The 129,702-nt window shown below is 40.9% G+C and overlaps 2 protein-coding genes and 1 long non-coding RNA gene across 25 annotated transcripts in view; all 3 read right to left on the reverse strand.

The window, feature by feature from the left end:
* ECHDC1 (ethylmalonyl-CoA decarboxylase 1) overlaps positions 1-18,158 on the reverse strand; it is a 46,752-nt gene extending 28,594 nt beyond the window's left edge. For 2 of the 9 annotated variants that reach the window (XR_001876922.1, XM_017828291.1), the window contains exons 1-3: positions 17,935-18,158; positions 7,438-7,659; positions 1,728-1,870 (exon numbers count right to left, since the gene is read on the reverse strand). Coding sequence is in view for 7 of the 9 variants with exons in the window: in XM_017828291.1 (XP_017683780.1) it covers positions 1,728-1,870; positions 7,438-7,659; positions 17,935-17,956 (387 nt within the window). In the remaining 2 variants the exon portion in view is untranslated. The other 7 variants (XM_017828325.1, XM_017828318.1, XM_017828302.1 and 4 more) reach the window with 7 other exon arrangements.
* A 41,094-nt stretch (positions 18,159-59,252) lies between these two features.
* On the reverse strand, positions 59,253-114,899 carry LOC108504119 (protein SOGA3-like). 14 transcript variants are annotated; one of them, XR_001877018.1, is made up of 9 exons: positions 114,776-114,899; positions 114,221-114,445; positions 110,734-110,892; positions 87,614-87,685; positions 85,822-86,988; positions 84,186-84,522; positions 77,734-77,840; positions 73,633-73,829; positions 70,695-70,897 (listed from the first exon to the last, which is right to left on the reverse strand). XR_001877018.1 is itself a non-coding variant. In XM_017828768.1 (8 exons), exons 3-8 carry the CDS (start codon positions 77,738-77,740, stop codon positions 65,373-65,375), a joined length of 2,175 nt encoding a protein of 724 aa, XP_017684257.1. In that variant the 5' UTR covers positions 77,741-77,840; positions 83,769-83,889; positions 84,186-84,415; the 3' UTR covers positions 59,253-65,372. The 14 variants fall into 14 exon arrangements, 8 of the variants coding, with proteins under 8 accessions (XP_017684257.1, XP_017684248.1, XP_017684278.1 ...); XR_001877017.1 differs by having other exon boundaries at positions 85,813-86,988; XM_017828768.1 differs by lacking the exons at positions 85,822-86,988; positions 87,614-87,685; positions 110,734-110,892; positions 114,221-114,445; positions 114,776-114,899 and adding exons at positions 59,253-65,546; positions 67,446-68,820; positions 70,137-70,216; positions 83,769-83,889 and having other exon boundaries at positions 70,556-70,897; positions 84,186-84,415.
* Positions 114,900-115,605: 706 nt separating this feature from the next.
* Positions 115,606-118,806, reverse strand: LOC108504177. Of its 2 annotated transcripts, XR_001877028.1 has the most exons (3): positions 118,667-118,806; positions 117,822-117,936; positions 115,606-115,728 (listed from the first exon to the last, which is right to left on the reverse strand). It is a non-coding gene; the product is annotated as an uncharacterized LOC108504177 (long non-coding RNA). The 2 variants fall into 2 exon arrangements; XR_001877027.1 differs by lacking the exon at positions 115,606-115,728 and having other exon boundaries at positions 116,619-117,936.
* Between the last annotated feature and the right edge of the window lie 10,896 nt (positions 118,807-129,702).

Genomic DNA, 129,702 nt, shown 5'->3' on the forward strand with positions numbered 1-129,702 from the left:
AAAAAAAAAGAGAAAAATATACCAGTTCAAGGCATGAAGCTATTCACTATTTTTTTTCCTTAGAGATGCCTGTGGACAGAAAACTTAACCTGAAACCACAAAAAACTCTCTCACCTGCAGCAATCTAGAGAGAAGAGTTCTGTAAGACTAAAGAACAGCAAATGCTGTTCCATATTTTATTAAAGCTTTATTTAATATAACTATTAAATCCCACCAAACAGATGGTTTAGGATCTTGCTATTATAAAGAAACTCTCATTAAAAGATAAATAGCTTGAACTCTCCAAAGGAAATAGAAAGCAACTATGTTTAACTATTCGTGGAGCATTTCTAGTGACTTTTAGACCTTATTTCAATACTAGTATGAGATCTAGATTCTGTGCAAAGAATTTTCAATGAAGTTATAATTAATACCTATACATTTAATTTTGCCCATTATATCTGTTATGGACTCTAATCCTTAGAAGAGCCCTCTCTGCCACTGCAGTGGCTCCAAGTAATTTATATAAACATACAGAGAGAATAATAAATGTATGGAAGCAGAATCACTGAGATTTACTGAATGCAGAACTCTGAAGGAAAGCCTAGACTGAAGATAAGAAAAGAACTGGTTTTGCTTGGTTTCAGCTCCTTTTCTGTTGCTATAATGCTAAAATAACCAGATTTAAAAAAAAAATTAAAAAAAATCACAGATACATCTATATTTTTAAAATTACCAATGCTTATAAAGTATCCAAATGAAAACTCCCTCAAAACCATTTATACCTATAAAGCATGAAATCTCCGTATTAAGAAAAGAGCATCTCTCATAGTGTTCCCCAAAAGCAACAAAGTGTCCTATACCCTTTGAAAACTGGACTGTCCTATATATTTTACCAGGCTAGAATTTGTGGGGTCTATGACATTTAGTTTCATCAACAGAAAAAATCATCATTAAAGACAAATACCAGTTTAACCAGTTTTTGTGTTGGTGTTCATACTGGAATGCCCAAATAAAAGTTTAATTTGTGTGGTTAAGTCTTGAAACTTGAAGTGGCCGCAGAAAAGCACCAGGACGTCAGTTACCACAACTGCAAACTAGGACTTAAGAGCAGCACAGGAAAACACCCTTCTGCAGCTGACAAAGTCCTGTTTTACACAGTGCCAAGTACCACATATTAATCCATAAAAAGAATTGCAGCACATGTGAAAGTTGCCAAACAAGTGACATGAGCAAAAAAATTGCCATCAAACCCCTAACCTCTTCAACCCCATAGTTACACACAAAACTTACCTGACTCAAGTACAGCACAAGAATTGCATCTGTCCTTCCATTTTATGCAGTTCCAAGCACAGTTTTGACAAAACAGAAACCTTTCTGTAATAGCAGCCATGCCACTTAAATTTGCTTTTTTACTTTAGAGTATATGAAAAATTATTACTTGAAACATCAAGCTACAGAAGCACTGCTTATCTGATGTGTAAATTCACTATATACTGCTCTGAGAAACTGAAATGACATTTTTAAAAGAAAAGATTAAAAAGAATATGTAGGAATTTACAGTTACGAATCAATTACAATAACATTTAAGTCACAGCTTAAAGGGGCTGCTAGCATTTTTTCAAGCATTAAAAGCTCCATTCTGTGGCATGTAAAATTGCAGCAGAATTGTAGTGCAACTCCTCTGTTTAAAAAGAATCTCAGAAAGCTCATTTTTCTCCAAAACCGTAATGTGTATTAATACTCGCCTGGGAGTTGGATATTTCTTTGACAGCATTCAAATCTGATCCTGAGCAAAATGTGTTTCCTGCACCATAGACGATAAGGCCTTTGCCATCCTTCCAGTTTTCCAGTTCAGTTATCCTCTCCTGGAGTTCTACCATCATAGTACCTGTCACAAGTGGGGAGAAGCAAAATTTTTAACAGGAAATTATTATCACAATCATTTTTTGTGTTACATTTTCCACCAATAAAACCAAATCAGAATTAATAAGTGATAGGCTTAAAACCACATGGGAAAGTACCATCCTAAGTCCTGCACACAAGCACCAACATACACTTTTTCTTCAAGGGTGCACTTCCTGAAATTCTGAAGGATGTTCTGCATGAACAATATTTGTGTTCCACTCAAAAAAACCCCAAAACAAAATAACCACCAACAAAATAAAGCAAAAACAAAACAAACAAGCAAACAAGAAACCCCTCTCTATTTGATTTATTCCTGTTTGCAATTGTATACATTCTGGACACATGAACTTATTTCTTTCCATCCAGATCTGTCCAACTGGACAGATCAGTTATTTTGAAGTTACTGCCATTTCACCCTGCTCAAAGAATTGGCAGAGAACAGAAAAGAACCACATGCAAGGTGGGCTCAAGGCATAACCAGTTAATGTTAACAAAGATTCCTAAAAAAGGCCAAAGACCAAACTGTGTTGGAGGCCAAAGACATTTAGAAGTATCCATCCAAAAGAAAATAAAGATATATTTGAAAATAGGAGCAAAGTGCCTTCTAGATTTAAAAAACCCCCAACTTTCTAAAATGTCTTTCATTCCCTAGCTGGAACCTTTATAGAAAGCCTCCCTTTACAAAGTATGTCATTGTACTAGCTTTTTATTTCTAGCTTAAACACCATATTCTCATATATTCGCTTAAGTACCCTTCCTGACAGGGAACTCTCCAAACTCCTGTTCCTAAAGCTCATCCTAGACTGTGGCATTTTCCACACCAATGGAGCTTACCCTACATTCACTTAAAGCTCTTCCTCTCTAAATGCCTATGACTCTGTCCAATCATATTCTTAAGAGAAAACATTTACAGAAACTAATTCCAGAAAGCAAGCTACATACGGGCTGATTACGCTCAGCTTTACACTCCTTTGACAAGAATTTAGATGGACAGGCCTACCTTCTTCAGACAAAAATGTGCTTTTGATTAATACTATCAAGAGCTCTCCTCTGCCAACAGTGTTGCTTTTTTAACTCTACACCTGCATGCACACGACTCGTTCTGTTCTGAAAATGCCTGTTAGCAGCCAACCCATGGGAGATTGAATTTTCCTTCCTGTTTGTTTTTCTTGCACTTCCTTATGAAGTAAGCTTCCCAGCACCAGATCAAGAGTGAACACTTAGTCAAGCACTTCCCCCTTAGGCTTGGTCTCAGCCACTGAAATAGCACATTTTGACAATGTTTCTGAGGAGGCCAATAATTAAGTGGACATTACATATTATACACCAGAATGACACTGGTTTTTTTACCTACTATCAAATCCAGACTATGATCCTCTAACAAATCCCTACAGTTTTGCCAGTTCCTTTCCCTTCTGTATTTATAATTTGGCAATGCTTTTTGTGTGCAGCACATTACATTTGCTTTCATTGAATTTAACCTTGTTTATCTTTGCCACACCTCTGCTCCAAAGAATAATCTTGCAAGTGTGAGAGACCAAAACGTTATGACTAATGACTTAAACATTGTTAAGAAGGACTTTTGCCCACTGTAGCAAACTGCAAAGATGACCATTGAAGCCCACTTCCTGCCAGAATATGCCTCCCGGATTTCAGGGAATTGGACTGTTCCACCTGATAGGAACTTGAGGTAAGATAAAGGTGGTCCAAATCGTCCCAGGTCTGAGAAGAAGTAAACAAGGGTGGGGAGAAGAATGTAAATCCAAACTCAGCAGCTGTGTTGAAAATCAGCTCTGGGAGGAGGAGGAGAGTTTTTGGATCTGTGATGGCGAAACCTCTCCGCTTAAGACAGAGGGAGTAAAAACCCATCCTCCCTTGCACAAACTGGCTCAGTTGTAAACCTCCCCCACAGACAGGTGGTATTTTCTACTTAATCTGTCTTTCTGTCAGTCTCTTTCTCTCCCCCCGTCTTTCTCTTTTCTATTTCTCTCTATCTCTTTCTCTCTATCTCACATTTACTGTTAAATAAACCGGGACTATTGATTTCAGCATATGGTGTCATCTGCACCTTAATTCGGGCAGAGGCCTCTCTCTAATAATTTTAATAACAGATCTTAACAGCAAGCTCTCCCAATTTGGGGTCATCTGAAAATTTCAGGACTTCACCTTCTATTTTATCATCTGAGCCATGAACGAAAGTACTGAGCAGAATTAGGCCTAGATGAGATTTTTGTGGGTCTTCATTTGAAATGCTTTTCCAGACTGACGGTGCACTCAGCAACTTTTCTGCAAATGCTGTTCAAATATGCGTGCATTAACCCTGTGGCTTTCACTCATTGCTTATTTGACAAGTCTTCTTACTAGAAAGGTATTTGGGCTGGCATCCAAGCTTTGCTAGTGTCAAATACAGCACAAACACTGTTTGTGGTTCTTTTAATAGACAAAGCAGTGAGGTATTGAAGAGTCTTTCCACACAGTATTCCAAGCCAAAAATTTATTTAACTGAAAAAATGAAGGAACTGTATGAGCCCTTTACGTGCAATAGCTCAGAACAAGAGACACTGGCCAGAGCCTGTCCCATTCTCCTGGCACAGAATTCCTTCCATTCCTGTCAACACTGAACTATTATTTTACCAACAGATATAGTCCATGATGTTCGATATAATGATGAGGACATAACACTAAAGCAAATCCTCATTCAGCCCTTCTTGTCTTTCAATATTTGATACCACTAAGCTCATACTCTTTAGAGAACTAAATCTATTTGGAATAATAATTTGTTTGCATCTTAACTATAATCTGAGAATAAGTGTTTTAAAGTAAATTCTAGAAAATAACATTATCATCATTATTATCTAATTCCTACAGGCTGGCTTTCTTCTCTTTTAAATTACATTCAAGTTTAGTTCAGTGATTGGTTGGGCTGCTGAAATTGGTTCCACCAGGCTTAGACTGACATTATTACCATTTGTTTCCAAAGAGACCATTTCAAACACGTGGCTATCAGATTCCAATTAAGAAGAGAAAAAAGGCATAACAACCTCCATATTGCCCATTAGCAATTTGCCAACAATTTTGTTCTGGTTTTGATTTCATGAGTTGCTCAAGCTTAGAATAAACATAATTCCTTCGAGATAAAAAACTGCTGTGTAAAGTAAATGCCTGGAAAAAAGAATCTCCCTCAACAGTTTAATGATATTTTGCGGCTTTCTAAAGGAAGCATACATGTATACATAAATTCACATCTACCATTATTCAGAAGCTCGGAGACACAGAATCAACAGAATTTATTTGCGGGGTGGAGCAGGGTGGGTCAGCAGATCTACAGGCTCTGGCTGATGAAATCAACCATGTCCTGCTGGGGCAATTTAGGGTCTGAGCATCCCATTCTGCTCCTTGAAGAGTATTATTTGATAGACAACAGAAGGAACAGGATCAGGTTCTTGGTTTTGTCCCTCAGCAACTACAGTTTACAGACAGTAATGTTAAAGTGAAATGAAGAGCAAGATAAATTAAGATGCCATACCATTAACTGCAGCGGCCAAGGGGCCAGCCTGATTTTGCTTCTACTGTCCCTCCTGTTACAACGAAAGTCTCTAGCAGAGGTGTACAGCAGAAAGAAGCAGTATCTCTTGAACTGCCATAGTAAGATTTTTCAGAGCAACTTTGTGGCTACTATCTAGCAGAATGGAGTACTGCTCTCTGCAGGGCTCTACACACTGCTGTAAAACAGAACTGCCTGATCCCATGGCTCATTTGTCATATGGTAATTAGGGTCTGCGACAAAGACAAAACTATTAATTTCCTCAGCAGTTTTTGTAGGTCCTCTTTGGTACTACAGCATCTAATTCACATACACTAATACGTTATTTTCACAGCAGTCTATAAGGAGAGAAGAGATTATTTTACAGACCACCAACTGAGCCAGAGAGAAAATATCTGCTAATTTGGGTGCTCGAGATGTGTGATATGATTTCAGTGCACTAACATTATATAGAACATTGTGTAGGCAAAGAACAGCTATCAGTTGCCTAAATGGCAGCTGCACCTGCTCAGCACTTCAACATATCAATTCTGAGCCCCTTCTGCCAAGCACATAGAAAACAGTTGCATCTATTAAAGTTTAGTTTAAGCAATTTGACTTTTATTACACCTGATCTCCATAGCAGACTGGGCTTTATCTGTTCTTTCTCCTTTTGCTATTACATCTCATTTCTCATGCCCCCTTCAACTTCCACAACAAATAAGATAAGAGAACAGAGTCTACAAAGTGCAGATTATACAGTTCTGTTTTGAGTCAAAAACAGAAACCAATCTGCAGTAAAAGAGGAAACTACAATGTAATTATGATTGTAGAACAGCATGAATGCTGACAGGGAGGCATTCAGAAGGACAATCCCTATGCTAACATCTTTAAGCTACAACTTCTCAAGTTAGGTAATGATTTTATACGTGAGCTTTTGAAGGGAAACAAAAGAATGCAGACACATCTAGGGACATAACCACCAATTCTGTTGCTCTGTTAGGTTCCTTTCAGCTAACAATCATTAGTTGAAAGGTAAGCGGCTCTACACTTTGTTAGTGTTGCAAATGTACTGGTTCGAAGCAAAGGAGTGGTGAGACTTGGGAAGGAAAACAGAACAGCAAAAAAGAAAACAGAACAGCAAAAAAGAAATTAACAAGATGACACAAATTTATCCATTTCAAAATATTAAGAGATAAAAACATTCTTAAAGGTTTCTGCACAGCTCCAGCTAAAGCAGATTCAGACCCTGAACCTGTGCCACTCATGTCTGAAGAGAACGACATAAATTGGAATATTCTAGACAGTTAAGGAGAGACAGCAAATATATTTATCTTGGAGAAGAAAAACCTCTCTCACAATACAAGATTAATAAAATAGGGCAATTGGTTTTAATAGATAAGTATATTAAATAGATCACTGACCCATAACAGCTGAGAATACCCAGCTCATCTGATCTTTAATTAACCAGTCATTAATATTTATGACATAAGACAAACGAAGAAGAAATGGAAGCCAGTTTGAGTGAGTGAAAAAGACCAAACTACAGAAGTTTAAGTTACAGGGAAATAAAGTATGTGTGTGTATATATATATATATATAAGTAAAGAATAAAGAAGTAAACTCAGTCTTTCCACACCACCTACATAACAAATATGGTGTCTTCTCCCCCCCACAAAAATGCCCTCAATGTTTCCAGAGCAGTGATGACAAAATGAAAGGAGATACAAGAAAGAGCACAGTGGCAGAATTGTGCTAACATTTAAAAAAAGGGGGAGAGGCATATTCTGTGAAACAGTCCCCAAGGTCATTAAGAATTTCTTAAGGTTCTTATGACATTTATAGCAAAGTTACTACACAGAACAGTGGACATTTGCTGCACATCTGAATAAAACTTAAATACTTATTCTTTTAATTAAGAAATGGTAAGACATAGTGTTTCGCTTTCTTTAGGCAAAATGCTAAAATGGGTAACTGAACAAGGGAAAAGCCAAAACCAACTAGCAATCCCATCAACTAATTAATACCTGTAAAAGCATTCATTAACCTCGGGTTGTTCAAGGTAAGTATTCCAATGCCATTGTCTTCTTTGGAAAGGTTGATGGATCCACCAGCAAACTGTTGAAGTTTCTTCTTTATCAATTCTTCTTCATAGCCATGAGCACCATTATACAGTGACAACCTTCTCTGCTGTAGTATTCTTTCCTTTGTAGTCTGAAGTAAGTTCTTCCACAGAGGAAGGGCCATTTCTGGAAATACATGGGGTGGGGGAAAAAAATCAGGAAATTTCCTTTGAAATACACTTCAGTCCTCTGACAAAGAGGGAAGTAGGACAGTAGAAACTGATATAAAGGTGATGAAATCCTAAAAGTCTACAGAAATCACTGCAGACTGTATTTGCAAAATTCTTAGTTTGAATCTACTCCCACAAAGTTAACAGAAGGAGTTTTATGGATTTTAGTAGTTAAGCCAGAAATTAGCATCTTTTTAAATCTTTTCTTGAAAAAATTATTGAAAAAGTATTTGTGCACAGAACATGAAAGAGGCTCAAGAACTATAGTAAGACTTTTATGTATTCCACTAGACCAATTCACTCTGTATTAATCTTCCAATCCCTCCCTCACCCTTCCCCCCCAAAAAATACCAAAACCCCCAAACACCACACCTATGACGGAAGAAAAATACTATCAAATCCCCTAGTTTTCAGGATCTGGATCTCCTGCTTTTCTGTAAGCAACTGTTACAGCAAGACCTTCCCAAAAGAAATACTTGAGAAACATAAAAATTAAGAACTGAAGACCATTCCTATATTGAAGTCTGTTTCCTGTCACTTAATTCCATTAACAGAGTTACCACACTTCATCTTGAAACTACTTAGTCTGCCAGCCTCTGATAGCTATGTGCTTTTCCCAGTCATTCCAGTAGCACTTTGAGTTGATCTCACTTGAGCACCAGATCCTGTGCAGTACTCCAAAGGATGAGAAGTGTACAACTGTATTATGCATTGAGCATTACACTTGCCTTTTACACAGGTACATAATATTGGTAAACTATTTCTATGTACCAGTATACCCATGGCTTATTCCTCTGCTGTTTCCGCTCTAAAGTACATGACTGTATATCAGACAATAATAAGAAAGGAGTTATATTATTCTTGATCAGCATCTCTGCCTTATTTTATTTACTTTGGAAAAGGGTCTACTGGACAAAGTGGTTTACAAGTGATTTGAAAGAAACAGGGTAAAGCCTGAACTGGAACCAGCTGATCTGAAAATAAAGTCACCTTAGAAGCCACTCAGAGTGGGAATCAAAAGAACCCTCACAGGACATGGAAAAAGGTTTGTTATATCTAAATCTTGCAATTTGCTAGAGTAGTCCTACCTTTTCCCCTTTTTAATATACACAGCCATTCAGAAGACATGGTAGATGCTCACTTTTTTGATAACTGGGAAGAGACCTTCTTTGTTTCTTAATTATATTTGGCAGAAACAAGATTTTTTCAAAATTGGCATGCAGCTCTTGGGAAGTTTTTCCTAAGGTGAACCCACAGCACAAACACATTCACTGAGACAGAATTTGGTGACAGCTATATTTTATGCTCTGTTCAGGGCATCTTACGGCTTACAGACTCAAATTTTTGAAAACATTTATTATATAATCACAAACAAGAAGATGTACATTATAAGCTAATTGCATGTGTTTTTTAATGAAAAAAGTGAACAGTCCTGTCAGGTGAACACTTACTTTGTCATTGGCTGTACCATTCTACACTAAACTGGAAAAAGCTTTCGTTGGTGCAGGTATAGTCCTCATTGAAATGGAGGAGGAGCTTGCAGAGCAACCACACTGTGGGATATGAAGGAATATGCAGGAATACCAAGCAATTTTGAAGAGCCATCTATGCCAGTAGATTCATGCTTGTCCTGCCACATTGCACCCACCAACAGAACACTATCTCACAAGGTCACCACAAAGAAACAAGAAAAGCCCACACAAATCTATGCATTATAAGATCATCTACACTGGAATAGGTTAAGGGATGATTTCTTAACATCTGTTGAGACACAAGGTTTTAATCTGTAACAATCAACTTTTCTAAAGTGAAAACTAATAAAACTAACAAAAATTTAATCAAGTTGAAATCTAATTGAATACAAGATTTATTACTTCATAAATAACGTTCCCCAACTGCTGGACACCCAAACACTCTCCATTATGCACATTCTAATATAGCCTGCAACTCTTCAGCCACTACCTTTCAGAGCTTTTAAAATCACTTCTCTTAGTAAAATTTTATTTAAAGATTGAAAATGGGTTTCCAAAGCTCATTTCTCAACTAATTGATTCTTTTTATATTCAGGCTCTTGGAAGGGAGACAGCCTTCCCTTTTCTCTAAAACCTCAGTAGTCATTCCTCAGCATACATTGATGCAATAAAACTTTCCATCCAGCTTCTGGTTTTTGCTCAGGAGAGAGCAAACATTAAATACATGGATAGTGCAGGCCTTCCTTGCAAAGCATAGCTTGAACAATCAGCTCTCAACTTTTAATGATTACAAAGTATCCCCAATCCTCATAAGAAAACAGACTAACTGCAATTCTCTAGGAAACCCCAATGATTGGCTTGAAAGCAAAGAAGGGGGGGGAGAAGGCTGTTCTGTTAACCTAACTCCTTGCCAACAAACTTTTTGGATGACTTTTATACATTACTGGATTTCTCATGACAAGAAATATACAGAGCAAAACAGACTTAAGATACGGAAATTTTATTCCAGTGAAAAAAGAGTCTGTCATTTTCAGCTGTGTGGTTATATGCATTAACAGCTCTTTAATATTATCACTATGGTTATAAAGAGCATCAGCAAGTACAGGATTAGAAAACAAATTGGACACCACTGCCAGCTGATCATGACTCATGGTTAATGACTCATGCAAGGTATTATCATTGAATTATTTTCTTTAAAACCATCTCTTACAGTACTGGTCAGTACCCAATACCTTTTTAAATAAAAATAAGATTATTTTAACAGCTCAGAGAGAGCTGTTGAGAGAGCTAAGCATTCAGGAAAAGCATGATATTTAAACTAGAGCTCTCTCAGATTAAAAAGATCTCTGCTGAATCTCTGACAAACAACATCCAAGCTTTCAATCAGTATAGAGCACTTGCAATCCACAACATGACTGAGATTAATTTTTTTGTATTGTAAGTGAAAGGAAGTGAGAGAGACAGATGTTACAGTAACACTTATAGTGTTGTAGGACCAGCCAAGAGACATTTATTAACACTAAAATTTTCAGATTTTCAGTTTAACATAATCTCATCCATTTAGATACACTTCTAGAAACGGAATCTTAGTCTAATTTCAAAAAGTCAGACATGCTATACCCATTAACATCTCTAGCACAGACAGTTTATGCACAGTTTCTACAGTGAAAAAAAAAAAAATCTGACAATAACAGTGGTTAGTTAGCATCTTTCAAATGTTTTGAGTGCTACAGCTTTACGTATCACTGGTGACAACTAAGATATAAGCCAATAGTATCGACATCAATAGTTGTTCATTCCACAGTTATTGTAACTCTTACATAAAACAACAGTTTAAATCCTATTTGGCACTCAAATGATTTTATAACACCCTTGCCTGTGGGCTAGCAGACTGTGGGTTAATATGAGCACCTATTGAATGTCAGCACTGCAATACAAAGGAATGACACACATTATGCAAGAGTGATACATGTATCTATGTACAGACAATCTATGTACCTTTGTGTAAGCATATGTATCAGAGTCCTTCCCAAAGCCTCTTGTAACTGTCTACTTAAAAGTCAGACCTCACAATGTTAATAAAAAATAGTACTAACAGGGATAACACCAACATCAATATTACCTGAGCAGATTCTTTGGGAAATTAGTAAGCCCCAACTCTTGAACAAGCATATTTGCCCTTGCCATTTACCAATACTCTGTTGCAACCCCGATTATTCTCTTAAAACATGCTGTATCAAGCAGTAACCTCCAGCAGTGTTGCCAGTTGCAACTGCCACTGAGCATAAAGATAGCTGGCCAGAGCAATGGGTAAGTTGCTGGAGGTAGCAACTTCCTGGATGGGTAGAAGAACTAAGACAAACTAGAGACCTGAATGTCGGGAGACCAAACGAGCATTCGAGCTGCCTGCTCAAACACGAAACACTGCACTACAGAGCAAATCAAATCAGCAAGTTAAGATACATGAACAGGGAAAATTCCAGCTCAAAAATGGTGCCTGAATTACTGACACAAGTCAGGGAAAAAGAAAAGAGGGAGAAAAGACACAGGGATGTGTTTTCAATACATCAGGGAAATAAGTGCACCCTTGTATGTGAGGCAGGATGTGACAGCTGTGATGTGCAGATATAGTTACTGAAAAAAAATAAGACACCAACTGAATTTCTGGGTTTGGATGAAGTGTAACAGAAATAAAGGGATTCAACAGACAAAATCCACAAAAGACATCTCAGGGAGGAGAAAATATTCAAAAGGCATAACAAAAACAACTAGAAAGGCACTTTTGTGACACTGCCAAAGGTGTCAAGGGCAGCTGACAGGTCAAGAACAGAACAAATTGACTTGATGAAATCCTCAGGCAGCTGCATTTTCACTGCACAGAAGTGTGAAGACAGGGAAGAAAGGTCAGAAGATGTGAGCTGAAGATGATGATGATGATTTACAACTCAACCCAGTGTGCATGTCTTATCAGTCACTTTAGAAGGCATTAATCTGTAATAGTGACCATGACTGTCAGATGCTTTACCACATCCCTGCAGTGACTGACAAATGAATGGAAAGCAAGTGGTGACCCAGTGCTGAGGACTGGCACAACTGACCCTATAACGTGACAGCAGATGAAAAAGCAGAGCGATGGAGAACCAAAGCATGAAAATAGGGCATTTGTACAAAAAAAAAGAAAAAAAAAAGTAGGCTAAAAATGAGTGAAAGTCATTAACAATGAGTGGAACCTGGGACAGTGGATGATAATGGCACAAAAAAGAAAAGAAAATAAATTCAAATGTTGGACGAAGAGATTCAAAACCAGCAAGATCAAAGGGGGTCAGCTTGGATGCAAATTAAGACAAGAGCATAGGTCTCATAATGAAGAGGAATCTCTCTACCCTGTCTTCAGACACAAAAAAGGTGTAGGAAGGAGGTCTCAAATGCAGGGTTCCTCTGTTGCCAGTTGCTTGTCACCACCCCTCACCTGAAGGTCACAGAGCCCTTCATCTGCCTCATCCACTTCTGCATCTCTCTGCTTTCCTTCCATGATGCACAGGTTAGGTTAACTTAAACACCTCACCCAACAGGTTCCCCCACTCTCATAATTACCAGATGAAGCAAGATGAAGGCAATCACCTCTCCAGCTGGCTTTCCTACTGCTGAAAGCAAGCAGTGACTAGATGTTAAGTATGTCAAGGGATCATCAGCAGAAATCCTACTGACAAAACATAACTTACAAACACAGAAACTAAGCAAAGCTGGGGAACTGAGGAAATTCTTCCTCCCTGGGAAGGGGACTGATCCCTCATGCCTTTCTGGAGTGGTCATGGGTCTCAAACTTGCTGAACCTTGTTCAAATTTTCAGTACATGGTCTCTGGTACCCACACTGTAGACGAACTGGATGGGATCAACAGTCCCTACAGTTCAGTGAGAAGTTACTTAAAACAGGCTTTAGAAATAGCTGGTATTATACAGGACGACTTTTTATCCTCTGTATTACTGTTGAGAGAACAAAAGGTTTGGGCCTCCTAGTTTCTAGATGACAGCATTAGAAACAAAGTTTATCCATCCAGAAGCTGAAAGAACAAGAAGTGAGAAGATGCCCAAATTAACTAACTGAAATGGCATCAAATAATGCACATGTGAAATAAACTGTAGGAACAAAAACCTTTTAACACTGTAAGTAAAAACCCCTCTTGTCTGTGGTTTCAGTTTTAAGCTGGCTTACTCTTTACACCTCTTTTCTGCTTTTGTCTCTTTTTTCCCTTGTTATTTTCATTATTTCTGAGCAGCTCAATTCTGGGGATAGCAAGCTATTTGGTTTTCCAAATTATTTGTTCTTTGCTTAGTTTTGTATTTTTTAATGATCCCTGCAGGGTAGGGTTTAGATGTGAATTGTCTCTCTGTCTGAAACAATTACATTCTCTTTTAACCACATTTTAATTATTTTTAAGAGTAGTCAACAAATCACACAGAAACACACCAAAGCCCACAGAAAAATAATGGCATTCAAGGATGCAAAACAGCTGAAAAAAGGAACCTTTCCCTGAATACATAATAGTACCTAAAAACATTTTATTTTTGTCACATGGTGAGTATAAGATTCTGAGTTTCGCAGCAGAGGGTGAGAGCAAGAATCTGTTATGCTCTGGAAAGACACTCCAGCCCTTTATTTTTTAATGTTTTGTTAATGTTTTTAATTAAAAAATGTTAATTTTTAATATTTTGAACCTCTGAAGAGGTTCTCTTCACCCCTGTCAAGACAGGGCCCTCTATAACAGTGACAGAAAGCGCTTTAAAGTTCACTGCCCACCAGGTTTTAGAGCCCTTTAAGACAAGCAGATGCACAACTTCACAGGAATGGAAACATTCACAACCAACTCACCATTTGCCTTTCAGTCACCAAATCCTAACCTATAAAAGCATGAATTCAATTCTAGCTGTAATCACAAATACTGATGCTTTCCCAATGATTAATTTGCCCTGAAAACTGTAAAGAAATTTTGCAGTCAAGAAGTGCTCAGAATTCCACTAAGTACACTGTTCTTTACTCTTGCTCTCCTTATCAGCACCATCCATAAATGCTCCTGCCAACAGCAACACCAAAAACACATCCTGACATGTGAACTGGCCATGCAGCACGATTCTCATGCTCCTCCTGTAGCAACACTGGGAACCAGAAGCACACCAGGACTGCCTGTCACTGGCTTCCTTGACTCTACGTGCTAAATTTTGGAAAGCAAAGGCACCTTCCCTGCATAGTATCACCCCGGGAAGAATGTGAAGGCTTGAGGGGCCAAGGGGTAGAAATTCCTTCCCCAGCAGAGGTTTCTTGCTGCTGACCTTGTGCAATGCCAAAATCCTGACCAGTGCACTGTAGCACTTGTCCTGACAGAGGAAAGCTTTCTCGACGCGGCCTACTTTTTTCTTCTTCTTTTTTTTTTTTTTTTTTTTTTAAACAAAATTAGTTATTTTAAATCAACCGTCAAGGAAGAGCTCAGTGCTGAGCACGGCCGAAGTGCCACCCGAGGTGTCTGGGTGGAGGCTGTGGGGGCTCGCAGCACAGGACATTCCCAGGCAGAAGCACCATCGGCCTCCCCCTCCAGCACGGGCACCCAGCGGCCCGGGGGGACCGGGACACACCGCGCCTGCCCCGCCGCCGGACCCTGCCCGGGGCCCTGAGCTGCCCCGGCGTCCCGCAGGAGCCGCTGTTTCCGCCTGGAGAGTGGAGCCCGCGGGCAGGCACTGACCTGGCTCGGCCAGGCACTGACCGGGCCCCGCCGCTCCCTCCCGGCGCCACTGGAGCAGAGCACGGCGGGCGGTGCTGCCGGGAAAGCGGCCCGGCCGGGAACCGCCGCCGCCGCGGCCTCTGTGCCGGGCCCGCCGCCGCCCGTCCATGCCGTGGGGCGAGTGCCGGGGCTGCCCCCGGGGCCAGCAAAGGGGATTAAAGAACCTATGGAGCCCCAGGGAGTTGGAGGCAGGTTTGGGGTTGGCAGGGTCTGCGTTCTTCCGTGCCACGTTTGTAGACTGTGTCTACAGAAAGCCGAGAACTCTGCCTAAATTTAAGCAGTCTTGCCGCAGAAGGCGCTTGTTAGCTCCCAAGCTGCTAAACGCTACTTGAGCAGGTCATTATTGTTGTTGCCTCCTGCACTGGCAGCCTCTATCGCTAAAAACCAAGCTCTGTGTTTCTATCCTATCCAAGCCAGTGTAATTAAAGATCTTTGTTTCTCCTCTGTCTCTGAACAACGTCTCGCCGTAAGTGGCCTTAGTTAGGACATGGATCTCTGCCGGGAGGATCCAGCCTGGACCGACGGGGCTGCTCGCTGGCCTCCCGCCCCACTCGCTCTGCCTGGTGGTTGCCGTAGGCAGGAGAGGTGTTAGTTCCCTACCCATGTCGCCATAAGGCGAGACTCCGGCTCCCCGTGTTCGCGTATATCCATTTTACCTGCCAGCCCAAGTGTGAGCCCCTTCCAGCTGTCGTGTTCCTGGCCACTGTGCCTCCCCAGCTTCAGGTGCCACTCACCTGCACCCACGCTCTGGCAGCTGGGCCAAAGTGCGGAGCCAGCTGCAACCTACCCTGGCATCAAGCTGTAATTTTGTATAAACTTGCAGCTGGCATAAAATAGCACTGTCGTACACAGCCCTGTCCTCTCTGCCCTTGGTTTCCCTTCTTGGAAGAACAAATGCTGCCACACCAACAGCCAGAACAAGGGAAATAAATTGTTTAAATGTAGATCGCGTTGTGTATTCAAAGTAATATGCAAATATGAGCCAGTCTTTCTTACAGTGTCCTTGTTAATACATAATACATAATACATACATTAGATGACTCAGTGTTAAGTATTTGTAGCATGGCTGAAAGTTGTGTCTGGAAATACATCTTCTCTACCTTTAACAAAGCCGTTTTTCAACCCAATTGTCCATACAAATTTCCCAAAGGTGGTCTAGTTGATTGAATATGTAGAGGATTTCAATTAATCATATATTTGGAAAAACAAAAGCTTTGCATGTAGAACAGATACTTTCCATTTTGTATTGTTAAGCAAATTGAGAATATGAAATAATCTAGTCCTAGGCGGTGCTATCTTTGTACAACAGAAGGATTTGTTCCCTTATTACAACACTGCCAGTGTTGTGCAGAAATAATGCAACAGGCAGGCTTGTCTCTTATTTTTCTTCTTGGGTTCACAAAGAATTTTTCCAGTAGGATTCAGCCCTGCATTTGTTTCTGGAAAATGTCAGTACTGAGCTAAAGATCTGTGTGAGGGAAGCAGCTCTCTCCAAGTCCCGCTCCGAGGCCTTGTCCTCTTTCTGAGCAGAGCGATGCCCACACACGTCCCAGCTCGGTGTGAAGCAGAGGAGACCGATGATGACTGGTAGCTCGCGATTTTACAGGTAACATATTGCCACCTAGCAGCGGTTGGTGGCACAACACTGATCTGCCCATCCATAAACAAGTTTGCCTCCTTTTGGTTTTATGGCCTCGTGTCATATAGGACATAATGATTAGACCAGGGTGTACTCAGAGTCTAGAATGAGGTCTGTAGCAAAATGAGCAGGAGAATGAGATCCTCTTCGAAAACAGACACTAAAGAACCCTTACAGGCTGTAACTTTCAGCAGCATGGTGACTCTAGTCTCTGCACGTTTGACTGTACAGTAAGAAGTTAAAAAAAGCGCCAAATCCTGTAAAGTTGCCTATTCATGCAAATAATCCCACCGACTTCAATAACACTTTCTCCTCGCCTTGCTAAATTAGTACTGACCTAGGGGAGTCAGGTCACCACCTGAATTATATAGTATGTGCCCATCCCCTATCGCTGACCCAGAAACTTGTGATGGTTTACTGGCTAAAAGACCAATGCTTCACTTTCAGATCCAAGGCTGCCAGACTGAAATATTGAATTCCAATAGGTACAGAGCTCCCAGATGCTATTTTTACCAACTCCTTTCAGAGTCATGGAACAAATAGATAACAGATCTGGGTTTAGATCTCAGGAATTATTGGATACTAACTGACACATAACCCCACAGCCAGTTCATAAAGGGTCCCTTGATTGTAATTTTTAGGAGGCAAATATCATCAGCTCTGTGTGGAAGTGTAACAGGCTAAAGGATGGCCTAATGCATACTCCAAAGACTAGACCCACAGAACAGAGATGCAGATACTTGCATTCTCTTTCTAAATTTCTGAAATCTTTCTAAAATTTCGATTTCTGGGTCCAAAGTCATGATATTCAGTTTCTCCTTATAGCCTAATCCTGGAGGCTCCCAAGTCCCTTTGGTGCCTGACAACTGTGATTCATGGGAAGGGACAATTTATATCAGCTTAGCTAACAAGACTACCACCCCAGCTGTCTCTCCTATCCTCACTGCAGATATCTGAAATACCCCTGAGTTGCCGCAGCTTTCTAAACAAAGCCCTGCATGCCAAGTTAAATTTGGGTTGATTTTGTTAGTCAGGGGATGGATAGGGACAGGGCAGTCGCTGTGCATACCACAGAATTGCAACCTTATCGGTACTTGTATGTCAGCCCATTCGCTTCATGCATCAAAGCTGCCAGCATGCAAGAGTAGGGTTATTTCCCACACACTATTTGGTCACTGGACATGTCTGCAAAGGGCTCAGTTCTTCCCAGGTAGCTCCATACCCATCCTACCACAATGTGTTGATTTTGTGTTTTCTGTTCATGTTGTTTAAGGGTCTCCTCCTGCAGAGCTGACTCCAAGCTCCACCAAGGCATGTCTGGAAGAAGAGGTAAAGAAACACCCACCTCTGTAGCATATAAGTGTCATGGGAAGTGTCACTCAGCAGGGCTGACACTGTCCAAGCAAACCAACTCACTTCTCTGGGAAAAGTGCTATGATCAGCAGGCTGCAGTGTGTGTTCTCGGGAAGCTGAGGGAAAGGAGCCCAGGCCCCCATGCCAAAAGTTGTTTCACTTGGTATAGAATAACGAAATATTCATCAGGCCAGAGAGCAGTAGAGAGGTTCAGCATGGCCACAGCTCGGTGTTTGCTCACACTCTCAGTGACCCATCAAACATTGATGTATTTAAACATTAATAGCTATGAAGTTATTGCATGACTCCATGATCTCAAAGGTATTTTCCAACCTAAACTATGCCAGGATTCTATGCCCTATCAAGCAGTTTGAATAGATAGGTAAAGTGTGTTCTTGCTCTGCAAAGTCATGTCTGGTTAGAGCTCAATACTAGAATAGGGGCCTCTGTCCAGCCAAAAGGGCTGTCAAGCCTCTGCCATGTGCTCTCACCTTTCACTTTATCAACACTGTCATTTGGTTAGACTTTCATTTTCTCACAGAAAATATATGCAGTACAAAAATATGCTTGTGCATTGTTTACCTTCCTACACAAGATAAGATCTGATTTCATGTGAGAAAATACCAGCCCACCTCCACGGAGGGGTAGTGGTCCCACACTTCTTCCTCCTCCTTCCTGGGAGTGAGAACCAAGAGCCAACTGAACTCACTGACCTGGCAGGAAACTCTTTTAGCACAGCAAGTAGTTTTTGTTTTGATTCCAGGGCTAAAGAACTGAACCAGCCTGGCTTGCTACCTGGGGAGACTGAGGGACACAAAATAGGGGAAAGAAGACAGAGAAAACTGGAGGAGGAAGGCCATCCTGTTCCAGCAGCACTGAGTTGTCAAAGGGACCCACCTCCCAGTAGCGCTGAGGTCATTGCCGATTTGAGGAGAGGGAATGGGTTAGAAATAAGTGGCCCAGGGCAAAGCTGAGAGGTGCATGAGTGTGTGCCCCTCTTTTGAGGGGGCTGATTGTACTGGAAAACTGGAAATCAGCCACCGAGACAGGATGATTGTACTGGAAAACTCAACCCTAAATCTCTTTGAAGATCTGGTTTTGTTTCCTTCCTCTTCCTTAGGCCTCTGTTGCCACTGTTCTGTAAAACTTTCAGGGGAAAAAAAAAACAGCGTGATTTTTCTCCAAGAGCATTTGAATCACACCGAAGTAGGCCAGGTGATAATTGCACAGCATATTGTAGTGCTGCTTAAATGTCAGCTGTTAATTAAAGCCTCTCCTGAAAATGGGCCATTAATTAGGGCAAATGCAGCCATTCTTTATGGATTCTAACTAACCAGTGAATAAAAGCATTATTTCAGCTTTGTTATGTCTGAGGTGTGTTTGCTATTGAAAGAAAAACAACTGAAAAAAATTATAACTCCTTGAACTTATTGTTCTTTCTTTTAAAGATGGTTTGAAATAAATACTCTGGCACAAGAATATTCACGCACACACAGATTGCAGTAGGGAACATTTCAGTATTAGGTCCAGATGTCTCTAGCAGTTGTATAACCTCGTTAGGAATGCTGAAATGCTGTAGATATTAAAATACAGCTCTGACCTGCAAAAACAGCCTGTTGTGGTGCTTCACTCGTGGCTTTCTGTTCTTAAGAAAATGGCACTATCTGCATGAATAATGTTGCACAGACACCAACATGTTTGCTAAATCAGGGCCAGAAAGTAAGGCATGAATTTCCTTTGAAACTTTTCTAAACCACCATGGACTATTAGGGATAACCATAATATTGATAAATAAAATATTAATAAAATATTAATCTAAGTGTTCCAGATTAAAGATATATTTACATATATATATATATATATATAAAATAGACATATATATATATATGTATATATATATATATCTATCTCCAAGCCTTGTAGCTTAACCATCTTGCTTTTTCTTTCTTTGGCCTGGATTCAGCAAAGCAATCAAGTCCCTAAATAGTCCGATTGATTTCAGTGACACATAGGTAGTTGGTTGAACCAGGTCCACTCTGCCTGCCAAACTGCATTGCTTCCTGCCTCCCAGTGTATTAGAGATTATGGGAGAGCAGTTCCAGTTATTATCAGTAGCTGTAACATGAAATCATAGAATATGTTGGCATTTCTATGCCTAGATACCTCTGCAGGATGCCCATCTATGAGAAACTATGCAGAGATCTGGCTGAAGATTTCAGTCTTTCACAGCAGCGTTGCCGCAATTCCACGAAGTGCATGGTTGAACACACCACAGCAGACATCATCCACTGCATCCATGGCAAGGCTTCCATCCTTGGAACAGCCAAATCTCTGCAGCTAAATCAGAGACAAGCCCTTGATTCAAGACCGATCTCTGAAATCTGGATATTGGAAAGAATCTCCTGTATCCACTGTACCAGAGGGGCAACTATCGTGCATGGAGACCAGGAGGTGTGGGGGGGGCATGAGTCCTGTAGCCAGGATGGGCACTGGGGTAGAGTTGGGTGACACACTGACTGCCAGCTCCTCAGCTCCAGCTCCTATGGTTGCTGGTCACAGAAACACTAAATTGAGGTTGTTTTTGTTTAATACATGGTTATAGTTCCCCTTTTCACATGAAGAGATAGTGGTTCTGGGTGAAATGGAAAATGGTGTGATGTGAGGATTGCTGCTAAATAAGAAGAACTGGAATATTTTTAGGTCCCTCTGTTTTTAAAGTAGCGTTATCCCCTTGTCTCACCTGCCATTTCATTTCTCTTTGATCTTTTCTGGTCATCACTATTTGTTACTCATAATATTTTTCTAATTTTCACACTTTACAGGGAAAGAAGAAGTTGTGAGAATTAAGTGGTGACAGGAGCTGCAGAGCTTTCCTCTTTAAAAGCAGAGATGGTTTTATTTTTCTGAAGTACATGTTACGTAATTGTATCAGTTCCACAGCTGAATTATTTCAAAAAATGGATAATGAGGTTGTCAGCTGAGTCGAGGCAGAGCTGCCTGCTGAATCCTGACTCCATGTTCGTCAGGGCTACTGGACTTTACATGGGAAAGCTGACCAACTTAGAGCTTATCTTGTAGTAGCCAACATTAAATAGAAGAAAAAAGCATGTGAAAATATTGTAATGGTAAAAGAGTTATTTAAAAAAAGAAAATTCTGACTGTCACCGGAGATTTCATGATATTAAATCTGGTGTTTTAATAATATTAAAGAACTGTTGATGGCTGCGATCATGTCTCTGACATTGTTAATTTAGACTAAATTCTTTTATATCTCTATGTTAGTATTTTTTAACTATTACAAAATGCTGGGTTTGTATATATTTCTTTGTTTTCGCAGGAAAAAAAATATTGAATATCCACTGTTCTTAAAGCCTTTAAACATTAACCAGGCCCTGCACTTTTCCTCCATTGAAAACATAATCCTATACAGATCTAATGTTCCAACCCATCACTCTTTTTACAGTTTCAAAATTTACTGCTTTTGTCATTTAATTTGAAGCTAAAAGCAAGTGCAGAGAGATTTGGAAGCAAAATGAACCTCTAGAGATTCTTATTGTGACACTGATGCTTCTTGTTCTGGCCCATTTCCTCCTGCAACAGAAGATAACTGGACAAACAGCATGCAAAAAACCTCAATTAACTGTTTGGGTTTTTTAAAATAAATAAATACAACCTAAAGTAACAACTGACATATATAACACTGGAATATTAATATCTGTGAATTACCTTATCATTCATGCTATGTTTTCATTAGCAGTGCAGTCAAATCTTATTTCACTTAACTTGGTCTAGATAGGTGCATGTTGCCATCTGGCCTGAAGAAACAGGTGCAAAATCTCTGGACCATCAAGGGTAACCAGGCTGAAGTCAGTGTAAGTGCAAATTTATACGATCTATGTCCCCGAAGCCTGGCTGCTCCTGCTTGCATTGGTTGTGCATAATCTGGTTGTACATTCAGACAGCTTTATTCAGGATGCTGCTGCAGAGTACTTCTGAAAATATGACCAGCCTACCCTGACAGGAAATAGCATAAAGAAATGAACACTTCATCGATTTTATCCTCTTCTCTTACCACCTTTCAGATGCATGTGAATAAAATAGGATTTGAAATACTAACAAAAAGCCTGAATCTTCACAGAATGCCATTCTGTCTTTCTGGTGCTTCAACAACATGTACTTCCCGGTAATAGACCAAGAAAACAAATGGCACAAGCTCTTAACTGCTGAATCAAGTAAATAAATAACAGTTAATTATTTAATGTAGACAAATTTGGTTTTCTATTCCTATAAAGCTGGTGATGTGGTACCACGTGATCATTTCTAAAGGTGCCTAGGATTTCTGTTGATCTTCCCTCCACACTTGTTTCCAGGATGCGTTGATCAGCTCGGAGGGCAGCTGGCCCATGCGCGCGTGTGTGTGCGTGTGTGCTGGCGCAGTGCTGAGCGTGGCCTGCAGTGCAGTGTCACACAGAGGCAGAGAAGCTACATGAGCTGGCAGTGGGGGTTGCTCTGCCCGTGGGGTTGAGCTAACTTCTCTACTCAGAGTGAGCAAACATTCCCCATTGATGAAGATGATGGGCACAGGCAAGGGGAGCCTCCTGCTTTTCCTTTTACCTCTCCTTCCCCTTTAACTCTCCCTCCCCTTAGCAGAATGATGGATCAATGGCTAGACAGGCATCCTTTATAGTGTGTTTTCTATCACTAGACATTGGTGTTATTGTTCATCAAATGTGATCAGACATTTGTGACCTTATGGTGTGCTGTGCAGTATTCCATTTGCTGTTTCCTCATTCAAGCAGGAAAAGATGAGTAGAAAGCATAATCACATATTTCAAAAAACCCGAAAATCACATCAAACAAAAATAGCAGAAATTAATCTTTCTATAGATTCAGGACAAAGATACTGCACGGGGTTTTAGCCTCATCTCAAGCCCTACGTGGTTAAAATCCTGTTTGTAACCTGGTACCCAACCTGTCTGCAATTGTTTGGGAGCCTCAGAGCAGCTGCTGTGCTCTAAGTGTCACTGAGGAAGGGTTAGGCAAGCAGAGAAAAAGTGAACCAAGAAATTTGTCTGAATACAGTCCACGAGACAGGCTCTGTCTGTCATGTGCCAGGTCACACAGAAAGAGCAGGGTCCCCCGTAAGTAGCTTTAGCACTCACATGAATTGTGCCGCTCCACAGCACTTCAGTTCCTTCCTCTATTGCTCTCTGGTGCATCTCAGCTGTTTGTCAAACAGCTGCAACAACAAATCTTTTCCAAGTACAAGGGAGGCTGAAGAACCTCCTGAAATGCATGTGATACAGGTCTTTGAGAGGAAAGTGGAAAAAATGTTCCACCAAAAATGTAGTGGTGGCTGTCTGATCCCATCTCTTGGTGGGCTCCATTGAAGCTGACCAGTGGGTGCTCACAGTGGTGCCTGGCTCCAGCTACTGCCCTGACCCAGTCAGAACCAGGAACTGAGCCACCGCTTCTCACAAAGGTTTCTCAGAAGTGATAAAGGCTTTTTCCATGCTGTAATTAAAATCGGTCCTGTTGTAACTTGTAAAGCCTTTGCCAATACAAGATGCTAACACAAATAAGCTCTTCCATACTAGAAGATAGAAGAAGGGTTTATTGGCCTAGGAACATTTACTTCAAGAGATCTTTTTTCAGGCATTTTTTTGTCAAACAATGACAAATAAGAAGTAGAAAATACTAGAAGTGTTTGTCTGTGTAAGCTGCCATGAGAGCTCATTCCTTTTACTACTGTGCCTTGACAACACAATTTCAGGTCCCTGATATACTATCATGCCTCTTCTCTGCCATATTGCTTTTGAAGTGGAATCAATACCTGTTCAGACAGCGCTGAAATTCCATTAATTTATTAAATCATATTGTATATTCCATTAATTTACTAAATTATATTGTATATTTAAGGCTGTAGGGAGAGAGAAGATGACTGACTACAAGAAGACCAGCATTCATTACCCCCTGCACTCCAAGCTCAGGAGACTCAGTATTGGGACTGACTGGACAGTTTTTTCTGTGAGCAAGGAAACCAAGGAGGTGTAATTTCCTATGGATTTGTGCATGCCTAATGACTCATCTAACTCCTTTGCAACAACCCAGTGTTCTCCATAGGGCACCCCAGAGGCATCTCCATAGGCAGAGGCAGCACACCCCAACGTATGTACTGGCTGGCTCCTGGTGCAGTGGGTGACCACTGCTGGAAAGAGAGAGTAATAGTTGTTGCTTAACTTAACCTGGAAGGGAATTCATTTGAGTCTTATTTACCTGAAGCTTTCAGGAATCTGAATACCTGTGAGGCTCAGAGATCTTTGTCAGACTTGGCAAAGTTCTGGGTTCAGAACTGATGTGCAGACAGCACAATTCCATAAAACTAATTTTCAGGATAAAAATCATAGTAAAAAAAGGAATGTTCATATATGTGTTTCTTATCTGAATTCTTCAGAGTCATGAGAATTTGGATCACATTTTTAAGAGTGTTAAAGAAGGAGTAAATTGAACTTAAAAGATTAAAAATGAATATTCTCACATAATTATTTGACTTACATTTGGAAATTTAAACTGACAAAATTCCTTGGAAATAAAGTAATTGAGTAGGTAGAGGTAAGTGCACGTTAGAGTTTGCCTACATCTGACAGATGCTGTAGGTTCAGGGAAGTCCTGGTGGCAAAGCAAATTCTTTTCCATTTCACAGGTAAGGATTTTCACTGGGAGAGGTTTCTTTCAGGCTAATGTCCTCACTGGAAACTCCTGCAGCTGCTGGAATGCAGCCTGGTAGAGGGACAAATGCCCACAACCTCCAAGACCTCTGGCTTGCAGTGTTTGTTGCTGTGACAGTAGGTCAACAACAAGGACGGACCAGGCAGCCTGTAAAGAAGGGGAAGCTTTGTAGTGAGTTAGATCACCTGGAGTAGAAATTTCCTTTATGTGGTTTTGCTCCACTTCTACCCCTTGTCTTCTCGATAACTGATTTACTTATGGCATTAGTTTTTCTCCCAGCTACTTCACTGAAGAAGGTATGTCTATCTTTCCTTCCATTTCAAAGCATAAAGATGCTTTCCTAAGATTCCACCTGGCCAGATGGCTCCTGCTAGTCTTAGTGCTTCAGCAAGTGAACATATCAGCCTCTGAACATATATGGATTTGAATACATTACTTGTTTACAGCATTATAACTTCAGAGCTAATCGTGATGCAGCAAGAGAAGCAGGGCCAAGGAATGGGGCCCATTAGCACCTCTCAGTATGCACTGCATTGGACTGCAGACTTGTGTTCTCTGTGCTGGCCTGAAGTGACAACTAATTGTGGCAAAAGGATCAGAGACTTTGCATTAATAGCATTTCCCCATGTTCGATAGCAATACTGCTGCAGTTTCTGTAATACTCTACCTTCCTCCCTCTAGGAGCTCATTCCTAACCCAAGACTCTTCCATCATGTCGTCACAAAAGTTTGTGTGTTCAGATTTGAATCTGTGTTTTGGTTTGGATGACAAATAGCACAGCCAAGACAGATAAGTTCTCTGATCTGATGCACTGCATGACTGTACAAACAGTTGTGCAAGGCACAGTAAAGGGGGGAAATATGGTGTAAGAACAAGATGCCAAGGTGAAGAGGAAGAAGGGGTCATTTCAGCAAGCCTTATCACAGTATAAAGGTCCAAGGACCTGTAACCCAGGCTGCTGTAGCAGAAACTAATAATTCTGATAGTTTCTGCACCAAGCATTATCTCCTTCTTTAATAAGGTATAGAGACATTAGCACTTCTTGGTAGTTTTCCTGTCCTTTTAAAAATAAATTTTCAACAATAATGTAATATGTCTGTTAAAATGACACAATGTAGCCAAGGCATACATCTGAGCTATAACAGCTTTTTCAATAGAATAAATATAAAATTTCCTGCTTTCACTGTTCCTCAGAATATTAATATCTTTTTGATATTTTGCCTGCATTGTCCTGTACTCTGAGATCCCTTTCCAGATGCAGTCAGTCTGATACATAGAGACTCAAATAGCTCACAGCTCAAATAGTTCACATCAGGGAAACCTCCTGCACAGGCAGTCAGATGTGCCAGATATTAGCACCATTTGTGGTAAATATAGCTGTCCTCTGACACCAAATTTACACACATAAGGCCTGCACTGCATGCATACCTGTCACCTGCAAGGAGAATGAGCTCAGAGAAGAAATTTATTGTTGTAATGCGATCATCTGCCCAAGATGTTCAAGACTCCCTGGCACACTTTCACAGATATTATAGCTTGTGTAATATGGGTAGTTTAAGGACTTCAGCTGCCTTTTCTGGCTCTCCTAGAAACACAATGGCAACGTGGGAGCCTACAACCCAGGAGGAGTGTAGTTTTAATCCCCTTATAGTAATAATATTTATTTCTTTCCAAAGGGGCTGCCTCTCTCTTCTTGCCTTATAAAGTCAAGACAGGAAGAAACAAGGAGCAAGACATTAATAACAATGGCAAATTTATACAGTGAAGGCAGAAGAGAAGTGTCAGGAGGGAAACAAAAAAAAGAGGAGGGGAAGAGGACAGGTGAGGTGTTGTGTACAGATTACTTACTTGGTTTCACCAAGTTCAGAGACAATCAAATCTATTTGCAAAGATGACATTGTCTAGTCAACGCTTTTGTTGTGAAGCAGAAGGATCCTTTGCTCTGGCCATGGTTTTTGTGCTTTCAGCTGCAGGACTTGTGCTGATAAGTAAACACTATGTTGTGTATCAATGCCCAGGTGTCATCTTGTCTGAATGACAGAGGTTGTAATCCGTTTACTGAGGCTTGGGTGAGCAAACCAAGATTAATTTCTCTAGCGTGTGGTGACCCTTCATGGTGACCCAGCTGAAGAAGGAACCTAGATAGGATAGACTGAATAGATAGATGTATTAGATAGATAGATAGATAGATAGATAGATAGATAGATAGATAGATAGATAGATAGATAGATAGATAGATAGATAGATCGATCGATCTGTGTGCCTACAAAATGATACTGGTCCAGTTTGACCTCACTGCGCTCTTTGAAATATTGGCATATTCTGATAATCTTGAGGTACCTACTCTACACAGCCTTGCTTCAGTATAAAACAATGACAGTTTTAGCAGCAGGACCACCCTAGCCTGAGCCCTCTGTTTGAGTTAAGGGTGGATCCTGAGCGCAGGCACAGAATTATTGTCCAAGCACATCCTTTAGCCTCAGGTTCAGGTGCTGCACTGATTTTCTAGAGGAAAATGCAGTGAGGGGCTTCGCTTAGTCCCAGGCGCTTGAAAGTCATAGCAACAGTGTGATTCACAGGAACATACCATGTGACTAAGCCGACGTTTGCCCCAGCACAGAGATGGAATTGCCCCTTCCTTTCCCAGAAAGAGCCACTTCAGCCACGGCAGACTGGGTGTGAGCTTGCAGCATGGCTGCCCACATCTCACAGAGGCCAGAAACAGAGGCTGCAAGCTCTGGTACTCCTGCTGCTGTCTGTGACAACCTGGGACTGAGGTCGGGGACAATCATGGGGTTTGCTTTCAAACAAATAATGGATGAGTTTCTTCCAGATTAAACAATTTTGTTAATCATTAGTGGTACTTACATGCAATCCCAAAGTAACTGAGCAATACTTTAGCAAAACAAAATGGAAGTACAGTATTTTTACAATAATAAGCTAATTCAAATTCACTGTAGGTTCAGACAAATGAGGTAACCCGGTTTTTGAACCAGGATAGATGAACATAGGACAGCATAGCTGGCACTTTGTTGACCTTAATACAACTCCAGAGAAGGCAACACAGCAACCAATATTCATTTTAGTTTGGCCTGGTATTCCCAGGACAGGCCTGACTTCAAGAAGGAAATAGCATGAAACCTTGCATCCAAGGCTTACCTCAGAGTAGAGACTTTGGGAGTTATGGTTTCTTGATAGGAAAACACTTCATCTCCTCATTCACTACTGACTTCACCTATCTGTGAGGGATGGCCACCCTTCCCACAGCAGAGATGCCAGAGCAGTTATCCTGACAGGGACCAGTGCTGGTAAGCAGGCGAGGCAGGCAGCCCATGCCAGCAGCACTTGCTTGCACCAGAGGAGTCTCACAGAAGCTGCGGTGAGGCTTGTGCATCGCCTATGCCTTGGCTCGGTTTTGTCATCCTCATGCCCACACCTGAACAAGGTATCAGCTTCTACAGGTTCCTTTGTGCCAGCAGAGAAAAAGTCACGATGTGAACTAATGTGAAACAGTTAATACCACATGATAAATCCTTCATGTTTTTAAGTGAGAAAATAGACACCTGTTCTTTGAGCACAGGGGTGGAGTGGGGAATTAGCCATGGGAATAAATGGCAAGAGAACCAGTGGGGTTTTTATCTCTTCACGTGCATTTGACTCAAACATCTTCTAATCAAATTCTCAAATAACTGCACTGAGTGTAGGAATAAATGGGTGAAATGCAATGCTCTGTTTTGTCAGGTGGTCAGATGAAGTGGTTCCCAGTCTGTCCTGTGCTCAGAGTTTATGAATCAGTATCCAGTACACTCTGTTACAGAAGGATAAAACCAAGCATTTTGAAGAGTATCACTGTGGGCAAGAAACGTATGATGATATATCCTAAACTTCAGTCAGTAGTGTCCCAAACTACAAACTGTGACTGTCTTAACAAAGCCTATTTACAGCTGTAGCTGCCCAAATAGGACTTGCCAGCTGTTTGTTTGTAATCCAATAATCCAGTATCACCCCTGCAGCTGGCCTGCCTCCACTCACACCGTCACAGACAGGCAGCAGAAGTTACACCACCATAATTATGAGATGGCCTGGACATAGTCATCAGATAGAAGCAGATATGTATTCATCTTACTGGAGGAATGATATTCCAGCATATGCTCCATGAAATGTGTTTTCAGCTGTCTTGCGGAAGACAGTTTTCCAGTCCAGTTGTGGGAAGGAATCAGCTGTCTGCTGGCCATGAACTGCTTTCCCAAGGTACTGTATAGAAGAGGTGACTAGCTTTGATCAATAACACAAGGAAACTGGTTCTGTACAATGCTGGCAAAGTTGACTTTTATGAGGGATCTGCAAAATGACCATGGTTTGTGCAATGGGTTCCACCACTCTGAACTAAACTGCCTCAGCCCAGCCTTTCTTCATAGTGATCCAACTCCTCATGATGCCCAGGCAAGTTGACCAGAGAAGGTGACCAAAAAGCCAATTTTCTAACATTTTGTGCAGAACACATATATCTGTCATTTTAAGCTGAGATTTTCCAAGCAGCCATGTTGGGCCCAGTTCCCAGTCCCTCTGTGCCCTCAGCTGTATTCAGTTAATGACCTGAGACTTCCATCACCACACAGCAGCTACAAAACACATTTCAGGGCTTTGGACACTGTACCTGTGGTGCTACAAAACAGCAGACCAATGGATCTGACCAATGTGGTAATAAAATACATGGGAAACTGTGTGGGACCAAGTGGGATAGTGTAAAACCAGTTGACTATAGGCAGGGTTTTTTTGGAGAATTGAGGAAAAAATATCCTGCAGTGGCGAAGACAGATGATGTTTTGAAACTGCTCATCATGATGTTCAGTTATTGCTCTACCGGTCTATGCCAGGGAATACTCTATTCTCTTCAACTCAGTTACCAGGGAAATCAAATAGGAGGTTGTTACTATTTCAAGACTCAGAATGAAAAACAAACGTACTGGTTTGCTGCAGCCCAATGAATTTGCAGGGACCCTCCAGGCCAGGGTGTTGAAACAGACTGAAAAGTGTGCGTGGGTTTTTATTTTTCATGTCAAAAGCAAACTTATGCTCTGATTTTCCAAGGAGGAAAAACTGTAGTGGAAATTAATTCCCTTTACCTTGCCTGCAGTATGCAGTGAAAGAAAAATGTGCATATGCTATTCAGTGAAGCCCAGCTTAGTCTTAGTTAAAGATGTTGCAAAGATTTTAATGGCAGGAGTGCTTTTCTGCTGTTCAATTACTGCTATGCCTCATTTGGAAGACCTGGTAGTTACTCTGACCGCTACACACTGATACAATGAAGTCTCCAAGAGAGGCTGAAAGCTGCTCACAAGGCTCAGTGATGTGCTGGGAAGGAAGTAAGAACCAGGGCTTCAAATAGGAATTTCTGTGACTTGAATCAAGACTATTCCCTCCCCTCTCTACCGGAAGTCTGGTTTCTTTTTCATTACGAAGCTAAAAAAGCTCAAATGTATATTGGTGCAGGGGTCTGGCATTAAACAGTGAAGGACAGTGAAGGTAAATGTGAAGAAGCAAAGTTACTAGCTATACAGATTTATTGCTCCAAGTCATTACAGGAAAAACAGTGGCAAGCAAAACCATTCCCTAAGTTATATTTTGATAACCTCATAAAATTAATGGCATGGTATTACATCCTGAAATTCACTTGCAGTTTCTCTGAAATTTCCTCTGTGCTCTGCAGAGGCACACGAAAAATTCATCCTCTGGCATTGCTGCTTTGAGTCAGAGGAATGAATGATCTCCTGTGAGGAACTGTATCTTCACTGCATTGACAGTTTATCAAATGCCAGAAGTCCTCGGTGAGTTCTGTTTGAATGAACAGCAAGGGGAGAGTAAGAACAGATCACGTATCAGATACTGCTGAAGAGTGACTCTCCTCTGCAGGGACATGCTACCTTGGCTGACTCCAGCAACCACTGGAGCAGCATGGAGTTAAATGGTATCACTGGCAGAACACGAGTCCTCTGAAAACAGAATAGCCTCTCGGCAGAGCCAGACACTGTCCTGTCAGGCCACGCTCTGCAGGGCAGCTGATGTCAGCCAGCCACCACTGCACCTGGAGGTGCAGCACTGCTGTGCCCCGAACTCATGTCAAAAGTGACACAAGTCATCAAATGCTGCTTCAGAACTCTGCTCTCCTCCTCCCTCTCCTTACCTGTAGCTACAAATGTAACGTAAGGGTTTATGCCTGTCAGCTTTGCAAAATATTTACCATAAACATCACAAATAGTGATTTTTGCTAGAAATGCCACAAGGGGGAAGAATTGGGTTATTTACAGGGCAGCATTCGCTTAAAACATTTGGTTTGTTCAGTCGAATTAAGACTGAGATTGCTCTACAAACCCTTTGTTGGGAGAGGCAGGAAGGAAAGAGGAGAAAGGATAGGGTGAAACTAATCCCTGAGATCTAAGGAAAACTCAGTCAAGCAACCCTAGTTCTGTATCTAGACAGGGCATACTGAAGTATTGCATTGTATTGGTTCAAAAGAACCCACATCTGGCCCATGCCAAAACAATCTCTCTCAAAAGGGCTTTTAAGCAAACTGGTTTTTGTTAAGCCTTCCATTAATCTGTTCAGCAAAAGGTTCAACAGACTGTCCAGTTCTACACCTGACAGTACTTCCTCTGGCTTTGATAATAAATCACTGAAACCAGAGGCGGGGTTGACAGGGACCTGCCATGGCAGCACAGTTAGTCAAAGTGCCTGCAGGGTCACTGGGCACAATTCTTTTTTAAAAAAATGTTTTCCTCATCATTCTAATGGCATCTAAGCACCTTACTGTAAAACGAAAATCCCAGCCACACATTTCAGGTTTGCTTCAAGGCAGCAGTGCTTGCTTCGCCAGCAGAGCTGTACCTTGCTAATACTGTGCTAGAGAGCACATTTGTATGACAAGGTGCTGGGTTTTTACAGAAAAGAAGCAGAGGCCAAAACAACCTTCTGATTCAGATTAACACATCAAACCATAAGTGCTAGAAATGCATGTATATATATGAGAATATTGTTATACTTATGGATTGACATAATGAAGACATGATTTCTTGATGGTGTCATTTGGACACTCTTGGATATCTGAGCAGTTCAATGAGACAGCAAAATGAAATATGGAGTGCAAATAACTTTAAAACAACCTTGTATGTTCCCAAACTTCTGCCTGACTGGTTTGACTGTATGAAAAGAAAAAAGAGGAGCACTGAATTAGCATTCCTGGGAAATGAATAAACTATTGCAGCCCAATCAGGAAGGCAAATATAATGTTTTCTCTCCTCAGGAAGTAAGGAAAACTGACTTCATGCTGTAAAACATAATGCGGAGTGTTTGTCATAAGTTAAAAATCAATGAACTCCAGCTGTTCCTGTGGTCCTGGGAGCTTCATTTTCAATAAAGAAATATTTCTTCTTGCAGGACTATTCTAGAAAATAGACTTCACCCTCAGTGACAGTGTGAAAAGTCAAGTTGGATGGGACATAGCTTTCCAAGCTAGTTGATAGGCTCCCTGATGAGCCCTTAAAATAAAAAATGACCTTGCTAAATGAGAGTATTAGCCCAATATTAGCTCAATTAGAAAATCAGCAGAATGAGACTTTCCTCCTCTTTTGAACAGAGGTTCAGCCTCTATTTCAGAAGCTATCTACTTGCTTGCCAAGGAGCACTTTCTCTTACCAATGCATTATGCTGAAGTATGCAGAAGACAAACCAACTTCTGGCATGAATCAGACTATCCTTAGGGTGTCTATCTAGCAAAACATTTACTTATCTAACCAAGAAGGCATCTCTCTAACCAGAACAGATGGATCATGCAGGATTTTGGCTTCTTCATCTTCCATTTTGGATCTGCTTCCTTGTTATCATCCAAGAAAGTCTTCTGGTTAAGTGTCTTGCCTCCGCACAGGGATTGTAGATGCTTTAAGTCCCCTTTGAGTAGGAGGAGATGCCTCAGTGTAGAAGACATGTCAAGGATTTAGATCTCCAGTTCTGCTTTTTATTCCGTATGGGCATTGCAATAAGCCTGTGTGATGGCGAAGAGATGAAATTAAATGCAAACTGTGCACCCAGGCAATCGATCTGCCAGTATTCTATCTACTGTTGGAAAAATATCCCACATACAGCCTGTTTGGGTAGAAAAGAAATGAGTTCTTTGTTTCTGGAGTTCTTGATTCCTGTTCATGTCAGTGTCTCCCAGGAAAAAAAAAATATTCTAATGGTATTTTTAAGCCAGGTAGTCAGCCATCAGAAGCAATCATGTCACTCTTGAGAGCAAGCACAGCAAGAAGAGGTGTGAGGGAGAATGGCTTCTGTGTCCAGCTCTAAAAATGCCAGCATATGTGTGAATTTAGCCTAGAAGCACGGTAGAGGAAACCCACCTGTACTGCAGCATATAAAAATCAAATTCACAGAGCAGTTTGGTTGCTAGCAGTTATTCACACATTGTGAGTAAATAACTGTGTCAACAGGAAAGAAGACAAGAGAAGTTACAGTTAAATCATAGTTCCACATTCTTCTTTTAGGAAATGTAAAACCAGAATAATTTCTTAAGGAAAGTGGGAATTTGATAGCAAATTTGAGCCATGACTTCCCAGGAATGCAAGGCTCACAACTAATTAAAATGCAATGTTTCACAATTTTTATCATCTTCTAATGGTGGTGCAACCAAAGGATTACATGGTCTCACCTACAAGTGCTGAATTTAGGTACTGCATTATCTGCATTAAATGTAAGTTAAGTGCATTGATTTTCATGCTAAAGCTATTAAAAAAATGGGAGAGGCTTTTCCCCCTCAGTTTCCTCAGGCTGCACCTTTCTTGTAAAGTTAATCCTTGTCACAAGCTGCAGTAATAAGCAGTGCTTGTGTACAAATACATTTTTCTGACGTCATGGACTTGGATTCAGTGAACTTGCTTTGGAGCATATTACTATGAGTGAATTCAATTTACCTCAACTGATTAAAAAGACAATTTTTAAACTACAACCAGTCATCTGTAAAAAAGCACCATTCTTTTGCAATCAACATATGCTCAAGAAAATAATGTATTTTTCTTAAAAAGGTTTAAGTAGGATTTTAAAAAATCTGGATGTGCAATGTAGCCCTGAGTCTCAATGGCTTTCCTCCAGAAGTCATAGCAAAAATAATCTACAAAAGATCGATGGCCTTCTGTCAGTATTTCTGGTAAGTCATAATATATTTGAGACAATCCCGAGTCTGGAAATGTTCAAACAGAACACAGAAGAAGACTCAAATAATTGCAGGTCATCTATCTTCATATCATATTCAGTGTGGCATGGTGTCAAGCAACATAGTCATTAAAAACATTTAGTGTAAGACAGCCCTGATTTCACCCACGGAAAAGTTCACTTGTTAAAAGTAGCTTTCACAAACAGCACCTTAGAATCATAGACCCATTATGTCAGACAGGGCCTTTAAGTTTATCAAGTCCAACTGTTAACTCAACACTGCCTAGTCCACCACTAAACCTTGTCCCTAAGTGCAACATAGAATGATGGAGTTGTTTGGGTTGGAAGGGACTTTAAAGATTATCTAGTTCCAACCCCCTTGGCTATGGGCAGGGACACCTTCACTAGACCAGGTTGCTGAAAGCCCCATCTAGTCTGGTCTTGAACCTCCAGGGTTGAGGCATCCATAGCTTCTCTGGACAACCTGTTCCATGCCACACCATGCTCACAGTAAAGAATTTCTTCCTGGGATCTGTTCTAAGACTACTCTCTTTCAGTTTTAAGCCATTCCCCCTTGTCCTACCACTTCTCATCAAGGAAGAAGAGATACAAGCTAAGCTGACAGACTGAAAGGCACTGTGCTGGGGAACAAACAAGCAAACAAACAAAATGACCTAAAAAGTTCAATCATGATGGAAAAGATGGCATGGCTGCATGGTGACACTTGATGACGAATTATATAGGGTTTCACAGAAATTTCAGAGAATATTCTGAGTTGGAAGGGACCCACAAGTTTGAAATATCTCTGTGTAGACATAGGGTTACAATAACTGTGGCTGGAAAATGAAGCGAAGCTAACTGATGTGAGAAATCAGATATATACCTATAACCTTCCTTGGTGTTTCTGCGTGTGTGTGTGTGTGTGTGTGTGTATACTTATATAAACCCAGCAACCCAGAACAAACTGAATGGTATGACAGATTCTCCATCGCTGTGGTCCTTAATTTCTTCCCAGAAGCCTGATCTAAACTCATTACTTTTGCATCAGAAATGAATTGTTGCACTCAGTACAGGAATAGCTGGATGAAGTGTGTTGACCTATTGTTTTATTGGAAACCAGATTTAAAGATCTAATTGTTCCTTTAAATCTCTGAAGCAACAAATTAGCACCATAAGCAGAAGTATTAGCAACCATTATCCAAAAAGCTAGTCCCAAGCTAAATATTCAGTCAGCCTAAGTGATTATGTTTTGCATTAAGGCCCCAAAATTAGTCTCTAGAAACACCATGATGTTGGAGATTGTGGTCACATTCTTGGAGACCCTATGCCCAGTGAGAGATTAACTCATAAATTTACTGTCCTTTTTTTGGTACTGTCTTTTTCCTATGGCTGATAAAATGGCTTGGATAGGCAGTGTGGACTGAGTGCGCCAAGGACTGCCTGCTGCATGGCTGAAGGCTGCAGATGGCTTTTTACAACAGTTGGTTTTTTATGGATTTTTTTGCACATATTGATTCAATAAAAGAAAGTTACATGTGAAAATCACAAATACAATTTGTGGAATCTAAACAGGTTTTTGATTTAGATGTTCAAGGAGCAGAGACACGGAAAAAGACAAAAGATAAAAATCAAAGGAGGTAGACTATAAAGTACATCATCCTCAATATGTTACTAAACAATCCTGTCAGGGCCCTTTCTGCCTATCACCTTCCTGTCTTGCAATAACAACAGTAATTCTTAAGAATATAAATCATTATTACACCTATTAAAGGGTTGACAGAGATGATGGACCCAAGAAGGTTGAAATATAAACACTAGGAAAATTCCAGATGCAGAAAGAGACCAGAGTCTTTCTTCATGTAGGCAATGATTGCAAGTGCAGCAGCTGGCATCATCTAGAAATACAGGCCATCATCCACTTTGATACTTTCTTGTTTCTTCAAATACTGTCTCAGCACTGCTTTAGATTTGGCAGTGCAAGAGAGGTCTGGTTTGATGGGAGTACCCAGCATACGACATGAGCGTTAGAAAGCAGACTTTCACAGGGTAGGAAATGAATGAGAAGGGAAAGCACAGGGCTGGAGCTGGATTTCACAGGCAGACAATAAAACCCAGCAGGCAGGAGATGGAGCAAGTTCAGAACCTGTTTCTGCACACCCCTGTTTTCCTCATTGCTGGCTCTAATAGAAATGCTAGTGAGAAAACTAATCCGGACAGTCAAGACAGAAAAGAGCAATTTGGGTTGTGATGCAGCACAGATACATAGTGAAACTGTCAAACTTCACTTGAGCTATTCCACCTTCACTGGGTCCCAGCAATTTTTATATTTTATTTTGCAGAATATACAAGTTCACTATCATTTTACAAACTTTGCATGTCAGAGGGCCTCTCGCCTTTGAGGTCATTTTATTCAGGCAATGTAAATGTCAGCTGCCAGTTGTAGGTATTATTATTTATATGGAGATGTCAAGGAGTGAGGGGAAAATGATGCAGGCAGCTCAATTCTGTCTTAGCTCTCAGGAAAGGTCAGCTGAGCCTTTCAAAAAGGGCTGTCAAAGCCAAACCATCTTTCAAAATACATTTGGTAGAAACGGTGCAAAAAAGTACATGCTTTAAAGCCAGCCAAGGTAGGGCTGAAGTGACTGTTTTTTTCTGTTGTCAAAAGGTTCCATTAGTGACTACTAGTGGTGTAAGAACCCAAGGCAACCAGAGAATGGACAGAGATCACTCTAGTGATTGTATCCAGCTGCATTTTTTTACTTTGGGGATTATGTTTTTTAGCCTTCTGTTTGACCTAACTCACATCTGAGCAAATTTCATCCTCTGATGAACAGCCCCACATATCCCCATTTCATCCTCCTGATCTACCAGTACACAGAGCAGCTCTCTATCCCATGACCTGGATGGGAGCAGGGGAAGACCAAGATGTACAGCCTACAGCTCTAACAGTGAGGGTAGATTTTGTCCTTGCAAACTTGGCAAAGGAATATGGGGGGTATATGGCTGACAACACTAGGATTCGAGGCAGATTACGGCACTTAGATGTGGATAGACTGGCCAGAAATTTTATAAGTGCAGAAAGGAGATCTCTTCACAGAGGTTTGGTTCAAATCCCAAAAATATTTAGGTGCATGATTTCCAAGGAAATCAATAGCAATCAAATGGCTAAATGTCCTGACAGTTACGTAAAAGAAGCAGAAAGAAATTCCTTTAGTTCTTCTATAAGAATTGCTGATGCAGTTCTGTGAAAATGTCCCAAAGGGCATAAGAATAAAGGAGGAAAGGCAAATTCCAGATGAACGGAATGACTAACTTCTAGTTATCCAGAGGTACTCTCTCAAGAACATCCCAGTCCAGAAATGCTCTGTTTCAAGCGTATTGAGTTCTAGACTAATAATTTCATCTTCTTTTTTTTTTCTTCATCCAATTAAAAAAAAAACCAGGAAACACTCAAATTTCCCTGAAGACATCTAAAAGAGACAAGAGACCCACTTAGTATTGCTGTTGCATAATACTTCAAGAAAAAAAAGTGAGCAGGACTTTATGATCTCTGCCCACATCAATATTTACTATTCTGGCTCCTCATTAGCCAGGTCCGCGTTACTAAAAAATGAGATCTATCCCCAGCAGGATGTGAGTGAAACCATATAGGAAGAGTGAATCCCTCCGTCCTGCTCCCAGTTTTCTGATCTGAGGGGAATGTTGAGCCAGAGTGTGTGGTTACAGAGCCTTGCCCCTTTTGACATGGCTACCATGTCTATTTTTAATTTACTGGTGTGCTCAGCTATTCTTTTTCCCCTTGGCTCATGTTCTGCTGGGATCTCAGCTTCTGAGACCTGCCTACGAAACTCACAGGCACTGAGAGAGAGAAGCACTAAAGTGAAAAATAGTTTCATGTGTGTTTAAGCCTAGTGTTGCTGTAGGGCCAAGTCCTTTGAGTAACAATGTACTTAAATCTGAGCTTGTTTTCACTGCTGTTTCTGATTCTGCCATAGGAGGTCCTCAGGAGCAGAAGCACGTGAAGAAAGACAAAAGCCCACTGCCAGATCACATTTTGGATGAGGTTATCACATCTTGGAAAATGCACAGCTCTTTCACCCATGGGGCTGTTTTCCCTTTGACACAGAGTTTGTCTTTGCTAGCATATATTGAAAGCTGGAAAGACTTGCCAGAAGTTGTGTTCACTAGGGAGATGGAAACACGGATTCTTTGGTTCCTTTAGCTCTTCACCCTCATCTGTGCCACCTCTGGCCATCCCAGCAAACTGGACACTTTCCTGCAGTAACCAGACACTGGTTAACACGGCTCCTTATGTCCCAGCTGAAGAGGGGGCACTGTCTGATGCTAGGGCACGAGAGAGCTGCCTGGACTTCGCCAAGGTTTCTTGCAAGATGGTGGAGAAACCCACATATGCCAATCTTCACCTTCTCACCTGTAAAATGGGAGGAGAAGTGTTTTCCCACCTCATGCCTCTTTTTAAGTCATCCATGAGTAGGAAGTTCTTTAGATTAAGTCTTTATCCAAACATCAGGCCTTATCCTTTCTATGCACAATTCGTTTTTGGCTTCTTATCTCCAAAGAATTTTATTGGGAGTTTGTTGTTCTTCTGTGTTACTTATTCCCTGGAGAGGTATATCATTCCCTCCCCCCTTTTTTATTAGCTCATTCTCTCTTTTAATTATCTTGTGCTCTTACTATCCAATCACTGCACGTGTCTTCTCTCAAGACTGTTGTTTTATAATAATTAGTACCAGACGTGAGTATTACCTGTCCAAAGAGGACAAATGAGATCAAGCAATCATGTTTCTGCCAAATTAACCCAAGCCCACAGCAGCGGTTTCTGGCAGATTTTTTCACAAGAGCTGGGAGAACAGGCAGTACCTGATGTGGTGTGAAGTTAAAACAGTGACATAAAGCCAGCTGATAAAAGCCAAACCTTTCAATGTTCTTTGAAGAAATGTAAAATGGAGTGTTTGTTGCTGTCAGATTGGTTTCAGGGATCCAGTACTAGAATCCTGAACTTTCCTAGTCTTCAAGTTCTTGTATTACCAAACTGCAGCCTTATGCATGTAGACATACCAGCTCCTCCATCTCCTCTCCTTGTCCCTCAGCACTGGTGAGCTGCACCCTTTCCCACATCCCTACCTGGCAATGTTGGTGTGGGTACAAGAATGAGAAGTGAAGAAAAGCAATGCAGGGCAGAGAGCGAGGAAAGGCTTTCACTGACAGTGTAACATCTGAACTTTTATTTAGCAGTTGGTCCCTTTATAATGAAGAAATAAATAAAAAAGATCAGGAAATTGAATCCAATGACAGTGGTCAAAGCAAGTTCTGTACCACTTCACAGAAGTGAGTGTATAAGTGAAAGTCTTTGGCAACTCTGAGGCCCTGCTTTTGCTAGTCAGCTCCCAGGTCACTGCATGCCTGCAAGGACTGCTCATATGCTCCAGGCTTGCAGGAGGCTGGCCAGGCAGGCATCCTGGAGCTGATGATGGTCTGCCAAGCTGCAGTGCCGCCTTGACTGCTATGTGTGGTCCTTACGTTCACCTGGAGAGCTGTGTCAGGAAAGGTAAAACTCTCAACATCCCCACTTTTCCCCTTTGGAAAGTCTGGCATTGGGAAGCCTATTATTCCCACACATAAGAATAATTTTTTTTCTCTGACAGCAGGATAGCTCTGGGACTGATATGTCAGTCAAACATTGCAGAAGGAGAGACCATACACACTGTCATTTTATAAATCCTGAAAACCTATTTGTAATTAAAAGGAAAACCAAAATTACACAACCCACAGCTCTGATTTGTTGTAAAGATGGGTTTTTAGAACTAAAAAAATGATAGAATTTAGGGGAAAGAGTTGTTGCCATGAAAAAATTTTCATATAGATTAGCCCTGTGGGCAATTTTGTAAGTTTATGTGAGAAGGGAAATTAATCCATTCAAGATGCCCACTCAGCCCTTTCCCACAAATAAAATAAAACATCCAATCACATATTGACAATAGGAAACAATGTGTGTGTTGCAAGCTGGTCTGGCTGGAACTGAGTGAATTTTTTACCTATTCCCATCTATTTCAGATGTTCTGATACATTTATTACAGTGAAAATACTGAAAAGTACCCTTTCGTGGCAACCTGAGAGGATAAGCCATCACTTTACCTGTGTCTATGTGTTCTCTCCCTATTTCCCTGACCTTGAAAGTCACTTTGCAATTTTTATGCAAAAAAGCCAAAAGCCAGCAAAAAGGTGAGTTGCCTTGGTAGAGGATCTGCAACGTGTGGGTGTGTGTGCTTGCACAGAGAATATCCTGAGCAGACAGTTTTTTATGGCCCTCTGGCTCTGTTCGCGCTCTCACAACACCAATGGCGTAACTGCAGTAAACAAGTCTGAACAAAAGTCTTTGTCTAAAGCTTATGCAGGACCATGTTCAAGCTTTCTACAGCAGGGACCCTTCTGGCAACTGTTTTCTTCATAGTACAAACCAACATGGACAGGAGCACCCTGGAGTAGGATCTTCAATGCAAAGACCTGGTAGACATGAAAGCAAATGCTGTGAGGAGAAAGGAAAAAACAATTCTCCATGTCAATAACAGGTAAAACAAGAAGGAAGAGTTTTAAATGGAGTGAAATGTCAGATGTCCTGTTCAGCCTCTGGAGAAAACTCTCCCAAGATTAGGGATAATAAGGCACAGGAAGAGAGCTCTCTGAGGCAGTTCAAATCTGGTTAATCTTGCCTGGATATTTCAGACTCTTCCTGAAGCTTCTTCCATCTCTATTTCCTATCATTTTATGAGCTACTCCAGAATGCAGATACCTTTTTCTGTAACTAAACTAGCCTGACCAGTGAGGCTGTCCTCTGTTTCAGGCCTTGTGTCATACAAATATAATTTTTCTTTTATTAACCTCAGATCATCTGGGAGTTTCCCAGGCTGTTGCATGTGCAAATAGTTTTAGTGTAATTTGCTTATGTGCAGAAATGCCTGTACTTCCCTGGGAATTTCTGCTTTAGCAGGTAGTCATGCATCAACCAACAAGCTGAGAAGTCCACAGAAAATATAGCTAAGGTCCATGTCACCTATATATGGTCATATAGCTAATATAAGCTAGTAAGCTAATAAGAGAAACAATGGCAACTTTATAGCACACTCTGACAAACCACAAGCATGTAAACTCTCAGGCACCCCTTACTGAAGAGAAACTGAGCTAGCCCAGTACTTTCCAGCTTATTTTGTTTCAGAGCACCATGCATTTCCCAGAGAAGAAGACCTTTTTTCTCACTTTCCTTAGCTTGCTTTTCTTCCTATGAACTCCTTAAGAATGATACACACAGTTGACCACAGATGCTGCCATGGGAGATGGCTAGTTCTACATTTCTGAGGTAATTGGAAATACCAAGATGCAGAAGGAGAAGAAATGGACTGGCAGTTTCCATGGCAATTCCCTAGTGTATTAAAAATAATCAATATAACTATAGTAACAAGTAAAAACTTGCTAACACAGAGCAGGGAAGCAGGGAGCAGGTTCATGCTGTCCACACCATACCAACGTGATGTTCTTGAGATGCTGAAGTGGAACTACCAAAACAGAAAACTACACTTGACCTGATTTTCTTTCTGCATCCAGAAACATTCCTGACATGAGCAGGAATTGTGTGCACCAGCATCTCTGAGAAACAAGGTCCTAACATGAACAAAGCATCGGGACATAGACCATGGCAAAATATAGCCTGCTCATACACAGGGTTATTCACAGTCTGTTTCAGTCAGTATTGCTCTATCTCTAATGAAATGCCAGAGCCCAGACCATTTCCCAAGAACACTTACATCAGTAAGGAAAGAACTATAAAACCAGATTAATATCTCAGAAGCTTGGTTTAAGGCATTATAACCATGACAGTTATGAATTAAACAAATCTGTTTTCACATGTGTAAGCAGAGATTTTGCAGAGCTAAATATGCTGAAAATTTTTACTCTTGGGCCAGGTATTCGTACTATTTTTTCTTATTCAGTAGATCTCATCAAATGCATGCTCTGTTTTTCTGTTAAGTGATTTTCATTACATTTTCATGGAACGAATACCATTCCTTCTGCTGGATATCCAAAAGAGCTTGCTGCTTGGGCCATCTGATTTTTACAGAATTTTACTTTACTGCTGTCTTTAAAGGAGTCACTGCGATGGGCAAACGCCTCCCCATGCAGTACCACAGGCAGGCTTCTCACCACCCCTCCAGTATGTTTGCAGGGCTATCACACCCTCAGTGCACACCGACATATATACCTTCTGAAATATGACAATAAAATGTGGCTCTCTAATGTCACATGCAGTAAACAAGATATTTAAAATGCAGGAAAGTAGTTAACCACTACATTTGCTAATGCTTTTTAAAGCTTTCAACACATTTTAGCACAGAGAAATTCCTTAGGAGGAGAGCTCCAGTGCGTGGTGTCAGCCTGTGCCATCTGCTGAATGCATTCATCAGCAGTCTCTGCTCTGGGGTGCTAAAACACAGCAGCTTTTGTTAGGGATGTGCATCTCCCTGGGCACTAGCAGAAAGGCACTGGCACAGCTGGAGGGTGGCTTTCCATACAGGCATTGGTACCAGCCAGGGAAGGGTTTGTCCACCCTGTGGTCAGCCATAATAGCCATGTGTCCTTGGTACACATATCAGGATAGACATGTTCCCGGTGGGGGGGTGGGGGGCGTGGAGAGGGTGGGTTGTAGGGTATGGGGTGGGAGCGCACATGTCACTGATGCCAGTGACAGAGCTCCTACAGCCTGTCAGGCTGACCTGTCTCTGCACCACAGCCATGACTGTGCCCTCTTGCCATCCCCCCTCTACCCTCTGGGCTTCAGCCAAAAGCCTCCAGGGACAGCAGCTGCAAGAATGAGCGAAAAAAACCCAGCAATGCCACGTACATCTCTTTTTTGTGTGCAGCCTTTCCTTCCCTGCGGAGCAGGGAATGGAACAAACTGTGAACTGTGTGGCTGAAATTCAAACACTCGGGGTTAAGGAGCACATGAGAGATTAAAAGCAGCATCACGCTATCAGGTGAAACTCATGACAGCAACAAACCTGATGGAAAAACTTCCCCCCAGTCTCAGACTTGCTCTCACAGCATTGCTTGCATGCAATAAAGTCTCTGCTCTGTGAATTTGGCAGTATCAGAGGACACAGAGAGTTGGCTGCTTTTGGGGCTGAATTCCCTTGCCTTTGTTCAGCCTTTGAAGCAGGAGAAGCCAGGCCAGCAGGAAGTGACTGGAAACAAGCCCATTCCCAGCTGGCCAGTGCCCAGTAGGGACCTGGGGTCACCAGGCAGAGTGGGGAGGCATCACCACCCTGGCAAGAGAGGGTCTCCTCCTCCCCTCAGCTCCCATTCCAAGAGGGCAACCCTTCCATCAGCACTGCAATATCAGGCTGACTATATCCACTGGTGAGACTGCACCTTGGCTCCCTACCTGCTACCCAGTGATGTACAGCACAGGCATGTATCTACAGCATCCAAGCACTATTCCATCCATCTGCAGGCAGTACGGCAAACACAGCTTGGTTAATTCCTCACTACACTTTTCCTCCTCAGTGACAGTTAATGAACAAAAATACTAGAATGACCCTTTAAAAATAGGTCTGCTATAAGAGCATGTGGTTGTAATTACTGTCTTTATGGACAAATCTATTATTTTTGTTTCCTTCTATCTCCCCTGTGTTATAGGAAATGTGCCAGTTTTCAAGCATTCTGCTTCATTACTATTGGAAGGATGTTTCCAAAAAGTAGAGTTTGTTTAACACAGGTTCCTGAGCCCATCCTGAGAGTCACCCTCAAAAGCTGGGGTGGAATAAGTTTGAATAAAGTTTCTACAAGTCCCAAGCAGTTCCTTGCTTCTTCACTGTCATTCTTTATTTATCTCTATTACATTAATCTTCTGCATATTTTCTTTCCCTTTTTTTCCTTCGGATTCTTCTTACGCCAAGTCCAGCTTCCTTTCACCTTCTTCCCATTATCTTTTCTCTTTTGCATACAGCTTTCCCATCAGTCCTCATGCTGTCTCCAATGCTGGTCTTCTTCCAATGTCCTTCTGTCACCCCAGGCAGTCCCTTCTCTTTTTCAGCACCTGATTTCCCTTATGGGTGTCTGAAATTGTCTTCTCTCCTTATTTTCCCTGTTCTGTCCTCCTTTCCATGGTTTCTCATGTCACCATCTTTTCCCCCTTCCTTACCCTTCCCCCAGCTCTCTGCTCAGCTGCCCTCCATCATCCTTCTCTATCACCATTTGTCTTCCTGAGGGCTTTCCTTGTAGGGCTCCCCCTCTCAGTCCCTGTTGCCTCCATCCACCATCTTCAGCCCTCCCTTGTGCCTTCTTTGCTTGCTGTCAGTGCTGGGGTCACCATCCAGCAGTGTTCCATCACTCTCCCCCTACATCAGCTCATGCTTCAGTGGGTCTGACACCAAGGTGGCACAGGATTTGCTGAGGGCCATGAAATCTGAATGGCTTGCCAGGGGGCTGCTGCTGCACTGGAGTGTTGGCACTCACTTTCCACCTCCATGTTGCCCCGGGGAATCACTGTTAGAGCCAACAGGCACAAGGCAGCGTGGGCTCCAGCTCTACTGTGAGAGGTTTGTTTGTAATGGAAACAACCCTGATGGATTAAGGGAAGCTGTCTCTTCCAAAAAACACATGAGATTTCAATATTAAATGGGGAGAAGTGGCCAAAGTAACATGACCCATGAAATACCTCTGAACTTTGGAGTTTTTTGGCACAATGGCAGCAGGCATGGTGTTTCATTCAGCTACCAAACCAGTCCCACTTGCATGGCTAAAACCACTCCTGCTGCTGCTGCTAAGGGTAACCACAGAGCCCTCCCTCCTACCAGAGAATTTTGGAGTGCAATGCAAATAATTGATGAGTTATCAGAACACTGAGAGCATATTTTCATTATTCTCTCACGCACAAGGATTCCGATCAGGCATAGTATGTATTTCCAGTGCTACTCACCACCTTCATTCTCGCATCATTTTGATACAAGGAAGATAGTCTTGCAGGTTGGCATAAGGCTTGGTAATCCAGGAAAGTGGAATAATGGGCAGGCACTGGAGCACTCAGAAAATTAAAATGCATTTTTTATAGTATTTTTGGTTTAGAGATTTGGGGATTTCTTATTTTAAAAAATTATATTTAGAAGCTTGAACACTGACAAAATCTAAAAATGCAAATGTGCATATTTAGGATATTTCTATGTTCAAAAACTGAACAATTTTTAGGGGAAATCTGCTCTGATATGCAAGGCTTACATCTGCCACCTTTGGTGAAACCACTCTGTCACATACCTGTCTCATGCATAGACACGTGCACACAGTCAGAGTACTCCTCCCAGATAATGTAGTCAGTGCACTCCATGAAATTAATTCCTAGTTTTTGCAGGACCAGAACTGATCATTAATTCATAGATTTATGTCTTTCCAGAATAAAGTAGGAAAATCTCAAAATAAATGGAAAATATTGGAAAAGTAAATGCACATGCTTTTAAATTTACAATATGATTTTCTTTATTGACATAATTTATTATCAAAAACTATTGGCTCAGGCTGGTTTGAGTTTCCAGGAAGTTCTCTGGCCCCTGACTGCCCATTACTGTCAATCTCAAGTCTGTGCACATACTGACATTCCAAGTATGTAGTCAGTGTTTCACTGCAGTTCAAAACAGCTCCTAGAAACTGTCAGGTGACCAGTCAGGGCCAAGGCAGGCAGTAGCAAATGAATGGGCATGAGTGGAGAGGGGTGTGCAGGGCTGTGCATGGAGACAGTGAGAGGAACAATGGAAAATTACACTTTCCTAGTAGACAAAACCACAGTGGAAAGGAACAAAGTGTAGTGTAAAGAGAAAATGATTGGATCAGGCATGTACAAATGGAAGAGAAAACCAGAACGTGAAAGCTTAAAGAGCAGAAAAAAATACACAAGTAGAAATACAAGTACTAATGTCAGGGATGCCCAGAAAAGACATGAGATACTTGCAGGACTGAGCCTCATGTAGATCACAAACATGTTTGTTACGTTAGATTAATTGTAGCCTTTTGTATGAGAGGGAGAAAGGGCTGTGCAAGGCTACTCCCTCTACCACCATAGGGTGCTTATGCAGGGATTAGACATAAGGAAATCAACCTCTTAAAAAATCTATCTTTGAGAGTGCACAAGTCCTGACAGTTTTGCCTAGGTCTTTGTACAACAAGACCTACATGAGAGACATGACTGCAAACTAGAGATGTGGAGTGCATTTCTCCTGACTCAACGGGAGCAGCCACCAGCTGCCATTAGCAAAACTTCATGAAAACAAGAGAAGCAACCTGTGAAGGTTACACAGCATGTTGTGGTGCTGAAGTTTGCCAAGTCACAAGCCTTGGATGAGCATATGAGCTAAAGACAAATGTGTATTGACAGCAAAAACCAAAGAGAAAGCATCATGGGTCTTCCCAGAAGGCACAGAAATCAGGCAGAGTTCGCTGGCATGGCAGGCCACATGGCTAATGCTTATTTCTATTTTAATCTAAAAGAACAGTCCAGAAAAACAGCCTCCTTGAAACAAACCCTTGAATGCTACTCTAAGTCTGACCTGCATGAACCAGTCTGGGGTTTCATGTGCACAGATCTGATTTCACACTGTCATCAAAAGGGATAAGACTGGCCCTGCTGCACATGTCCAAAGCTTCCCTTGCACTGTCACCAGCAGAAGTAGGGACCTAGGGCAGGGAATATCTCAGGCTGAACATGAGTCATTATTTTTCCTCTGGATCGGTTTTCAGCTGCACCTCTCCCCAGATCCTGCCTACCAGGCAGGGGCACAAGCATTAGCCCTAGGAGTGTGCAGCTGGGAGTAAACTCCCCTTTGGCAGCAAACACCAGCATAGACTGCAGTCTGAGTCAGCGGCACCATCTGACACCGGTGGCATCACAGGGCAACATGACTCCAAGTCATCCTGGGACATGTGTGCCTGAGCTGAGCATCTGGACGTGTATGTGTGACAAGGTCCATGGGTAGGACCTTAGTCATAGCAGAGCAGCCCTTGCAGGCATGGAAATTGGTAAACATGTGATTTTTGTCCTGACTTGGCTAAGCTTCTGCATATTGCTGTTATTAGTGTGTTTTTAACTTTCTGTGGTCCAACCCTCGAGACCACCCTGAGCTTTTCATGGGATATGTTTGGCAGCTACAATTGTTTGCATGCCAATTGGATTGTATTTTATATATCAGCAGCTGTGCCTGGAGCAGCGCCTGATCTTTTGACTTCCTTTTGTGGTGACCTCCTCTTTTGTTCAACTGCTGCATGCTCTGATGCCTGTCAGTCTGTCATGTGCCAGGGAAGCAGCAGTAAGACAGAAATTCTCCAAGGATTTTTATTTTCTTTTTCACATGAATTCAGGCACAATAAGGAGGTTCATGAAGAGCATCTTGTGAACAATTCAGCTCTGGTTGGACAGTGTCCTCTGTGTCAAGCAGTGGGCCAGCAGGAGCTTCTGGATTTGACAGCTTTGGTTTGTCTGAGGTAACAGTCATGCAGACAACCCAGCCCACAAAAAAACAACGAGATCTCGTCATCCCTTGGAGATGATATATGTCCTTTGGCTAGTGGCCCTGTGAAAGTGTGTGTTTGTACAGATCCTGCCCTTGCTGCACAGTGATTTGGTTGTGCTCTCTAACAAAATCTTAAGCTGCTATAGGCCACTCCTTGACCCAATATGGTATCTAAGACCAAATTCATATCCCACACCCCATGGTCCAAAGGATTTTCCCACCTTTTCACAAACCCCAAGACACTGCTAGCATCAAACCATTCCCTGCAGACACAACAGATACGTTCACATGGGTCTGCTGACTGCTCAGCATAACTTCATGGATCACAGGTAGTGAGGAGTGGGACCCACATGTTCTCCTGGGACCCACAGGAATCTGATGTGAGAGAATCCAGCACATTGCACCCCCTCCTGCACCCCCTCCTGCACTTCACCCTGTGTATTGGGAACAACATACATTCTTTTCTCTGGATATATGGTTTGCTTACTTACACCCAGGAGACACCTTAACAACAAGAAGCTCATTAGGGACCACCATTACTGGAGGCATGGGATAAAAGCTGTTGCAGAGAAGAGACAGGAGCATTGCTGCATTGCTCCACAGTCCTGCTCACAGGCATCACTGAGGCTGCATGGAACTGAGAGGCAGACAAGCATGTCAGTGAGAAACGTGTTTGCCTTTGGCACATTTTACCCGATGTGGAAAGTGCGAAACACCTTGAAGTAGACGTAAATTTTGTTTCAACTTGATTGGTACTTTTACTGCCCATTTTGTTCTAAATGACAGCTAGGCCTAAGATACCCAAGTTAATATATCATAGCAATAGCATTTCCTGTTTTATCATACCATGAAGGACAAATGAATGATGTAATCTTGCAAAAAACATTAAATACCTTCAGAAGACTCTGAAACAGCCCTTGATGGCTATTTATAGCAGGTGCACATTGCTTTGTGGTGCTCTGAGGTCTGGGGTCTGCTGTAGCAGAAGGATGCACAATGTGGAGCAAGCTGTGTTTGCTTACAGCTAGTAAACAACAGCATTTATTGTAGGTCATCTTTCACTGCTGTTTGCTACTTGCTTTTAAATACTACTTACTTTCTCTGCCAGAAAACTACACAATTACTACTAGCAATCAGAATAAATTACACTTCTAAAATAATTTCTTCTGAAATAGAGACCCCTCCAGGGTGAATCACTCGAGCACTACATAGCTGTGCTAGGGTGCAAGCAGGGACAAAAGAAAGACTATACTGGAGCATAGGAACTTGAAAGAATTGTTGTGTTTCCAGTGACATGCTTCTTTTTCTTTTTGCTTTTTAGTTGGATATTCCTTTGCTATCATCTTTTCCATACTTTGGCTCCAGTTCAGAACTACTTGGGCACATATTTAACTTCAAGTAGTTAATCATGTGCTCATGTTCTTTGCTCCGTTGGGACCCTGGTTATTAAATACCTACGTCATATCAGGAAGGATGGCTCTGTATGATAGTGAGTACCTGCCAACCTTGTCCTTTGGGGCTCTGGGAGGTTACTCCAAACCTTAGACCAAACAGACTTGTTCAAGAGCATTACAATTGCTATTTTCCCTAGGAACTCATAATGCTGTCAAAGCATCAGTCTTGGCCTGTATACATCTCATTCTTGAGATGGTCACTTTCTGCGTCCTCTGCAGAAAGCAGACTTTAAATCAGAGGCTTTGTGTGGTTCTTCACTATTCCCACCCAGCAGCAACAGCTCTGAAGGCAGCAGTCACAAAGTCAAACCCTTCATGGCATTCAGAGCAAGAGGTAGGAAGAGTATTTTGCTAGCACATTGGTTCCTCTCTAGCTGTGTGTGCAGATGCACTACATTAGCCTAAAGGTACTTTCCTCCTTACGTGCCTGTTAGCAGGTACCTCATTCAGCTGACTACAGTTTAAAGTGAATTGGGTCTGGCAGAGCACAAGCCTTGCTTTCCCCTGCATGCTTCTTTAAGAAAGGCTGTCCTGGGACTGCAGGTTCCCGGAGGGAGTGAAGGAAAAGCTGCAGAGCTGGGCAGAGAGCCACTTTTGCAGGGAGAAAAGACTCGCATAGTGCCATCTGCCCTGTAAAACTTTTTGGCAATGTAAAAATACATACCATGTCTTCAACGTATACATATAAAGAAAGCTAACATCCCTTGCTAAATCACACCCATTTTCCCCTGGATTTCACTCTACTTGCAAAGATACTTACAGAAATGCTAAATATTGTATTCTCTGACTGACTTTAGCCCCTGTCACTTTTAACAGGCCCCAGTTAGTATGCTAACAGGAATGCGTGTTTAATGCTTTGTTCATGATTGTGCAATGAGGATGGAAAAGCTGTAACGACTGTTCCATGATGCAGAGTCTATAAATAGAGTGCATGGGAAAGGATGCTCTCTAATGCATTATGTTCTAATCAATAACAACAAGCTGACTCCAATTATATTTTATTGTCTCAGAAAAGTATTTACATGGTATAACAGCTGTGAGTCACAGCGGTGGTTTAGTTAAGAGTCAGATTCACTTAGGAATATTTGAGGCTAATGGCTATTGTTTTCTGCACTCAGGCACTGCACCATTGACTGCTCTTGCTGCAGTTAATATTTAATCCCTTCACTGAAGTTGCACACTTAAAAGTAAGTGCTCTTCACAAGAACGCACTCCAAGGCCATAGGAAGAAAAAGGTTGGTATCCTAGCTGGATGCAAACCTCAGCAAGCTTATGAATTCTTTGGATAGGGAAAGTGTAGAGATCCCAAGTGCATATGATCCTTCAAATTCTTTTAAGTAAAGAGAAAGATGACAGGTTAAAGTGATTTGCCCAAAATTGCGTAGCAGATGAGTGGCAGAGAGAGGAAAACAACCCAAGTTCCCTAAGCCTTGCATTGTTAGGTCTGGCCGCAGACCTCGGGTACCACGTTTTGTTTTCTCAGTGATCTGAACTGTGTTGCATTACCCTATGTTTATGACAGATTAGCAACTGGTATACAGAAGATTACTAGAGATACCCAAGTCTTGGGTGGTACATGGCAATTAACCAGAAGTTTAGTCATGTGGTAGAGACCTCATATGTCCACATGAGCTTGAGGAAAATCTTCACAGATCAACCTGCAGATACTCTGAACATGAGTAAATAAAATCCAAATACTGTGTATTTAATGAGAACCAGACCTGGGAGAAGCACATAGTTTCAACTTTCAGCCATTTTCCCTCTTCTGAAGCAAGAAACACTGAGAAAAGATGTTTTATCTCTCTTTTCTAACAGACTTAAAAGCTTGGCTAATAATGCTTTACAAAAAAACTCCCTTCAGTTATGTACTGCGATATGGTAAGTACAATGATAATTATTACAATTTCATGCATCCATTTTCCATAGGAGCATTTTCATCCCTGATTTCTCCAGAGCACTTAATGCTTTCAGACAGCCAGTGAGGATGACTTTTCAAGAGATGGAAAGCAGGGAGGTAGAACAACTTCAGTGTTCCATGAGAGCATTCACATTTACGTGGAGGTCGCCTACAGCAACTAATGGTATAAGCTTCCTTTTGTCTCACTAAAGTGATAAATTTTAAGACACTTGCTTGTGTTTTCTTACTTTGTTTTAAATTACCGGACAAGAAGAGAAACATGAAGAAAGAGACCGAGAGACAGCGAGAGAAATAGGTACCAGTCAAGACCGAAATATAAAGTAGCCTCAGAGGTAAACCAGAGTTACTTATGTCTTTGACAGAGTTACCCTGTGGTGAGAGGAAACTCACTGCTGTCAGTGAGTTACAGAAGCCAGGACATGTACCCATTACTACATTATTGATATGCTGGATTCCAAAATAACTTTGCCTTTGAGAAAGGTGAGGTTGGCTTGCTGTAGTCTGTACCTCTTGACTGTGGAGATTACAGACTCTGACTATGTCCCGGGGAGTTGCTAATGTCTGGAGCCTGATTTCCAGAGAAACTGTGCATTATTGGGTTGTATGTTTTGCTGAAAGTTGGAGGTTTTCCCCTCTGTAAAGTCTACGTATTGCTTAAGTAGCCAAAGGAAGCACTAGGTACCAAGTTACACTTGTACTAGGATTGTCCAGTGGTTATTCTAACACAAAATGTGAATTCACCTTACCAAATCATTGCTTGCCCAACACTTTGGGGATCTAACATACTACATAGCATGAGGTGTACTTAACTATCATGGTCAATTGGTCACATCCTCCTCCTCCGTTGTAGACAACACTATCCAGTTTCACAGGCAGTGCTGAAGCCCATAGAGACAGAATGACCACAGCTGTGTGAATAGCATCACCATGGTAAATATGTAAACATGCAAGGTTAGAAGGTGGTCAGATCTGACACTTGCAATACCAGACCAGAGTCAGTACCTCTGCTATGATCTAGTCATGCAGAAATGAGTCACTGTTGACCTCCTGAACTTGGTGAGCCTATGAGTTCACATGATTCATCTCATTTTGCAGTAAAAAGTTTTTTAATATATTTCTGCACAGCTACAAGAAATGCAAGGTGTAGGATGCATCTTAATGTGATAATTTACACTAGGGTATTTGTAGATTCAGTAGTTACACTTATTTTAATTATTAAGTTTCCATCAATAGTTTCTACCTGATACTGCTTACATTAAGAACTTTCAGCACAACATTTTCTCATCCATTCTCATGGATGGTCTCTATCTCATCTATTTAATGCTTTTCTATCAATATGTGATTGTATGTGTCTGATATGATGCAGTCCAAATCTTCCCTGGTGCCTACAAAAAGTACTCCACTAGATTTGTGTTTCTCACATTAAAATGCATGTCTCTTAGTATTTTGATGTTTTTAAACAATTGCCCAGCACATGATTATCCTCCTACTTTATTGTGTCTACCCAATTTTAAAGGACATCTTTTTTGGAACCCTACCTTGGCAGAATAATAAATACACTCTGGTAATCTAAGAGAACAGATCACTTCCTGAAACAAATTTATCCACTTAAACACTTCTTTAATGAATCCACAGATCAGGAGCACTAAACAGGATCAAGGGCTAAGCAATAGGATTCTATACTGCATTTGAATCCTTTAATTATCATATTTTTTAAATGGTGAGAGGGTTACATTTTACCAAATCAAGATAGCTAGCAACTTCAATGAAGCTGTATTACACTAACTTCATAACAGTGAGTTTCAGAGCAGGGGATAACCTAACTTGTACCTGTACAGGCTGAACTTACAGCCCTGCTTTTGGCTTGAACTTAGGCTCCTTTCAAATATCACTCACCCTACATCAGATAGCTTTTCTAGGAGGAAGTAGGGAGATTATTCCTGAGTGGGATCCAGGATTGACTTCTTTCTACCTATGGTCTGCCAATACCAAAGCCAATGGGTCTCTGGGATGATTTGCACAATGGGGAGATGTGCAAGAGAAGCTGCCATAATATTGGGCTCACAATGGGGAAGCATCATCTTGCTCTCCCTGGATCCTGTCCGGAAGAGCTCCCATTGGCAAGTACTGTCGGCAGGGTGAACTCAGCCACATAGTTAGTTTGGGGGCTGATCCTGAGTAGCTGTGCAAATCCAGCCAGTGAACTTATGAGCAGGACTTATGTTTCAAGTGCAGCTTTCAGCTAGATTTTTCCTGATATAGTTCTACTCTTTGTTTGACCCTAAGAAACTGCTAGTATTTCCACTAGTCATGGGCAAAACTCCCATGGACTTCAACGCAAGTTAAATTTCTCTGCAGAAAGAGACATGTCATTTAGTCTGTGGTTTGGTCTCACATTAGTATTTACTGCCCACTGCTATGCAAAACAAAATGACAAGTTTCTAAAAGGAAAGTTTATTCTTTTGCATGTGTGTTTTCTAACCACATGAGTAAAAATAGACATGGTAATTTCACTGTCTGCAAGTGAATGTCTGGAGCTTCTTGAAAATCATCTTTCAGAGACAGCATGTGAACCTGCAGGACTCGCTAACTGAGATCCAGGTGGTAAATCCATGACAAAGCTGCTTTGATGTGACTCAGGGTGACTTATCATCTCTCAGGTCAGTGAGTGCCCAAATTCCACTTTTTTGTGTGGATGTGCCCCAGGACATCTGTAATTCATGATAGGAATTACCTAGATGTTGGCAGAAGAAATCACAAAAAAACTCTGCCCAGTCTGCAGCAGTGGTGAAAAGAGCTGATTTATGTCAGAATACAAAAAGAAGGTGATAGAGAACAGCTTGAAATATACTCTGTATCATTTGATAATTCAAGGAGAGTTTCCTTTGCAAAACAAATTGGTTACTCCTGTCTATTTTGAGAATGGTATTGGAGACAATTCCAAAGCATAGTTAGAGGCAAAGCAAAAGTCCTCTTAAAGAATGCTTGAAAAGTTTGGAAACACTTTCTCAGACTAAATAAAAAAATTTGAATAAAAAGAAACAAGACTAAAAGCATATAAAATGATGCAGACAAAGTTAATCAGGAAGAGAATGAAGGCAACTTCCTGAAAGGAAGTTTTTAACCCGGTTTTCTTTCCTAAATGAAAGAAAAGCAGGTTTAAAAAAATGTGCATTTTCACCGTATGCACAGCTAACCTATGTTGCCATTAAAGCAGACTTCTCTTAACGCAGAAAGGCAAGTTATATGTATTTACAGCTTAAAGCAGTGTCAAGAGTTGTAATAGGACAAGTAAGCAGGGCTCAAATCCCAAACTTAGTTGGCAGGACAGTAGCTATAATGGTGGATGTGAGAGGTGTGGGTTCAATTTCCTTCTCTACCCTGTAATCTGTTTGGCTAGAGAGGGATGAAAGACAATAGCTAGGCAGATGCTGAAATTTGGTTTGGAGACCAGAAACCCCTGAGAATTCTCAGGAATTCCACAGTTCAATGCCATTAAAACATTGGCTCTCTGCGCCTCTGCTCTCCAGCTACAAAGTGGGAACAACGGCATTGCACTCCAACCAAAACATATGAGACAATCCATCAATGTGCAAAGACATATATTCCTGTGACCAAGAACCAGAGAAACATTATCTTCAGAAGAAATTAACTCCTGTTCTTACTTCTGGGGTTATTTTTGGTTGTGTCGTTTTTTTTGTTCTGGTTTGGTTTTTTTTTTCTCTCCCTCCCCCAAAGTACATGATGCTGTTGACTGCTGCTAAGGTCTAGCTGCCCTTGTACTACAGCTGCAGCCCTAGTCCTGGAGGAGGTTAGTCAGATGCCAGAGTGCCAGAAGAGCAGAAGCAATGCTTGATGAATCTTGCCTGCAGATCAGCATTCCTCTCTTCTGCCTGTGTGCTTTAAAATTCAGTGACTGAACCCATGCTTTCCCTCTAACATGGATCTTTAATAACAAAGCATCAGACAGGGTAGCAAAAGCCACCCCAGAGTGAATCTAAGAACCAGCTGTTGTCGGCTTGTTGATCCTTTACTTCCATACACTGATACAGTGCTGAAACTACAAGTCCCAGTGTGCAATACCACATCTTTATCAAAATGGAACATCGGTTGCCTAGCAGTTAAATATCTTGGCAACAAAATATCTATACTTATGACTATGTGAGCAGACATTATCTGATTTGCTATTGCTGTCCCCTCTAAACTGTGTTGGAGGTATTTCGTTACAGCAAAATTCAGAAGTCAGGAGGTTCAGAGCACCAAAAAGCTACTAGATTCATACCAGAGGAGAAAAAAAGGGGATGCAACACTTTTTGACTGCAGTATATACTATAAATCACACAGCAAATATCAGAAGATGCAATTTGGCATTATGTCCAACCATGCTTGAATAATCAGGTCAGTCTTATTTGTTGCTGTTCCAATCTCTCCTGCAAATACTAGCTTCCTTGTTTTATTCTGATTCACGCAGGCCCCACAACCATCTGCGATTTGGCAGCTTTACCGAGTCAGAAAATGTCAGCAGGAGTGGGGAGGGGTGATTAAAGAGAAGAGACAGAAACTTTTCCAGCCCTCAGCTTGCCTGCCTTTTTAGCACACTTTGTGTGAGCTCTGCTGGCAACACCTACCATTCCTTTCTTTCATTAGAACATCTGATTGTGCTAACTGGGGCTGCCCAGCACTTGATTAAAGATGTGTTTTTGACTGAGACTGTGCAATTAAATGTGAGAGTTGTACGGATCCAAGACCTTAATTAGGGGCTGGAGAGGGGAGATCTACTGTTAATACAATATAGCCCTGAACTACTTAATAGACTGATATTTCATGTTGGGGAGGGGGGAGAAAGAGGTGTAAAAAGTCTGAGGTCCCATATGGGGAAGCAGGATGCGAAGCTCAGGGAAGAGGTTTGCCTTCTTGTCTTCTCAGCACCCTAGCCACAGACCTGCCACTGACCCTTGGGTAGCCTGGTACAGATCACTAGGAACTGGTTTCTGACCTCACTTGGCTGTTCTGCCTTTGGCTATATGAAATCAACCTGTGCCAGATCTGTTGCAGTGTGTGTACAGGAACATATTACACGCTGTTTCAGGCCAGACTAATACATTATCAGATTTGACCAACTCTGCTTGGACAGTGGTGACACAAAGTCTTCTGCCCCACAACAAAGACATGTTAATGGCACAGTAAGATCTTTGGACTGGAGCACTGTTGTGGGCTGCAGTGAGCTGTCACAGCAAGCACAATCATTCTGGCACAGTAGTAGGTATCCCCTCTCACCAGTTGCCTCCCTTGCCTCTGCACACACCTTCCCAGGAAGAGCTGCTGGAATGAATCACAGAAGTCCCTGGCCCAGTTCAATGTAAAATCAGCCAGGTTTTCCCTTCCCCAGCATTAGGCAAGTTGACATCAGTCTGAGGGTTTGGCTTGTTAAGCGATGCAGGTTTCACTCTTCAAAGGGCAATAGAAAAGAGCATGGCACTTCTTACATTGCTACAGCTGTGTCTGCTCTGATCTGCTTCACTTCCTTCCTCCCACTTACCCCCAGGAAGTCAAGAATTCCCTGCTATTTCTTTTTCTGCTTCATTTTGCTGCATTTCGAAAATGAGATTGTTAATGCTTGCTCCACAGGACTATAGAAAACACAGTCAGAAGATAAACATGTACCAGTGCAGTGCTTTAAAATCTCATATCTAGCACACTCTCACTGTAAGCTGCTTGTGGAGAGAAGAGTGGTCTTCCCAACTGCCAAGTTTATTACTTAGCTGGATCACAGTCATTTATTCTACCTCCAAACAAAGTGTAGTGATCAGAAGTTCTTCTTGTGTGATAGCGTTAAAGAATTTTGCAGATCAAGGCCTTTCTGAAATGATGGAGATGGGGCGAATACCCCTCCTCTTGATTCAACTTAGCTGCGTGTGTAATGAAAACCAAATTCCCTGTATCTCTGCCAAAGAAATAAGAAAACTAAGTGTGGCATTTCCTTACTCCTGACATCCTACAACTGGCCTTTTCTGTAATACAGAAGGTCTATGTTAAGTAACCATTCTCATGAAAACCAGTTTAGATAGCAGTGACTAGGTGGGTACACACGGTGTTTCAGAAAGAGAAGTGTGGCTGTTGGGGTTTTTTACTGTGTTTAGGAAAAGAAACACTGTACGTGTCACCCTTCAACAACCCTAAACTTGCTGTGGGTGTCAAGAAGATGGTTCTTTTCTCCTGACTTTCTTGGTCAATAGTAACAGCAAGGAGTTCTGGAGCAAAGATGAAAACTAATGACATCAGCATCCACTTATGGCACAAGAGCTGATTTAAATTCAGCTCTGACAGTTGTTGCTCTTTCAGGAAAGTTGGTGCAAACCTGAGAATCTAGCTATAAACACAGAGAATTTCATCTAATGCTCCTCTGTGCAAGAGGAAGAGACCATTCCCTTTCCACATCTATCTATGGCAATACATAATCAGTGGTGAAACCTGTGCAGCAAAGCTGGTATCTGCTTCCTTGTTTTAATAGAGATGTCCCAGGCGTGGCTGGAGCTTGGACTTTTTTTATGTGTGGTTTTTTTGGTATTTTTGTTGTTGTTTATCCTATGCATTCATGGCTTTTACACAGTCAGTCTTACAGGCTAGAGTGGTGATCACCAGTGTGAAATATTAGCAGGAAATGTTGAGCTGCACGAAGTGCTCTGAGATTCATTAGTTTCTGCACACTGATAATACTTATACATGCATGTAAAGTTTCCCTCTGCAGCCATTCCAAATTCAAACTCTGTGGGAGATATCAGGACTGGCAGATTAATATGAAATTTGGGGTTGGATTTTACAGAGGTTCAAGCAGCAATTAGACTAAACCAGAAATCTGAATTTGAAGATTCAATTCCTCTCCAACTTCCAATATATTCCTGTCAGACATAGTTTACATTTGACCCCTGTGTGCCAAGTGAATGAAGCGAATCCAATATTCCTGAACTGGGGAAATCTTCACTGTTAATTGAAGTCCTTTTTCTACAGCCTGTTTTTCTCCAAATCACAGGACAATGTAGGTAGGGAAAAACATAAATATACTCACGCTGGCCCTGTAAAAACAGAGTAAAATCTATAATGTTTGAACAAAATAGCATAAGAAAGGATTAGGCTGCTGTAGCTGAAATGAATGATAAATGACTTGGTTGAACTCCCTACCCTAAAATGTCTCAACACGTCCTTTCACTGGGATTTTTGTTGGGGTCCCAAGTCCAGCGTCACACCCCTATTTCTTCCATTTTGGCTAAGACCGATTGTAAGAGGCCTCACTTTGGTTTTCATACAGTGCAAAACCAAGACGAAAGCAGAAAAAAAAAATGATCAGTGTATATGTCCATGTGATATGTACATATCTGTGTGCGTACAGACATAAAAGGAAAGCAGGCACTCTGAATCAGTGAGCTTTGATTTTCTCAAATGTTTCTCAAATGATCACAGAGATGGTGGCATTACATCAGCCTGGTTCTTCCATATACATATATATATATATAAATGTATACCCGCTATGAGACAGCAGTCTAGACCAAAACACATGCGGGTTGGCACTAAATGGCATCCTAGGAAAATCGGAATATCTATCCTCATAGGAGGCTGTGCAAACAGCATAAAGCTACTTAAATCACCAGAGCACTGTTATCTTCATTTCTGAATGTTGCAAATTACTTTCATCATCCACTTTCCACTCACTACAGCAGAAACAAGTTGGTTTATTTCCCAGAATCAAGCTTAAAGAGACAGTTGACTTCTAAAAACCTTGGTGGGCTGACTGCAGATCACTTTGGCTGAAGATTTTTAAACAGTTTTAAATTCGTCTTGGCCCTTTGTACATCTGGTTCAGCTTCTGGCCAACTTCCAATAGAGAATGACGAATTCTTCACTTTCTGTCCCAACTGCTGTGAAATTTTGCTGTAAAATGAATTAAAATTACAGAAACCCATCCAAGAGGTGGTTTAAAGACAGACTCCTGCACAGAAGAGGAAAAAGCTTTTTTACACTACAGTTGGAAAAAAATCCCATGAAACTGTTCAGCCCCAAACTGGCTGATGCAGTGCTTGTTGCAGAAAGACCCCAAAAGGCATCTTTTTCTGGCTTCTCACATCGTCTCAAACATGATGTGTTTTGCAGGTCTGGAGGCCTGCAGAAGAGAAGCTGGAAAGTGAAGAGAAGCTTCCACATAGCTTTTTTTACCAGGCCTACTTCTCCTTAGGTGGCTGAATTGTCACCTCCTGATGGAAGGAGAGGGAAGGAAGGAATAAAACTACAGAGAGGAGAAATGGAAGATCATCTTCTTTTCATGGTCAATACTGTTTAATAATAAGCTGTCAAAGTCTCATCCATGTACAGTGAGACCAGTACCAGTCATTTTGCAGTGCCTAAGCTAGAGGCACTGACAGAGGATTTTTCTGACTATCTCTATTTCCACTTCCCTTCTTTTTTTTTTTTTTTCCCTGCAGTACATGAGGCAAAATTAGGATCAGAGCTGTAAGACAGGCTTGAAATATTTGGAAGGAAAAAGTGACATGCATAAGCATGTTTCTTTCATTAAAAGATTTGATTGCATTTACTTATATGAAAGTGGGATTTCAAAACCTACTGGATCTCATTAAGTCACATGCTGCTTTTAATGTAAAGCATTTCAGCACCATTCTTTGGGAGGAGTCTGTTTACATACAGTATTAGACATCATTTTTCTGTATGTACTATGTGTGTGACTATGGTACTCCTATATGCAGTAAATAGTGTCATATGGCAAAACTGCCTTGGACATGTGGGATTTCCTGGAGGATAAGTTCCTAAGATGTGTGTGTGTACACAGACATGTAACAGCGTATGAGCCAGTTTGTGAACTGGCTTGTTCAACTTAGATCTTACCATCTTACCTCCTTTGGTAGCCAGCTACTTCTCTGAGTAGATATTTTGGTTTCAGAAGAACACCTATGAGACTTCTTATCAGCAATAACTTGGGTAGCTCAATTGCTTTCAGGTAAATGTGGAGAAAAAAATTCCCAAACTCCCAAAACAAACAGAATATCTTTGTGGAAACTAGAAAGATTCTGCAAAGAAACAAGCAGACCGTATGTACATACATATCTCTCTGTGGTGCGCTTCCAACAACAATATCTTAAGCAGCTTTACATCATATATGGTACCAGAACAGCTGACCTGCTGCAGATATCTCATGATATAGCAGTAAAACTCAGTCTGATTTTCTGTGTCACCATGACAGTTGGCAGTGGTCATGTTCACAGAGTTCAGATATAAATGCACTTTTCTTTAATGAAAGTCCTTTTCTACTGTGATTATGATTTAGAAATTCTTCTAGCTGCAGTAAACTACCTTATGGAATTTTAAGGGGCACTGGCAAAAGACTATGTAGGCACATCTGCCACAGGCAAGTAGCATCCCTCCAGGTGGAAGGGCAATCAAAATCAGGCTTCTTAGCATTACAATCCCTGTGACACATTAGCAGGTTAGCAGAAGTCTATGCATCCACTGAGACCTAGTATTAAAGAACCTCTGGCTTTAATGAGGTGACTAGTCACCTCACCCCATTAGCTCACCTCTTAACATCAGCCAGCGCAGCTTAGTTGCTTGTATTACATACTTTAGGCCTATCTGTGCAGTGTCTGCTCTCTTCCCCCAATTCATATTGGGATCAAATCTACTCTGTAGTACAGGGTAACATTATCTCATGCAATAGAGTGGAATATTTTGGGCTTACACATTAGATAATCTGATTTAAAAGTGTAAGATGTATGGACTCCCCTATAGTGTCATTTTTCAGTACATCTCAGCCATACACACACAGACATGCACCACTAGGAGAAAACAAACTCTGGACCCTTAAACAGAAATATTGCAGACTGCAGGTACTAGAGAAAAGGCATAAACCACACTTCCACTCTGATCATGTTGAAGGTTCAATCTCTCTTACCCCATGGAAATTCTGATACAATAATTTTAGAGTAACATAGTTAGCAAGGCTCCCTTAGGCATGAGCTCCCACAGCCACACAGCAACTGCATCAACTCTACACATCAGAAAGATGTCTCTGCTGATGCAAGCACTTTGAAAATACAAAAGATGCAAGGGGGAGGGGTAGAATCAAACTTCAAAAGCAGCCTAATTATAACTTCAAAAAACAAAGTTTTGTGTAATATATGCCACTAACAGTTGATAAAGAAAGTGCGTTTTCAGTGATGCAAAACAAAAGATCAAGATCTAATGTATTTGTGAATGGCAGTAGTAATATCAGAACTTTTTAGAATAGGCTGTCCAAAAAATATTTTGGCTGCAGTACAGATAGAAAGTCCTATGGTATGACATATACATACACACCAATGGCAATAAACCACATAAAAATACACATCCACTGGAAATTGAGAAGGGGTGGAAAGACCAGAGAGGCAACAAGGGGCTTTGATTAGCGCATTTAGAGCAAATGCATTCCACTTTTCAGTTTAAAGAGCATGAACACAACCAAATTCACCATTACAGATGAGTCCAATAGAGAATATCAGCAGTATAATGGCTAGAGTTGTATCTTACATATCTCAGAGTCAAAGAAATTCTTTGCATTAGCAGCACTGTGAGAATTGCATAAGTTCTTGCATGCTAGGAAATTTAGTCCAGAAATAACAAAACTGTAAGGGAAATGTCCTGCTTTCTGTATTGCTGTAGATCTTTGCTAAAATGCTCTTGAAGCCGTTTGGATACAAAATCCCTATTTACAGAAACAATTTTTTAAATGGACAACTGGAGAAATAGATTGGTATTTTGAATGCACTGGAAAATTATATTACACTGATTTCCAATTCTTTCCTATACATAACAGCCAACTCCCTTACAGTGTGTGTAATAGTGAAAGATAATTCTGTTGTTGGTGGAGAACAAGCAGAGTTCATCTCTTCAGCAACATTTTAAAGATACATAAGAAGTCTATCACTAACACTGTAAAGACAAAACACTAGTGGAAATGTACTCTGAGTTTGAGGAATGATACCGAGGGGTTTTAAAGGAAATTCTTTTTCTCTACTCCTTCTGCCTCTAGCAGAGGCTGAGTCAGGCCAGTTTTAAAGCCTCCAGGTGGCCTGCTCTGTAGATGTGCAGATAAGGTCTAAATTATTCTACTCTATGTGCTTCTACCCTGCCATGTTCCTCCCTAAAACAGTTTCAAGGAACAATTATGGCTCCATCTCTCAGCATGAAGGAGAATGATGCTTTCTGTCAACTGAGTACCAGCCAGCTGATTCCTAGTGGCATCCCTATTTCAATGGGCAGCTGACTGTGTCTGCAGAGAGTCACTAAGGTCCACAAGCATGCAATAGAGTTTTAGACTCAGTCAGAGTGCAAGTAAGAAAAACATATATCTGCATTAAGACTTCAGACAGCATATGGAAGAATAATATTAAAACAGGCTTACAAAACTCACCACTTCCATAGGTGACACTAGGATTAATAGGAAGGTCAAGTTATACTTAGAGCATTTATGTTTCTTGCATGAATGTGTGTGTACGTGTAGATTTCCTTTTCAGAAATAATACAGGGGAACGGAACCCAACGGAGCTCTTCCCCTTAAGCAAATAAGTGAATAAAGCTATTACTGTGGTTCAGTAATCACAGTTATGGGAACTAGAAAAATCACCACAGTCCACTGGCCCTGTTATGAGTGGAGCTGAAAAAAATATTTAAACAGTGACAGCGGCAACTTTCTAAAATTAGTATGTCCAACTAGCCACCTGCAAACCAAAATCACCAGTTTTGATACTTCTGGGCATCAGAATCAATGTCTGTAATTAGGCGGACACAGAAAACCTTGACAAAATGAACTTGTACTTGACCTATTAGTTTATTTCAAAAACCTTCTGTTCATTAAACTTACATACATCAGGGAATGTTGTCGATATTTGATCCTTTCTCTGTTATTCAACAATGTGGTCTATGTCAAAGGCAACCAAAGAAACTGAAGGGAACAAAAGAAACACCTTCACTGACTAATCAAGGGAAATGCTTTCATAGTTAAATACTTCAAACAAAAGTGCACCACCATTTTTCAGAACAAAACTGCTTAACTTTACCTTAGAGGTAATTTAAAGAGTGTTATTGCAGTCATCTCTGACTGAAATAAAGAACCATTTTTTTTACAATTCTTTCATATTACTCTTTCCTCGGCCTTAGGCATTTAAAGCTGGTCAGCTACTTAGGCATTAAAAGGTCAATTTTCAAGGCATTTTGGTTTGCTAATTTCCAGTTAGAATATTAAGCCATGTTCCAAATTTACTGTGAATCATCTCTAATTTTTTTAGTGCTAAGGAAGTTAATGGAGTGCAATCTCTAAATTAGGGCAAGCAGGAAAATTTATAGAACTCTTGATTTTTCACTTAAGCACACAGACTTTTGTCTCCATCCAAACTGTATAAATTTTCCTCAGATTTTCTGTCCTTGTATCTTTTCCAGCAAGAACTTCGCAATGTCTGAGTAAATTTTGATGAATTGTTGATTGGCTTGAAGTCTTCATATATTTTAGTGAGATAGACTTAGAAAGGACCAGAAGTCTAGATAGGGCAAATTACTCTGGGCATGGTATTGCCAAGCAGATAGCCACAATGGCATGACAAGGTGGGATTTAGCGCTCTAATGCCTGCTTGTTCTAATATTGGCAAGCCCAAACAGTTACTGATGCTACCATATAGGCTATATTGCTCAGAACACATGGCCTCCCGTTTTCTCTCTCTTCAAAATCAAAGCTGTGTAGAGGAAAGAACAATAAGGTCCTAAAAGGAAGGAAAAAGGCATGAATTCTCAACATGACTGGAATAGGACAACAGATCACTACCAAATTAAGCACAATTAATTTTCCCTATATTGCCACATATACAATTCACTAGGACAAAAGCCTACACTCTCTCTGAAATCCTTTTTACATTCACATAAGATGTGCACATTAATGGATCCTGGGATGATTTTTAAAATTCCTTTGAACATCCTATGTTTCTCCAGGAGAAGAAAAGTTGTAAGACAAGATCAGGCTGATGTTGAAGAAGTGCCTCTTTACTCCTTTTAACCTAGACATGCTACTTAAAGGTAACATTTATCATCATTACTGCACTATGCATCCAGCAACAGCCTAACAAAGGGTGCAAAAATTCCAGGATAACAGACACTGTCTTTCTGAAAGTTCAGAGTGTGAGAAGCATCCATGTTTCTCTCACACTGTGGGAAGGAACAAGCCAGGCTCTGTGCATGTCATTCAGATGGCCCATAATACCATGTCAAGTGATGGCAAAAACATACTTGCAACGCCACGTGTCTACGATTTTGGGCACAATTGTGATCATACCTCGATGCAATATTTCCGTACTAGAAGCAGCTTGTTGCCAGAGTGCAAGTAAACTTTGTAACTGACTGCCATGAGTCAGTCAGGGAACAGTAAATGAGCAAGTGGCTCAGGCACTCTAGTCTAGGAGAAGAGTAAAAGAGGAGTGTGGCTGCAGCACTGGGTACAGCGGTGTTTGTTCTCCTGCCTTGAGTGAAAGTAAACAAGTCCATTGTTATTTGACTTTGTCAAACCTCAAAGTATAATGCTAGAAGGAAAAATAAGTTTTACAGAATTGAGCATATATAACCCTTTTCTTCCCTTCATAAATTGTATGTTACAGTAGTTGAAATTACCAAAGTGTTTACAGTATGCTATATATAAAATGGCACATTTAAGCTTTTTAAAGGGATTGGAACATTTCAGAAATGTCTCTGGTGCTGAAAAAGGCTAACATATTACAAATAATATAATATTTTAATTCAGAAAAAAATATGTTTGGGTATTTTGACCTAGCATAAGGGTTAGGAAACCGAACGAGTATGCCATGAAGCATGACTGATAAATCAGTCGAGCTAGTCTGCTTCAGATACATATTGTGCAAGGCATTATCGCTGCAATCAGTCACAAAAAATGAATATTTAAGTATTTTTTACACTAAATACTACGCCTGTGAACCTATGTAAAAGATATACAAAATATAAATGTCATCAGGACTGTATATTTCAAACTTCTTAAAATAAACATGAAGTATATATATACGTAGGCATATAGGTTGCAATTTCAATGTCAACACTAGCACAGTTTGTCTCTTCTAAGTACAGGCCCGTATACTTCCTAGTCCAACACATGCACCTACAAACACATGATCATGCATACAGCTTTACGTTCTGCTGTTTGCAGAAGAGTCAGAATATACAGCACTATACATTGTTTTGACTCAAAATTGATTGGCAAATTAAGGAAGATGCCATTCAAAATAAATTCCTTGTGAACTACTACCAAAAAAAACCCAGAGAAAACCAGGGGTATAGTTATTTCATCTCAATAAAAACACTGAAGACCACAGTGATGATGACCTAAGATTCAGAATGCTTTGTCCAGCACGTGGTGGGGGTCACTCTTGGACAAAATACAATAGTGTAGAACTGGTTGCTATGACACATACCAAACACAGTTATAATGAGGTGTAGAGCTTTCACAACACCATCCAACCCAGCTCTGGGTTCAGACTACTGAGGTCTCTGACTGAAAGGAGACAGAGCAGTTGTACACCGTTCTTCTCACAGCAGGTGGTGCTGAGGGGGATCTAGATGCCCATCTGGAAGGTAAGCGTCGATTTGCTGGCCGAGCGGGACGGGAAAAACCCTTCTCACTTGAACATTTAGCTGGCACACAGATCTGGAACACAAAGGCAATTCCTTGCTTTAACAAGTTAAGGCTTTTGCGGAATGCAGCGGGAATGCAGGAAGACATTTGTGGTGACCTCAGAACAGGTGGTCGGAAGCTATTAAAAGGAGTGCAGTCATGTACAGAATGCAAAAGAACAGCTATTTCTATGTACTGGGATTCTCACATCAGTTGTGGTTTAAAATACATGGAGACAAGTGTCAGACACAAGGAAAGGTATAAAATGTTAGTGCAAGACAAAACTGACATTTACTTCTTATTTATTTTAATTTGTGGAAGTTTTTTTTTGTCAATGAACACTGCAAACTATTTTAAGTATAGAACTCAGAATATTATCTTATATTACTGAAGTATGATCTACATATTTTTCAGGTATTTTTTGATAGATCCTATTTCAGCAGTCACATGGTCTGTTAAGAACTCTGTTTCCATTAGTGCAGTGTGAAGCTGTTCACATTTGGTAACTAATGTTTACATATTAATACAGTGTTATGTCTACCTGCAGAGCTTTAGGAAACCCAACAGATTTTGATCATAGCTACAGTGATATGAATTGGAAATAATGAACATAAACCACATGCCTCATGCCATATATAGCTCTTTACAGTTCTGTGACATGCATGCTGTTGGACCTAAAATGGTAACTCCTAATCAGGCAGTATTCCACATTTAGTTTGTTCAGATAGAAATGACAATATAAAGTGTGAGCCTATGGAGAAATAAAATCTAATTGGCTTAATAAAGTTATTCTGGGCTTACATCAGTATAAACTCAGTCATTATTAAGTCATTATTTCTTTCCTCCATTGCTGAAAAATTGTTTTCCTGTCAAAAGTTTATCAGATGAAAAACAAATGGTAAGCTTCATAGGTTTTTCTTTCTTCGCTGTAGTAAAGATGTGTCTGCTAAGTAAGAGATGTTGCTTCAATGCAAGGCTGTCAGAAAGACATGTGGAAGAAAATCTGCATGGTCAGATTCTCAGCTGCTTAAATCCACATAGCTCCACTGAAGTCTGTGAATTTGTGACAGTTTAAAGCATACCAGCTGACAGTCTGAACCCATTTAAGTTTCTCGGCTCAAAACACACCTGCCTTCTCCTTTTTGATATTCTAAGGGGCATAGCTATCTGTGTTTGTTGGCCAAGGAGCACTTCAGGAAAAAATATTTTTCTTTCTTTGCGGACTTTTACAGAACCTGCAATTTATAGTATATTTTCCAAACCATCTGTTTCTCTCTTCATTAAGAAAGAATGTTGGTAAATGAAATATTTCTAAACTTCTGCAAATAAAATTCAGCCAAATATAAATTAATTAGTCATGCCATGATCTTCTGTTTCTGTGAGCGTATGCTTGAATATATAGGAGGAGCTGGTACTGAGACATGAGTAAGAGGAGGTCACTTTATTTCTGGAAAATTTATGGAATTACAATATCCCTTGTCATAGGCAGTTCCAAGGAAATCCTGGACCAAGCAGCACCCTGGATGCTGAAGAATGCTATCTAAGACCTCCAGGGTTTTGGACATGGACAAGGGTGCTTAAGTCCTTTGAGAAGGCTTATGAAATAACTAAAGGAAGGAAAGATGGGGTTAAAACCTGATTGCACTTCTCACTAGTTCAATCCTTGCATAACTGCATTGCAGCTAAAATACAGCTTTATAGAACAGCAGCAGGGATCAAAATCTGGCACATGTCTCCACTCTTACTTATATGCTTCTGCCCTTCTACAACTCTATAATCTGCAGAGGAAATGCTCCTGATTCATCCAGATCTTGGTTTAAAATGTCTATTTCTACATAATTATTTACAATACAATGTTAGCCTGCCTCATTTTAGAAGCTGAGGTTTGGTATGAAACAATTTTTCTGGTCTTGCCATTCTTATGAACCTTACCTCTGGTAACTTCTGTCTCTCTTTTCCTTGCTTGAGTTGTTGCCCAATATGCTTGGCTGAATTCCTCGGAAATTCTTGCTTTTCTTGCTCAATCTGGAGAATTTCTAAATACTGACTCAGTTTCTCGCAACCCCCATCAGTGAATTCAGAATTTGCCTGTGTCCACTTATCTTTGCAGCATTTTGCATTACACGGAGAAGTCACTGTTGATTTTTCATAGGTTTTCAAAAGCTTTTCAACAACACCATAGTTCGACCTTGAGTCAGCTGAACGCGGGCGACCGGATAAATTACTTGGTCTCCAGTCATGCTCCTGGAGCATGTGCCTATAACCACTAGTATTTGGAAGTCCATTCATTTGTTTTTGTTGCCCTGCTGTCCTGACAGCTTTGCTGGGGTTGCTAGCTTCTTGCTCCTTGGCTACAGAGAGTTTGGGATTTGAAATACAAGACGTATTTACAGTGTCTGTCCTGCTAGTAGCAGAGTCACACAGTGGCCCACAGGGTTTGTGATCTTCTGATGCTGTTTGAGGCACCTGGTTTTGTTGCAGAGCATTGTTATGTTTATCTGTGTGAAATACAGTCCGATTAAACTCATCAATCTTTGCTGCTAACATTTCATTTCTTTGGGTCTTTCCCAAAGTATATCTGGTGTCTTCCAAAAGGTCACTGTGCAGGGTAGCGGGGGTACAAAAGTCATTACTATAAAAAGGGCTGCTGTGAGACTTGGGGTTTTGTTTCTGGTGCATCTTGTTGCTTTGGGCCATATTTCCATCTGAACAACTCTTTTGGGCTGACAGTTGGAAAGGCTCACTTCTGTTGTCTTTCCCAAGTTTGACCACATCATATGCCCATGTGTTATGGCAGAAACTTGTTGGAACTTTGCACTCATTTTTGGTTACAGGTACCGCAGCAGTTACCATCACAGGAACTTTCACAGCCTGCCCTTCATTTGCACAGGCTGCTGCAGATTCATTCTTGTTTACAGGTGAAGAATTCTTCAGTTTCCCTCCACTCCAACAGTCCTGAACCTTGCAATTGCTTTTGATGCCTGAGTCTCTTATTGGTGCTTCAGAAAGCTGTACAGCTGCAGAAAGTGAGTTTGTTAGGTGCCGAGAAGTGCTCCGTGGAGGAACTGGTGGAGCTTCTTTCCTTTGCCAAGGTCTGAAGTCTGTTCCTATGTCACCAGTAAGATCACCATAAGACATGTCCTTCAAAGCCTTGGTGGAGCTCATCAGATTCTTCCTATTATTGTGTTCCTCTGTTTCAAAAGCAACTGAAGTCTGTGATTCATTGCTGGACACATGGTTCATCTCAGGCAGAATAACCGTGTTTTGGGTTTCCTCAAATTCCCCCAGGAAAGGAAGTGACTTCATTCTGGAAATAACAGGAGAAGTGTTTCAGGGACAAGCAATAAGGATCCCTCCAGGAGACCTCATCATGGATTCATTCCCCCATGAGCAGGCATTTTAACACTGGCTGCTTAAAGAGATCTGGGAGCAGTTTTGCTGCAGCTGATACACCCAGCATAACTGAAACATACATGAAGAATTTGAAGAAAGATCAAAACAAGGAATTTGTATTCCTTCCCTGTGCCACTAAAATTCTTTTCCTGAGTTTTTCAGATGATTGTTCATTTTCTTACCTATCCTACAATAAGGACAGAGGAATCCTGTGAGTTCTAATAACTCCCATGAATCTACCTGATTATAAACTGACTGAAGCAAGCTTCGGGACACAGTGTCCCCCTTGTATAGGTTTCCTAACCTTACACATGACAGTAAAAATGTCTTTTGAGATATGTTAAAAAATCACCTTTAGAAACTACACGTCAGCTATGAATCTATTTGCTTTAAAGATACAAACACTAGCCTAGCTACAATAATAAACTAGTGACAGACAGCCAACTGACGGCATGGGGGAGTGTAAGAAGTCCCTCTTCTCTTTGGGAGCATCTGAGAAGAGCTTGCCATGATGCACACTTCCATGGGGTCTCAGCATAGCTGCGACAGCCTTTTTCAATCTCTTTCATGAGGACCCCATCACACCAGCAGTTCAGTCTTACCTGAGAATTTCTGCACAACTCAAGAAGAAGACTGGTATTTAGCTTGCTAAAGAAGACCACAAATATTGAATTTTTAACAGATAGTGGAATGTTCATTTGCCATACCTTTCAGGGGCTGACTTGCTATCTCTCCATTAGTACAAATGTATGGGGTTCTTCCTTCTCTTGCCTTCTTTGCACTCTTGAGTTGTCAGTTCCTGATATATCCCCCATGCTTATGGCTAGATCTGGGCTTTAAGTAAGAAACTTCCCAGCCTGACAAACACATACAGTGTTGTATAGAACTGCATGAAAATGGGATCAGGGCAGATAGAACTACCTGTTCACTTTGCAAATCCTCCATATAGCCATTAGAAACAAGTATAATTTCATCTCCCAGAAATACTAATTTCAATTTGCAGGTTCTGGAGAAAAACTCCATTTTGCTAATAAAACACGCTCTTTTATCATATTTCAGTAAATTTAATTTGAATGTTTTATGCTGAGCACTGAAACACTAGGATGGTAGGAACTGCCCAACTCCTAATAAAATCAATAGCAAACCCAGCTTCAAAGTGAACAGCAAAAGGAGCACAGTCTCATTATTAATTTTCTTCCTATAATATAAGAATTCCAAATATGTTTTTACCTTCTGTGGTTGGACCTCTTTCGAATTTCTTCTTGATAGCTGCATAATTCTTCACTGACTCTGGCAAGTTCTTTAAGAGCCTTTATAAATATAAAAACAGTCCTTTAATATAAGTGTTTTAAATGGTATCTCCAGAATTATTTTGAAACCTGTGGTCATTCACATTTCAGACTCACAGCACAGGAAAGTGGCACAAGAAAAAATATAAAAATGCCCCCACAGTAGGAAGAGAGGTAAAGAGCATGCTGTTAACATATTTAAATAGTGAGAGGACACTCACTGATAGCAACCAAGGAGGAAGTAGTGACTTGCTGGAAAGCTAAAACCAGGGAGATCAGTTCTTTAGGTTAACCTGGCAGGCCAAAGTCCTCAGTATTTTCCTCACCCTTGTAACTGAAACATGCTCATACTTTACTTACTACATTGAGATCACCAATATAATTCTTGGTATTTTTCTTGGAGGGCTTGGTGCTGTGGCTGTCTTCAAGTTCCTCATGGTTCTCAAAGGCCAGATTGTCCATTAACAGAGTATTGTTTCTGCTCTTGGCTCTGGTTTCTTTACATTCGTGTCCTGTTTTACCGAGCAAACTCCCTTTTTCCATTTTGTCATTTTCCATATTGTGTTGAAAGTTCAGCTCCACTGTGTCACTCTCTTGCAAAGTAGGGGAATGCATAGACAGCTGCAGCATCTTGCTCTGAATGGCATTGTTATCACGGACATTCATATTGCTCTCCCTTCTAAGTCTTACCTCCTGGTAGAGCTGAAAAAACAATAGAACCTTCTATTAAATCATGGTATTCTAATGAACTTTATGGTAAAATACATATTTATCTTCTGTTGTTAACAATGCTTCACTCAGTAGCACTGATTGGAAAGTTTTTATACATGTGTTTGTAGAAAAGTGCTGAGTCACCTAGTGTAATAGCTCACACACCATTATTGTCACCGGACAAGGAAAGGGCTGTTACCATCCACAAACTCTTTGCCATGGTTTTAACCATGGTTGGAATTGGAAGAGATCTCATGAGATCAATGGCCCTGTCTTGAGCTGGAAGCCGTATGGTTGTCTTCCAAGTAATCTTATTGCACTATGTGGTGGACACAGCCCTGACCTGATGGATAGGGAATGTGGGGGAATGTGAGGGAGGGAGAGGGTTCTGGCTATGTTACAGCCTATTAAAGTATATTAGTTGAAGGAGAGGAAGTGAATTCACATCAAATACAGTGCCATCTACACTATAGCAGACTTTTCTGGTTCTCAGGCAAGTGGAATTCTTCCCTCTGACTGGAGTGATAAATCAGTACTGCAGAATAGTATTATTTGGCAATGCACTGTCACGCTCTTCTTTCATGCTATCTGCTGAGATCCAGTGGCTTTATTTGTAAATGAAAAAGTGTTAATTCCTGTCGCCCAGCCCATTCAAACTAGGAACCGTGATAAATTATACATTAGGAAAAAATAGCAACATCATAAAAATCTCTTCTGCTTAGAGTATAATTCCCAGTGCCAAGAATCCCATGGCTCTTTATAAACCTTCATTCTTAACTTACTCTTACAAGGAAAGCACAGAGCAGGCACCTCTGAACAGCCATCTGCCTGCCCTCTCACAGTGCACGAGGCCACCACAACAGCTTTTGAAAGGACAGTGAAAAAGAATAACATGAAGAACATGTGGCTATTTCATGGGTAGTGCTGTGGATGACAAGTATTCTCACGTTCAGAGACTTAACACTTGACCTCATCCTGGGCTTTCAGATTTCACTTCCGAAGCCCAGCTGCTCATGGAAACTGAAGGCTGAACTTTGCCATTTCCAAGAAATTGAGAGCTTCATATGGATTCAGCATAGCAGTAAGAAGGAAGGATACCATCCCATAACTATAATATCATCTCCTATACCACACAAGTCTTCCTGGAGGAATCCAAGAATTAAGTTAGGTTTTGATGGGCTAGAGAAAACTACCAAATAAAAATACAAGCTGATAAGGTAGTGAAAATTTTATTGAGGAAATCTTTCTACAGGTGATGGCATTTAAAATCTCCCCTTTTCTCCAGGCATGTGGCTTTTGGAGAAGAAATGTCAGGCAACTGAAATCAAGAGCAGCTATGGCATGTCTTAAGAGGAGACCTTAGATTACCAGTAACCGTGCGGTATCACCTGCAGGTTTGTCTGGTCCTGCAGTACACAGCAATTTGCTTCATTCTCTTCCCCTCAGCCCCATTCCATTCTTTATCGCCTTTTCTGTCTCAGTCATGCTTTCCTAATCCATATGCTGATAAAGAACATGATGAAAACAGTCTTTGTTGACATTGTCAGAACTACTAATAGCCAGAATACCTTTTCATTACCATCATTCCAAAACACTTCATATACCTAAGAAAATGAAATTCAACTACATACGCAGATCACATTACTAATTTTTGGAGTATTCTCACCTTGGCAGTGAAATTAGGTACGACTCCACAGAAAAGTCCTAACACAAAAGGAAAAATGTGGCAAAAACCATCATATTAAAGTCTGTGAGTAAGAATTGCAGGTAAAATATAAGAAAGCTGACATTATGGAGTTATGCTACAGGCTGGTTTAATGGGCAGTGTATGCCTTATGCCTGTAATTCCTTTGGCTCTGACCATTTTACTTCTCATACTTTCATGTCAGCAATCTCTGCCATACATTCCTGTGTTGCTCAGCCACAGGACAGTGTTGGCAGAGAGCAAGAAAAAACTACTCCATGTGTATATTAGATGAAAAATGTGAAAAGTTCACTAATGAAAAAACTTGCCTCTATACGTAGCCAAACAGACTCAGTTAATGCATTATAGTGCCACAGGGTTCTGCTGCAGGGACAATTTGGGGATAAAAGAATAATAAATAATTGCTATAACTATTTCTGGAAGGAGATGCATTGCAAATGGCAGGGAGCGAGCGTTTGTTAGTATGTGTAAACACAAGTGGTGTCAGGACTTTCATGCTATTTACTTTACCTGTTTCCTCTCCTAAAAGCCATCCATAAATGGAACAGGTTCTAGCCAGAATGATTCTATATCATGCAGCATTTAAAATATGTATTCTTTTTAATATTACCATTTACCCCTGCTGACATTGCCATATGATTCCTTTTTGCCAGATTATGATACCTAGATTTTTTTGTTACTAAATATGTATTTTCCTAAGCTCCATATTGTTCAGTATGTACTTGAAAAAAACTTGTATAATGTAGGCAGTGTGGCTCATGCCCAGTAGAACTGGCAGCAGTATGTACAGCCAACAATCTCATCGCAAACAAAGTGACCTTTCACCCGCTGCTCTTTATTCATGACTGTTAAATGAGCAATTGCAAATACTGCTTAATCCCAGGTTTTTCATCCTAGCTATTAGAAACTTCCAGTGAGACATAAGAAACAGGATAAAATTTAGAAAAAAAAAATTGAAGTGATTCCATGTCACTTCACCCCAAGTGAAAATGGTAGTGCTCAGAGTTTTGTTTAGAAGTACCTCTTCTATTTTCTTCTGCATGATCTTCCATTGACATTCCCATTCTTTCCTTTCATTGTCAAATCTCTCCAGCAATTCCATCTTCTCTTTATTCCAGTTCCTCTCAGTATTCTCCAGTTGTTTACGCAGGTCCATGGTTACAGTCTGTGCAATAGCAAAGAGAGCTCTGCTTTTTTTCTTTCTTCCCTGAATGTTTCCTGGAAATTTATCAGAATAAGTCTTACTTGTATTTGTTTCTAGCTTTCAGGGAACAAAAAACAACAAAGCAATTTCACAAAATTCATAAGTGAAATGTGCTTTCAGGAAACAGTATCATATAATTGCCTGATATTTATCTGGAGTGTGACTGAAATATGGATGAACTAAGTGTTACAGGACATAAACCCAAGGGCAGAGAGGCCCAATCTGGAAGGGGGAGGTGGGACATGCATTTAGCATCACAGAATTCAGTAACATCTGCCACAGTGGGCTTTGTACCATGGCCACTTTGCATCTTCCATTACTCTTCACTATAAACGTGTTTTCAATGAATTTGAGTCTGTATAATACTGAATGGCACTTCAGGACCATGGGATCCTGCAACATCTGCCCTTCAGGGCAAAAGTTATTTTAGGTTTGTCCAAAAGACAACCGCAAATGGAAAGGTATCATGTTTACTCATGCACTCCTTTCATGCATGCATGGAGCACAACAAAGACTGTGACATTCTTTTGGCAATTGAAGACTGTAAACTTGATATATGCAGAAAATTCTCATGGCTATATGCTTTGGAATACATGAAGAAAAACAAGACAGGAAAGCTAATAACAGGTACAAACATATATACAGTAGAAAGCATCATTCTACTATATAAAGGACTATCAGTCACTATAAAGGGTTCAAGCTTTTTGGATTTACAAATCTAAATCTATACATGTTAGTTTCAGGACCAGCATAGGGAAAAATAGAAAATATTCTCCAATAGCACTAACTCCAATCTAGTTCAAAACCTTTCTCAGAATATTTACCTGATTTGTACTCCGGTTTCTTCTTCCCCTTAAGAAGTCTTTAGTGTCTTAGTGTCTCTGAATGAAAAAATTATTATATGAACCACTAAATATTTGTATTTTAGGGGAAATATTTTAGACCTGCTCATGTGGCTTTGGAGCAAAGCAGTTACAGATTTTATGGACCCGGTGTTACTCTTGATTTCTTAGGCTTTACAATAGAAACCCCACTACCATCAGCACATTTACTATGCCAGCAAGACCAAAATAACACTCATTCATTCAGTTATGATAGCTCCTGTGGTATAATGGCTGGTACACATACATTGATACTTGAGTTTGTTAATTTTAGTTCTCAAAGCCAATTGTTGTGTTACTTGGGTGGACATAAATGTAGTTCTAGTGATAAAACACCTCTGCATTGCTTTGGTCCCCTGCCAGAAATCAAACGGGCAGACAAATGAATTACCAGAGGGTTAACTAGGGCTAAGACCACCCTACCTTCCTTTAATTTCTTCATTTCCCTGACTGACGATCAGTGATCGTAAACTCACAGGAACTGCTCATTTCATTGCATTTCATTTCTATGATACAGTGAAAATTTATTCCTAAGCTTCACACAAAGTTCTTCCGTATCCTATATGTTATTGGACAAGTCTTGTTGATTCAGCTGTGGCTACTGTGCAACCACCGTTTACCAGTGTCTGTGTTATTTCAGCTCACTGGGAAGATGATGCCAAACTTGAAGTAAGACTCTTTCGTGAACAAGCAGAAGAGCTCAGATGAAACCCAACAGTTTACTCAGGTCTTTGGGTCATAGCAAGTCCTCCCAAAGGACCTCTCAAGCCATCATGGGCCCAATCCTAACTCAGGGCTTACAAAACATTTTACCCCAAGCACCTGTTCTTGGGCCTCTGAAATGGCAATCTGTCCCTCAACTGTCTACAAACAGATTTCAAACCCTCCGTCTTTCCCCTGCCCAAAAACATACAGGGCAGCTTTATAAAAACATGAAACTCCTTGAAACTAAGACCTGCTGAAAGACAGCACAGCATTCTCATCACAAGAGAAGCCAAGCACTGGTTTGCTCCCGGCTTCTTAGGGAATGCAGCCAGGCTAGAGAGACTGCACCTCTCCAGGCCAGTGTTTCAGCTTTGTGCCAGACTTCAGTAAGTGTCGACCAAAAACAACTTGTAAAAAAATTCTATTGCATTTAAGATCTGTTGCAGTCTAAACATCTATTGATAATGAACTTTAGAAACATTTCCATACTTTCTCACTTTGCTAATTCAAAGATTGCAATTTTTAGTACAGTCGTTAGCTTTTTGGCTACATTTATGCCTTTACAACCTTTCAAGATATGTCTGAGAAATAAACAAAACTCTCTGCTCCACTATAAACCTTATACAAATACATCTCAGAAAAAAATTTTAAAAACTCCATGTGTAGATGCTGTGAAATCATGAACAAGACAGGCAGACATAATCTGTCAACAATTTGCACAAATGGTGATTTTGCTACTGTACTCATAGTAATAATGACCATACTTTAATCAGCAGTATATTACTAGAAAGGTCAATACTGTATAGCATATTATTTTTACACATATAAGAATAGATATAATATGTACTCCTTTAAAGCATGAATATAGTGTTGAAAAGGCCCCTGGTGTTTTCTTAGTATTATTGCCATGTTTGCATTAATCTTAACAATCTTTAATTTTTTCATGTGGAACTCCGATTATAAAAAGAGATGAGACCATGAGAAGGAAATCAAGTCTTGAAAGAGGTTAGTTACAGAAGTTACAGATAGTCACTTGTAGCTCTAAGATTCACAAAAAGCTTGTATTGCTTCTTACACTTCTACAATTTCCTCTGAGAATTTTTCTGAGAAAAAAAACACGTTTATTGATGTTAGCAGCTGAATGACTATACAGTTTTGCTCCTGTTGTACAGTGGATCAGTTCCTCAGAGAGTTTTAACTCCAATTTCTGCATCTCTTTCCCCCTTTTTTTTTGTTTGTTTTGTTTTGTTTTGGGGGTGGGGGTGTTGCTTGCTTTTTCCCCTACTAGCAATAAAATCCAATATGCAGTTTTGGTAGTATCCCTCTGTCTGTATAGTGCACTAAGATGTCCCCATGGGTATTTCATGTGGCTTAAGCAATGCAAAGGCATGTAAAATGCCACATTATAATTTGCTCTGTAGATCAGAACAGTATCTGTGCTCTTGCAGTATTGGCAATTTCTGCATGTCCTAGACAAGGTCAGAAGCTCATTACAGCAGTCAAATTCAAGCAAATAATCAATTTTGTCTACATGAGCTGCATTTTCCTTTAGTCCTTCCTCCTTTCAAGCAAAAAATGTTTTAAGCAACAATTTGATGTTAGTCAATATTCCCTCATATCATACCCATTCCCTTTCCATCCACATTTTAAAAATGCAAAATAGTTTGCAAACAACCTCTATCAACTTCTGAAAATAATCTGTTTGACATCAGCCAAGATGTTACTTTTCAACAGATTTTAATTAGATTGGATGTACACAACCATTCAGAGACACAAATCTTCCCTTGTTTTTACAGAAAAAAATGAAATTAAATTATATTTCCAACAAAGTGCTGTATTTTGGATGACTAAGAAAATTGTAAACATATGTATTTGTTCAGTTATAATCATGTGCCATGTGTCACAATATTGTGTGCTTTATCCATAAAAAGAAAGTACAGTTGAATGAGGGAAGGGAAAGAAACAAGAAATAGAGAGAAATGAGAGCCAGAAAGAGTGAAAGCAAGAAAGAAAAAGAGAAAAGAAAGAAGAGAGGGGAAAAATAAAGAAGGAAAGAAGGAAGGAAAGAAGGAAGGAAAGAAAAAGAAAGACAAGTGGTCACAATGCTCCGTCATTCCTGTTCTGTTAATATATCTCTGCCTGCACTGAAGAAACTAACTGAACTAATGAAGTCTTTCTCTAAGAATAAAGACCATATATAACATACATGAACATCGCATTACACATAAATAACATTAGATGTTTAAATAACTGTTTGCTGCATCGGTAATATGCTTTCTTTTTTAATCTAAAGTGTTCAAAACCACTGATTTAAAATAAACTGCAACCATACCTTTCATGGAATAAGAAATCCTTTAGAAGTTTCTCTGTCCATTTCTAAGCAGCAGTGAAAGCAATGAAACACATAACTAGCAGGGATCCAGTTCTGTGAATCTTGATCTTTAAAAGAAATAAGAAAGCTGAGCAAGACACAACCTTTCAACTGGGGTGGTATTTGTAACTCTCTTTGAATAACTCCTCAACTTCTGCTAACTGAAAAACAGTTCCGTTCAGCATCATCCCCGCAGCTGGCTTCCACGTGACATCAGTGCATGGAGGATGGTTTTAAAGCCACCTCTTCCAGCCCCCAGCTCTGTAACTTTATATCTCTTCATATTTTGTGTAAACAACTCCAAGTCCAGGACATTTTTAGGTTTTATAGTGCAGTCCAGTCTTTAAAGCTTGCCAAAGCAGATAGTGTTAATATTAAAGCTATGACAATAGGCAATTTTAGGTTTCTTTTATTGTGGTCCAGATTTTTTGCTGTTTTCCAGACCCAGCTTTCAGGGTTTTATTTTTCAGTATGATTATTTTGAGCTTTGCAACTTGATCCTCATAAACTGCTTTTTAAAGAGAGTTTTGTTTAAAGCAGCAGAACAACAACAAAAGGTTTTGTCAGTTAACAGCTATCTTAAAGAGCTAAAAGCAAACCACTCCTCTCTAAAATCTTTTTCTGTACTCTAAATATGCTCTTACTTATGAAGTGTGGAATTATTAGGCACTGTGTAATCCTACTGTCTTGCATTCTGGGAATGAAAATAATGGTTTCTTTGGTATATACTCAAATATTCCCGATACTTTATAAGGTTTCTGGATCAGATTCTCCAGTCTGTTAAGACACTTGGTGTCTCAACAAAGCAAAGCACTTGAAATTGGATGGAGAGTCTCCCTTTCACAAGGAAACTCATCTCCGGCATAAGTCTGGTAAGGAAGGTACAAAACCACCTTGGTCTGGATATAAATCACTGGGAGTGCCCATAGCAAGTGTTAGCATGGGGCAAGGTAAGACAATGTATGTGACAAAAATGATCCAGCAAGTCTAAGTCCACAGGAGACTCTGAAGCCAGCATGGCGAAAATTAGCTGCTCCCCCTGCTGAGCCACAGGCACAAGGAGCCCAGCTCACTCTTCCTGTCTCTGCCCACAACTCTCCTGTTGCATTGTATGTTAAATTGCTTTCATTTTGCAACTGAGAGAGACCCTTGGGTGGAAGCTTCACACACACATACCATTGCCCTGCTGGGTACTTGTGCTTGGATGTGTTTGTGGACAGTGACTGAGGCACAGTTAGTAAATTCACATTTCAGAGAACATTTTTCCCCACGTGTACCTAGAGAAGGGCCCCAAAATACTTGACTCAGGCAGCATAAAACTGGATAAATCCTGCTATCAGCTGGGTGTCTTCAAATGCACTAAGCAGGAGTGACATATATTTTTGCAGGCAGAGCAGCTGATGACAAGAGGATCAGTGAGACAAAGGGCATGATACGAGGTTTCACACAACCTTTGCTTAGTCAGCACTCTCGTCTTTAGAACAGTAAGTTTTTATCTGTGATAAAATCCATGCACAGTATAAAGATTTTAGCTCTGGGTGCATTTTATAGTAAATACCAAATCAGGTTTCAGGGAAAACACATTTTTTCTCCTTATATGGTCTAGCAGTAAGTCTTAGTGAATACATTACTGGGGTGCTTATTCTGCTCCTATGTAACATAAATAATGGGACTTGGGATGTTTGTGAAAATTTTAAAGATGATTTAAAAATTGAACAAAGATGCCCAAGTACTCGACTGAATGTTCCTGAAGAAAATCCCCAGACTCTAAACTCTGAGGATTTAAAAATAAAGCAACAGTGTGACTTTCTTTTGTGACATTAGGACACAAACACCAGCTGACATGGCTGGGGGTGATGTTGGAGTGCCTGGGAGCAGAACTGAGCCCACAGCTGGAGGCCAGGTGCCACAGCACAGCCTCCTCCCTGAAGCCAGCACAGCTGCACCACTGCACATGAAGACAGACTCCTAAGATATGTTTTTTTACTCTTATCCGTCAGCATAGGCTATTATTCTTTAATATTGCTAACTCAATCCCTCTAGTCTTGCTGTGTGAACTCTTTGAAGTAAAAGGAGTAAAATTAAAGAAAACAATGGATTAAATCCCAGGCTTGAGTTTTCACTCAGGCAAAGGCCTACATTTCTGTCAGTGTGAAGAATTAGAAATGTGTGAGACTGAAGGGCTCATTAGGAGACAAGCACTGGACCCATCTCATAGGTCAAAGGGCCACATTAAACTCATCCTAATATGGGAAAGACAGAATAAAATTGAGACAAAGAAAACATGTAGTGAGTTCTGAAAACCTGGGATCATTATTCTATATACCCTTAAGTGTTGCAGTAGTGACTTCTGCTTTTGAGGAAAAGAAGTTATTTAACAAAAATTGTCCCTACTGTCTCTCCTCCAGCAGCAGGGGCCAAAGCAGCAGATGTGGCTTTCTGCCCTCTGGCACAGGTAAAATAAGCAGGAAGATTTATTACATTCAACACATTGCTTCCCCGGGAAAGCATATTTTGTCTATATCTGGCATCAGCTCTACTTGTGTCAAAAGTCAGCATCTCAACAAACAAAAGGTGCAAGGGCATTTGAAACAAGCCCTCTGCTAAATTTCTCTTCATCATGCAGGACTGGAGGCAAAGCAGCATGAGTTTCAGCATGGGCTATAATCTGATTACATACTCAGGGTAGTGTGTATTCTGGTTACAATAGTATGTGCTCAAGACTGTTTCAGAGCATCTTCGGTTCTGCTGCACTAGTTTGATTATGGCACACCCATTGTGCTATGGCAACATAAACTAGTGACAAGAAGGAAGAGCACAGCTGTCACTGCAGTCAACCCATCCACAACATTAGATTCCTGAATGATGGACATCTTGGTAATCTTGGTATATACATTTCAGGAGTGGATATATACAATTGGTATATATATACACAAAACTGGCAGAAGGGAGTAAAAATTTTGTCTCCTCTTACTGTTGTGCACTTCTGAGATAGTAACATAACTCAGTGGAGAAACAGAGCAAACAACGTGTTATGTCATGTCGCTTCTCCAAGGTTACATTGGAAATCGGTGGCAGATAGTTTAGATGTTTACTTTAAATAGAGCCACTGTAATTTTCCTCATAGGCAACTGCATGTGTAATGGCAAAAGTTGGGTTTGAATATCACTTCCCCTGGCATTAAATCAGAGACAGGCATGTAAGCCAATGGGAACTATGTCCGTGATACTGATGCCTTTAGAAGTCTCCTACTCACCTATCAGATTCTGGGGTGATTAAGGGAAAGGGCATGTAATACCCTGAAGCTCTGCTTGTTTTCGTAAACAACTCCCAAAGTTCATGTGCAGTTCATCTTTTTTTATAACACATATCTAGACAGCCACGTTTCTGGCAATTTTCTATTTTCCGACTGCCAGGCATTTTTCTGCACTATAGCACCTGCTCTCTTCTGGTTTTGATTCTGAAACACTGGTGACATGTGTCAGCAGACACTTATTCTATCTCTAAACTGGAACTTCAGGCACAGATATTCTTGGTTGAAAGAAATATCTCTGATCCTAGAGAAGATGATCATTCTAACTTCAAGGGAATTTTTCAGTAGCAGTAAAGAAAATATTTGCAGAGAAATTTTGTCAGGGCATTCAGAGCTGGCTCTAAATAGAAAACAAATACAATTGAGTTTATCTGGTTGCATTAAAGGAAAAAATACATCTTTCCCTGAATTACATAAAAATTCATTGGAGTTACTGCCAATTTATAATAATGGCCAGTCTTCGCGAGAGAAGATTTGGGAAAGGTCATTAACCCTTCGAGCCTGCGCAGTGGATTTTTTTAGGTGAGACACAGCGTGCGCTGAACTGCCAATTTACACAAATGTAAAAATGTCAGAACGAGACCTCTAGATGAAAGATTTTTCCTTTTGAAAGAACATGGAATTAATTCCTTGGGAACACAGGAAACAGAAAGTAATATTTCAGAGAAATGTTAAATTAAGGCAATCTCATGGTTCAAATTCAATGACTTTTTTTTTCCCAGAATGTTAATATTTCACCAGAATGTTACAAAATGGGAACCGTGAATCTGCTAAGTGAGACCTGAACTGATAGGTAACCTGGCATATCCAGCTTTTTGCCACATGCAATTAAAATCTGTACTCTTCTTATAAATGCTCTTCAGAATTACAAGCTATGCAGCAGGCAGAATCAGTGAATCAGCAGTATTCTGTCTGTCTCTGCCCAGCCTGACTCCCCTGCATTCCTGCTAGAGGATGCTGATGTATTCAGCTGCATCTATTCACTCACCTGTGAAGTGGTCTTTGCCCACTAGGCCAGTAAATGAGTGAGCAGAGTCTGCTTTCTTTCTTGCAAGTATAATTGCTGCATTTCTTAATACTAAGTTCAATTTAACAAGACAGAACATTTATTTCTTTGGCTAGATCTTGTCTTCTGGCGAAGAATAAATGTTCATACAGATTTTATTAGCTTTCTCAGCAACTTTTTAAATTATGCAATATCTGGTGTGAAACAGATAAGCCACTTCAATTCCTGCCTTCAAGGAGAATGAAAAAAGACAGGAAAAACACATCTCATTTCTCACTGAGATTTCTCTGTGGGGCTCCTCATCATTTTCCATGCTCGTCACAGAGTCAAAGACTGTGGGGAACTTCTAAAATAATTTTGTATACTTTGGTGTGCTTTTATTTCAGATTGTAGCCTGTGCAATAGCTCCCTAAATGTCTCGAAAGGTCTCAGCTTTGATTTGTTTTGTTGCTGCCCAATGGAATTAGGCCTAGGAAATGTTCAGCTATATGCAAGAAAAAAACACTGTGAGAAAGCAATGGGGTTGTAACTGCCAGTGTTTGTGCAGAGGTTAGCTCCATCTCTTGTCTGAACACATATGAAAGCAGCTTAGAAACTCCTCAAAATTAGTTTGGGCCTGACTTTCTTTTTATTTGGGTCACCAGTCAAGGCTATCTAATTATCTCATATATTGATTCTAATTTCCTTTAGACATATCTTGCTAAGTATAAAATAGATAATGACAGCATCCCCTGGTAGCAATAAGTATTTAAATCAAAGAGGTCAATAATTTAAATTATAAGGTTACTACACCTGCAGAGTATGCTGAGGGAAAGCTAGACAAACAAGGAGAAAAATACAATATTTGTTTAATACCAAATATTTTGAGTTTACTATTTTTTTGTTCTTAAAACATAAATTTTATTGCTCCACCTCTGCTGCCCTTTGAGGATTTTCTCTCAAAGCGGTGTCTCTCAACAAGTAGCAGAGCACAACTCAGGTGTGGAGATGAACTTTTCTCACTGGGAATGGGTTAAGTGAACAAAGTGCTAGCATAAGTCAAAGGGAATCCTTATGGCTAGCTGCTTTTTTTATTACCACTATTCATTATTAGATTATTTAACATGGCAACTGCAGAAAAAAATGTCATTAATACACATACTTGTTCACCTTTGGAGAATTCACATTTGCAGGACTTAACGGTTTCAACATAGGCTGAATAAAACAGAAAAGAGAACTGAGCCCTGTTGGACATTTCAGATGAGGTTTTCACAGCGGGAGATCTACTGTTTGTAGGAACAGCCCATGTAAGTGCGAAAGAAAGGTAATGAGTTGCCTGTATTCTTAGTTCAGCCTCTCATAAGCAAGACAGGAATATTCAGTGACTATTGATGCACACCTATGCACACAAGCTTCCCTCACCTATGGTGGTTGGCTACCAACAGCATATTTAGATAGGGGTCACTCAGCAAGCCAAGAGTTACCGTGTTCATTCAAAATTCGTTCTGAAACCTGGAGAATGTAAAGCTGTGGTAGCTACAGACTGGGAAATGTTATCTGATAAATTCAACATGAGACGAGGTGTCTTACATCACTCTCATCAGTTCAAGTTAGACTCCAGCGTGGCCATTTTTCTAGAGCATAGAGAGAACGCAGCCAGCCCCTATCTCTCTGAAGACTCCTAAACTACTCTGATACCTCCTCCTCAGGCATCTCATTCTCAGGGGCTCCAGCTCCTAGACACAGTTCCAGAGTGCTTTATGTACCAAGCATTCTGATTTTGTCCCCTCCAGGGTGTCTAATCCATGTTAATACAGTCCTGGAAAACATCATCATCACAGTCATGCAAAACATATATACAAGCTGTGATATACAACTGCAGAATAAACATGGAATGCGATTTTACTATTCATATGTGGCTAGAATACAAATTCTGTTTCTGGGAGTGGGAAGAGAAAAGTAACAGAGTCCTCATACCCACTGTGCATATTTCTGTTTTGTTTCTGATTTGGTGCAAATTAATAAATATTAAAATGGTTTCAGTCACCCAGGAAACTTTTATCCAAAAATGATAAAAACAGAGAAAGTGAAAAATACCGTTGTCTGTTTGCTTACCTGGAACACTGTGGTGAGCAGGTTTCCTATTCAACTGGGTGACTTTTTGGTATGGTTTTTGCAGCTTTTTTGGTTTTTTTTTTGGTTTTGGCAAACAAGTAGTCTTCAGTGTTTTTACAGCAGTGGCTATTACAAAAATTATGTCTCTTTCACTTCTTATCTTGGAGGGTGGACAAAATAAACAAACTGAAAATAACACTACAATGAACAGTAAATGAGGAATGGCTTACAGTACAAAAAACAGTGTAAAAAGGAAGACAAGTTTAAATATTGTTGTGTATGAAAGGGATGAAAATAATACAAGGATGAGAATAAGTAAAATGATAGGCTGGAACATCTGGGAAAGTAAATACAAAGACAAAAAGAACAGTCAATTAATGGAATAGCAAGTCCAAAGTTTCAACAAAATAAATAGTGAATCAGACTATGCTTGTGGAGGGACCAAGTGCCCATCTCCCATTTACTTCAGCAGGAGTTCTGCATGGTTATGCCCTGAAATGTCCAATTGTTAAATGTTACTTGTTGTTACTTGTTTAGAGAAAATACTAATTAGTTTGCTTTAAATTTGTGTAAGTCCATGCAGTGCTCTGCCTTTAAGCTAATGGGAGCTCTACAAGCTCAGAGCTATTGCTAGATCAGAAAGTGAGCATGCTAAATGCCGTCTCTGTTTGATTTCATGCAATACATGTATAGTAATTGATTAGCTTTAAACTCACTGCGTCTGTGACTTTCTGATACAAGGAAACAAAAGACTAATTAGTCAGCATAGGAATAAGAATAGCTTTCAGCTTCACCTGGCAACTACTTTGACTGTAAACTAGCAAGACAGCACAAAATAAATTAACACAGCAAGAGACTTACAAAACATTGGGTAATTCCATGAGCAATAACAAGATATGCCAACTATAGGACTGCATGATAAGATAAGAGTTGGTAATTTTCATTTTTCATGGCAAAAGATCTTGAGTCAGCAAGGAATTTGCTCCCCAAAACCTCTCTGAGACAGTTCTGCACAAAAATGAACCACAAAAAAGATTCTTGTCACTGCTGCATGCAAGCAGTGACCCATAGGCCTTCAACAAGACGCAATCAGTTACAGCAATTCCAGTATTCACACTACTGTGTGGCTTTGTGACTCCATAAAGTAGATTCACATGATTTCTTTTTATCCGTGGTTTGCCATATTCTCTATAATTTCTGAAATTTATTGATTCTTCCTGTTTAAAATTAATAAAATTTTCCTTTTATCCATTTAACAGGAAACCAACCACTAAGAAAACAACCATGTTCATTCGTGTGCCAGAAATACCGTCTGTACTGCCTTTAGTGGCAATGAAGGCACAACTCTGTCAAAATGCAGTTGCAAAGCCAGAAAGGAGTAAAATCTTCTATCTCCTAGCACATAATTTTAATTTCCAGGAGACCAGACTTATTCACTGTTCACAAACAATTCTATTGGTAGAACATGTTTTTATATGGCCAAATAGGGATTTTAAGTAATTTGAGAAATAGTGATTGTGGTCCACTGCCTAGAGTAAAGAATTTTCACGTGCCATAAATTGAATTTGAGGCTTAATTTGCTTGGCAGAGCCTTTTTACCTGTAGGCCGTAATAAGTAAAAGTCTACCTGACTCACTGACAAAGGTTCATCTGCACTTCGATCGTCCGAAGACTTTGGAACTTCGAGTCTGTCAATGAAAGCCTGGAGCTCTTTCCTGAAGGCCTTCATCTGCGCATTGATGCGGTAAAGAAGCTCATGCTCACGTATTCTGCTGCCATCGTCTTCCTCATCCATGAGTCCAAAGAGATCACCATTAGCTACATAAATTCGTGCCTCTGTTATGATGGTGCTCGTGTCAGAAATTAGGCGATCTATTGTCTTGCCCAGCCGCTCAGCTTCAGAGCGAATGTCCTTCATCTGCTGCCTGTCAGTGAAGCTTTTCTGCCACCCGGATGGTGTTGGATAAAAAGACCTTGTGGGTGTCAGGCATCGAATGTTGCGCACCTCTTCAGAGTCACTTTCCCCACCTATGGGGCCTTCCCTTTTGCGGTGAGGAGGGCGGGAATCATCATCGCTCTCCTTTTTTCCTGCATCACTTTCTGCATCACTGTCTCTAGGACTCCCACGGATTCCAAGATGAGAGGCCAAGTCATAGCGCTGCATGTTGGACATTAAGACTCTGTTCTCATACTGGAGTTGCATGACTTTGCCACTCAGCTCGTTGATCTGCATTCGTGCAGCTTTTAGCTCCTCCTGTAATGCTTCTGTCTTGGCATTGTCATGGTGCCTAGAGCTCTCATGGGCCCCAGACTTGTACTTGTATTTGTTCAGCTCAGCTGTTATGCGCTTGTTTTGTTCTTCCAAATCAGCTACATTTCTCCTCAGCAATTCTGTTTCATCTTCTACTAGCTGCAAATGCTGTCGCAATTCTGACAGGGATTCACTCTGCTCTCCCAGGAGTGGGTTAGTGGTCCCTGAGAAATCATCTCCTCTTAAATCATCAAGCTCCGCTTTCAGTCCTCTATTTTCTACTTCTAGTTCCACTATTTTCCTCCCAAGAATGTTAGCTTCCTCCTCCACAAGTCTCAATCGAAGCTTGAGTTCAGCTTCTCTTGTGGTAGGTGGCCCACCTGCTTCACCTTTTGGCAAGGGACTGTCCAAATCCCCATAAAATGATCTGTATTTTTGCAGCTCATGTTCAAATCTGTCTTTCTCTTTATCTATTTTAGCCATTTTCTTCCTCATCAAGGCTGCTTCTTCTTTGACAAACTGTAGCTGGCATTTCAGGTCTTCATTGTCCTCCTTAGGAAAAAAAAAAATTATTTGAAGAAATTTGATGTCAAACAGGAGACCTCCAGTGGATAGTCTTAACTTACAAGATTAACAATCACAGGTATATGGCTTTATACACTATGAGATTTTTCTGCAATCATTCTTTCACTGATCAATAAATTAAGAAGAGGGAAGTAAGGACTTACACATAAAAGAGGAGAAAAGAATATTTTACTTGTGACTAAAATATGCACAGAAAATACATAGTGAGGGGCGGAGAGAAGGGCTTGTAAAAAACCCTAATATTTTCTAGGCTTGCAACATAGACTTTACAGTGTTCAAAAATCCTGAAGTCAGCACACAAAGAGCCTATAAACTTGTTTCACTGGTGCTGCCATTTACATTTTCTAAAATATCAGGTAGATGAAAGCTGAAGGGTTCTTTCACAGTACCAACAGTTTGTTTAGGTGGTCCTTGAGATTAGTGGTGTCTGACTGCAAATCTGGGGTAAGACCTCTCCATTTCACAGCATATAGGAAAACAAAGGGCAAAGCAAAAGGCAAGCCAAGGGCACATCTACAAATCATGTACCCCATTTCAATAGTGTCCTTGAAGCCTGCGCATAAGAATCCAGGCTACAGTTATTGCAACATACCTCTGTTGGTGTCTGCTGTGACTTTTTTTCTGATTTTGGAAGGTCTTTGCTCCCTCTCCTTTTCAGTGATTGCTGCAATTACAACAAAAGGAGATGCACTGAATATTTCACTAAAGAGCTATACAATTCATGTATCGTTCATTTCAAAATATAGCAAGATGCAACTATAAAGGAATTAATTTCTTCCAATTTTTGAGATACCAAATACAGAGGGGAGACACAGCTGCCCAAAAATGACACTGCAATGGTATACAAGTAAAGCTTTGGTTTAATCAGTTACCTTTTTTGTTCAACACATTTTAAGACTAATCCATTATGAATGCTTAACACATGACAAGAATGGTAAGAAAGCAGGTATCCCAAGTAGTAACTTACAGATGGGAAAGCTGAGACAAGCAGTGAAACCCAGCTTGCCCGTTTGGCATTAACCTTAGTTAGGCTAAGGCACTTAAAAATGCCTTAGCCTTAGACTTTGTGGTAGTAAAGCTACATAAAAGTATCTCTGAGATCTGCCAGCTGACATCAGAGTACACCTACAAACACACCTTTCTCCATGTCCTAGTATAGTCACGGCTCCATAAGTGTACACTGCAGATAAACTCACACATAGGACTGGTCGCTGTTTTTTTTGTTTTCAGAAGTTATTTAAGGAAATACAATTTAAAACTGCTTGGACTACAAAGACCTGGCGAGAGAGCACGTTAGCTCAAGAACAGCACCACACAAACACACATATGCACCACCATATGAGCAAGATTCTTTGGTGTCCTCTATTCTTCTATGTAGCCCAAGTGAGTAGAAAAGAAATGCCTGCTTTTGAAACAGGATGCATTGGAATTGAAACCTGCTAGTGTATCCAGCAAAAATCTTGTAATTGCTGACAGCAGAAAGGTTGTTAGTGGGAAAACAGCAGCAGTGGAAAACAACCACCACTATCCCACTGGCAGCACTCAATACAGATCATCGAGAAAACAGCAGGAGAGAGGAAAGCAAATTAGAGAATATGTTAATACATAACACTCCACTTGCAGCTGTTCCCAGTTTTTATGTTCCCCAGGCAGGACAGTGATAAAACCAACACCATCTCCCTCTGAGACTATTCTCTGGTAAAAGGACCCTTCATGCCTTTGAGAAACATGCATTTCCCTGCACCAGCTAGGGGAGAATCCAGCTCTATCTAAAAGCCACTCAGTTCCATAGAGTGGGAAATAAAATATGTTCATAATCCTCAAGAAACAGAGTACAGTGGGCAGGTTTGCTGTACATAACAATCCTGTGCAGTATTTGTCTGCTGGTACCAATCATTCTCTTTTTTCTGCAGATCAACCCCAGTAAAAAATCCTATGCTCATAGACTGCTCACTCGAAAGGAAAAGTTAATACCATAGAAGCGACTCACATATAAATCTGAGCAACCACAAGAGATGATTTTTCATGAGGTTTTTTGCTCAAATTTGCTATAGAATTAAGCAATTAAATATTACCTCAGATTCAGAGTCAGAACTAAAATTCAATGATGTGTCCACCAAGAATTAGAATTGAAATTCTTATGTCTCTTCCAGAAACATTGAATGCTCTCAGCAGACCAAATAATAAAATCAATCACAGATCATAGCTGGATAGCTGTGAAACACAGGTTTCTAAGGTAATTCAGAAAAGACGTGAAAATAGTTTAACTAACTTATTCTTCCCTCTAAATATAAATCCAACAACTCTGAATCCAGTCTACAAACTGTTTCTTTTCCGGGGTCACCCATCAGTTATCCTATTATTGAAATAGCAAATATGCTTTGGAGGAGTTTTTTGTTGTTTTTCTTTCTGAATTGGCAAATTTATAAAGCCTTAAACTTTCAAAGGAGCAGGTTTCTCCTCTGTATTACCATTAATTATACCACTATATATTTCCACTTCGAAAAAACCCTTTTAAATCAGTTAGCACCACAAATTTCTCCATGCTCCAGATTCTTGCCAATACCACTGACTGATAAAACAAATAAGGGATAGTTAAACTAGATTTCTGCTTGATTATATAAATGCCTTTTATTCACCCTGCTGAGCTCAGCATCTCTCCAGAAATAATGAAGTTCTGAAATGCTGAGCTGAAACTTCTTGTGTACCCTACAACGTTTCAGAAGATAAAAGAAACAAGAAAAAGTACTTTTCTAGGTGTGACATGGAAAAATTCAACTTGTTTTTCTCCTTTCTCTCTATATTTTTTGTGTTCCTTTTAGTAGCCAGGATAGCAACATTTTAATTACAACAGTAGTTGTGGCTATGTAATGACAAGGCAGCACTTTCTATTCTGCTCTACTTGAATTACAACAAATCATCCACAGAGCTTGTATTATTCACCAATGAAATGACAGTGCTTAGCAACAAAATTTTGTAGCAGAAAGCAATGAAGAACACACACAATTCAACTAGCAGGATGATTGGGGTAAGTGGATTAGGCCCAGCTGGAATTGGTATGATTTCTTTACTTATGAAAAACACCATGAGACGATTTCTGATCACTAGAGGTTAAGATCTCACACATTTCAGCTGATAAACGATATCTGCAAAATCAGTGTCCCACAACATCGTGCCAGAGCACAGAGGCAATGCTCATACCAAATAAAGAATGCCACATATCAAGAAGTATATCCTGCTATATATAAATACTACATTTTTGAGAGTTTCTTCCAGAGGTGCATTTCACAATTTACAGTGGCTACGCTTTCTATCACTTCTCTCAAGCCTTGCACTACTGCACTCTTCCAATCCAGTTCTCAACATGGAAAAATTTATTGCTGCTAACAAAAAGAAATCCATTGCGGGAAAACAGAAAAAGGAAAACATATGGCAAAGCCAAAAAATAGTAACTCAGATTTCTCCAAGCAGATCTTCATATTACCCCTGCAACTGGACACTGCTAAAATTGCGTGTTGCTTGTTTTGACACACTAACAAAAGTTAGACTGGGTGAGTGATTCAGCCACCTTCATATACAAAATTTGTTTATTTAAAAGCATTCATGTTAGATCACCTCTAAATATAATTCACCACTTGCTATATTTTTCCCATGACACAGTGTACCACGAAATCTACTGTAGTGCCACTAAAAGCCACCTCTACTGTTTTCTCAACTGTAGCAAAAAACCAGTCCCTCATATTCTAGAACTGGTTTTTTGAAAGTTTGTTGTGAAGGACAGTCTGGAGGCTCAGATAATTTTGCTTCCATATAATTTAAAAAATCATATTCAGTTCACTCTAATGATTATGAGTTAAAAAAATGACAACAGTAAAGCAAGAAACGTGAGACTCCTTTTGCACTATCTGATCTGTAAAGCTTACCAGACAGTGCTATGGTGTTAATAACCTTGAACCAAGAATAAGCAAAAAAATGCATATAATACTGTTTCTACTCCACAAAAGAGTTTGGCAAAATAAACACTTGAAGAAAAGTACAAAGATCAGTGTTTACAAAGCCATAGTGCTGTCTACTCTTTTATATGGATCTGAATCATGGGTCATCTACCGCCACCACCTGCGACTCTTAGAACACTTCCATCAACGCTGCCTCCGTACAATCCTAAACATCCACTGGTCAGATTATGTGACCAATACATCTGTTCTAGAGCAAGCAGCTGTCATAAGTATTGAGGCCATGTCGCTGAGAACACAGCTGCGCTGGGCAGGACACGTCTCAAGGATGAAGGATCACTGTCTCCCTAAGATCTTGCTTTATGGTGAACTTGCCACCGGCTGCTGCAAGAGAGGAGCCCCGAAGAAAAGATACAAGGACTCCCTGAAACAACATCTCAGCCTTGGCCATATTGATCAACATAACTGGTCTACTCTGGCCTCCAATTGGGAGGTCTGGAGACACAACATCTATAACGCTGCTGATGCTTTTTGAGAAAGCACACAAGATCACTCTCGAGGAGAAAAGACAACGCAGAAAGAATCATGTCTTGCAGAATTTACTACCTAAGGAGTCTTTCTACTGTGCCTTTTGCAGTCAGACATGTCTATCTTGTGTTGGCCTTTTTAGCCACCAGCGCGCTTGTAACAAACATGGGTAGAGCCCTTCCCAAATCTTCATTCACAAAGCCTAGCCATGATGATGACAATGAGGAGTTTGCTAAACTGCTCAAGTATTAATGAAACATTTGAACAGTACTGGGGATTATAAAACCAGTAACTGTGGCATGCATCATTATATTGTACAATCTGTGCTTACCTCTGCTTACCTCTTTACCTGTGAGGTAAAACTGGGTGTCACCTGACTATTCTAGCATTCACTGTAGCCAGCACACATGGGGCTGCATGTGTGTTCTGATAATGCTGAGAAGTGTCCACAGCCTAGATAAGACTGCAAATAATATTTGTATTAGATGCACACCAGATCACACGCAACGGGCAATTCAGTTGTGATGTTCAGCAGCATCAAATCCCCAGTGACCTTCATTGGAGTTTATCCAATGTCTTGCTGGAGATGCTAAGCACTTCTCAAGACCAGATGGCATAATCCTTCTCTTGCCAGCCCTAAATTGCAAGCCAAATGTGCAGTCCAAACATCACCTGTCATGCTCAGTGCTTCTCAGGTGTAAAAAGACCTGAAATCTACTCTGAGAGTAAGACAATGCAGAAATAATTGCATCATGCTCCACCGAGTAGGAAAGCTATAAAATGAACTCAAATTCTTCCTACCTGATTCTAAGCTACAGTAAATATATCAGCAATTAATAAAGAAGTCTTAAGCAAAACATACCAATATTTTTCAAGATTCTCAGATTTGATTATTTCAAGCCTGATCTAGGGGTATTATCTAAAAATTACTGTAGGAAAGCACAGGAGGAACTCCTGACGCATCAAAGGATTTATGCATGCACATGGGTCCCAGAACAGCCCTTATCCCTTCTCACGGAGCAGGCTAAGGCAAAGGGTGTGCAGCTCCTTGAATCTCCACTGCTACCACTGAACCTTCTCATCTGCACAAAACTGTACTGTACTCAATTATGGTTAGCTGCCTCCCAACTGTGACACATCTGCAGAGTTTTCAAATATCAGAGTAAACCTACCACCATCTTTACAGTCTTGAAAAGTTGATGAATATTGAACAACTTTTGGGTTGTACAAACTTGGCTCTGTCTGATACAGGGTGACAAGGACCAGGGAAATTAAAATTTGCCCTGTATTTTCCCTTCAATCAGTATGGCTGGGTAACTCACGGAGCTGAATGAACTCTGACACAAGATATATTTTCAAGTTTTCTGCCACTAGCTCTAATGTAGTAAAAACTAAATGGACACTATCCATTTTGGCAAATTGAAAATGCCTATTCTCCTAAAAAAAAAAAATTGTTTTTAAAATGTCTCCCTTATACTGCAACTCTTATCAGTGCAGTTTGCCAGCAACCAACTCAAGATACTGGCCTTGTCTGTCACTGGTACAAGTACATAGAATAATACAACACTTTATTCCTCCCACCACCCTTCAAGAGCAGGGGGAGTCTTATTTCTGTGTTCTGCTTCCTTGCAAAATTAAGGCACATATGAAAAAGCAAAAGATAATTGAAATACAAAGATGCACATCCTCCCTGTCCATGAAGCAAATACTAAGCATATCCCCACCAGCTCTAGTAATGCTCTCTTCATGTTAAAACTGGTGTATTTGAAAACACTGCTGAGGAAAAATACAAAATGAAAGCAATCTTTATTACTTCAATACAGGGAGAAAAATAGTTCTCATGGAGTCTTTTGCATGACTTCATATTGTAGAAGAGAAAAGAGGAGCTGCCCTCCAATATTTGTATTATTTCATTTGTATTTATTTAGGAGTTATTTCAGTTATCATTTTCAGATCCATTATTCATTTGCCAATTAAAAGAGAAAAAAATAAAAGGGAAAAAGATACACAACATTTGCACTTTATCTAGAGAAACTTTTTGCAATTTGAACAAAAACCACATTGCCAGAGCACATAATGGTAACTCTGTGGTATAACTAGGTAAAAGCATTCTTTGCAGTGCATAAATGAAGCAGCATATTTATGCTTTGATTACATTTGCTTCTGTCTTTTCCTTATTTGAAAAAAATCCCGAGCAATGGAAGATGAAAGATGCCTTTTCAAAGCTCTCACTATGGTCTGGTCAAATATCTGGCCAAACTCTGATACTTTGCTTCCTGTGATTACACATTCCTTCATCCACCAGGATATCATGAAATAGTGAAAGCAATTTATCTGAGGAGGAAGAGGTCTCCTGCCATTTGACCCTTTAAAAAGATGGAAGAGCTAGATATGCTTAGTTCCCCAGTGCTATCCAACTAGGCCTCATTGCGGATGGAGAAATCACAGTCGTCTTACACTTGGCTCCCTAATCCTGAAATGCAAAAGAAAATCGCAGAATACCATGAATATTTTGGAATGCAAGTGCAGGAATAAGGTATTTTATTCATAGTGATGCCAGTTAAACCTCTTCCTAGGGCTTCCTAAGTTTGTGTTTATTTGTCAACTCAGCTATTTGTCTGTTTTGAGAGAAGAGAGTCAGTCTTTTTGCCAGGGTTTGCACAACGCCTAGTCCAATGTACTGCCCCAGTCCTTATCTGAGACTGCCAGCATGACAGACAGCCTGTCAACATAGTTCAAACCATCACCACATAACAATAGCAATAATCACAGGCACAAACATGGATATGGCAATTATGAATTAAATACATATGAGATTTTGTCAAATGTAAAGAGTTTTCATTCTCACACCTAGTATCACATGTAGAGCTTTCCAGTCTTCTTAGAGTAATATCCCAGAAGAGATTGCAAACAGATTTTCATGAGAACAGAAAAGTGCAAGCAACCAGACTAAGTTCATTGTCTTGGTTACAAAAATGCATATCTATAACCAAAGTGTAATTACTATACCCAAAAACCCCAAAGTGTAGTTGCTATACCCAAAAAAAAAGGTTCATCTGAAAATGAGAAGTAATGAGAAGGAAAATAAGTATGATTCTGCATACAATGTGCGCCTCTACACTGCTTGCTGGAAATGTATACAGAAGCCAGTTTGCAAAGTTGTGGGCTGATCAAACATGTACGTTTGTGTTTATCCTCATTTCATACTAAAGATTTGTATGAAATGCACAGACAGCCCTCACAGTCCCTCACCTGGATTCACAGGGTAGGATGGCATCAAGCACACATATCTGTGTGTGTTTGTAGGCACACAGCAGAGAAAGGGGCTTCGAAGCTTGCCCTATGAGACTGTACACCTCTGACAATACCTCCAGTTATGGGGACGTCTCACAAAAAATCGGATTTTAGAGTTCATTTGAAAGGATGCTAAAATTTAAGATGAATCCAGGTAGAAAAAACTCTGAAATCAGCGCTTGGTCTAGAAGCCTGAGCAGTGAGCAGAAGATTTTCTATTAACAAGGGAAAGAATTACAGCTGTTGTGTCAGCAATCATCACTCCATTCTCTGGCTATAAGGAGGGGTCTTCTATTACACTTGGTCTCTTTGTTTGCTTGTATTTTCTTGGGAAAGTTCTATTCTAAAGCTAGCTTTTTGTAAATTGACTGAAAAATATTTTTCTCAATATAACATATGGGGAAGTTTCAAAGGTGTTTGGGAACTTAGATTATTGAAAACAGAGGATCAGTCTCTGCAGTGCTCTGAAGTTATGCCAGCGTGATCCTACCATAAATTAAATCTACATTTTGAGCAGCTCATGTAAAGAACATAGAATCATAGAATCTGCTGGGTTGGAAGGGACCTCAGAGATCATCAAGTCCAACCCTTGATCCACTACCGCTGTGGTTACTAGGCCATGGCACTAAGTGCCACATCCAGTCTCTTTAAAAATCTCCAGGGACGGAGAATCCACCACTTCCCTGGGCAGCCCATTCCAATGTCTAACCACCCTCTCTGTAAAGAAATTCTTTCTAATATCTAACCTAAACCTCCCCTGGCACAACTTGAGACCATGCCCTCTTGTCTTGCTGATAGTTGCCTGGGAAAAGAGACCAACCCCCACCTGGCTACAACCTCCTTTCAAGTAGTTGTATAGAGTATGCTCTAGAAAAAAAAAACTTCGGAGGCTAGAAGCTAAAATGGAAGGAAGATGTTTTAGGAGTTTGGACATCCCCATATCTACTTTTCTCTGGTACCACTCTGATCTCACATAAGCCTGCATTCAATACTTTTCCTGGTATTTCAACAATGCAAAGATGGAAATGAGGGAAGGAGAATATTGCAGCACTGGTTGGAGCAGCTTCACTGACTTCAAGAGGCTCATAAGACCTATGACTTGTGATCCATGTCTTGTCCTTATAAATGATAACACTTCTCCTGCTCAGGTTCTTAAGGGAAAAGCTTATTCTCAGCAAGGGAGGGGACTGTGGCTCTTAAGCTGACTTAAAACCTTAATGCAGAGGTTGACTTAAGACTATTATTTAAAGGTTCTCTTTGCTAGGAATGTGATAATCTCATTCTGAAAAGAAGCTTGACAGTCATCAGCTCATTATAAATATTTGATCACTGGGATGCATTTTTAACTAGCTACCATGAACAAATATCTGACTCTTCAGAATTTATCATAAATGTCAGTGAACCAGCAAATCACCTGCCACAGCAACCCTAATGGGGTTATGCAAGAATCAAGTCTTCATCCTACACTAATTAACATTTTTTTGCCGCTATCTGGAAAAAAGACACATAAAATAATATTGGATTAAGGCTGCAGATAGGGTAAAGACTGGAGAAACATTAAATATTGAAAAGGACACTCACTGGTACAAACCTTGGAGCAATCAAATATCTGTTTTAATATGTGTAAATATGAAATACACATGTAAGAACAAGGAGTAACAACTATGCTAAGACAACAGGAGAAGAGCTTAGAGAATAGAGAAGACCTCTTGAAAAGCCACATCTCTGAAAAAAACTACAGGGTCATAGACAGTAATCAGCTGAAATAATATCAAGGTGTAATTTTGTGACCAAAAGGTTTAATGCAGGATGTAGATGTCAAAACTGAGGTTCACTGTGCAATAATTAGAAATGGATATGCCTCTCCACAGAATCAAACCAGTCTCAGACAAGTGGAATGATTCACTTCAAAGTAGTGCCCACCTTCCTCCTTTGAGGGAGGTCAAATTCCCTACTTAGGTTAAATACTTAATTTTTAAATGGCTAAATGATATCAACTCTAGGCATGAAGATTTAAAAAAAAACAAAACAAAAAAACAAACAAACAAAAAAACCCACAAAAACCACAAACCAAATAAAAAAAAAAAAACACAACAAAACAAAACCACAAACAAACAAACAAAAAAACACCAAAGCATTGATTCTGTACTTTTGAATTTAGCGGAATAGTAAGAAAATATTTCCTGACTGGTAACTAGCAAATTCAGTTGAGAAGGGAGGTGCAAATTTTTACCTGTTCCTGAGACAGTTTAGGCAGAGCTGTGGTAGACTATTCTCAGCTGTCAATTTTTAATACAGACAAGAACCCTTTTCTGAAATGTAGGCATCAGTCTGAATAAATTTAATTGGGGTATTTTATGACCCATGTTATTCAGAAGACCTGACTAGTTGATCATATAATACAGTTCTGGCCTCGCAATTTCTGAACACATGAAGCCCAACCAAAATTTGGAAACTCAGCAACAATACTCCTAGAAGCACACCACAAAGAAAATGAAGCTCCTAGAAGCACATCACAAGGAAAATAAACCTTTAAGAGTATCTATGTGTACCAGCAAGGCAATGTTCCAGTTCAAAACTACTTCTGAGGCCCTGTTACTGGTGCTTCTAATTAATCATTTAATCAAAGATCTAAACTAGTAGCATCTGTAAATTTAAAATAATTCAGCCAAGTCTGTAATATAACAGGCTCTTGGTAATCAGGCCAGTTGGATGTCATCATCAGCCATGCTTTGCAGGGATGTGGAAGCCTCTCATCACACACAACACTGATGGCAAATACCTTCTAAGTGCACCTACTCGTCTGTGATGTAAGCAAAGGGCTTCATTGTTATCCTAACCTGGATTTATTTCTAAACTAGCCAAAGTGAATTAACACAATCATGTAACCAGGATGAGACAGAGCAAAACAGGCTTAACACCTGGAGGTCCCATTCTACACATCTCAATATATGCAGTTGTTAATACTAGCAATGGATAGGGAAAAATCACATAACATATCAAAACATCTCAGCAGAAACAAACACTTTGGAAAAGCATACCTGCACATCTGAAAGGTTAATCCACTGCCCTTTACTTCAAAATAAGAAATGCAGTGCTTGGAATGCTTACCTATGCCAGGGGGTTGCATTTCTTTATATCATGAACACTGCAGTAAGAGAAAAAAATCCAAAACATCAAAAGCCAGGTGTTCTTGTTCTTGGTTAGTATTGATTCCACGTGATTTCGAAGACCCACTGGGCTGATGCCAGAACCCAGCACACCCTATAGCTGGGCCTTCTCCCTGTCAAGTGACATACACTATAGAATATGGCTATAAATGTGTGCAAATGAGAGGGTCTAAAATATGAAGGAGTCTAAAAGAAGAGGGTCAAACGTGCCAATTTGCTCTCCAAAGTGTCACATACTTCCAGGGCAGTTCAGAGGTAAAGCACAACTAGCACACTTGTAGTTGATGTAGAATCAGCTGGCTGCCTTGAATAATCACACACAGTCTCTACTCCTGTCCAGCCCACCACAGAAGCCATTTGTTGGGCAGTATTCCCCTCCCCTGTACTGTGTACAATACATTCTTTGTTACATTTTGTTCTTCATACATCAATCCCCTTACTGCATGTGAGGTATCTGCCTGAAGGAAGGTTTAGTACTCTGCCCACAGACACACACATGTACAGATATATGGCACAGAACACAAGCAGATGCACAAACCACTGTGCCTATCAGTGCCTTAGAGAAAATGCCCTGCTTGATAGCATGTAGCTGCCTCTGACTTCCTGTTAACTCCTGTGTTTTGTCTGAGAAGAAGGTCAGCTTAGAAAAACCCTGGATTCTCCTGCTTGACAGAAGTAACCCACAAACCATTTCCTCTCTCCCTTTCCAGAATTGGCATTTTTATATGCTCTGCTGTAAAATGGGAAATCAGATTCTGCTTGTTGTTAATAAGTACACATCACAGAGTTGATAAAAAGCACAGAGCCATTGAAGCTGAAAAATCTAGTCCAGTCCCCCTGCTCAGTGCAGAGATAAGCAGGCTTCTCAGGGCTTATCCTGTACAGTCCTGAATTTCTCCAAGGATGGAGTCTCCTCTTCTATAGGCCGTGTTTGACCACGTTCATTAAAAAGTTTGTTCTTGTCTTGTCACTGAACACCACCGAAAAGTGTCCAAGTCCTTCTTTGTACCCTACTACCAGGCATTTCATAGAATCATATATCTAGGGCCTGCCCACAGGCCCTAGAGCCCCATTTCAGCTCAGCCCAGGAGGCTCCAGGTCCTGTTTGAGCTATGTGAGATGCAGTGAATGTGAGTCTGTGTCTTTAGCTCGCCACAGTTGTTCCTGTTGCCAGCCACAGACTCTGTTGATACACCTGTGGATTGGCTTTCTGGCTGCACCTCAGACCTGACTCATCACCTTGAACCTGGTTGACAATCTGGTCACCCTGATGGGGTGACGGTGAAACCAGGACTTGGCTGACAAAACCCCTGCCCCGCTGTCTGTGTTGTTCCCCAGAACTCCCCAAATCACAGAAGGAAGCCAGCCCTTGCTGGTCCCCAACATCTCCAGGCTGAGCAGTCTCAGCTCTCTCAGCACCCCTGGAATTTAACATATGCTCCAATTCCTTATCATCTTCACAGCCCTTTCTCCAGTATGTCCATATGGACCTCTTGAGATGAGAAGCCCAGCACTCCAGGAGTGGCATCGCCATTCCTGAACAGAGGGGAGAGATCACCTCCCTTAACCTACTGACCTCACCTCCCTTAACCTACTGACCTCATTCAGGTCAATAATGAAGATGCTAAACACAACTGGCTATACACTGACCCCTGAGGTCCTGCCAAAAGCCTGAATGTTCTAATAGGCCTTCACTACCCTGATGAGCTTCAGCAGGGGCTTACACCCACAGTCCTGCCCACGGCCCCAAGAGCTCCACCTGACTTCAGATCTGGGCCTTGCATCCCTGCATGAATTACATTGTAGCTGTATCCAGCTGTCATAGCTGTGGATGGCCATGGACCCTCTTGATCTTAACCCTCATCTGCAGCCTGACTTCCTGGTTTAACCTTGTATTTTCCCCTTGATTACTAGACCTGTGGATTAATATCTAAGTTTAACCTCAGAGCTCCCTGTCACCCCATGATCTGGATTCCCGGTTGATCCCAGCTGCCATCTCTAGGCTGGTTCTGATCACTTCGTTGGATACTGCTAAACCAGGCCCTGGCTGTGCTGCCCCTGCCCTATGCTCTGTGTTGTTGTGCTTGGCTTCTCTTCCCGGTTCTTAGAGCAGCTGGCATTTGCTGTTTCCTGACAGGTACACCACCAGGCACCAGACTCCAGATGGACTTTGCACTGCTGATTGCAACTGTTTGAACCTGGTAGTTCATCTGACAGTTTTCAGTCAACCTCATTGTCCAGTTATGTAGCCCATACCTTATCAGCTTATCTAGGAGAATGCTATGGAAGAGGTTCCCTACACCATTAGGGTGCATACATTTTCACTCATCTTCACATTGTAGCTGATATACCTGTAAAGGCCCTTCTTGTTGCCCTTTCACATCCCTTACCAGATTCCAATCCAGTGGGTTTTGGCTTTTCTAACCCCACTCCTCTATGTTCTGACAGTGTCTCTATATTTTTTTAGGATCACCTTCACTTGATTTCCTGTACACTAGGATGGACCATGGCTATCGTTGCAAACAATAGCCTCACCACACTGCATAATCTTTTTTTTAAAGTGCACTAGAAACAAACATAAGAGATGTTATAAAGCATTTGAAACAAAACATTAAGTGGGGAGGCGCCTTTTTTTTTTTTTATCCTGGAGAGGGCAGAGGAGAAGATGAATTTGAAAGAGAAGGACCAAGCCAAATCAAAAGCCCAGAGTATCATGCTACATTTTTTGCATTCTATGTGCCTCTAGGATGCTAGTTAACAAACAGTATCATCTCTCCTTCAGGAACTACTTACTAATCACATATAGCAGCACATAAAGAAGCCACCCATGCTTCACTTGGCTTTTCGGATTCTGTAAGTACTGGGCACTTTATGCCAGCCACCTAAGTTCTCAGAAGGATCATTCTAAAAAAAGTAACAAGGAATATACTGAATAGTAAATACAGCAATATCCATGGTAGTTTTCCTGTACATGTCTGTTTTCTATGTTCCGTTTGAGGTTTTGCCACTCTGTTTCACCTGTTTTTACACTGGAAACTGCACTGAGGTTACTCCCTGAGGGCCCATGACATGCTCCGGAACAGCCATCTGTACTATGACATGACAAGGTTCTCCTTCCTCACACTGACAGCTGAGTTCAGCCAAAATGCAGGGCAGTGCTTAACTCCACTGTGCTACATCCTGCTTACTCTCCTAAAGCCAGAACAAACTACCTATGGCTGTGAGGCTCTGCCAAACTTCTATCAGGAACACAGGAACCTAAAAGATGCATTGGGAAATTCCATGTGCAGAAAAATTGAAAAATCTACCAGGCTACAGAGTGTTCCGTTCTTTTTTTTAACTGTAGATTTCACTAGCAGCACTAGAGATTGTAAAGACTAAAAATTGTTTCATGTGGGGTTGCTGAAGAGCTCAATTCAAGACTGAGAAAGACAGCCCTGAAACCAGCAGTAACCACATGCACTAAAGAATAACAGAGCTGTGCTAACTTTCCTTTCAATCTGAAACATGCTCAGCTTTGATCTTTATCAACACATTGCAAACACTGTTATTTCAGGTGTTTCTTTGAAGGGACAGGTGCACTTAAGCAGGACTAAATACAGTGGTATAAGGGACAGAAAGCATGTATAACTATTATTCATCAAAGCCTTGGTGAGACTTCAGTAAGATGACGACATTTGGTGTACACTGATTCCATACAAAAGCATGTATCTAGACCTCTTGTTCAGCACCAAAAGATGTCTCTGTTCTCCCTCCATAAAACCTTCCAAGTGATAGAAAGAAATTTTACAAAGTCACATGGACTTCCTTTAAATCTAGAGAGTTCTGGCCTACCCCTACTCTCCCATTCATGTTTTTGTAGCAGTACAAAGAGGTTGAATTTGTCCTCTCTATCATGCAATCTCTTTCTTTAAGAAACTAAGGAAATCATACACAGTATGTCACAAAAAGATTCCAGAGACCTGGCAAAACTGGTTATAAATAAGATGTTAGTTAGAATTTGAAAAGCATAATATATTATTAAAAAAATGTAAGCAAAACAACAACAAAAGAACAAGTGTGGATTACGTACTATCTGTGGATACAACTGTGAAAGGTAATATGATAGCTATTAAAAAGCCAGCTAAACCAGGGAGTTCATTTTTAAGTTACCTGGCAACTTTTTCTTTCATTTGAGCAATCAAGTTGGTACCTGTATGTCTAAATTACATATATGGACACTTGAATGTCCATTTGAGTAAAACTATACTGAGACCGTGAAGTACAAAACCAAAAACTTGTCTTCTGTGACCAAGGACCATTACAGAGCCCTGTAAAACTGGATTTCCCCAAATTTCCTCCATTTGTTAATGTGGTATCATATTTTGACAATCTTAGTGAAGTCAGTAGCGAGATTACCTACTTCTTTCTCCTTTAGATCTCTAGAAAGTCATACCCTAAAGTCTGTAGCAAGAGAAATACTCTTTTACAACCTGCCCCAAGGTGAGTTCATGACCACAAACTATTTTCTCTGGTAACCAGTTACCACCTACGCCACAGTTACCACACTGCCCATTATTCCTACAGACAACTGGGAATGCCAGCTATATTGGCTTTGTCACTGCTGATGATTGCCCCTTGCCAAGTAATTCTCAGCAGTGGGAACTCATATGGTAGCAACAGACTGGACTTGCTGTTCTTCATCTCATTTGCCATCTCATCTGGCTCTATACCAAGTCAGAGAACCTTTGCCTAGTTTTTACACTAGTAAATTAAATGGTCAGGGACTGTTCTCAGGACCCGATGCCAACTGGCACTTCATAATTCAGTCTCCTTTCAGCTATGATGACAATACAGCTAAACTTCCCTACAGCTTCCTTTCAAACAAACAGAACCATATCCAAATTGTCAATCAGGAATAAGCTCTGACCCAGCCTAGACCCCAAATTATGCCCAAGCACTGAAGCAGTGGTAGCTGATCCAGGTCAAAACCATCTGAGGGATGTACAAGGAATCACTTGTCAGTGTGCAGACCCTTCTTTAGCCTGATTTACTTTATAAATATAGCTTTTGACTTATGGAAGCAATTATGTAGCAAAGAAAAACTTTGAGAAGCATGATCCAAGCAAAAAAAAAAGCCTCAGGTGCTCGAGATCATGATGTTGGGAATCCTGTCCTTTCTCTATAACATAGCTTCTATGTTTGGAAGCTCAGCTCTTATTCTATGATTCCATTCTAGTTAGGGGATTTTTTTGAAGATGGTCATTGTTTTTTTTTCCTTTAAAATACACCTTATTGCAAAGAGACTTTGATTTTATTGAAAGACTGTATATAATATCAATAACACCTTTGACAGATAACTTGCAAATCTAAGGCTGCTGATAACTATTACAGAAATGAAGGAAAACAAAGTAAGATTCTGACACAAGGAAGGAACTCCCATGTTCCCATGAAACCAGAATAGCACCATTACGCTTACAGGTTCAAAAGAAGAGATCAGACTTTATTTTTTGATGGCTAAATTAGTTTCTGTTTTAAACCTGTTCTAGATATACTCTTTTTCACTACAGCTGCCAGCTTTCATTATTACTTTCCAATTGGTCATCAATCCTGCCACTCCTTTTACACATCCTTGCAAATTTTCAGACAATTCAATAGGAATTCACAAAGCAGCACAGCAGCTTGAAGGACAGAAGAATACCACCTCCAGGCATCTTTACTCACAAATCTCTTCACAATAAGATATTTATGGAGCTTTATTCTTTGGAATCATTCACCATTTATTACATATGTTTTGGAGTATATTACTATTGACCATCAGGCTATTTAGTTTTAATTTTGAGTAACTCTCTTGAAGAAAATAGCTGATGTGAATTGCTGATGGCTGATATATAATTAAAATCTAATTTTATGAAGTTTAAGTGCAAACTGCTTCTAAAATGCACTTTTTCCCCTATTTATGGTACGACATTTTCAGAGAAGTACTACAACAGATTTTGTAACAGAGATTAATATTTTTCTCCATTATGATTCTTTTCGCATATTCAAAGAACTAAACCAATGCAAACTCTGCATATCTCACTCACACACTGTGAAATCACAGTGTGCTCTGAGCAAGTATGTCAGAATCAAACCCTTACAGATCATGAATAGCATCCCTGCAGAGTACTGCTTTTAAAAGGACAAAATATTTGGGCAGGATACCAAGGGTAACAGAATATCACACAAGCAAGTCTGAAAAGTAACCAGGGGTTATGCATCTACTGGAATGTGGTGCTCAAAAATCATTGAGCTAGCTGTGCTTAGAGATAGAGAACTTTTTTTTCTTTTTCCTGTACTAACTCAGGCAGACACTTATTTCTCATCTCTTTTTAAAAAACCCTTTCATTATCCTATTGTTCTCTTCACCAAAGCAGATTGAATTTTGGTGAGGCAACAAACCGAAATTCCAGATCATGGAAACTCTCTGCTTAACGGTACTATTAGTAAAAGTGTAGTTGATACACTTAGTGTTTGGGTACTCCAAAAGGCCCGGGAAGGAGCTGGACTGGTGAGAGCCCTACTAAACCCTCCCCTGCTGCCATCTGGTGCCAGGAGCAAGTAAATTACCGTAACTGTCCGAAGAGTACTGCTTACTGCTCTGAGCCTGTGAGGCTGAGCAGCTACATCAGCAGATGTACTAGCATCTCATCTCACTCTGCCTTGACCTTGCTCCCTTCATTACCAGCTGTTTAAAATGAGACTCTGAGGAAAAATGAAAATATGAGTTGCAATTATTATGTGCTTGGTAGACAGTATGATGGAGGAGACTCAAACTTTCCCTTTCAAAGCAGAACAACCAAATATCCATCTCCAGTGACTTGTATGCATGCAGCATGGGCAACAAACAGAAGCTAGAAGTCCACAAACATCTGCACAGTTATGACCTCACTGGAATCATAGAGACCTGTCAAGATAACTCACATGCCTGGAGTACCGCAACGGATTGATGAAAACTCTAAAGTTGAGGAAGAAGGGTTTTGCTCTACACAAAAGAGCAGTTCAATTGCATTTGGTGTTGTCTTGTAACAGGTGATGGGCCAACTGGGAGCTATGGGCACGAATCAGAGGACAGAGAAGCATGGTGGTATCATTTGGAGTATCTTCTACTGACCACCTGATGCATAAGAGAAAATAGATGAAGGATTTTTCAGACCACTAGAAGTCATGTGATTTTTGCAATGGATTGAAGATGATTTTTGCCATGGGTGATTAATGTCAGCTGTGGGAATTATTTGTTGCAAATAAAGAAGCATTGGTCAGGGGTTTGATGGCCAATGGTAGCACTGGCAGCCTACTATGAGACTGTAAGGTGGTGAAGTTTAAGGTCCTGAGAGAAGGGACTGAGACAAGTACCAGATGAGAAAGTTCTGAAAGCATCCAAAAATGTAGCACTGCTGTTGGATAGGGTTGCCTTGCCCATTGGAAATGCTGCAAACCACCAGTCACTATGAGACTTGTTTCCAGTTTCTTGCAACCTCACTACATTTTAGATGTTGCAGATTTTCCACGCCAAGCATCTGTCCTGGGATAAGTTATCAATACGGCTAATATCTTTTGGAAAATTTTAGCAAAAATATTCATATTTTTTTAAGATGAGAACATTCTTTTTTGCTCATAATAAATTATTCTAGCAACTATTCTTTTGAGAAGTTCCAATATGTCTGTGTTCCGGAACATTTTTGTGTTTATACATTTTTAATTGTATAAAATCATGACATAACCTTTCAGAAATCTTCCATTCCTATACATTACCAGCTAATTATTTGTTGGAACTTACCAGTTTAAGTTGCTGAAAATTCTATATTTATGAACTACCACACCCTCTCCCACCTCAGCTATCAATCTGCACATTTTCTCCAGCTGACAGATCATGTTCCAACTCCAGGCCAGAAGGCAAAACCTAACTAGTCCTGTGATTGCTGTTCCATGAGAGTCTAAATAAAGCTGAGTCTAGACATTAGAATCAGAAATCCTCCCTTCACTGCTCACAGTGATATAGCTGCTATCTCCTAGCACAGTGAGTGATCCTCCACAGCTCTCACTCCAGATGCAAAAATGAAGAGCTAAGGCTTGGAAATAAGGAAAGGAACAGAAGAAACTAAGGAAGCTGACAGATTTATATGAGGGGGTGGAAGAATCAGGGGAAAAGGACAAATCTTGCAGCAGAGAGAAGTTGTAACTAAGAAATGCGGATAATATATCTGGAGTAGAATAAGGGCTGAATGAACTGGAATATACTTGAAATCCAGAGAGAAGATTGGACACTCATGAGGAGTTGGAAGGATACAGGGAAGGAGGGAATGGTGGGGGAGAAGGACAAGACTAGGAGTTAAGAACCAGTAGACAGCAAAACAGCCACTACTACCACACATATGAAAAAAAAAAGAAAAGAAAAAACAGACACAAGATGAAGACTGAGTGAGAGAACCTGGAGAATTTGAGGCTTTGTGAGTTATAGATGAAAGACTTGAAATAAGCGGTTATGGTTAAATGACAGGAGAAGGGGCTTAGACAGACAGAAGAGATACTCAATTTTTATCAGAGACAAGCTGGGCAAGCTGGTATTGGTGATAAGAGGACTGGGGCAGGAACACTCCTTACTAGTTCTTACACAGCTTTCTGGTTTTGGGTTTTTGGTGTTTTGTTTGAGGGGTTTTTTTGGGGGGGAAGGGGAGAGTGGAATTTGGGTTTGTTTGTGGGGTTTTTTTACAGCAGTTTTTGTGGTGAAATTTCCAGCTACTCTCCTGATTTCTGTGCAGCCTGAACACTCAGAGAGGTGTAGAGAGCTAATCTGTGCTTAAATGGCAGGCAAAGGTTGCAAGAATAAGCAGAAGAGTGTAATTATTTTCCTGTGGTCCTGCAGCATGTTAGTATCTAAATCAGGAACAGAATTCAGATTCTTCCTCCCAGCTCCAGTGTCCAGTTCCCCAGACCATATTGCCTTCTTCCATTTCCATGCAGTGTACAAAGAGACAGACTGACAAGACAGGCACCACTCCAGCAAAACACAGACCCATGCAGGGAGGCATAAACTCCTCTGCCTGTAGTCTGAACTGAAGGGACAAAAGACATCTCTGGTTCACGTGCCATGTAGCCATGGTTATCACAAGTTCTATCTCTGACCAAATACTTATGCTAAGATGAAGAAAATGGTGGTTTGGCAACATCACCCTTAAGTGGCTGTAAGAACTGAGCTTGGAGCACTAGCAGAACAATCTATCTCTATCCAGAAAGATGTATGTCCCTGAAAAACACTGAGCTTCTTGCAATTACATGTCTGCATTGCAATGAGGATTTGTAAAGGCCAGGGTTCAGTACATCTGTCATATTTTCCCCCTACTTCATTTGTCTCGCAACAAGCCACCTAAAGCACAGCTAACTGGGAGTTTCCTACATAGCTATAGCAGACGAATGAACTCTTGGTTCGTACTGTGATACCAAAAGCTTTACAAGAGTTAGCTAGGCTTTGCCAAAAAGTTAACAACAAACTAATGAACATTAATTAATTAACAACACGTTGACTTCTTTTTATATAACTGAAAAATTACATCTAGCTATTGTTGGTTTCTCAGTAGGAGGAAGAGGAAATCAGCAGCAGTTGCTACAAATAAAACCAACACAGATTAAAAATCTCGTGTATCTGTGTGGACATATGCAGGAATAACATTAAATCAAATAGCTGCAGGTTGGGGGACTGAATGTAAAAGTAGCTGATAGAGAATGTATGCACTGCTGGAACACCTTCCAAATCCTGGATGCTTGCAAGCTTCTGCTGTCATCAACAACAATTTCTGATTTGTCGTGAAATTTACCATAAATACAAATAAAGCTCCAAATCAAGAGAGCCAACAGCAACTACCTCTCTATATTAATGGACAAATACATTCACATGTCTATATTCACACAAATGTTCACTGAAGGACTCTAGATTTGACTCTACACAAACACATCTGCTAGCATTTATCTTTTATACAAGTTTCCAGTGAAGTCTCCATGCTTTTTAAAACAACTGAGAATCCACACAGAGAGAACTTTGGCTTTCGTCCTGCCCTGGAGACTACCTAATAAAAAATTGTACTTCTGCTTCTTGCATTTTCTATTAAGTCTTATTTTAACTATTCTATGCTATCTCACACTGTTCATTATAAAAGAAGAACAAATTTCCCATGGCAGTCATGCATAAATAGATTTTAAGAAGAATAGAAATGTTTGTGTTTCTGCAATACATTTAATGACATAAAAGTACAGAAATCAGTCATTACATATTCTGAGCACTGTTACCTTGCTGTAAAACAAAAATGGCTCATTGTCTTTGGAGATTAACTTTGCCATTAATTATAACCTCAAAAAAGTGAAGATTGCAATCCAGACAAAAGATCTTCCATTCATTTCTATCTATGTTGAGTAGAACTTCCCTAGGTAGGAGGTTCCATTGATTATAATGACTGTATTGAAATAAGAAAGGGTTGTAAACCCACGAAATTAGAGGATATAATTCACAAGCAAACAGAAAATATTATGACTATCTGACAATGACATTTAAGATGCACAAAACCTTTGATTGCCACAGAAGAAGAAAACTTATTTGTCGCAGAAAAATTCCAATGCACTTCACGTGGCTTTGGGTTGTTTTCATAGTTGTTTCACATTAACATTTTCATAGCTTCTTCACAGATTCTAAATTTCAGTTCTGTAAGAATTAGTATTTTTTACCAGCATGCTTCCATGGTTCCCCCATGTCATGACATGTTTGCAAAGCGCATAATGATTTAGCTTTGCTTCAAATTTGCTTCTCTCTGACTTGTACCATCCTCCAACTTCCCCCATGCTGTGCTGAAAGTCCCAGCCTGAAAAGCAGCCTTCTCCTACTGAAACGGACTCTGCAATCTCTTTTGAAGTACATAAATGAAAACTCCTGCCTAATTATGATGACCCATATAATGGGTCATGGCAGTTCTCCCCAGTTCAGTATAAGGATGTATATTTCTGACTCTTTGTCCACTCCACCTCTACTATGGTATCAAGTCTTACTTCATTTTTTCATTCTGGCTCAGTGCCCCCATTCTGCGCCAGTGGGAATCATCCATCTGTTTCAGCTTCACAAAAACCACTATTGTGTAGCACAGCCCCTAGTTTAAACATGACACTCTCTCTTTTGGAGTCTCCACTATCCTTTCATTGATACCAACTGCAAAACAGAAAGGGTAAACACCTAAGCCAGAGAAAGAACTGGAAACAGTATGAGAGCAACAGAACCATAGTTCCACACAGTGGGCCAGAGGGAAGAATCAGGATAAGGAGAAAGTGACTAGTGATGACAGGGATAAAGAAGCCTATTTATTGGTTAATATCAAAGAACATGAGCTATTAAATTGCATTAAACTTCATTATAATCTGAGGATGTGTAAGAAGAAGCAAGGCAAAAGAAGCTTACAGCAGTACAACCTAGTAGAGCGCAAGAGGGTCCAAAGATGAGGATCTACAAGAAAGTAGAGTCTGAATGGACAAGAATAATGAAAAATTCTGAGCAAAATCAATCTTAAAGCACAAGCTGCAAGGATAATTGCAGAAAGATCATGCTCTCACAAAGAAAATGGTCCAGGAAACCAAGTTGGTTTTGATGGCAGAAACCAGAGTGAAAACAGAGGAAGAAAGTCTCAGGAAAATGAGAGGAAAGCTGAATAAGGCTCAGATTTCATGCCCTTTTAAATCTGCAATTATCTGGGATAGCAGCAGAAGGTGGAGCAAACCACCTGTTAATCATCTACTAACATGCTTGAAATTCGGTTCCTGTAAAGAAAACATATGAATATTTTTAATACTACATCACTTAAAGGCAGCACTTGCAGTTCCTAAAAATACCCTAACTTATCATGCAACTAAAAATTTCCTGTTGTTCTTAACAACTGAAATACATCTCTTTTGCTTCATAAAAGATCAAAGAAGACCCTGACATTCCTACTGGCCTATATTCCTAAAAGTGAAAATCTGTGGCATTCATTGATTTTTAAACATTGAACTGGAGAGCTGTTGCTAAAAGCTGTTCTGAGAATTCATTCTTAATCAACAGGTTCTCCTCTTACTGCCTGCTTTGTTATCTCTGTTGGCCTAGCTATTACTGCTGTAATGCAATTTTCTGCTTACTTAATGGCACGGTATCTTGCATTTATATAATGGTAAATTGAGTAATTTTGAAGATTAATTAGATACAATGTAAAACTGTGCTTAGATTGAAAGACCAGGTAGAGTCTCTCACTTCCAGATAACTCCAAAGAGCATGACTGAACAAGATGGGGAGGTGGATAGATCCCCAGTCTCGGTGCCTGCTAGGCCCTGTTAGGAATTAGCAAGGGAAAAACTATCGGTCTTTGTAAAAACATGTGGGGACCTTCAACTGTAAATATAGATGCCTTTTAACACACTTCAGCACTCTTCCTGCATGAATCTTTACATAGGTACAATGTATCAAAGCCTCTGAACTCTTGTTACCATCAGTGTCACATTTCCCTCCTTGTAGAGGAAAAACAAAGCCACAACTTGGTTTCTGTTTTGCCTAGAAAACATAGAATATTTTAGTTTGTATTTAGCTTCCCAATCACCACGTTGTACTTCAGCACTCTTTGCAACTTTCAACTTTTGCCTGCCATATTTTTTGACCCCAAAACAAGTTAGAGAAGAAAAACAGTTCAGTAATAAGAATTTGAGACCTTCAAATAATTGCTATAGAAGTAAATAGCAACACTAACCTCTTTCATTTTTTCCAGTTCATTCTGTAGTGCTTGTTTGGCAATTTCAACTTCTATAAGCTGCTGTCTTAATTTTTCATTTTCGTCTTCTGTTATAGTACGTTTTTCTTCCACGTTTTCTAACTCATGATGAAGTCTCACTGATACATCTTTTGCAACCTAAGTGAAATGGTATATCAAAAGAAAGGTTAAAAAATAAATTACTGCTGCAGTGCTTAGTGCCTAAGCAACCATTTAGAAGCTAATTCTGGATGTTTTGATGAAAGTGGTATGTAAGGACCCATGTAGACAAGTGCATTCACAGACAGAATTCTAAATTATTCCAAATTCAAGGCAATTCCTTCCAAAAGATGGTACATTGTTTCTATGGACTTCTCTGGAAATCACATTAGACACTAAACCTCAACTCCTTCTGAGGTTCTGTTACATCCACAGTTAAACAGGACCTTCAATATTCCTGGAGACAGTGCATCACCTATCTTCTCTGAACCACAGCTAGTTCATGTTTTTCAATGCACCAAAGCATATGCTCTTCAAATACTTGACATGCAACAGCATCAAAAAGCAGGGTCCATCTTCTCCAGGCCTTCCCTAACTGTGCTTTGTATAGAACCACAAATGGACACGTGTTTATTTCTACTCTGCTAGTTTCTCTCTCCTTCATGGACAATTAATCTAAATATTCACTACAATTAATTCATTTTAAGATTAAAATAAGAACAAACAATATTTTACTGACCTTGTGTTCACCCAAATGATGTCCAATATTTTCAATGGAAAAGAACACTAAGGGTTTTTTTTTAATGCATTTTCACAGGAATAGAGTTAAAAGGCATATGACAAGATCTGACTCCTCTTCTTCATAGAAAGTAATGAGAATCTTGCCCTCCAAGGCACTTGCACTGCATTTTGTAGAACCACCAGAAACTATAATCACACACCAAAAATATTTAAATATACACTAATCACTGTTATGGTGGTGATTTAGACACATAGACACATGATTTGAAAAGTCTAATTTTCTGCTTTTTTTAGAACATGGGAAAGCATAATTAATCCTACTTAGCATTAGCTAGGGGAGCTCAGTGAGCTATCCTTCATGGCTTTGACTAGAATGATCTTTGTGTTAGTATGTCAGAGACTTCTTTGACATGCTAAAACACTAAAGAAAAATAATAATTGTAAGCAAGCAGTCTAGAAGAATCAACCTAGAAGAATCCAACCAGAAAACAGTAGCAGTTAGTGACTCAGCCTCCCCTGACAAGAAACCCAGTGTGTGTGAATTACAGATACAACACCAACCTCCCCCACTGCACATGCACTCAAGACACATAATGCCCAACAGAGAGCATGAGTGGAGGGGAACTTCAATTATAGCCATACTCCAAAGAGACTACAGAATGAGCTGAGAATCACACCCCAGGGCTTTAGATTGATGTCTTTTCCTACACTTAGTGTTAAACTGCTCATCTGGTTGTCCAATCAAAGTAAACGGAAAATCATGGGGGATATTTTAAACAGCATCCTATCAGAATCTGTCTTCAGTCCATAGATACAGCCTGGATAGGTAAATAAAATTGAATTAAAATATCATTACTGGTAGCAAATGTTTTGACACAAAATGTGATGGAGTAGCTATTAATGCAGGGAAATCCTACAGACCATCCTAGGCTACATGGGAAATGGGACTCACTTATGCAAGATACATTTTAATACAGCTACATGCAAGACTATATCTATGAAGGATCAAGTTCTCTAATATATTGTCCATGCAAAAAGAAGAATGTTATTTTGGATAGTCATTCTTCAGAAGAGGAGTTGGGAACGCTACAGATACCTACACAGGAATTGTTATTATGGTTAGCCAGCACATAGAATTCTATTAGGCAACAATCTGGCATTCATCCCTACTCCAAAGCAGAACACATTCAGGATCCTTGGGAACACTCTGCAAAAACACTATTCCTTCCCAAAGAGTCAGTCATATAGTTATATAAAAACATGGGAAAAATGCTAATTAAAGTGAGCCCTTTATCCAGCTCAACCTAAGGCCTTAGCTGCTATCTCCTATATTGGCAGGCAAGAACCTCAGCAGAGGTATTCTCACCACTTCCCTGGCTCGCCTGCATGTGTATGACTTGCTAATACAAAGTAACATTGAGCCAACAAAGAAGCCAACTCTATAAGCTGGAATCACAATATTCACTCGGAACACAAAGGCTCACATTCAAATTCTGCCTGCAAAGGTGCATATCTCAACTAAGCACCTAAGCATCTTTCTGAGTGTGCAAAACATCCCTTGTTTTGAACAGAAATCCCCATGACAAAGGCATGTTTTCACTTCTGGTCAGGAACACTATTTTGTTAAGAGCAATGTGGGCAGTCGTATTTTTAGAACTGTCACAGCCACAACAGAAAACATGGTGTTTGATTATGCACAGAAAAGGAATATCAAATAGAAATTTTAATAAGAATGATGACAAGATGGAAAACTTTCAGAAAAGATGATCCAAACCAGGCCTGGGAATAACATACTCTAAATCCGCTATACCAATCAGAAAGAAGTTTAAAATTTACCTTACTCCAAATCATGTATTAAATTTGCATTATCAACTGCAGTTCACAGAATCCAATGCACCACAGGTAACTAGAATCCTGGGCAGAAGTGCAGCCAGTAAGCTCGCATTTGCTATACAGAGGTCTACACTTCCATGAGAAAAGGTGGGAGACCAGTCAACTGAAAAAATTTACAAGTCCTGGTTTAGCAGGCGCCTTTCAAAGTCTAGTGGATGGAAGCAGAAATTAAACTTGCAACTACCTCAAGAAAGCTTTTTTTTCCCCTGTAATTGGACCAATTTAGACTGGAGATGATGGCTATTTTACCAATGACAATCTTTAAACAAGGACTGAAACTTATCCTCAACAATGGGTTGTGGTTCATTCAGACTTTATGGATGAAATGCAGTTGATTACACATTGAAATCTGATGGGTTTTGTCTAAGGTTTCAGGTGGATGTGGAAAATCCTGGATTTGCTGAACGTAACAGCAGTTTTTTACTGACAGCAACAGTGTCAATGTTTCATGTTGTGACTCTGCAAGTATTCAATCCCTTGAAATCTTTTACTAAAGAGTAACAAAATCCCCTCAAAGTCAACGGAGCTATTCAGTGAGTTTGGTTTCATTTCGCAGTGGAAAGGTATGTTTTGCGTTCAGCATAAAGAGTCCAAAACTTTTAGTTCCTAAATTGCATTAGAATAATTTCTTGCACATTATCTTCACAAAAAACGGTTGGACTAAAGCTGAAAATAGCCTATCTCCATACTGGAAGGGCTTCTATTACCAAGGATAGCTCGGCCATTGCTATTCTATGAGGTGCACTGTGTGCACAGTGAAATGGATGGAAATGCCTGACTCATGAGGACTGAGAGCACAGTTTTGTCTCCGTCTGAGGCGCTCCCTCCCTTCGACACCTGCTCACGTCTGTACCTTGAGGTCCTGCTCCATGCTGCGTATGAGCTCGTTGTCAATCTCGCCGGTCTGGGCATAGCGAAGCCTCTTGCGCTCAGCCTTGCGCAGCCGGTACTGAAGGATCCGGCAGTTCTTGTTGGCTCGCTCCAGTTCGTGGCGCATTTCTTGAAGCTGACAAGCATCCTCCTCAAAGAAACTGTCCCTCATCTCGTCCATCTCTGTTCTCAGCTCATCTATCTCATTCTGGTACCAGGGCGAGAAAGGGACGGGGACGCAACAGGTGGGTCAAAAGCACAAATGTCAGCACGTACAAGAGAAGGAAGCCAACACAGAGCTCCGCCCCGCAGGGACCGCAGGTAAATACAACCGAGCTCATTAAAAGCACCGCAACGAAGCAGGGAAGCGACAGTGCCCACATCCCCCACAACAGAGCCATCTTAACGCTGCCTCCAGCGTTCCTGCCGGGGGAGAAGGCGGCCGGGAAAGCCCCTCCCGGCGCGGGGGTGGGGAGGTGGCCTGACCCCCGCCCGGCCCCGGTTCTCCCCCACCCCCGCCACCGCCCCGGCCACTCACCTTGAGGCTCTCGTTCTCCTCCCGCAGCTTCTCCATCTCTTCCTGCATCTCCTCCTGCAGCTGCGGGCTCAGGGCGCCTTCGGGGCCGCCGCTCCTGCCGTCGCCTCCCGCCTCACCCTGTCGCAGCCCCTCCGCCCCGGCCGCCGCCATGGCAGCGGGCGAGGAGGCGGAGGCGGCCGGGGGAGGCTCGGCTGGGGCGGCGGCCGCGGAGGCGGCGGAGGAAGCACTGCCGCTGCTGCTGCTGTGATTGCTGACCTTGGTTTGCATCTGGGCGGCCGCCGCCAGCCCTTTCCTGAGGTGGAACTGGATGAGCTCACTTTGCAGGCATCCCTCCTTCCAGTACCCGCCGCCGCCCGCCGCCGCACCGCGGCCCTTCCCCGCACCCGAGGAAGATGGAGGCGCCGGGGCCGCCTCCCCCGCGCCCTTCAGCGGGGACCGCCCCGCTTTCCCCCGCCACTGCTTGGGCGGCGGCGCCGCCGCCCCCTCCCGCTCGCCCCCGCCGGCCCCTGCAGGGGGCGCCTCCTCGGCGGCGCCGGGCGGAGGCAGCGGCTCCTCGGCGGCGGCTCCTCTCCCGGCGGCGGCGGCGGGAGGGGGTTCAGCACCGGCGCCGGGCTGGACAGCTCCCCGCGGCGGTCTGTCGGCGGCACGACCGCGGGCGGCTCGGGGGGCCTGGCCCTGTAGCGGCCGCGGAGAGGCGGTTTTGGCGGGGGGGGCCGCGGCGGCGGGCGGGGCACGGGAGGCGGCGGCGGCCGACGGCGGGCGCGGGGCGGTGTCGCGGGCCCGGGCCGGCGAGGATGCTCGCGGCTGCTTCCTGCCGCTGCTGCCCTCGGGATGCAGGCGCGGCTCGGCGGCGGCGCCCCCTGCAGGCGGCTGGCTCATGGCGGCGGCTATCTCGGGGACGCGTCCATCATCCGTGCTGTCCTCCGCCTCCTCCTCCGCCGCCGCCCCGACAGCTGGGGGAGGAGAACCGGAGAAGGCGGTCGGGGTGGGGACGGGGAGGACAAGGAGACGGGCTCCCTGGCAACGGCGGCGGCCAGCGAGCCCGGTCCCTGCCGTCCCCCAGCCCTGCCCCGCGCCCACCTGCGGGCCGAGCGGCGGCCGGGGAAGCGCCAGCCGAGGCTGCAGCCCAGCGCCAAAGGGAGCGGCTCTCGGAAGGGGTGCATAGGGCTCGGCTGAGGCTGAGACCTGTTCCCACTCCGCCTGCACCTCGGGGCGTTTCCCCAACCCCCATGCCGAACCTTCCCCCGAAGGGCCACCACGTTAAGGATGAATTTCCTTTCACACACAAACTTCTCTCTCCCTCGTCCTCAACACCAAGCCTGCGTTGCTAATGCACCTGTCTGCCTGGTCAAAGGCTTCTCCCGGGTGTCTGTCATAGCCAAGTGAGGACAGGCTGCTCTACAAAGGGCTGCACACATGAAAGCAAGTACAGATTTTCCTTCAGCATTGACAAGGACTCTTCCAGGGCAAGGTGACTTGGCAGTCGAGGGTCATAAAGGAAAGTGGTTCTTCAATCAGCTTCTAAACACAAATTTGTCCCAGTCTGTTACCCAGATGCACTGTTTCATGTTTATTATTGGTTATGCATATCAGTAGGTTACACAGGACTGAGGTATAATCACTCAGCAGATTTTCAAACCAAAGCAAGGAATACAGCTTTATCCAGAACAAAATGTCATGTGGTATTCTCTGAAGGGTGCTCACTTGGCAATTTTCCCATACAGTGAAACAACCAGAGTTTTGATGGCTGCAACATATTATGAAAAAGGGCTGTTAAAAGCCATATCATGCTGTTAATGTCACTCAATATATTCTTAAAAAAATGGCTATGATCCATAAACTGCTTTCACACAGCCTTTATTCAACTGTCCTTAAAGGGAAAACGTGGGCAACAGCAAAAATGACAGCATTCCTAACACGGCCAACCACTTCCCTCCCAGAACATGGCTTAAACGTTCCCTGCTAAAACAGGGAATAAAGAAAGAAGCACAACTGGGCAAAGTCAATGTAGACACTATACCGTACCCTGACAATTGGTTTACTCCCTGGAACATACTAGACAATGAGGCTCTGTTTGCTCTGCTCTCACTGGCAGGAGCACAGCATTTCCTCTCAAATGCACTGTCATTATCAACCTGATATATATCTGGAAATTAATTCTCAGAATGACACAATTAGGCAGAAACTTCCCAGGCATTAATTAGTAAAAAAGGCGCATGGGAGTGTAGACCTACCTACCAAAACTTGTATCACAACACTTTATAAAAGATTTGCTTTGCATTTCTATTTAACCAACACAAACAGAATTCCCACACTACAGTTGTTTGGAGCTATATAGGTATGAAATGTATAAAATTAAATTAAAATTAATAATCGGGAACCCTATGCTATGTCTGAATCTTTTCGGGAACTTTCACTGCAACTAAGTCATCAGCCGCGACCTGCCAGAACACAGCCAGCACCCTGCATGCCCCGAATTCCAGGATCGGCTACCGCCTACGGTTAAGTTGGCTGATTTTAGATAAATATAAACATATACATTTTTTTTTTAACTGGCACAACGAAAGCCCATTTGAGCTCAAGTCCGAAATCTCCGTCCTCACAAAACTCCGCGGCACAACCTTCTCCCCAGAGGCAAACCCACGTGGAGCCGGCCCGCGGCGTCTCCGCAGGTTTTCTTGTCCAGGCGGAAAAACGGGTAAATAAATGGCAGCAACAAAAGGGAGCAGTCCGGTGGCTCTACGCGCCGGAGCGGGGCTCTCTCCTGCCCGGGGCTTCGGGCAGGGTAACCCCCCCGGCTCCGGCCCTTTCGCCCCGCCGGGGGCCCGCCTCTGCCTCTCCGAGAATTTGCAAACCCAGCTTGAGTTTTGGGAGCGCTTCTGCCTTTTGTCCCGGTTTAGAGGCTCGGGGGGATTTTCGAGGGTCCCCCCTCATACCTGGGTTTGTTGCATCTGGATCCCGAGTAACATTCCCTTTTTGGAGCGGGGGAAAAAAAAAAAAAGAGGGAGAAAAAAAGGCTTGGATCTAAAGCATCCGCATTACTCACCACCACTTCGTTTGCTGCCCGGCTGGCGAAATGCATGCACGGAGAGCTGGGCACCGCACACGAGGTACGCGCCGCTGCCAGAGCCTCTCAGGAAAATGAGCTGACCTCACTGGGCCTGGGAGACGGAAAGGGGGAGGGCAGGGAGGAAAGCAGCGAAGAGAAGAGAAAGGAAGAGATTAAACGGCGAGAACCCCGCCCAGGCCTGAAGGCTGAGTTAACGTCCCCTCATCTATCCGCACATGGTGGAATAGGATTACAGCGCAAATGGGGGAAGGAGCTGGTTGCACGCAAGGGATGCGCCCTCTTTCCCTTTCCAATGCATGCAGGCAATCGATTCTGATCAATTATTTAGTGTCCCCTTCAGGGGAGCCTGCTCGGGCCGAGCAGGGATGCCTTGCGTCTTCTGTACCGACAGCAGGACGGTGACAGGGCTTTCTTTCCTTTGTTCGCCGCCCTCTTCTGCGCCCCTCCGGCAAGAGCCCGCTTCTGCCGGGAGGGGTAGAGACAAAGGCAGCCCCCTCTCAGAGTTGGTGGAGATCATTTATCTCCGGGGTTATTTATCCGCCTGAACACAGGGAACTAACGGGCCACTGACACTTTACTCGTGTCGCGGGCAAACCCCAGAGGTGGCCATTCTGTATTACCTTTCTGTTCTGTCATGAGGTGAATTTACCTTTGCTCTGAAGCACCTCAGAGGGCTCTTAAGATTTTACGATTGAAGTCTTTCCCAGTTACAAACAAATAGAAGCAGAGAAAAGGCTTGCTTTCCTTCCCCTTCCCTCCCTACCCTCCGAGGAGGGTCCCTTGCCATCTGATGGCTGTGCGTGGGAGTGTCCCGGACCCACCTGTGTCTGCGTATCTGTGTGAACATCGGGCAAGAATAGTCTCGGGGGGAGCAGTACTCGAGGTGGGGTCCTTCTCACTCCTCCTGCAGCAGCTGGCAAGTCCGGGGGAGCTCCTGGGCTCTGCCTCTGCCTCAGCGCGTTCGAGGCGGGAGAGGCGGAGGGCACTTCGCTCCAGCCGGGAGGAGACTGGGTTTCCGGGCTGGAAACTCCTCCCGAAGGATAATTAACCGAGGATTTCGTGCCTATAGGTATACCAGCATATACGTACATGCATATGTCTATATACAAACTAAATGTACGCCGTACATATGTATATACATAAATGTGTGTGCATACACGCACACAAATACACGTATAAAATATACGTATATATGCATGGGTTTATTTATTGTATGTACATATATGCTTATCTCTGATGGTCTTGTGCGGTCCTTGGGGGAGGGCAAGCTCGGGAGAGACCAGCTGCCCCCTTTCCAGCTTCCCCTCCCCCACAGTCCTCTCCACCTCTTCTGATATGCCAAGCAGGACTCAACGTCCTGCTCAAAGGTCTTCCCCCCATGCAGGTGCATGTCCTTCAACCTTGAGCCCAGGGACTGTGTGAACAGGAGATATATATAGATGTGATGAGTTGAGGGCAATCAGAAAATAGGAAATGGAACATTTATGCTGAAGAAGAAAATCATTAGGATGATGAAAAGCTACTTTTTGAATTCATAATATTTAATGATTTTTAAGCCTTTGAAACTCATAAATAACAACTGCAATCATACCAATTAAACAGAATAACTGGTTGGAAACATGAGGGATGAAAATAAAAAATATTTCTGGAGTTGGAGTTGAAAAACTTTCCTGTGAAAGCACTGGTTAGATTCTGCTAGAACATCTAAGCTCCTGGTCTCAGTGAATATATGGAATAGAAGCAAACAGGTCATGACAAAACCATAACATTTCATCTACACAGTATCTTCCAGAAAGACAAACACAACAGTCCATTTAAGCACTGGACAGCAATTAGCATCCTTTCTGCTCACTTGGTGGATGAGATCTCTGGATGAACTTTCCACAGAAAAAAAATATGGGATGTGATGACATACCACCTATAATAGGTTTTATCATTATTTTGCAAAGATACAGATTCTTATTTTCTCATAGTAGTGTCCAAATGAAAATCAGGTCATCAGATTATCTTCACCCACATTTTCAGGCCATATGTCTGATGGCAAAGATCAGTCTTATGGAAGAAAACATTGCCCATCTCTCAATGTCATTTGGGACTGTTGATTTTATTCTCAAAATTTCCATTCTGACTAAACTTCAGTGCTGACGCAATTATAAAAATTGACATGGGCACAAAAATATTCTACTCATATAATTTACTCTTCTGGGCGAAATGAGTATAATCTACCCAAGCTAAAGCACTCTTTTTCTAATATAAGCTGTATTTCCATTAGGAAATTCTCTGCTAGATCTCTGTGGGCATTTTCTGTCACTAGCAGGTCATGATATAAAAGATACAATAATTATACCTACCCTTGAATAAGTACAGTATGAAGAGATCTATACATAAAGTTAATATAGTAAAAATTCCCTTTATGAACAGATTTTGTTGTAGAGTCTCTAAAACCTGTGAATTGAAATAATGCACAGAAAGATCTTAACTTCACATAGGAAACAGGATGCTTTCAGCTGACTATTGTCATTCAGAAGTGAAGAACTGCCATGATGCTAAACAGTTGTATAAATACACTGGCTCAAGTGTCAGACAAAACAACAGAAATAAAATATTCAAATTAGGGAGAAGTAGAGAACAAATCACAAAATATAATTATTGGTCCAGTACAATTCCATGGTAGAGAGATTTTGATTACCAAGAGCAGTTTTGGTCCCCCATCTCAAACCAGGCATGGTGGAAGAGAGTTAGGTACAGAGAAGGGTGGCCAGGGTGTGAAGTGTGTGTGCTTGAGGAACGGCTAGGTATGGTAGGAGTCTTCAGACTGAAATGGGGTGACAGAGGAGAAATATGATGTAGGTCCCTACAATCTTTTGTAAGGAAGATATACAGCGGTAAAATGTTCACTGTCACTCACAGTCTCTTCCCACACAAGTAGTGCAAAGATGCAAATGTCAATGAAAGAAACAAGCAGGTGATGGATTCCAAAAAACTAGAGAACAGTCCTTGTGGTTAAGCTATTCAACTCCCTGACACACGGTGTTGTGAATATAAGGGTCTATGTGGGTTTAAAAAATGATTGAAGAAAAATCAGCTGGACACAACAAAGGGCAAACGTGCTCAAGAAACACCTCTCCACTGACTATTTCTTTGATCTGGGAGATTGTCTGGGAGAGATATTAGTATGTGGTTTTGTGTTCTCTTCCAGCATCCACTATTGACCACAGTCAGATACCTACCAGTAAGCTAAAAAGTCCTTGATCTGGCTTTGTACGAGAACTCTTATCCTGTTAGCATCACCCTCTAGCTTTGCCCCTCTCTCTTTTCCACCTTCTTTTATTTTCTTCATTTCTTTTTCATTCCTCCTCCATAGATTTCTTGTCATGCAGAGCACTGGCAACCTACTGCACCCTGATAGAGCATACCTATGACTTTTTCATTACTTTTTTGTCTTCAGTATCTAAAAGCATTTTGACTTGATTTAAAGCTATGAATACCTTGTTTTCTAATCCCCATTATCACGTGCTTATGTAGAGTCATATTTTTTTGTTCAGTCTACAACTGCATTTAGTTGTATGCAGTTGTGCAAGAGATGAAAGAACACCAGACTCAGAAGTAGAGGAAGAGAAAGGAGAGGAAGAATTTCTCTTCCAAGCAGAGTTTCAGTTTGTCATATAGGTCTCTTTTCCTAAGTTAAGAAGAGAATCCCTTTACGTAACACCCTAAAGGTATGACCGAAGCATGACCTCCTGGCTTTCAGTAGAGAATAGTTTAATAACAGATTTCAGAAGCAGGTTGGAGAGGATCTTTTTCCAGGAGAATGCCTGCGTGGCTCAAAATTGCTGTGCTTTTACCACTTGCTTACTCACCTCCTCTGCCCTCTTGGGAATATGCTGATTTATGCTGGGGCAGAAGGAGAAGCTTCTGGAGCATGCTGTGCTAGTTCATGGTACTGGCACTGTCCCAGCTGGCAGAGGCTACAGTTTATCTCCCTGCCCAAGAAGATGTGCTGGACACGACTAATTATACACCAGACCGGAGCCCATTTTCTCTGTCCATTAAAAAAAAAAAAAAAAAAAGGGAAAGTTTGGGACTTTTAACTCACCAGTTTCTAATATGTTGACTAAGTGTGCCAAGCAGTAATTCAAAAATAAACAATGAATACTTTACGAGTGTTCTCTTTTCTTATTTACTTGGAAATGGAAAAGCTTTCCAGATGTACTGCTGTATTGGGTTTGGCTAAGCTGAAGTTCATTTTCCCACAGTAGCCCTCACAGTGCTGTGCTTTGCACTGGTAGCTAGAAGGGTGTTGGTAACACACCAGTGTTTTGGCTACTGCTGAACACAGCACCAGCACTGTAACATTCCTTCCTTAGTTGAGGGCAAGATCCTGGGAGGGGACTCAAGTAGGCCAGCTGACCCAAACTAACCAAAGGATATTCCAGACCATATGATGTCAGCTCAGATATAAGAGCTAAGGCAAGGAGCAGGAAGGCAGACATTCATTATCTCCAATGGCTGCCTGCTGAGGAACCATCATGTGTACTGAAGCCCTGCTTCTCGGAAGTTGGCCGACCATCACTGCTAATGGGAAGTAGAGAATAAACCCTACTATCTTTTGCTTCACTTTTTGCACGCACAAGCTTCCACTTTACTTTTTGCTTTAAATAAACTGCCTTATCCCAACCCACAAGTGGTTTTTCCACCTTACTCTCTACCCTGTCCAGCTGGAAATGGGAGTGATAGAGCAGTTGGGTGGGCACCTGGCGTCCAGCCAAGGTCAGCCTACCACAACTGCATAGCAGAATTGCACAGCACCAAATCATCATATTTCAAAAAGAAGAAACCTTTATGTTAGATAGGAATAATATTTGGGTGAAACAGCAAAGCTAAAACCTAAATATTTTAAGTTCATACAACTTAGTAGAATAGAAATAACAGCACCAAATAATTTGTTAAAAGAGGCAGTTTAGCATACATGTTAAAATCATGGTGGTCTGACTGTCATGTCTCCCTCCTTTTTCCTCCTCCTCCTCTTTGGCGGTTGCTTCTCAGCCAGAGACAGCTACAGCATGGCACACTGAGGCTGCACCTTCTGTTCATCCACAGACCCTACCAAGGGGACAGGATGCCCCATCAAAGGTACAGAAATACCATCTGCATCCTTCCTGGCAATTCATCCCAATGGGAGAAGTAGGTCATGCTGCTTTTCACTGCTGTGTAAAGGAAACATCTTCAGCCTTCATATCTGTGAGGGATCTCCTATATCCTGGTTCAGGAAATCTGTATGGCATGCATTGTGTCATACTTGTCTTGGTTTAACCCTTGCATTCAAACACCTGACTGGTTTCTCAGCTTCACAGGCTTGTGAGAAGGCACAAAAATTGAAATTGTAAGGAAAATTAGAGAAATCTTTGGCTCCATCAATGGAGAATAAAACTAGGTGAAATTGGGTCTGTTGCTTATAATAACTAAATTCTTATAAAATAAAGGCTTGGTTCTATTTTTTATATCATACATTACATTCAGTCTTTCTGAAGGCTTCAGGAAGTTTTCAAGTCCTAGTCTTTATTCCTTCAGCAATCAATTGTACCTATGGTTCAGAGATAGTGTCAAAACTGAACATGCCCTGAAATAGGCAAGTGCATGATCAAAAAAAAAACTGCACTAATTTGGAACTTAAGACACTGAAAAAAGTCTAACTTTGTTTGCTGCCACTTTACTTTCACATATTCAGAGTATAAGATTACACCAAACTTGCATAAATCCTATCATGGATACATATATCTGCATAGTCTATATATTGCATTAACATCTAAAGCTCACTGATTACTTAATGAGGCTAATGGGAGAGGAGCAGTACAAAAAATTTTGTAGCTAAGACTGTGGGAATGAAAGTCAAAATATGGAATTTCTCTAGATTAATCAGTCTTGTACCCTGTCTCATTGCATTTTATATAACATGCTCACTGGCTGCTAAACAAAAACAATACTCCTGTTTGGACACTAACACAGTACCAATATGTTCAAACAGTCTTTTCCAGGAACAGATTTCAAATATAAAGCACAATAATAGCAGGTGAATGGATGGTCTTAAAAGAAATTAGTCATGAGCAGGCTGTACCCTGTGGTCTGCCTGCTTCCTCCTGACAGGAGGCTGTGCCACAACATGTGTGTCACACTGAGCAGTGGCTCATGATCAGTATGAAGGTTTTATTGCTCACATTAGTCTTTAAAGTCCTCATTGTGTCTTTCTCAAGCAGGCTGCAGAGTTTATTACCCCATGGTGCTCCACCACAGTTTAAAGTAAGTGCAAACAGAGGTTCTAGCATCCTAGAGGGGTTACAGACTCCTTCCTCTGTGCCTAAAGAGAATGGGAGAGCAGGGCCATCCCAGTATTGTACATCTGGTGACTAACAAAGTACAGTACTTTCCAGGGGTCTCCACAGTTGGTGATTTTTCTTCATTAAACTGTTACAGCCCAGTAGCTGGCCATTGCATTAGTCAGGCAAATGTAAAACAAAGCTGCACAACTTTAAAGGCGCTAGAATGCCCAGTTCCCTTTGATGGCTAAGAAACTTAGGAAAGGCAGGGACGGAATGAGGAAACAGGTGAATAAACAGTATTTTTTTAGCTGATTTTAGACAATTAGTTGCCTTTCCACCTGTGATACCTCCTGGATTACTCTCTGCCTTGTTGTCCTCTTATGGATAATCTCTCTTTTTGTTTTTTCTTTGCTCTCTCTGTTAATTATTCTCTATTACTTGCATTTCAGGATCAGCGCATTTTTGTACAGATCATTTGTGAGTTTAATGTGATTTTCGGAGATAACTCTTGGACTAGGAACTTCTGAAAATATTGTCAGATTTATCTCTGTTCTTTTTTCTCCTAAATGCCTGTGAGACCTCAATGTAAGCAATTCTGAAAATAAGTTTTTTCATTTCTATGTTTTAATGGATTTTGAATATGATGATTTGACATTTTATTTGTTAATTTACACCTGCAAATGTTATGGAAAAATCACTGTATTTAGGCAAGCTGAAAATTAATAAATCAACAGTGAATCAGATCCTTTGTTCAACAACTTGCTGGGCTTTTTATCAAGCCTGTTATGCTGTTATCTACATTCTGGATCTTATCCAAGCTTTTTACATAGTACCTTAGTGCTTTTGGAGAAATTAGAGGACTCTGGCACACATCAAAATAAGAGAATCAGGATATCAGGTTTTTCAGCTGGTACATGTGCACAGGAGAAGCTCTGTAGTTGTATTGAGCAGTACATTTAACAGCTTCATTGCATGGCTTTTGATTCAGGGACCACATATTTAATGAACAAATGAGAAAATTATTTGCCCCAGATCTCATCCCAATATCAGCATATGCTGATATTGTTTTACATGTCTTTAAATGACAGACAGTGTTGATCAGCTCTGACTATACCTACAATAGCTTCTGTGCTCTCTCCGGGCTGCAGGAGAGCAGCTCACTGTGTGAATGAGGCCAGAGCCTCTGTTTCTATGGTGACTTTACCTGAACGTCACCCCATCAAGCAGCCCTTCTTCAGTGCCATGGAGCTGGTGAAGGGGAGGGGGAGGAGGTGGAGGCAAGGAAGGAGTATTTCCAAGGAGGCACCTGGGAAATCAGCATTGGTTTGTTACCTCTGTATCCCTTATGGTAGTGTCAGAGTGTCAGGGAATGGAAATAGGAGAGACCTCATTCCTGCAGGGCAAGCTTCAGGGAGATGCTGGGCTCCCCTAATCCCCTCCTGCATTCTTTGCATCTCACAGAAAGCATGGCAGTGACAAAATGCTGATAGCCTGATCTTGTTTGGAGTCCCAATGGAGTAATGTTATTCAGCACAGCACATCTATCCTGGTGTAATTCTATAACAAACAACATAACAGTCAAGCTTTGTGCAATATGGACAGGACCACTGACATCAGAGTCCTGCAAAAAGGCTTTGGGTCACACTGCCATAGCAAAATGTAAACCCTGGACAGCTCATACTGCTGCCCATGGAGAACCAGAACATTGCAGGACAGATCTGAGATAATCTTTTTTTGATGTGAGGTGCAAGAGACCAAAATTTTAGTAAAATTGACCCTTAAGCTTAAGATAATTTCTTTGGGTTGAAAAGGGTGGTGCAGAGTGAGTCTTTCTCCCTCTTCTCTGAGCCTGAATGTGGGGTTAATTTGGTACATATCCCAGCAGTCAGCAATAAATCCAAAAGTTTCTGTTCGGCCTAACTAAACAGTTATTAATGAAATATATACAGGAGAGGATGCCCCACAGGTTTCATTCATTATTGAGGGAGGAAGTCCAAGGAAAGCACACAAACTTACCCTGTTGTAAACCTATGCTTGCTCAAAAGAGCTGCGATACACTCTTTCCAAACTCATCCTCTTTTCCTATGCTCCAACTCGTCTTGTAATAGTAGAGGAGGCATGTGGAGGAAGCAACAAATTCTCATATTACAGGGATATTCCCTAAAATCTTCTGCGGCTAAATTTTAGCTCCACTGAAGTCAATAGCAAATCTTATATTGTCATCAAAATGACCATACCCGAACATTAGGATTTCTTGGCTGTTTTGCTCATTGTTGCAAACTGGCACAGGATTGCTCTGTGATTTGAGTATTGACAGATTTAATTTAGAAGCTTTGCTAAATAAATTGCTATAAAGAAAATATATATTTTCAAATCACTGTTTATTTCTGCCATTACTAGAAAAAAATATGGTCAGTTCACTTGAAATACTTCATATAACCTGAGAACTGCTATGAAACATAGTAAGGAATTGTAATAGGAATGGACTTTATTAAAACAGTAGTTGTCTTTGCTATCTTTGTGTGTAAAACATTTTTGTATGACAGAAAAAAAATTTAAGCAAAATAAAAATCACTTAATGCAGCAAGGTAGATCATCTCACTTTTATAATGAAGCTTTTCTTTCAAGAGGAAATGGTGTAGTTACTGGAAAGGAAGGCTCTCTCTGCTGAGCGGGGGCTGCCAATGCTCAGGCACAGAGCCAAGCAGTGCACTCCCATCTTCTGTTTGATACTGGCCATGTACCTTATGACTTTCAGACAGAGTTTTCTAAAGTAGTGATAATATTCATCACCATCTCTTCCTCTCCTATCCTTCAGATCTAATTCTGGACTGAGATATGAAAAGCAGGCTAACTCAGGGAAGTCCCTTCTCCCGAGATGATTGAGTTCAATTTTTTGAGGGAAAAAAAAAGCTAAAGCATTTTTACCCACTTTTCATTTGCATGCGCTTTCTATTAATCAATAATTTTTGCCTCACTGCGTTAAAACAAAATTTCAGCTTTCTTTTTGTTTACCATGCTTTTAGTAGCTTGAAGTACCAAAAACTCCAGTGCTGAAGGCTTCACTAGCATTAAAACCCACAAAAAGACGTGTGAGAATTTTTATTGAGCCCAGAATATCCCTCTTTCAGCAAGAATAAGTGGCTTCTTCAGTAACTGGTGTGGCGACATTGTCTCTCGCAGCAGAATGTTTTGTGAGCCATTGGGAATCTGAGTTCTAAAGTATGACCCTGATTTGCTTATGTTTATTTTTATAGCCTTTCAGCCCCATTTTCTAGGCTATATGTGAGAATTTCATAACTACAATGAAGCAGTTAAATTGGATCTTGCATTGTGTATTGCCTGTATAATGTAGTACCCCAAAATTGTTGTGCTCCTGTGAAGATGAGAAATTGAGGAACTGTCAAATGTATGACTTCCCAGAGTAAAGAATCTTCCTACTACCATCCTTCACTTCTTACCAGAAAAATCAAACTTTCCCCACATGCACAAAGGACAATATTGATCTCTCAGAAGAGCAACTGTAGATCTACAGAGGTGTTTGATGTGTACTGCTGTTGGAGTAATACTAATGAAACAGAAAATGACGGGCCTGTGTGCAGGGGCCCATTTCCTAACACATGAAGCTGAAGGTGCATACAGGGAGTAATTGCAAAAGTTCTGTTGTATATTAAAATATTCTTGATGAGAGTATGAGAAAAGTCTTGCTGAGAATGAAAGTGTTCTTAAGTCAGAACTTCTCTAGTTTATATGAAAGAGTGCAGCTTCTGTTCCCTGGTTGCACTCTTATCATCATGCTTGTAATCATAATCAGTTGAGAGGGCTCAGAGTTGTTCTCGGGCTGTAGAGGAGCATTACAAAACCCTGTACCCTAGTTCTGAAAATGTTAAAATTCAAGTATGCTAAAATTCAACTATGTTCTCACCACTACAGGTTTCTCTTCTACAAAAACAGCAACAGCCTTCACAGCTATTCTGATGTGTCTTATCTGAGAACACACATCCTTGCTACAGTGGAGGTTGCCTTGGAGAGAATTTTTCAATTATACTTTCCTGGGTTCCACTCAATGATTTCCCTGAAGCCCACTCATTTTTGCAGAAGCCTGCTGGGTAATTTTAACCTCCTTTTTTTCTGCATTCTACTCACTAATTTTCCAGCCACACACCTTTGCAGGCAGGATCATGATACTTCTGAGGCACTTCAGGCAAGGGCCATGCAATCCTCCCACAACAAGATTCAGAATCAGATCCTGCTGAGAGTCCAACAATGGAGAACTACTAAACCAAACACCGTGTCTTATGTTTTTCATATCCATTTTCATGTTATTTCTTCTTCAACACAGAGAGTAGATGAAAATGAGCATCAAGAACAGAGTTTATTACAGTCAGAAATTACAGCTTAGAAGACATGGGTAAGTTGCATACAAGTGGAATTGCTGTACTTTATTCTTCCTTGTTTTCATTTCAGGGTGTGTCCAATAGATTTTAGATCAGAATTAAGTGAACAGCATGATGATTAGGTATTATATTAGTGAAATACCACAACACTTTTTGCATTTGTAAAAGACAGTCATGACTGTTTTCCCACATATAAAGCAACAAAAAAATGAAGCAGGTATTTTGATGTCTCTCGACTAGGCAGTGGAAACACCTTCTGTCATTTCACTGTAAAATGTCAATGATGTTAATGAATGGTTTTATTGACATTATGTTGTAATTAATAGTATTAATACACTACCTGGCAGCACAAGTTTCATCTGGATCAAGCTGACTTAGTCCAAATACAGACTGTGATGTTTATGCCAGTTTAAGGCATTGTCTTGACTGTAGCAAAAAAGTTGATACCTGGTCCAGTAAAAAAGGCCTATTCTGTTATCTCTGCTAAATACAGACAGAGTAAAGCTTTAAAGAAGCCTGTGAATTAAGAAGCTGAAGTCAGTGCAATGGGCAGGGGGGCTGTTGCCAATTTTTTTTGGCAAAGCAAGTGGAAAGCACTGTTGCTGTTAAAGATTTGTTTAAAATCTTTCAGTAGCACATTGCCACAATGTCTGGCACAAGGAGCCCTAAAATCACATGTACTCTCTCTTTGCATCTGTCAGCTGAGATGGAGACAGCTGACTGAGAATGTAGATTTTTTTATTTCAGTGCTGTGGTTTGGCTTACGTTGCATACTTGTCAGTGTATTAAAACCAAATTCTAGTCCTGTCTTCTGATTTTATTCAATTTTTTTTCAGTTACGTGTGAAAATAATAGATTGAAAAGTTATATAGCATCATCTAGTGTTCATTTACAAATTTACAGGAGCCTGCAGTTTCACCACCCTTACTTATTCAGATTAGCTGGCACCAGTGTGGACTCCAAAGGAAGATGTAATGTAAATTCTTTATTTCCAGCTGTCAGTCTGTGGACTCTAAGGAAAAAAAAGAAAAAAAAGAAAAAGAAAGAAAGAAAGAAAAAAAGAAAGAGAAAGAAAGAAAGAAAGAAAGAAAGAAAGAAAGAAAGAAAGAAAGAAAGAAAGAAAGAAAGAAAGAAAGAAAGAAA

The sequence above is a fragment of the Lepidothrix coronata genome, unplaced genomic scaffold (genome assembly GCF_001604755.1).
Source record: "Lepidothrix coronata isolate B3197 unplaced genomic scaffold, Lepidothrix_coronata-1.0 Scaffold5, whole genome shotgun sequence".
NCBI classification, from domain to species: domain Eukaryota; kingdom Metazoa; phylum Chordata; class Aves; order Passeriformes; family Pipridae; genus Lepidothrix; species Lepidothrix coronata.

Coding starts and splice junctions, on each gene's coding strand:
- LOC108504119 (XM_017828759.1), bottom strand. Junction 70,217..70,555: donor ATATTGGTGATCTCAATGTA/GTAAGTAAAGTA, acceptor ATATTTATAAAG/GCTCTTAAAGAACTTGCCAG. Junction 68,821..70,136: donor AAGAGGTCCAACCACAGAAG/GTAAAAACATAT, acceptor TGTTATTTCCAG/AATGAAGTCACTTCCTTTCC.